We start from the raw sequence: 144,179 nt of genomic DNA on the forward strand, positions 1-144,179 counted from the left end.
GTCCACGGGCCCCACGGGCATGGTCACGGAGTTCGCGGCAAGGGCACGCCTGCAAAATTCAAAGCAACGTACAAGTATGTTGCTTTGCGCAGCCGTGCCATTCTGCCAACGTATATCTACAGGAGGCGGTGGGCAAGCGGTTAACCACTTACCCCCCGGACCATATTGCTGGTCAAAGACCAGAGCACTTTTTGCGATTCGGGACTGCGTCGCTTTAACTGACAATTGCGCGGTCGTGCGACGTGGCTCCCAAACAAAATTGGCGTCCTTTTTTTCCCACAAATAGAGCTTTCTTTTGGTGGTATTTGATCACCTCTGCGGTTTTTATTTTTTGCGCTATAAACAAAAATAGAGCGACAATTTTGAAAAAAATGAATATTTTTTACTTTTTGCTGTAATAAATATCCCCCAAAAATATATAAAAAAAAAATTTTTTTCCTCAGTTTAGGCCGAGGCGTATTCTTCTACGTATTTTTCGTAAAAAAAAATCGCAATAAGCGTTTATTGATTGGTTTGCGCAAAAGTTATAGCGTTTACAAAATAGGGGGTATTTTTATGTCATTTTTATTAATATATTTTTTTTACTAGTAATGGCGGCGATCAGCGATTTTTTTTCAGTACTGCGACATTATGGCGGACACTTCGGACACTTTTGACACATTTTTGGGACCAGTGGCATTTTTATAGCGATCAGTGCTATAAAAATGCATTGGATTACTATAAAAATGCCACTGGCAGTGAAGGGGTTAACACTAGGGGGCTGGGAAGGGGTTAAGTATGTCCCTGGGTGTGTTCTTACTGTGGGGGGGGGTGTGGCCTCACTAGGGGAAACACTGATCCTCTGTTCATACATTGTATGAACCGAAGATCAGCATTTACCCCCCTGACAGGACCGAGAGCTGTGTGTTTACACACACAGCTCCCGTTCCCCGCTCTGTAACGAGCGATCGCGTGTGCCCGGCGGCGATCGCGCCCGCCGGGCACACGCACGGGAGTCGGGGGCGGGTGGCGCGCACGCGCCCCTAGTGGCCGCTCAGAGAGCTGACATTATACTACGTGCTCTCGCCCAGGAGAGCCGACCTGCCGCCGTAGAATGACGGCGGCTGGTCGGCAAGTAGTTAAATAACAATTTTTCCCGAGACTGTTCCTGTGCAGGATTGAACGTTCATCTAGGCATGTTTTAGTATGGCCTCTTTCTAATAATCATTCTAAAAGCCTCCCTTTTAAATGTTTACTCACTGGAACAGTTCCGCCTTATACGGAGGTATTGGATATATGTTATAAAATGTATAAGTGCCTAAGGGTGAAAGCTGGATGCATGCAAGATCGCGCACATTTCCTTACAGAACCAACCATGAAAGAAAATAATTGTATGACTAAAATATGCATTGTTTTATATCACATAAAAGTCCCATGGGAGGAAATCGCACTGTAGTGGTATTAGGGATGTTGGCAACATTCAACTCTCCATAGGCCTATTTTTGTATTTTTTTTTTCAGAGGGGAATTTACTATTCTGCTGGGGGATTTTTTATTGCTGCTGGGGGATTTATTGTTGCAGCTGGGGGAGTTTGCTATGGTTGTTGGGGGATTTATTTTGCTGCTTGGGAATTTACTATTGATTGCTGCTGGTAGATGTATTGCTGTTGCTGTAGGATTTATTTTTACTGCTGGGAGATATATTATTGCTGCTGGGAGATTTATTGGGCCAGATTCATGTAGATTTGCGGCGGCGTAACGTATCGTCTTTATGTTACACCGCCGCAAGTTTTCAGAGCAAGTGCCTGATTCACCAAGCACTTGCGTGTAAACTTACGGCGGTGTAACGTAAAGCCGTCCGGCGCAAGCCCGCCTAATTCAAATGGGGCGTGTACCATTTAAATTAGGCGCGTTCCCGCGCCGGACGTACTGCGCATGCTCCGTTTTGAAATTTACCGCCGCGCTTTGCGCGAAATGACGTCGCCCCGACGTCATTTTTTTGAACGGCGACGTGCGTAACGTACTTTCGTATTCCCGGACGACTTACGCAAAAAAATAAATAAATTTGAAATTCGACGCGGGAACGACGGCCATACTTTAACATGGCTGGTCTAAATTTAAGCCATGAAAAAGCAGGCTTATTTTTGCGACGTGAAAAACCGACTAGCGACGACGTAACGAACGCGCGTACCTTCGTGGATCGCCGTAAAAGCTAATTTGCATACCCGACGCTGGAAAACGCCGCAAACTCCACCCAGCGGCGGCCGAAGTATTGCATCCTAAGATCCGAAGGCGTACAAAGGCGTACGCCTGTCGGATCTTGGCCAAATGCCGTCGTATCTTGTTTGTGAATCACAAATTAAGATATGACGCGGCAAATTTGAAAATACGCCCGAGTATCAGCAGATACTCTGGCGTACTTATTCTGTGAATCCGGCCCATTGTTGCTGCTGGGGATATATGTTGAGTGTGGCTGTGTTGTAAAAATGTTCCTTTGGGATGAATAAAGTCTTCCGATTCTGATATTATTGCTGATGGGGGATGTCTTGTTACTGGTGGGGAATCTACTGTTGCTGCTGGAGTATTTATTCTTTAAAAAGGGGTGGTGACAAGGTAACTGAAAGGGGCGGGGCAATGTGTGGGTGTATATACAGTACAGACCAAAAGTTTGGACACACCTTCTCATTCAAAGAGTTTTCTTTATTTTCATGGCAATGAAAATTGTAGATTCACACTGAAGGCATCAAAACTATGAAGTAACACATGTGGAATTATACATAACAAAAAAGTGTAAAACAACTGAAAATATATTTCATATTCTATCTAGGTTCTTCAAAGTTGTTACAATGTACAGTATATATTGTAACATCAAAATAATAATAAAAAAAAAATTCGGGTTTACATGCACTTTAACCACTTAACCCCCGGACCATATTGCTGGTCAAAGACCAGAGCACTTTTTGCGATTCGGCACTGCGTCGCTTTAACTGACAATTGCGTGGTCGTGCGACGTGGCTTCCAAACAAAATTGACGTCCTTTTTTCCCCCACAAATAGAGCTTTCTTTTGGTGGTATTTGATCACCTCTGCGATTTTTAGTTTTTGCGCTATAAACAAAAATATAGCGACAATTTTGGAAAAAAATTATATTTCTTACTTTTTTCTATAATAAATATCCCACAAAAATATATAAAAAAAATGTTTTTCCTCAGTTTAGGCCGATACGTATTCTTCTACATATTTTTTGTAAAAAAAAAAAATCGCAATAAGCGTTTATTGATAGGTTTGCGCAAAAGTTATAGCGTTTACAAAATAGGGGGTATTTTTATGGCATTTTTATTAATATTTTTTTTCTACTAGTAATGGCGGCGATCAGCGATTTTTTTTTCCCGGTACTGCGACATTATGGCGGACACTTCGGACATTTTTGACACATTTTTGGGACCATCGTCATTTTTATAGCGATCAGTGCTATAAAAATGCTTTGGATTACTATAAAAATGCCACTGGCAGTGAAGGGGTTAACACTAGGGGACGGGGAAGGGGTTAAGTATGTTCCCTGGGTGTGTTCTAACTGTAGGGGGGGGTGGCCTCACTAGGGGAAATTACTGATCTTCTGTTCATACATTGTATTGCGTGTGCCCGGGCACGTGCACGGGAGTCGGGGGGGCGAGCGAATCCCGCATGCGCCCCTAGTGGCCTGCGCGAGAGCCGACGTATAGCTACGGGCTCAGGGGAGCCGACCTGCTGCCGTAAAATGACGGCGGCTGGTCGGCAAGTAGTTAAAGTTCATGTGCGTGTAAAGGCAGGCGTCCCAATACTTTTGAAAATATAGTGTGTGTATATATATATATATATATATATATATATAAATATATATATATATGCATAAAACATCTATAACTGTGTGTTTTCTTTTGTATCTATAATGTTCACATTTAAAAATCATGTCACGTTATCCGTTATTGTGTATGACTCAATAAAATGTCCGTCGGATGTCACCAGCAGACATGTATACATAATTTCACAAGCTGTCTGATATGTTAGATATAAAGCAATGTTTTCCTCACAGAGGGCAATCTTCCTTCAGTCTTCTGAGAATAACATATTCAATGTGTAGATGAATTATTTTTCCCTGTAAGTGGCTGGTGGTGGGGAATGGTGACACGATTCATGCAACGCTGTAATAACATGCACAATGGATGAAGCTGTACAAAGGAATCTCATTCTGGCTCCTGCTGAGGTTACAAGTAAGGAAGACGAATGAGTGCCACGTTCAATTCTCTGTCATTTGGAAAAGTAGCACTGAACTGCAATCCCTGCTGTGGATGAGCTGGGCCTGAGGTTTCCAAATAATCGTACGTTTTCTGCTCTCTGGTTTTGAATGAGAAGAACAGCTGTAGTAGTTGATCAAAGAGTTCCATCTGTCCATACACAGTGGATGGCGCCATTTTTTTTTTCCAGCTGGGACCAGAGCTGCACGATTCCGGATAAAAAAAATGTTTTACTTACCAGAAATGGCTGTTGCTAGGCAGATCTTCCTAATCTGCCTCTTCCTAGTCTGCGGCTGGTATTCCTCCTCGTGGTGTCTTCTGGGGAATGGGGCGCGCTGTCTTCTGGGAACTGTGTATATCCCAGAGAACAGCTGCCCATTCATAAAGCGCATGCGCAGTAGGAACCAGCCACTGAAGCTGCAAGGCTCCACTGCCTGTTTCCCTTAATGAAGATGGCGGCGCCGGGACCTGCCACAATCTAGGGATCGGCCTCGGGGGGCCGACATCGTGGGCGCCTAGGACAGGTAAGTGTCCTTATTAAAAGTCAGCAGCTACAGTGTTTGTAGCTGCTGACTTAAAAAAATAAAATTGTGGCTGGAACAAATTTACGACAGGACAGAAAAGAAACTAAACTAAACAAATTTATGATAGGACGGAAAATAAACTAAACTAAACATATTTATGACAGGACGGAAAAGAAACTAAACTAAACTAAACACCTTGCACTGTTTGACACCCCAGCCCCCCGTTTTACTTACCTGAGCCCAGTGGGCGCAATCCTTTATCGCTCTCTCCACTGCTTCTCGGCTCTTCATTGGATAGATTGATAGCGCAGCCATTGGATCCCGCTGCTGTCAGGAAGGATGGATGACGGAGAAGAAACTAAACTAAACTAAACAAATTTACGGCAGGACAGAAACTAAACGAAACAAATTCATGACAGGACGGAAAAGAAACTAAACTAAACTAAACAAATTTACGTCAGGACAGAAAAGAAACTAAACTAAACTAAACAAATTTTCGGCAGGACGAAGAAGAAACTAAACTAAACTAAACAAATTTACGACAGGACGGAGAAGAAACGAAACTAAACTAAACAAATTTACGGCAGGACAGAAACTAAACTAAACAAATTTACGGCAGGACAGAAACTAAACTAAACAAATTCATGACAGGACGGAAAAGAAACTAAACTAAACAAATTTACGGCAAGACGGAGAAGAAACTAAACTAAACAAATTTATGACAGGACGGAAAAGAAACTAAACTAAACTAAACAAATTTACGTCAGGACAGAAAAGAAACTAAACTAAACTAAACAAATTTTCTTCAGGACGAAGAAGAAACTAAACTAAACTAAACAAATTTACGACAGGACGGAGAAGAAACGAAACTAAACTAAACAAATTTACGGCAGGACAGAAACTAAACTAAACTAAACAAATTCATGACAGGACGGAAAAGAAACTAAACTAAACAAATTTACGGCAGGACGGAGAAGAAACTAAACTAAACAAATTTACGTCAGGACGGAAAAAAAACTAAACTAAACAAATTTATGACAGGACGGAAAAGAAACTAAACTAAACAAATTCATGACAGGACGGAAAAGAAACTAAACTAAACAAATTTACGGCAGGACAGAAAAGAAACTAAACTAAACAAATTTATGACAGGACGGAAAAGAAACGAAACTAAACTAAACAAATTTACAGCAGGACAGAAAAGAAACTAAACTAAACAAATTTACGACAGGACGGAAAGGAAACTAAACTAAACTAAATTTATGTCAGGACGGAAAAGAAACTAAACTAAACAAATTTATGACAGGACGGAAAAGAAACTAAACTAAACAAATTTATGACAGGACGGAAAAGAAACTAAACTAAACTAAACAAATTTATGACAGGACGGAAAAGAAACTAAACTAAACTAAACAAATTTACAGCAGGACAGAAAAGAAACTAAACTAAACAAATTTATGACAGGACGGAAAGGAAACTAAACTAAACTAAATTTATGTCAGGACGGAAAAGAAACTAAACTAAACAAATTTATGACAGGACGGAAAAGAAACTAAACTAAACAAATTTATGACAGGACGGAAAAGAAACTAAACTAAACTAAACAAATTTATGACAGGACGGAAAAGAAACTAAACTAAACAAATTTATGACAGGACGGAAAAGAAACTAAACTAAACTAAACAAATTTACAGCAGGACAGAAAAGAAACTAAACTAATCAAATTTATGACAGGACGGAAAAGAAACTAAACTAAACAAATTTACGACAGGACAAAAAAGAAACTAAACTAAACAAAAAAAAATTATGACAGGACAGAAAATAAACTAAACTAAACTAAACAAATTTATGACAAGACGGAAAAGAAACTAAACTAAACTAAACAAATTTATGACAGGACGGAAAAGAAACTAAACTAAACTAAGCAAATTTATGACAGAACGGAAAAGAAACTAAACTAAACAAATTTTTCCGTTGTGCACAAGTCTAAGGCCCTGTACACACGTCCGAGGAACTCGACGTGCCAAACACATCGAGTTCCTCGTCGAGTTCAGTGTTAAAGCTGCCGAGGATCTCGGCGGGCCGACTTTCCTCATTGAACAACGAGGAAATAGAGAACATGTTCTCTTTTCGGCCCGACGAGTTCCTCGTCGGCTTCCTCGCTGAAAAGTGTACACACGACCGAGTTTCTCGGCAGAATCCAGCTCCGAACGAGTTTCTGGCTGAATTCTGCCGAGAAACTCGGTCGTGTGTATGGGGCCTGATGCCGCGTACACACGACCTTTTTTTTTATGACGTGAAAAATTCAATTTTTTTAATTGGTCGTTAAAAACGGTCGTGTGTGGGCTCCAGAGCATTTTTCTCGACGTGAAAAATGGGCATTAAAAATTTAGAGCATGCTCTATTTTTTCTCGTCGTATTTCACGTTGTGAAAAACGGTCGTATGTAGGCTTAAACTACGGGGGAAAAAAATGTGCATGCTCAGAAGCAACTTATGAGAAGGGAAATTTGCATAATCAGCCCAAAGGGTGGCGCTATTCGAATGGAACTTCCCCTTTATAGTGCCGTCGTACGTGTTGTACGTCACCGCGCTTTGCTCCAGCATTTTATTTCAGGATCGTGTGTATGCAAGGCAGGCTTCACAAGAATCACGTTGAGAAAAACTTTTTTTCCATGACATGAAAAATGGTCGCGTGTACGCGGCATAACTGTGTGCACTATTTGTACTCTGAGTAAAGGATTGCTACATTGGAAGCTTTTCTTAGAAAATCACTTCAGAGCCAAGTGCTCGGCCTTCCTACATAATAGATTACATTAACGTGCACATGATAATAATTTGATTGAATAACTGCTCAAAATAGCCCTCTGTGAAGAATCGCACGAAGAAAAAGTCTTTAAAGTTACTTTAGTCCTCGGTGTTGTTGGGCAATTGAAGGTTGTTGTTGCCGCACAACATCTGTCTGACACGCTCACTTCTCCATAACACACTTGTACAGCCGCTTGTATAAAACCATCCCTGGTGTCACACTCCCTTGTCCTGATGTGGTTCTTTCAGCGGAAATCCTTTATGAGGGAATTACTGGCAGTTTTCTGGAGTGGCGGGTTTGTCAGAGAGCCAACTATAACAAAGGGACTGAGAACCAGAGACGGATGAGACGCTGGAGTCAAATAGTATAAACTGAGGAGCGGGTGGAAAAATGTTGTACACGGGACAAAGAGAGCACATAATATGAAATGTTCCTGGTATTAAAGGGTCACTACACCTCAGAATTACTGCAAATAACTGCAGACAGAATCGTCCTGTCTACATACCGTTTACCTGACATCGGCTCTTTAGTCCGGTATACGTCACTTTTCTTCTTTAACCACTTGAGACCCGCGCTATTGACAGAAGACGTCAACAGCGCTGCTCTCAGGTGCCAACTGGACGTCTTTGGACGTCATTTAAAGTGCATTACCCGCGCGCGTCTATGGGGGGCGTCACTGTCCCGGCGCATCGCTGGGAAGCCGATGCGTGTACCTGGCGGCCTCGATGTCCGCCGGGTACACGCGATCGTCCGGAACACAGCAGGGACGTGGAGCTCTGTGTGTAAACACAGAGCTCCACGTGCTGTCAGAGGAGAGGAGACCGATCTGTGTCCCTTGTACATAGGGACACAGCATCGGTCTCCTCCCCCAGTCACCCCCCTTCCCCCACACAGTTAGAACACACCCAGGATACACATTTAACCCCTTCCTCACCCCCTAGTGTTAACCCCTTCACTGCCAGTCACATTTATACAGTAATTAGTGCATTTTTATAGCACTGATCGCTGTATAAATGTGAATGGTCCCAAATTTGTGTCAAAAGTGTCCGATACGTCTGTCGCAATATCGCAGTCCCAATAAAAATCGCAGATCGCCGCCATTACTGGTAAAAAAAATAATAATAAAAAAAAAATCATAATTCTGTCCCCTATTTTGTAGGCGCTATAACTTTTGCGCAAACCAGTCGCTTATTGCGATTTTTTTTACAAAAATACGTCGAAAAATACGTATCGTAACTGAGAAATTATTTATTTATTTATTTATTTTTTAAATTGGGATATTTATTATAGCAACAAGTAAAAAATATATATATATTTTTTAAATTGTCGCTCTTTTATTGTTTATAGCGCAAAAAAATAAAAACCGCAGAGGTGATCAAATACCACCAAAATAAAGCTCTATTTGTGGGGAAAAAAGGACGTAAATTTTGTTTGGGAGCCACGTCGCACGACCGCGCAAATGTCAGTTAAAGCGACGCAGTGCCGGAAGCTGAAATTTCGCCTGGGCACGAAGGGGGTTTATGTGCCCAGTAAGCAAGTGGTTAACCACTTGACCCCCGGACCATATTGCTGGTCAAAGACCAGAGCACTTTTTGCGATTCGGCACTGCGTTGGTTTAACTGACAATTGCGCGGTCGTGCGACGTGGCTCCCAAACAAAATTGGCGTCCTTTTTTTCCCACAAATAGAGCTTTATTTTGGTTGTATATGATCACCTCTGCGGTTTTTAGTTTTTGCGCTATAAACAAAAATAGAGAGACAATTTTGTATGGCATTTTTATTAATATTTTTTTTTTACTAGTAATGGCGGCGATCAGCGATTTTTTTTTTCGGGAACTGCGACATTATGGCGGACACTTCGGACACTTTTGACAAATTTTTGGGACCATTGGCATTTTTATTAGCGATCAGTGCTATAAAAATGCATTGATTACTATAAAAATGCCACTGGCAGTGAAGGGGTTAACACTAGGGGGGCGGGGAAGGGGTTAAGTATGTTCCCTGGGTGTGTTCTAACTGTAGGGGGAGGTGGCCTCACTAGGGGAAATGACTGATCGCTGTTCATACATTGTATGAACAGAAGATCAGCATTTCTCCCCCTGACAGGACCGGGAGCTGTGTGTTTTCACACACAGCTCCCGGTTCTCGCTCTGTAACGAGCAATCGCGGGTGCCCGGCGGTGATTGCGACCGCCGGGCACACGCGCGGGAGTCAGGAGCGAGCGGGGGGCGCGCCCGCCCCTAGTGCCCGCTTCGCCTGCCGGCGTAGAGCTATGGGCTCTCGCGCAGGACAGTCGACCTGCCGCCGTAGAACTGCGGCGGCTGGTCGGCAACCAGTTAAACCCAGATATTGGGGGTATTTCTGAGGACCCTAAAATGAGTTGGCTCCACCCCTAATCCATATCCTTAATTCATATTGGAATGATTATGTAGCACACCACACGTAGGATCTGCCCATGAAAGGGATCCCCCACTCCTGCACAGCCAGGCACACCGAATCTTCACGGTCACACAGAGTCAGAGAACAGCCCATAGCATAGTTGGTGGGGATGCCCACGTGACCTGAACAAGACAACTTCCTATTTAGTTGTCCCTAAAGACCTTGTTCAGGTCAAGTGGGCATCCCCACCAGCTATGCTATACCACCATCAGTGCAGCCTCATCGGTGCACATCAGTGCAGACACATCAGTTCACATCAGTGCAGCCTCATAGGTGCACATCAGTGCAAACACATCAGTTCAGACACATCAGTGCACCCTTATTGGTGCACATCAGTGCAGACACATCAGTGCAGCCTTATTGGTGCACATTAATGCAGACACATCAGTGCAGCCACATCGGTGCACATCAGTGCAGACACATCAGTTCGCATTAGTGCAGACACATCAGTACAGCCCCATAGGTGCACATCAGTGCAGACACATCAGTACAGCCTCATAGGTGCACATCAGTGCAGACACATCAGTTCAGCCTCATAGGTGCACATCAGTGCAGACACATCAGTGCAGCCTCATTGGTGCACATCAGTGCAGACACATCAGTGCAGCCTCATTGGTGCACATCAGTGCAGACACATCAGTGCAGCCTTATTGGTGCACATCAGTGCAGACACATCAGTGCAGCCTCATAGGTGCACATCATTGCAGCCACATCAGTGCAGCCTTATTGGTGCACATCAGTGCAGACACATTATTGCAGACACATCAGTGCAGCCTTATTGGTCCACATCAGTGCAGACACATCAGTGCAGCCTTATTGGTGCACATCAGTGCAGACACATCAGTGCAGCCTTATTGGTGCACATCAGTGCAGACACATCAGTTCACATCAGTGCAGCCACATCAGCAAAGAAGAAAAAATACTAAATTACTTTTTTGCAAATTTGTACAACAGAAACAAAGAAAAAAAAAGTATTTTTTTCGTTTTTTAAATTTATTTATCAAAAAAATAAAAAAGCCCCCAGTGGTGAATAAATATCCCCAAAATAAAGCTCTGTCTGTCTCCAAAAAAATGATAAAAATCTCATATGGGTACAGTGTTGCATGACCGCGCAATTGTCATTCGAAGTGTGACAGCGCTGAGAGCCAGGACAGGAAGGGGTTGAAGTGGAAAACGTATAAATATTCACTCTAGTATAATATATGCTTGACGTCAATTCCTTGGATGTCTTCAGTCTCCTCTGCGGTCCTCACCGAGTGCGATTCCCAGAATAGACGCTCCGCTCTTTGTTTTCCTCTCTCTGGTTGTCACGTTTGAACCTCCTTGCGGCAGACAGGACCCGCGCCCGGGGGCCGGGATGCGCAGATTTACCTGTTTGATGTTTTCTTTATGTTCTCTTTGTGTTTGGTTATTTCCCTCTCTACGTCTCGTCTTCTTCTGCAGCGGCGAATTGCATTGTGGCTCCGGCTTTTATCAGTGCGCTCTTTGTGAAGCGCGCGCTCTTCCTCGTCTGTTTATACATCGCGGTGTGCTCTTGTCTGTCTTGTGGTGAGGACTATTGTTACTGATGAATAGAACGCTGCGCTTTTCTGGGGAAAAAATATATGTAATATATGAAATGCAGATCTTATACGCAGTCTCTAAAATCGCATAAAAGCTTTAACCCATTGATGTCATTTCATAAGTTGCATTTTGCTGATAAAAAAAGGTGCCGGTAATGGCATGCTGTGTCCTATTGCCTTCAATGCATACTTCACGTCCCATTGACTTCAATGCAAAACGCCCCCCAGTGACTTCAATGCAAAATTGCTTCCTGATGACTTCAATGCAAAATCGCATCCCATTGAATTCAATGCAAAAATGCCCCCTAGTCACTTCATTGCAAAAACACCTCCTATTGACTTTAACCACTTCCTGCCTGGTCAATAGACAATTGACGTCCGGGAAGTGGTTGTGAAATCCTGACTGGACGTCTATTGACGCCCTGCAGGATTTCATGCCGGCGCGCACAGCTTCCCCGTTCTTCACTGTGGCGCTGTCATCGATCGTGTGATCCCTTTTATAGGGAGCCACAATCGATGACGTCACACCTACAGCCATACCCCCCTACAGTTAGAAACACAAATGAGGTCATACATAACCCCATCAGCGCCCCCTTTTGGTTAACTCCCAAACTGCAACTGTCATTTTCACAGTAAACAATGCATTTTGGTCCCAAAAATGTGTCAAAATTGTCCGAAGTGTCCGCCATAATGTCGCAGTCACGAAAAAAATCACTGATCACCGCCATTAGTAGTAAAAAAAAAAAAAATGCAATAAAACTATCCCCTTTTTTGTAAACGCTATAAATTTTGCGCAAACCAATCGATAAACGCTTATTGCGATTTTTTTTACCAAAAATAGGTAGAAGAATACGTATCGGCCCAAACTGAGGAAAACATTTTTTATATATTTTTGGGGAATATTTATTATAGAAAAAAATATAGCATTTTTTTCAAAATTGTCGCTCTATTTTTGTTTATAGCGCAAAAAATAAAAACCGCAGAGGTGATCAAATACCACCAAAAGAAAGCTCTATTTGTGGGGAAAAAAGGACGCCAATTTTCTTTGGGAGCCACATCGCACGACCGCGCAATTGTCAGTTAAAGTGCCGAATCGCAAAAACTGGCCAGGTCCTTTAGCTGCCTAAAGGTCCGGGTCTTAAGTGGTTAATATCAGGGGCATTTAACCACTTCCCGCCCGGCCTATGGCCGATTTACATCCGGGAAGTGGTTTTGAAATCCTGACTGGACGTCCATGGACGTCCTGCATGATTTCATGCCGCACGCGCCCGTGGGGGCGCGCAGCGCGCCGATTGGTGATGCGGGGTGTCAGTCTGACACCCTGCATCTCCGATCTCGGTAAAGAGCCTCCGGCGGATCTTTACCACGTGATCAGCCGTGTCCAATCACAGCTGATCACGATGTAAACAGGAAGAGCCGTTGATGGCTCTTCCTCACTCGCGTCTGACAGAGTTCTGTGGACCGATGAGGTTAAAATAGAACTTTTTGGCCGGAATGAGCAAAGGTACGTTTGGAGAAGAAAGGGCACAACATTTAATGAAAAGAACCTCTGTCCAACTGTTAGCAAAGAAGGAGTTATCGGTGTCTAACTACCGTAAGTGCCACATCCAATGAAAGTCAAGAAGGAAAAAGGAGAACTAGAACCCCTAACTGGACTTTTAAGGCACTTGTGGTGAACAAATAGTATGTGAGAAAAAGTATGTATTTATATAATATTTATTAGAGAAAACGAAACAATTACTTCAATAAAAGATTGTCCAACTGTGAAGCATGGTGGTGGATCAATCATGCTTTGGGGTTGTATTGCAGCCAGTGGCACAGGGAACATTTCACGAGTAGAAGGAAAAATGGATTCAATAAAATCTCAGCAAATTTTGGATGGTAACTTGATGCCATCTGTGAAAAAGCTGAAGTTAAAGAGAGGATGGATATGGATATGTATAATGATTAGTGTTGAGCGGAATACGCCATATTCGATTTCGCGATATATCACGAATATATAGCCGAATATTCGAGAAATATTCGCTAAAATCGAATATTCGTGATATTTTATCCAAATGAAATTTTTGCGAAATTTCGCTATTGCGAATGCGAAAATAATTGCGAAATTTCGACAAGTGCGGTAGGAGAACTCTGATTGGCTCATGCTGAAATCGAATATTCGTGATATATTATCGAATTTTCGCAAATGCGAAAATGATTGCGGAATTTCGACAACTGTGGTAGGAGAACTCTGATTGGCTCCGATGCAAAAGAAGGGCGGAGAAAGTATTGGCTAATATTCTGAAATCGAATATTCGTGACATTTTATCCAAAAAACAATATTGCGAAATTGCGCTAATGCGGATGCGAAAATAATAGCGAAATTTTAACAACTGTGGTAGGAGAACTCTGATGCAAAAGAAAGGCGGAGAAAATAATCGCGCAATATTCCTATTGCCGAATATTCGCATTGCGAATATTCGGCAATATAAAATGATCGCTTCAGCTACTCGGCCCAGTGTCTCTAATCATACCAGCAATGCTTTTAGACGTCGATGGAGATCACTAGGATGTGATCTGTTTTAAAAATAAAATTGAAAAAATGCGAATATTCGGAATAGCGAATATTGGACGCGAAATTCGATATAGTCGCGAATACTCGAATATGCCATATTCGAGCCAAATATTCGCAATACGAATATTCGTGAGCAACACTAATAATGATCCTAAACACACCTCAAAATCCACGGGGGATTACATCAAGAGGCATAAACTGAAGGTTTTGCCATGGCCTTCACAATCTCCTGACCCCAACAGAATTGAAAATCTTAAAAGAGCAGTGCGTGACAGACAGCCCAGAAATCTCAAAGAACTGGAAGACTTTTGTAAGGAAGAATGGGCAAAGATACCTCAAACAAGAATTGAAAGACTCTTGGCTGGCTACAAAAAGTGTTTACAAACTGTGATACAAAGGGGGCGGTACAAGATATTAACTCTGCAGGGTGCTCAAACTTTTGCAGACGCCATTTTTTTGTTTTCTGTCATTTTGAAAGTGTAAATGATGGAAATAAAATCTAACTTTTTTTGACATATTATAAGAATGTCTAATCTGTAATTTGATGCCTTTTGGAGATGTTTCCATCTTTCCTTGGCTTCATTATGCACATTAATACAAATTTTTACCTGGGGTGCCCAAACTTTCGATCCCCACTGTATGTAGGCATGTGCATTTCGTTTCGTTCCGAATCGAAATTCGGACGAATTTTTCATTATTCGGACATTCGGATGCATACGAATTCCCGAATTGCAATATTAATGAATTCACCGAATCCGAACGTTTTCGATTCCGAATCGAAAACCCGATCGGAATTCGATTTTTTTTTTTTTCGAATTCCGATCGAATTTCGTCCGCAGGTTTTCGATTTGGAATTCAAATTTATTTTTATTTTTTTCGAATTCCGATCGAATTTCGAAATTATATTCGAAAAGAGATTTGTTGTCGAATCCAGTCGAAATACTTTCGAATTCGACCTGATTTTTCTAAATTCGGTCGAAAACGAACGAGTTCCGAAAACGAATTTAACACATGTTTATAAACTAGGGTTGTCCAGATACCGATACCAGTATCGGTATTGGGACCGATACCGAGTATTTGCGGGAGTACTCGTACTCGCGCAAATACCCCCGATCCCGAAATAGAATACTTTCCCCCCCTTCGTCCCCCCCCGCCGCTGCCGCCGCATCGCGCCGCCGCATCAAGGGACATGGCTAGAGGGACATTGCTGCATATGTGAGGGACATGGCTAGAGGGACATTGCTGCATATGTGAGGGACATGGCTGCATATGTGAGGGACATGGCTGCATATGTGAGGGACATGGCTAAAGGGACATGGCTGCATATGTGAGGGACATGGCTAGAGGGACATGGCTGCATATGTGGGGGACATGGCTGCATATGGGGGGGACATGGCTAGAGGGACATGGCTGCATATGTGAGGGACATGGCTGCATATGTGAGGGACATGGCTAAAGGGACATGGCTGCATATGTGAGGGACATGGCTAGAGGGACATGGCTGCATATGTGGGGGACATGGCTGCATATGGGGGGGACACATTTAAAAAAAGTATCGGTATTCGGTATCGGCGACTACTTGAAAAAAAGTATCGGTACTTGTACTCGGTCCTAAAAAAGTGGTATCGGGACAACCCTATAACAAACCTAACGAAATTAATTAAATAACGAATTAAAACGAAACGAAACAAAATTTTCCCTTTTGCACATGCCTAGTATAGTGTTTGGGGGTTCTATGTAATTTTCTAGCAGAAAACAGCAAAAAAAGATGATCTTTACATGTAGAAACGAAGTGTCAGAATTGGCCCGGGCCTGAAGTGGTTAAATGGCGATCATATACATGCCAGTGTTCAGATCTAACACAAGGGATTCGATCATTGAAAATTCCTTCTCCTAAGAAAATGACTTCAGGCTGGGAATGTGATAGCACTGCGCTATTTATATCACACGGGAACAACAAGGGGCCATCCGGGGTGTCCCAAGTATCCTTCAGAAGACGCCTCCTCTGCCTTCATCTGTATGGGAAGTGCAGAGCGGCTGTATGTAGGACGAGGCTGGGAACGCATTTCTCCGCTCAGGTGAGTGTGACATCATGTACTGACGCAGGAAACGCACTACACCAACGCCAGAGGACAGGACAATCATATTCCTATGGACTGGGGAGGCATGAGGATTCTAAACTGACGAGCGTGGTAGGTTAATGGGATCCTGTCTAACATGGCCCTAGTATATGTATGTGAGTTAGGGACTTTAGAGTGTAAGCTCCTTGAGGGTAGGGACTGATGTGAATGTACAATACATATGTAAAGCGCTGTGTAAATTGATGGCGCTATACAAAGTGCCTGAAATAAAATTAGAGTAGTGCAGGGACTTTGAAGCTGCTGCAACTTGAAGTTGCACAGATATGTGTCACTCTGTCCAAAAACATGTTTGTTATTTTTATTTCTTTAAACAAACCTGCCTCCGGCGGAGGCTCTTTACCATGTGATCAGCCGTGTCCAATCACGGCTGATCACAATGTAAACAGGAAGAGCCGCTGATCGACTTTTCCTCACTCGCTTCTGACAGACGGATCACTGCACAGGACCACCAGCATGCCGCCCAGGACCACCAGGGATGGGCATCCACATTGGACCACCAGGTATGCCCCCTAGACCACCAGGGAATACCAATCTGTGCCAAGGCAGCTGCCAATCAATGCACAGGCAGCTGCCAACCAGTGCCAATCAAAATCTCTGCCAGTGCCAGTGCCACCAGGGATACCCATCAGTGCTGCATATCAGTGCCGCATGTCAGTGCCCATTAGTGCCCATCAGTGCCATGTACCGGTGCCCAGCAGTGCCGTCTAACAGTGCCCATCAGTGCCGTCTATCAGTGCCCAGCAGTGCCGCCTATCAATGCCACCCATAAGTACCCACCAATGCAACCTCTTAGTGCCCATCAGTGTCGCCTATCAGAGCCAATCAGTGCCCACCAGTGCCACCCATGAGTGCCCATGAGTGACACAATTCCCATCAGTGCTGCATATCAGTGCCACCCAACAGTGCGGCCTACCATTGTCCATCAGTGCCGCATATCAGTGGCTATCGTCAGTGCCCGTCAGTGCCACCTCATTGGCGCCGCCTCATCAGTGCTGCCTTATCAGTGCCCATCAGTGAAGGAGAAAACATACTTATTTACCAAATTTTCTAACAGAAAAAGAAGAAAAACTTTAATTTTTTTCAAAGTTTTCGGTCTTTTTTTATTTTTATAGCAAAAAATAAAAACCACAGAGGCGATCAAATACCAGCAAAAGAAAGCTCTATTTGTGGGAACAAAATTATAAAAATTCTGTTTGGGTGCAGTGTAGCATGACCGCGCAATTGTCATTTAAACAGCGACAGCACAGAAAGCTGAAAATTGGCTTGGGCAGGAAGGGGCGTAAGTGCCTGGTATTGAAGTGGTTAAGGGGGCGTGGCAAGGGGTGTGTCCTATGCCTGCATACTTTTGCTGATAGGTGTCCCTCATTCCCATCTCAGAAAGTTGGGAGGTATGGTGGTCTTTAGAGGAACCGATCCCTTTCACTTTCCAGCCTTTCAGCAGCAGCCTATGTTGTTTTCCTCCAGGTACTCTGGTTAATTGGCTCCTCTCTAAATTGTATGAATGTGCTTTGGGGACCTTATTCCGCGTACACACGTTTTTCATGACGTGAAAAATGAAATGTTTTAAATGGTCATTAAAAACGATCGTGTGGGCTGCAGAGCATTTTTCTTGACGTGAAAAATGGGCATTAAACATTTAGAACATGCTCTCATTTTTCTTGGCGTTTTTCACGTTGTGAAAAACGATCGTGTGTGGGCTTTAACGACGGGAAAAAAACGTGCATGCTCAGAAGCAAGTTATGAGACGGGAGCGCTCGTTCTGGTAAAACTACCGTTCGTAATGGAGATAGCACATTCATCACGCTGTAACAGACTGAAAAGCACGAAGACTGAAAAGCGCGAATCGTCTCTCACCAAACTTTTACTAACCCAAAATCAGCAAAAGCAGCCCAAAGGGTGGCGCCATCCGAATAGAACTTCCCCTTTATAGTGCCGTTGTACGTGTTGTACGTCACTGCGCTTTGCTCGAGCATTTTTTTTTCATGATCGTGTGTGGGCAAGGCAGGCTTGACAAGAATCACGTCGAAAAAAAACATTGTTTTTTCCAGGACATTAAAAATGGTCGTGTGTACGCAGCATGATGCCGCGTACACACGATAATTTTTCGGCATGAAAGAAAACGTCGTTTTTCAGCATGTCCAAAAAACAAAGTTTTTCCAACTTCATCATTAAAAACAACGTTGCCCACACACCATCGTTTTTCAAAAATGATGAACAAAGCGCGGTGACATACAACACGTACGACGGCACTCTAAAGAAGAAGATCCTTTCGCCTTTGGGCTGTTTTAGCTTATTCCGTGTTAGTAAAAGACGATTCGCGCTTTTTTGTCTGTTACAGCGTGATGAATGTGCTTACTCCATTATGAACGGTAGTTTTACCAGAACGAGCGCTCTCGTCTCATAACTTGCTTCTGAGCATGCGCAGGTTTAAAACGACGTTTTAGCCCACACACGATAATTTTTTACAACCCGAAAAACAAAATTTTTTAAAACGACGTTAAAAAATGCAGCATGTTCGAATTTTTTTTTGTCGTTTTTCAGAAACTGAAAAAACGATGTGCAGCCCACACACGATCCTTTTAAATGACGTTTTTAAAAAAAAACAATTTTTAAATGATCGTGTGTACGCGGCATTAGAGTATAAGCTCCTTGAGGTCAGAGACTGATGTGAATGTATAATATATGGGCAGATTCAGGTAGGGGGACGTAAGTTTGTGCGGGCGTAGCGTATGTTATTTACGCTACGCCGCCGCAATTTAGAGAGGCAAGTGCAGTATTCACAAAGCACTTGCTCCGTAAGTTGCGGCGGCGTATCGTAAATCTGCCGGCGTAAGCGCGCCTAATTCAAATGTGGAACAGGGGGGGGTGTTTTATGTTAATGACTAGTGACCCGACGTGATTGACGTTTTTTAACGAACGGCGCATGGGCCGTTCGTGGACATATCCCAGTGTGCATTGCTCCAAAGTACGCCGCAAGGACGTATTGGTTTCGACGTGAACGTAAATTACGTCCAGCCCCATTCACGGACGACACGCAAACGACGTAAAATTTTTAAATTTCAACGCGGGAACGACGGCCATACTTAACATTGGCTAGGCCAGCTATTTGTTCGCCGGAAAAAGCCCTACGTAAACGACGTAAAAAAATGCGCCGGGCGCATGTACGTTTCTGAATCGGCGTATCTAGTCATTTGCATTTTCTACGCCGAACTCAACGGAAGCGCCACCTAGCGGCCAGCGTAAATATGCACCCTAAGATACGACGGCGTAGGAGACTTACGCCGCTCGTATCTTAGCCTAATTTAAGCGTATCTGGTTTCCTGAATACGCTTAAATTTACGACGGCGTAGATTCAGAGTTTACGACGGCGTATCTACTCATACGCCGGCGTAACTGTCTCTGAATCTAGCCCTATATATGTAGAGTGCTGCGTAAATTGACAGCACTATATAAGTACCTGTAATAAATATGGTGCATATAAATATATGGCCCACAGAGGTAAATTGCTTCCGTTTTGCCTGCGTCCGATGAACACGATTGCGCATGCAGTAACAAGTGCGTCCGTGGCAATCGACTTGTGTTTTCCCTTCCGCCATACATTGGAGTGAATGTTTGTCCCAGTGTTTGCCTGCAGGCCTGTGATCACCGCAGAGCAAAGAATAGGATACCCAGCCAGCCTGAAAAGTCACAAGCAGGAGCCAAATGTAACACTCCAAGCCTCCAGGAAGACTCGCAGCCTCTGATTAGGAGAGGACACGGAGCAGCAGCGGCCGTGGTGGTTGTGGCCCCCGGAGAGGAGCCAGAAGGGGGAGGGGGACTTTGTGGAAGACAAACAGCCTGCATAGGTGAGTCCTGAATGTGTCGGGAAAGGCTGACTATCCTGCCTGCCTGGCTGAGGAATTGGACAGTCGGCTCTCAAACTTTTTTTTTTTTTTTCTTCTCCTAACCACCAGCAAGGGTGGAGTCTCTAAATATGACAATATCTTTTGTAGGAAAAGGACCTTCAGGGAACAAGAGCAGACCGGCGTTCTGGGAATGCGAACAGTTGACGTTTTCAGAGCGGTGAGTACTTTTTTGTTTAATAAACACGAGCGTGCCGACGAGTTCCCTTATAACCGGCATTTGTGCTTTTGCACAGTTTTTGCTTTCTTTCTTTCTTTCTCTCTCTCTCTCACTTTTCTTTTTTTTTTTGATGTTCCTGTTAGCAGTAAATCACGGCCAGCTGTGCTTGATTACGTGTTCAGATTTTTATTGCTGAGCAGAATTATGTCATTCTGAGCGTGCTCCTTCCTGCACACTGAACCTTCAAGGTATTACTTTACATCTAAGGTCTTAGTTAAACATGAATCTAGACCAGGGATCTCCAAATTGTGACCATCCAGCTGTTGGGGAACTACATGTCCCATGAGATATTTGTAGCGCCTGTGTACTTTTAGGTACCGGTGCTATTCTAAATTTAAAGGGGATGAGAGAGTTAGTTAGCTCTCATCCAGTTGATTTGTTCAAATTGGGTCTCTGCTTTGGCTGGGCTGTGCTGTGGGCTCATTCTGTTGTTGCCGAGGTGCTATACCACCCCAAGGCGATGGGTGGCGCCAGTGGAGTTCAGGCTAGGGTGCCTAGGCAGCCAATCGGGAGGGTTTTTCCCTCGCGGGGCATGCTGGGGGAGGGTACTTCTGGAGCAGACGCCATTAAGCGGGGTTCTTGTTCCTGGTGTGTGGCACCCACCTTCAGGGTGACCACACGTCACGGCTCCCCGACGAGATGGCCTACCAGGCCGGGGTGCGTGCCACGAGGTGTTCCTGGTTCCGGGACCGTGTTGGCCGGGAGCATTTAAAGCTGTGACTGGGCCCCAGTGGTCGACTGGGTCCCCAGTAGGGTGACCACATTTCCAAACTACCATTCAGGGACACACCCCTCTCTCACCTTCCCCCAAAAAAGATGAGGGGGCGGGGGGTAATGTAGTCTCGGGGGTTGATGGGGAATTTGGCGTGGGTTATTTGTCAGGTAAATGTGCCACTTGCCACCAGATGCAGTGCCGCTGTCACTCCCTCTGCATGAGCCACATGCTTAGAAGGAAAGGAGTGGCGTCACTATCTGGAGAGTAAAGATCACACCAGTCCCTGCTGCTTGCCGCTGGGTGCTGGAGAAGGAGGAGGTGCCAAGGTGGGTGGGGACAGCAGTACTGCACTAGGCGCAGGCCTCGCTCCTGGTCTCACTGTCTGAGAGTAAATTGTCACTGGTTGCAAGACGCCAGGCAGCGCTGGTCCTAGCAACCAGTTCCGGAAATGTAGTTATTAGTTAGTAGGGGGTGACTGTGTCCTCTATTTCATTCTGGGACATTGTATTGTCCTAGAATGAAGGTGCCCGGGACCCAGGACAGATATGTCAATTGCGGGACAGTCCCGGGCAATCCGGGACATGTGGGCACCCTAGTCCCCAGTTCTGAGAAGATCCCAAGTGAGATAGCTGTTCGGTGGGGAGTCCGCCTGAGGGGAGCCAAGAGAGGCTGGCGACCCAACAGGGCCTCGACAATCCATCGGGGATCAAGGTAACCGGACCCTGAAAGGGTTGGAGGTCAGCCACCTGTCAGTCGGTAACCTAACTAAAACTATCTGAGGGAGATTCAGGCACAAATACTACTGAGGAGGATTTTCCTTCACGATCCACGTTCTAGGGAAGGGTCTGTGGCAGAGATCTGTTCCCTCAAAAGTTCTGAGTGATATTCTCGCTGCCAGGTCGGTGTGAGAGGCCTGTCCAGGTACACTATACCCACTCCGGCGGGAGCAGCGACGAATTAAAGTATCGTTGGAAGCAGGGCTGCTTCTGTTGCCATCTACCTCAAGTTTTACTGTTTACTGTGTTGGGTAAAATAAAAGCTGAGGCTCTCATTATCTACCCTAGACGCTCACAGAGGTAACACGCCATCCCATCAATAACCAGCGGCTCCTTCGGGGGTGAGCGCTACATATTGTAAAACTCTGACATTCACAGACATGACTAGGCATGATGGGAATTGTAGTTCCTGAGCAACTGGAGGGCCATCATTTAGAGACCCCTGATCTAGACATTAAAGGGGTTGTAAAGATACATGTTGTTTCACCTTAATGAATTCTATGCGATAAGGTGAAAAAACATCCGAGGTTTAGCGGCCCCTCAACCCCCCGTTTACTTACCTGACCCCTCGAAAGTCCAGCGCCGTGAATGTCCAGGCTTCTCGGCTCATTCATTGGTTGATTGATAGCAGTGCAGCCATTGGCTCCCACTGCTGTCAATCAAGTCAATGATGTGGCGTGCCGGGGGTGGGGCCAAGTGATACAGTCGGTGGCTATAGCCGTCTTGGGAGAGAGCTTCCCGTGAAGGGGGTTAGTTGATGCGGGGAGGAGCCGAGACAGCCGCCGAGGGACCACAGAAGACCAGGATCAGGGCCACTCTGTGCAAAACGAACTGCACAGTGGCGGTAAGTATGACATGTTTGTTATTCAAAAAGAAAAAACGGGAACCTTTGGTGTCCCTTTAAAGGGGTTGTAAACTCTCTGCGTTTTTCACCTTCTTGCATCCTATGCATGAAGGTGAAAAACCTCCTGTGCTGCAGCAGCGCCCCCCTTATACTTACCTGAGCCCCATAATTCCCACGACGGGAATGAGCACAACAGCTCCAGCTGGTGTCTCGTGTCCTGATTGGATAGATTGATAGCAGCACAACCATTGGCTCTTGCTGTTCTGTCAATCAAATCAATGATGTGGGCGCTAGGGGGCGGAGCGAAATCCTGCTGTCTATGTCTACGGATGCAGCAGCAGGACACGGGAACGCGCCCGCACGGGTGTCCACGAAGGAGAGCGCTTCTCCGACAGGGCACTCGAGAAGAGAAGGAGCCAGGAGCGCCACAAAGGGACCCCAGAAGAAGACGATTGGGGCCACCTGCACAGCGCAGGTAAGTATGACATGTTTGTTATTTTTTTTTTTTAAACCTTTACAACCACTTTACGTGTCGGTTCACTTTTCAGAGGGCATTTGACAGCATGCTTTGACCCTCAAAATGCTGCACCAACATGTTTTTTAAAGCACCTGATTAGAGCCAGAGGCTCTAATAGGCTTCAAAATAGGGTGAGCTTGGGGCGTAGAGTGTACGCCCCGATCCCTCCCAATTGTGTGACCGTAGCGATTACATTTTTGCTGTATTCACTCTAAAGTGCCTCCTCACCAATCAGGAGGCAGGTCAGTGAGACCTGTTTCCCGATTGGCCAAATTACAAGGCGATCCTATTGGATGACTAGTGTTGTGGAAGAGGAGACACTGGAGCCGGACCCGTCGCGCCGCCCAAAGGAGAGGGGTTGTGCTGGTTGTTTGCCGCCTCCCCAGAAGAAGAACCCAACAGTTGCCACTAGGTAGGGGTGTATGTACAGGGGCCACAGTTGCCACTTGGCCCCCTGTAAACCTGGATAGGAGGGGTGGTGGTCTATAGAGGAACTAATTCCTTCCACTTTCCAGCCTTTCAGCAGCAGCAGGAAAACGAAAGGGATCGGTTCTTTTACATGCCGCCCACCGACCCTTCCAATCCACCTCCTGCTGCCCCTGGATCCTGTATTCTGTTTTGGTCCCCTTTGTCCCCCCGCAGCCGGCGGGAGAGGGTAGGTGGATACCCAGCAGCGCTGCAGGAGATCTGTTAGGAAGGAGAGTGGGGAAGGGGCCAGTATGTGTCATTTACCAGCCCCTTCCTTGCCTTAATGAATAGAGTCCGTGATCGATATGGATCTCCTCTGGTCTAGGGGTTGAGTTATCTTGTGCTTCTCTGACTTTATCAGCAAGAGAATTACATCTGGGAAGCTTCCAGTTTCATTTGTCACAGAGGAGATGGGAGAATGGATATTTCTTCATCTCCTCTATGTTTATTAATTCTGGCCATTTACCATCGTTCAGGGCTCCCACAAGAAATGGGAGACCTCCATGGGTGGTGATGGGAGAGGGAGACGGCCCTTTACAGAACTGTAAATGTGATTGGGAGGCTGTAGAGCCACTTGGATCCCTTTTACTAATCAGCTGATCAGCGTCTGTAAAAAATGACAGCCAGCTGCAACCATGATCCTGGTATCACCACTGAATGACGGAACGTTTTTATACATATGGCGGTCAGCAAGTGATTAATCTATCCAAAACTAAAATGAAAACTTTTGACAGCAGAGACACTTTAAATGGAAACTTTAAAATAGATTATTTTCATGAAACACTCTAGAATTCTAGCGTATGTTTGCCATTCCTGTCTTGAGTAGTTCAAGCCCTGGAGAACTGTATGGATAGATTCTTCTTCTTTCATCTCGGAGTATAAAGTTGGGTGAGGCACCAGTGTTATAACTTGCCAACTACAGATTTTCAGCTGTGGAATGCTAATGCTGTATCTGCAGCCATTGACCCTCCGGCATAGTCCCCAGCCTGCAGAAACCATGCCTATCAGACCTTTCTTGAATGACCAGTTACATAACAACACAGAAGAGTGACAAAAGAAAACAAGAGCAAGTGGTCTATCAAGTCTGTCCCATTTTTTTAAATTTACAGTGCCTTGAAAAAGTATTCATACCCCTTGAAATTTTTTACATTTTGTCATGTTACAACCAAAAACTTGCTTACTGGGCACATATCCCCCCTCCTGCCCAGGCAAAATTTCAGCTTCCGGCACTGCGCCGCTTTAACTGACAATTGCGCGTTCGTGCGTCGTGGCTCCCAAACAAAATTGGCGTCCTTTTTTCCCCACAAATAGAGCTTTCTTTTGGTGGTAGTTGATCACCTCTGCGGTTTTTATTTTTTGCGCTATAAACAAAAAAAGAGCGTAAATTTTGAAAAAAAAAATATATATTTTTTACTTTTTGCTATAATAAATATCCCCAAAAATTGGTTCCACTAGATTTTAGTTAGGGGTATCAGAGTAAAGAGGGCTGAATACAAATGCACGCTACACTTTTCAGATATTTATTTGTAAAAACAATTAAAAATCATTTATCATTTTCCTTCCACTTATGTGCCACTTTGTGTTGGTCTATCACATAAAATCCCAATAAAATACATTTACATTTTTTGGTTGTAACATGACAAAATGTGGAAGATTTAAAGGGGTATGAATACTTTTTCAAGGCACTGTATTTAGAATTTTTTAATGTTTCTATATATTTTTTTCCCCTTTTTTTTGTTGTCTGAGAATACTGTAGATCTATGTTTTTCCTAACCATGTGCGAATCCACTTACTGTTGTCTGACTCACTACCTCCTCTGGAATTCTATTTCTATGTTTTCCTGAAAACTGTAGAGAAACTATGTCCAACTTGTCTTTTGGCTACTTTAAAGTGGACCCGTGCCTAGATCATAAACATTAAAGCTGAAATACTGGTATGATCATTTGTGAGGAATCAGCAGCAAGATGACTAAGTGCCGGTTGACACAGGGGCAACCCGACTTACAGCCCGACTTTGCAAGGCGATTTGGAGGCAACTTACAACGCGACTTAAAGCGGGGGTTCACCCTAAAAAAGCATTTTTTTTCTAGCATGCCATCAAGCATACTAGCGTGATCTACAGTACGCCTTTATTTTATTTTTTGGCGCCATGCTCACAGTTTACTGCCGTAGTGAAGTTTCAGACTCCCCGCGGGGAATGGGCGTTCCTATGCAGAGGGAAGATGATTGACGGCCGGAAATAGGACCTTCCTCTTCACGGCGCCTGTGCAGTCAGCTCCAATGTCTGTGTGCAGGCGCCGTATAGCGCCGTGAAGAGGCAAGTCCTATTTCGGCTATCTTCGGGAAGCGTGACGCGCCATAGCCGGCCGTCAATCATCTTCCCTCTGCATAGGAACGCCCATTCCCCGCGGGGAGTCTGAAACTTCACTACAGGATTAAACTGTGAGTTTCGGCGCAACAAAAAAAAAGAAAGGCATACTGTAGCTCGCGCTAGTATGCTTGATGGCATGCTAGAAACTTGTTTTTTAGGGTGAAACACCACTTTAAAGTTGCCTCCAGGACAGGCGACTTTGGCTGTGGCCAATCACAGAATAATCAGCTCTGTGGGAGGGAGGGGTTTGCCTGGGTAAACTATTTTCTTTTTCCTGTAAAGTTGCTTCAATATAGATGGAGTTCTGACTTTGGAGGCAACTTCCATTGAAATCTATGGGTACAAGTTGCCTAGAAGTCGCCTTGAAATAGTACAAGAACCTTTCCTGAAGTCGGAGCAACTTCAGTAGTGTGCATTAAGACGGCTCTCATTCACTTCAATGGAATTTCTTATGTCCAGCGACTTGGGGCAACTTGAGGTCTGACAAGTCGGATCCCAAGTCGCTGTAGTGTGACCAGACACTAAATCTGCTTGTACAGTATACACACAAAATATATAAGTGAACCAATAACCCAGTGACAAAATATCTAATTAAAAACCAAACAGAAAGCCTAACTAGCAACTAACTACAGTGGGCCAGATTCACAGCGGACTTACAACGGCGTATCTCCACGTACGCCGTCGTAAGTCCGAATGTGAGCCGTCGTATCTATGCACCTGATTCTTAGAATCAGTTACGCATAGATGTGGCCAAGATACGAGCGGCGTAAGTCTCCTACGCCGTCGTATCTTGGGTGCATATTTACGATGGCCGCAAGGGGCGCTTCCGTGGATTTACGCTTCGAATATGTAAATTAGGTAGATACTCCGATTCACGAACGTACTTGCGGCCGCTACGCCGTTTACGTTAGGCTTACGTCCGGCGTAAAGTTACCCCTGCTATATGAGGCGCAGCCAATGCAAAGTATGGACGTCGGCAAGCGTATCTTTTTACGTTGTTTATGTAAGTCGTACGTGAATGGGGCTGTGCGTAGGTTGCGTTCACGTCACAGGCAATGGGCCTGGCATATCTTATGGAGTAAATTCAACGTGATACTGAGCATGCGCGCACATGTACCATTCGTTAGGCGCGTCATTAACGTGGGGTCACGATTGATTTACATACAACACATACTGGCCCAGTATATACAATGCATTAAAAATGGGGAACAAAGACAAGCAGGGGAAAACTGGAGCTGCAGAGAGCAGATGGGAAGGGGAAATTAAAATTGGGGTCAGAGACAAGGGGGAGAAGGTACAAGGCAGCAGGGTACACTGCAGGAGCAAGATCAGGATCAATAACAAACAGAATCTGGCAGTTACTAAACACTGGAGAAAAAGGCACTAGTAGGTGAGGACCTAAATACCCTCCCAGCAGCCAGCATCAGGTGGAAACTTATTACTGGTATCTGCTGGCTGGGAGACACCCGTTGGTGGACACCAAAACTACAACCTTCCGCTCTGGGAATCAAAGTACCACCAGCAGGTAATCCAGGTTCTGATATTATTATTGCCTACTTACTTTGGTCCAACTTGGCACAACATAAGCATGCATACCTGATGGACCACTGAGGACTCTGGACATTACTATGATATTTGGAGCTTCTACATTGACAGTTGCTCTATGTAAGTGGCTGCCCCACTCCACAATAACCACAGAGGTTTGTTCGCTCAGCACCACAACCATTTTTAGAAGGCCTTGTATATTTTTTTATACGTTTCGTATGACATTTGCAGGCGGTGAGGAGGTGTTATATTGTCTCCTTACTGTCTTATTTAGACCTGATTTATTTATTTAAATGATATTGCACTACTGCTCTGCAGTCCTGTGCATTGCATGCAGTGGTGGCGCGGTGGTGTGGCCTCATTGACCTCAATGGGCAAGTTTGACAAGCGGTGCCACATGTCAAACTCTGCACCCAAGCTAAAAATGCTGTGTCCTTGGCATGTGAACAGCCCCATCTAACAGCTATTGTTTTATAGCCAGATTCACAAAGAGTTACGCCGTCGTAACTCGGAATCTAAGCCGTCGTAAGTTTAAGTGTATGCTCAAACTGAGATACACTTAAACCTAGCTAAGATACGACGGCCTGCGCCGTCGTATCTTAGGGTGCAATATTTCCGCTGGCCGCTAGGTGGCGCTTCCGTTGAGTTTGGCGTAGAATATGTAAATGACTAGATACGCCGATTCACGAACGCGCGCTTGCCCGTCGCAGTAAAAATACGCCGTTTACGTAAGGCGATTCCCGGCGTAAAGTTAGTCGAACAAATAGTTTGCCTAGTCATTGTTGGCCGTTTGAAAATTTGAAAAATTTACGTTGTTTGCGTAAGTCTTCTGTGAATGGGGCTGGACGTCATTTATGTTCACGTCTAAACCAATACGTCCTTGCGGCGTACTTTGGAGCAATGCACACTGGGATATGTACACGGACGGCGCATGCGCCGTTCGTAAAAAATGTCAATCACGTCGGGTCACCACCCATTTACATAAAACACACCCCCCTCATCTTCATTTGAATTAGGCGCGCTTACGCCGGCCCCATTTACGCTACGCCGCCGTAACTTAGGAGGCAAGTGCTTTGTGAATACAGCACTTGCCTCTCAGACTTACGGCGGCGTAGCGTAAATACGATACGCTACGCTGCCTCAAAGATACACACATCTACCTGAATCTAGCTATGAGTGTTGCTTTGTAGGGGATTATAGGAAGCTGATTCATATTCTGAGACAAACAAGTAATAATGCACAAGTTAATGGTATTCTAATAAAAATATAACTATATTCAACTTTTTATAGTTTTATTAGTTTAGTTTTTATTGAGTTCAGAGGCAGCAACTAAATGATTAAAAGTATGGAAATTCTTAATAATAATAAAAGATTTGAAAAGCTAGGTAATTTTGGTTTGGAGAAAAGATGATTTAGAGGTGATTTCATTAACATGTTTAAATATATCCAAGGTATCCAAGGCCAGTATAAGGATTTGGAAAATTGACTTTCTATCCCAAGGACTGTACAAGCATTCGCATAGAAAAAATAAAATGTTTTTACCTCTTCCTATTGACGGCAAAAACAATAATGGAATTTGAAAATTGACTGGATGACATTCTTGCAATTAATAGGATCCAAAATTGTAATGGCTAAAGGCTTAGAAAGAAATATTCTGTTCCAGTGAATGTATTTGACTGCCCCTGGGTTTTTTTTATTTATTTTTTCCTCTGGTGTGGTAAAGTTGCCAGCATTTGCCTCCACTAGACTTATGCCGCGTACACACGACCGTTTTTCCTGTCATGGAAAAAAACAACGTTTTTCTCAACGTGATTCTTGTCAAGCCTGCCTTGCATACACTCGATCGTGAAAAAAAAATGCTCGAGCAAAGCGCAGTGACGTAGAACACGTACGACGGCACTATAAAGGGAAAGTTCCATTCGAATGGCGCCACCCTTTGGACTGATTATGCAAATTTCTTCTCATAACTTGCTTCTGAGCATGCGCGTTTTTTCCCCCCGTACACACAACCGTTTTTCACGATGAGAAAAACGACGACGTGAAAAACGACGAGAAAAAATAAAGAAGGTTCTACATTTTTAAAAGAAAAAAATTCCCACTACTAGCGCTACACCATAAGGACAATAAAACACAATGTTTTGTGTAGTAAAAAAAGATAAACAAACTCTTTCCGTGCAGCTGTCAATCACCTGAGAACATGGGCAAAAAACTGAAACAAAAAATACAGCGCTCGAGGATGGAGTACGAATCACTTTATAGTCTTTAAAGTATTGCAAAAAATACACATGAACTAAAAATATAAATAAAAACTGCACACTAGGCAGAAAGTTTACACAAGCGAATCTATTGCAAAGTCCCCAAACACTTGAACAATAACCATAAGGTGATGGTGGGATAGCAACCTGAAATCACTGCTGGGAGAAAGCTTCCAACCAAAGTACACTTCTGTAGTATATGAAGGTGGTACGGCCGTTAGTAAACCTCTAAGCAGGGAGAAGAAAAACACACAGCGGGGAGACAGCATCCACGCTGGGAGTGATCAAAGATGATATTCACCTGCCGAGGGAGAAATGGCTATAGTTCTAATCCAACAGGGCGGCCGATGGAGGCGGGATCACTCCTCGCAACGGAGGGCAGTAAGGGAGATCCTGGATGGGAACCACCGTGCCAATACAAGGACGCCACCGCGTCAATCAGAAGCGAGGAGGGAGGGGTGGAATCACCGCTGCGTCACATGAAGGGGAAGGGAATGAAGTCCGGACTCTATCCCTCAAGGGTCATGTGACTCCAGGGGCCAATCAGTGGAAGAGATAGCCGAGCAGTAGAATCAACAAGCTGAACGTCACTGAAGGAATTCCCAGACTGTCAGTATCTCAGCATTGGCTTCTTGTAAACAAGTGGGGGCATAAAACGAGATGGGGGTGAGCCGTGACTGACATGTTTCGCGTGCCAGACGCTTTGTCAAAGTCCTTTGACAAAGCGTCTGGCACGCGAAACATGTCAGTCACGGCTCACCCCCATCTCGTTTTATGCCCCCACTTGTTTACAAGAAGCCAATGCTGAGATACTGACAGTCTGGGAATTCCTTCAGTGACGTTCAGCTTGTTGATTCTACTGCTCGGCTATCTCTTCCACTGATTGGCCCCTGGAGTCACATGACCCTTGAGGGATAGAGTCCGGACTTCATTCCCTTCCCCTTCATGTGACGCAGCGGTGATTCCACCCCTCCCTCCTCGCTTCTGATTGACGCGGTGGCGTCCTTGTATTGGCACGGTGGTTCCCATCCAGGATCTCCCTTACTGCCCTCCGTTGCGAGGAGTGATCCCGCCTCCATCGGCCGCCCTGTTGGATTAGAACTATAGCCATTTCTCCCTCGGCAGGTGAATATCATCTTTGATCACTCCCAGCGTGGATGCTGTCTCCCCGCTGTGTGTTTTTCTTCTCCCTGCTTAGAGGTTTACTAACGGCCGTACCACCTTCATATACTACAGAAGTGTACTTTGGTTGGAAGCTTTCTCCCAGCAGTGATTTCAGGTTGCTATCCCACCATCACCTTATGGTTATTGTTCAAGTGTTTGGGGACTTTGCAATAGATTCGCTTGTGTAAACTTTCTGCCTAGTGTGCAGTTTTTATTTATATTTTTAGTTCATGTGTATTTTTTGCAATACTTTAAAGACTATAAAGTGATTCGTACTCCATCCTCGAGCGCTGTATTTTTTGTTTCTACATTTTTAAAGGCCATTTTTCTCATCGAGAAAAATGCTCTGGAGCCTACACACTCTGGAGCCTACAAAACGTCCGTGTGTACGCGGCATAAGGGTCTCCATACTTTCTAAGCAAATGGCCAGTTTACTGTCATTCAGACATTACAGAGGCCGGACTGTGGCCAGTGGGAGAAGCAAATGCCTTAGCGTTAGTGGGAATAGACTACTGTATGTCTCAGGCCCCGTACACACGACCGAGTTTCTCGGCAAAAACCAGCAAGAAACTTGCTGGGAGATATTTTTTGCCGAGGAAACCGGTCGTGTGTACATTTTCGTCGAGGAAACTGTCGAGAAACTCGACGAGCCAAAAATAAAGCATGTTCTCTATTTCCTTGATGGGAATGGAGAAAATTGGCTTGTCAAGTTTCTCAACGGCTTCACAAGGAACTCGACGAGCAAAACGATGTGTTTCGCCCGTCGAGTTTCTCGGTCGTGTGTACAAGGCCATGGCGTTAGTGGGAATAGACTACTGTATGTCTCAGGCTTGGGGGTCAGTGGTATTAAAAAATGACATAATGCCTGTACCCAATAGGTAGTAGGCTACATAGTAGTAGTAGTAGTAGTAGGTTACATAGTAGGTGAGGTTAAAAAAGACTTTTGGAGTACTTTAGTACTTTTTTTAAATAAAGCAAAAGATGAAGCAAGTTAAAAAAAAAATGTTACACTGCACTATTGCCTTATGCCCCCAAATCACATCAGAAATTACGACAGAATTCCATCGGAGTAAAATAGAACATGTTCTATATCTAAACTCAGACGGAATTCCTTGGAATCAGGGCCGGCCCTACCATGGGACCCATGGTACCATTGTACCAGGCAGCACTTTCAGGGGGCAGCAAATTCAAATTGCCGCCCGCACGCCATCCCATTCTGCCAGCTCCGCTCTCCACTGTGGGGCTAATTGCCGCCCGACCGCTCCTCCCGTTCCGCTCTCCGCTCCACTGTGGGGTTAATTGCATGAATAGAGCCATAACAGGTCCTTTTTATAATCCTATATACATGTATAGAGCCATGATAGGTCCACTTTAGTTATCATGATATAAAATAATGGATGTGGGGGCATTTTGGTGGGCGTAATTTTTTTTGGGGGGGGGGCAGTATTTCATTCTTGGTACCAGGCAGCACAATGTCTTGGGCCGGCACTGCTTGGAATATCCGATGAAAAAACTCAGATGGGGCTACACACGATCAGAATATGCAATGGAAAAAGTCAGTCAGACTTTTTCCATCGGAAATTCCGATCGTGTGTACAAGGCATAACTCTACAGTTATAAAAACTAAGCAAACTAAGCTCTATGCAATACTAAAAAAAAAAAAAGTGTTGCCTAGAGATACACTTTAGGTAAAAAAAAAAATAAGATATTCAAAACATAAAGAAGCAAGTAAATAATAATAATAATGAAAATTATAATAATAATTAATAAAGAAGCTAAAAAAGCACCGTCCATTATTCTGCTGGAGAGTAAAGACTGGGGTTACCTCCTGTCAGACAGGTTGGGTTGTAGTAGTCTTTTACAGCATGCCCTAGGTTGTGTATACTAGTGACAGGTCCACTTTAAATTTCTTATGGGAATTGGAAGATGGAGCTGCTTTATCTACGTGACTGTCATATGAGGCAGGTGCTGCCTCTTGCAATAAAAGTCTTGACAGTCTTAATCCTCTGGGATCTGTTCACTCGCCCCTGGTGACATCTATCGACCTCTTTCGGTTTTTTGTCAAAACGGCAGAACATTCAGAAGATATCTAGACAATGGGAACATTTCGTCTGTAACTGTCTGACATAGTCGGTAACTGATCATCAGTTTGTGAATGTATCATTAACTGGAAGATAACAAAAATTAGTGTATGGGAATGAGGATATCAGCAACTTGTAAAGCTTCGTACACACGGCCGAGGAACTCGACGGGCGAAACACATCATTTTACTCGTCGAGTTCCTGTCGAGGAACTCGGCGAGCCAATTTTCTCCATTCCCGTCGAGGAAAAAGAGAACATGCTCTCTTTTTGGCTCGACGAGTTCCTCGACAGTTTCCTCGTCGAAAAATGTACACACAACCGGTTTCCTCGGCAAAAAAAAAAAAACAGAAAGTTTCTTGCTGGTTTTTGTCGAGAAACTTGGTCGTGTGTACGAGGCTTAATGTTATAATGCTGATGATGGTGTTTTCCTTTAAAGCAATGGGGTGCCCAACCAGTGGCCCGGGGGCCACATGTGGCCTGCGGAGCCCTTTGACGTGGTCCTTGACCTCCTGCTCTGGGATGGCAGGTTGGCAAGCCAAGATCGTGGGTTGCCGACACGCCATCCCAGAGCATCAGTGTTGTGAATGAAGCTGGCGGTAGAGGATGCAAGCAACTGAGGAGCAGAGCAGCATAAGCCGATGCTTCCTGTATAGCACCGGTCCCTGTCACAGGCGGAGTGATACCTAATGCAGTCTGCCTGGGACAGCAACAGCCTTAGGCCCCTTTCGCACGATCGGTTCAACCCAATCGGACCTTCCATTCTCCTCTATGGAGCGGCAGATGTAGATGGACTTGTGTCCATTTACACCTGCCTACCTCCAATTCGCTAAAAAATAAAATAAAGGGGATTCACCCCCTTCCACCTGGGCAGATCGTATAAGAGGGCCCATTCAGTAGAGTGGGCTGTGTTCGTGTCCGCTCTGCATATGCAGAGCGGACACGGACCAGACATCTGCCCGCTCCGCTCATTGTGGCCCACGACGGGTTAGTAAGTCGCTTAAGTGGCCCTCGCTCTTCAAAAGGTTGGGTTTGCTTTAAAGCGTCAGTCCAACCCAAACTGATATTCAAAGGGTAACTCCACTTTTGTGGGGGAAAAATATAGCAAATGAAGAAAAAATAATATAACATATACAATTGCAACACAAGTCAAATTGAATGTTATTAACCACTTGTCTACCGCCCGCCGTCATATGACGGCGAGACGAAGACCCTCTCGTTCTGACGTCGCGCCTTCCCGAGCCACTAGGGAACCCGATGCATTTGCCCGGCGGCCGCGATGCCTGTCGGGCACCCGCGATTGCCCAGTAACTGAGCAGGACCGTGGATCTGTGTGGGTAAACACACAGATCCACGTCCTGTCAGGGAGAGGAGACCGATGGTATGTCCCTTGTACATAGGGACACCGATCGGTCACCTCCCCCAGTCAGTCCCCTCCCCCCACAGTTAGAATCACTCCCTAGGGAACACATTAACCCCTTGATCGCCCCCTAGTGTTAACCCCTTCCCTGCCAGTAATATTTATACAGCAATCAATGCATTTTTATAGCACGGATCGCTGTATAAATGTGAATGGTCCCGAAAGTGTCAGATGTGTCCGCCGCAATATCACAGGCACGATAAAAATCGCAGATCGCTGCCATTACTAGTAAAAAATAAATGAATAAAAAAAATGCTATAAATCTATCCCCTATTTTGTAGCCGCTATAACTTTTGCGCAAACCAATCAATGTGCGCTTATTGCGTTTTTTTTTTTACCAAAAATATGTATAAGTATACGTATCGGCCTAAACTGAGGAAAAACAATTGTTTTAAAAAAATAATAATTGGATACCGTATTTATCGCGGTATAGCGCGCTCCCGCGTATACTGCGCACCCCTAAAGTTGCCCCCGAAATTCCTGTAAAAAAAAATGTTATATGATTTTATTATTTACAGTTTTGGTGTCTTCCCAGCGTCCATCGTCCGGTCCGGCGTCCGTCTGCGGCCTCGGTGGTGTCCTCCCGGCTTCTCCAAAGCGCGCCTCAAGTCGAGTCCCCGCTTCCCGCGCTCAGTTCGAACGCCTCCGCCGACATATACCGAGTGCAGTACACTCGGGTACATTCGGCAAGGCTCGGCTTCGCTCGCGCTCACGCTCTGTGACGTTTATGCGTGAGCACGAGCCTAGCCGAATGTACCCGAGTGTACTGCATTCCGTATATGTCGGCGCAGGAATTCAAACTGAGCGCGGGAAGCGGCTATCGGCGTATGTCGCGCACCCACGATTTTCCCCTTATTTTAAGGGGAAAAAAGTGCGCGATATACGACGATAAATACGGTATTTATTATAGCAAAAAGTAAAAAATATTGTGTTTTTTCAAACTTGTGCCTCTTCTTTTGTTTATAGCGCAATAAATAAAAACTGCAGAGGTGATCAAATACCACCAAAAGAAAGCTCTATTTATGGGGAAAAAATTATAAACATTTCATTTGGGTACAGCGTTGCATGACTGCGCAATTGTCATTCAGAGTGTGACAGCGCTGAAAGCTGAAAAATGGCTTGGGCAGGAAGGGGGTGAAAGTGCCCTGTAGGCAAGTGGTTAAAAATTACCTTTCCTTTTAAATCTGCAGCCACTCAAATTTTCTGAGAATGCAATATGGCTACCTGGAGGTGTTCTGTACATTATGCAATTGCTTTTCAGCAGATTTTTTTTTTATGTTGCGGTTTTATACCAAAAGTGTTATAATGCACAAAACATGTTATCTAACTTCCATATGTTTGCATTTATTACTTTGAAAAGCCAGTCTAAAAGAAGGGTACCGTATATACTCGAGTATAAGCCAAGTTTTTCAGCACATTTTTTTGTGCTGAAAATGTCCCCCTCGGCTTATATTTGAGTCACATTTTTGCGCCTGATCTCCCGGACTTTGGTGACCTGGTACTTGGCACACATATAGCTTGTTGTCCGGAGGACCTACGGCCGGGGAGTATCGATTTTTCAAAGCCGGGCACCCTTTCTATAGACTCCCATGTTAAATGGTAATTTCTCTGGTGACTTTGGGGACGCAGTACCTGCCGGTCGTAGGTCCCCTGGACTTGGAACTTGGCACACATGTAGCCCCATTTCTCCTCTACAAGTGTGCAAAGTTTGTTGTCTGGGGGACCTACGGCCGGGGAGCATCGATTTTTCAAAACCGTGCACCCCTTCCATAGACTCCCATGTTAAACGTAAGTCTAGTCATGGACACGGTGAGGCATGGGCACAGTGAGGCATGGACACGGTGAGGCATGGGCACAGTGAGGCATGGACACAGTGAGGCACAGTGAGGCATGGGTACAGTGAAGCATGGGCACAGTGAGGCACAGTGAGGCATGGGCACAGTGAGGCACAGTGAGGCATGCAGATTGACACCCTAGGCTTATACTCGAGTCAATAAGTTTTCCCATTTTTTTTGTGGTAAAATTAGGTGCCTCGGCTTATATTCGGGTCGGCTTATACTCAAGTATATACGGTAGTTGTGGGAAAAAAATAACTTTTGGGCACCGCCAAAGATTTTGTAAAATTTTCCTTGTCCGTGTAAAAGTGGGCATGGCAGGATTGCTTCCTTTGCTTTAAAACTTTTTTTGCTGATAGATGTCTCTCTTTTCCATGAGCATTGGGAGCTATAAGAACTCTAAAGCGAATAAAAGCGTGTTTTTATGTACTCGCCTGACTGTGTTCTATCAATTTGAAGTTTTAAACCTGTGTGCCTTTTTCAAATAGATTCTAAAATGAAAAGACAATTTAATGTTTTACGCGGCGCTGGTTGTCATGCTGTGTTGGTATTACGTTTCTATCAGCGTATTTGGAAAGTGTCAGCGTGTTCGCAGCGGTTGTAAAGACATCAAACAGAGACATACAGAGAGGTATTCGATCACATCTAGGTATCCCGAGGTCTCCTGACTTAACCATTGCCTGTGCTTTTTCTGCTTCGGGGATAAAATCCAGCTGTACCCTGGACCCCCATATCATTCTCAGCCTTTCATCCCTTGGAGTTCATTTCTCATCACTCATCAGCTTTTGTGAGTCTCTGTGCCGTTTCATCAAGCCATTATTTTGCTAAGGCTTTGAACGCTCATGCAGGTGCTGTAACCTTTGCGCTTTTCATAACGAACAATATAGAAAAGGAGGATGCGAAGCTTAGAGTAAAAAAAAAAAAAAAAGATTGCCTCAAAAACAAGTACCCCACAAATGAGTCCTCATTTACCTCCACTGGGAAAGGCAATCTGCGGTCGATAACCACTGCCGTGGTGGCTGCTCCATTAGGTGCACCCCGACTAATCCATGCGCCCGGCCCTTAATCTCCATAGAGGGCACCGGATTCATGGATTTCAATGTGTTTTTTTTTAAGCACGTGATTAGAGCCTAAGGCGCTAATTGGATTTAAAAAGGGTGGGCTTGGGGGGCGCAGAACACCATCACCAACACCTGAGCCCATCCAGTTGTGTGACATTAGCAAATTAATATTTGCTAATGTCTTCCTGCCTCTCCTCCCAGCCAATCAGGAAGCGGGTCCTGAGACCTGATTGGCCAGGGAGTCTTAGAATTCCCAGCCAATTGGGTCTCAGGACCTGCTTCCTGTTTAGCCGGGAGGAGAAGTAATGGCCCCGGCTCCTCCCTTGGCAAGCTGCGGGCCATGAGGAACAGCAGGCGGAAGGGCAGCAACAGCCTCTTCCAGGTTCCAGGAGCCCTACCCCAAATCCAGCACCAACACCACCACCTCATCCTCCTAAGGCAAGGCCATGGATCGCCGCCTTTCCATTGGACCCATCTCCCGCGCCCGAAAAAGAAAAAATAGTCCCTTCCAGCTGCAACCTACACGAACGGAACACGGTAGTGTGCTATTAAAATAAAAATGTAAAAAGCAATGAGGGGGGGGGGGGATGGATGCAGTCCACCTGGATAACGATGTCAGGGCTGTGGAGGCTTTTTTTCCCCCCTACATTAATTTGTTCTCTGTGGGGGTTTGCCGGGCCCCCCTGCTGCCTGGGCCCGGGACAACAGGGCCAGTTGTACTGGCCTATCAGCGGCCCTGAGTGCCATCAACATTATTTAATTTCTTCCTCAAACCTATACTTCAATGTGTGATTTTATCTACTGTATGTTGTTTTTCGGATCAGCAATATATCTCCTGTGCAGAATGGTACCGTGGTAATCCGCCTTTAATTTTCTCATGCATAAAATAAAACTTGCTACCCAATGTTCCCCCCTCGGGTTTTGTGCTCACCTCAATTCATGTGACCTTGCAACTAAGTTTGGTCAGAAAAAGCGATTTAGTCTCCCAGGGGGGAGCAAGTTTTATTTTACACATGAGAAGATTAAAAGAAGATTACCTCTGTACCATTCTGCACAGAAGATGTATTGGACTTTGATCCAAAACTACGGAGATAAAAATCACACATTGAAAGAGAGGTTCAAGGAATGTGTTACTGAAATTTATGCTTTTTCATGTTTTGATTTTTCACAAGTTGATTAATTAGTTCGCTACACACTTTAAGGCTCCATGCACACTGAAGCTGATAAAAGCTATAAAAAAAACGCAGGGAGCCTTTCAAAGTTTTTTAGCGTTTTTGCAATAGCTTTAATCAGCGTTTTTCAGTGTAGCTTTTTTTTTTTTCAATGGATTAAAAAACGCTAAAAAACGATGGCACCGGCGTTTTTGAGCGTTTTTCTGCGTTTTTCAGCGTTTTGCGTTTTTCAGCGTTTTTTCCCACCAAAAAACTGCACTTTGGGCCAGATTCACATAGAATTGCCCTGGCGCAGTGTATCAGAGATACGCTACGCCGCCGTATCTTACCTGGCTCTAAAGTCGAATCCAGGAAGATTTTGCGACGTAAGTTACGGCGGCGTAGTGTATTTCTCGGCGCGTATTTCAAATTGGGCGGGTAGGGGGCGTGATTCATTTAAATGAAGCGTGTCCCCGCGCCGATTGAAATGCGCATGGTTCCGTTTCGAAATTTCCCGCCGTGCTTTGCGCGAAATGACGTCGCACCGACGTCATTTTTTGAACTTAGACGTGAGTTACGTCCTTTCCTATTCACGGACGACTTACGCAAAAAAAATAAAAAATCAAAATTCGACGCGGGAACGACAGCCATACTTTAACATGGCAAATCTATCTATACGCCACGAAATAGCAGCTTTAACTATACGCCGGGAAAAGCCGACTAGCGACGACGTAAGAGAATGCGACAGCCGCGCGTACCTTCGTGGATCGACAAAAAAAGCTAATTAGCATACCCGACCCGGAAAACGACACGAGCTCCACCCAGCGGGCGCTGAAGTATTGCACCTAAGATCCGAAGGCGTACGAAGCCGTACACCTGTCGGATCTTAGCCAAATGCCGTCGTATCTTGGTTTGAGGATTCAAACTAAAGATACGACGCAGGAAATTTGAAAGTACGCCGGTGTATCAGTAGATACGCCGGCGTACTTGCTCTGAGAATCTGGCCCTTTGAGCGCAAATTTCGGGCGTTCAGAAAAAAAACAATAAACTCCAAAGCTCATTAACACTAAAAAACGCCCAGGTGTGCATGGGCACATAGGCTAACATAGAGTTCAGTTTATGGGCTTTAAGTAAAAAAAAAAAAAAAAAACGCCAATAAACTGCAGTTTATCAGCTTCAGTGTGCATGGAGCCTAAGGGAGGAATGAAATAATGTTGATGGCACTGTTTATATATTTTTGATTTCGAATATGGATTGCAACAATTAGTGCAACTGTTTATTTATTTATTCAACACTTTGTCACTTTTATATTGGGAGTGTGATACTATTATCTAGCTACTAATCATCATTATTATTATTATTTTTATTTTGTATTACATTTTTATTTTTTATATTGTACTTTGATCCAAAACTACATAGATAAACATCACACATTGAAATAAAGGTTTATTAAAGCGGGGGTTCTGCGGCTTTTTTTTTTTTTAATCATTATGCCGCTCTTACCTGGTTCAAATAAGCACCCGTGTCTCCCAGTCTTTCAGCCCGCAGCATTTCATTTGTCCCGAAAAGGAGATGTTTTAAAATCCCGAGATGGACGTTTCCATCTTTACTGTGGGCACTGTAAAGCCCAGCAGCTTGTCCTTCCGGGATACGGTGAATGCTGACGTCCAAGCATTCACCGTAGGTCAATTTTGTTTTCGTCCGAATTTTTTTTTTATTTAGTTACTCCCGAAATTCATTTTTATTTATTTAGTTTCGTAAAAAAAAATGCATTCGTCCAAAAATCCGAATTAATTAACCGCTTTAGCCCCGGACCATTATGCAGCTAAAGGACCGGGCCACTTTTTGCGATTCGGCACTGCGTCGCTTTAACTGACGGCCGTGCGACATGGCTCCCAAACAAAATTGACGTCCTTTTTTCCCCACAAATAGAGCTTTCTTTTGGTGGTATTTGATCACCTCTGCGGTTTTTATTTTTTGTGCAAAAGAAGAGGTGCAAGTTTGAAAAACACAATATTTTTTCATTTTTGCTATAATAAATATCCCCATTTTTTTTTTTAAAACTATTTTTTTCCTCAGTTTAGGCCGATACGTATTCTTCCATATATTTTTGGTGAAAAAAATTGCAATAAGCGTATATTGATTGGTTTGCGCAAAATTTATAGCGTCTACAAAATAGGGGATCGTTTTTTGGCATTTTTATTATTAAATTTTTTTTACTGGTAATGGCAGCGATCTATCATTTTTACCATGACTGCGATATTGCGACGGACATATCGGACACTTTTGACACTATTTTGGGACCATTCACATTTATACAGTGATCAGAGCTATAAAAGTGCACTGATTACTGTATAAATGTGACTGGCAGGGAAGGGGTTAATTGTGTGACCTAGGGAGTGATTCTAACTGTAGGGGGAAGGGACTCACAAGGGGAGGAGACCAATCAGTGTTCCTCTGTACTGGGAACACACCATCAGTCTCCGCTCACCTGACAGGTTGTGGATCTGTGTGTTTACACACACAGATCCACGGTCCTGCTCTGTTACTGGGTAATCGCGGGTGCCCAGCGGACATCGCGGCCGGCGGGCACGCGCATCAGTTAAAAATGTTGCTTGTCTTGCAAAACGCTCTCAAGCCAAGTTACTCTCAAACCAAGGTTTTACTGTATTAATGAACAAATTACATAGCAGTTTGCCTTGCAAAAGTGAATGTACATTCATCCTGTGCAAATGTGACAAAAAAAAAAATGAATGTGCTGGACAAATGTTTTCTCTTGGGTAGATTCACGTACGTTGGTGTAACTTTGCGGCGGCGTAGCTTAAGGAATTTAAGCTACGTCGCCGTAAGTTAGCGGGGCAAGTACATGATTCACAATGTACTTGCCTGCTAAGTTACGACGGCGTAGCCTAAATCGGCGGGCGTAAGGGCGCCTAATTCAAATGTGTTGGAGGGGGGCGTGTTCATTGTTAATGGTGCTTGACCTCACGTTTTTTGCGTTTTTTTTTACTGCGCATGCGCCGGGCGCCTACATCTCCCAGTGTGCATTGCGGCATTTACGACGTGGACGTAAACGACGTAAATCCCGATTCACGGACGACTTATGCAAACGGCGTAAAAAATTTGAATTTCGACGCGGGAACGGCGGCCATACTTGACAATACTATTCCAACTAGGGCCTAGCTCTAACTTTACGCGGCCTATCTCTTACGTAAACGGCGTAAAAGTACTGCGTCGGCCGGGCGTACGTTCGTGAATCGGCGTATCTACTAATTTGCATAATCTACGCCGACCGCAATGGAAGCGCCACCTAGCGGCCAATCCGAAATATTGCAATCTAAGATAGGACGGCGCAAGCCGTCGTATCTTCGATATGTTTAAGCGTATCTCTGTTTGAGCATACGCTTAAACATAAGTCGGCGTAGATTCTGAGTTAGGCCGGCTTATCTACTGAATCTACCTAATTATTGATTTAAAATGGAAAATACTTAAAAACATTCATCCAGCACAGGAAATAATCAAATAACATTTGTTTTTTTTTGCCTCATTTGCACAAAACAAATGCATACGCACTTTACTGGGTGAATTGCTGTGCAGAGGTTTTATACCTTCACCCCTCCAAGTATCTGCTGTTTGCTGTAGTCTGATGAGTAGAAAGATAAATCGCGCTGCTGGTTGCTGCACTCTGCGCTCTTTCTCTAAGCCTGGAAGTGTAGATCAGTAAGGTGGAACACGGCTTTGTTTGATGTAGCGTTCTGTTGGATATTGTCCCAGCAGGGCGTTCAGTGTCTCGAATTTGGCATAGTTACAGATAATAGATGTACAATCTTGGCAAATATGGATGTATCTCCGGGGCATGTTTAGTGCAGATAATGCCAACTATAATATAAAAGGAATGAAACATTTCATAAACAAGAAACCCTTGGCTGCATTCCTCATTGCGTTCAGCGGCAGACTGTAAACCTAGAATGGAAGGGGCGAGTTTTAGTAGCAATCGCGCTGTTAAAACTGGAAGAGAATAATTGCTAAACAGATGTGACAAATGGCAACCTATGATACAAAGTACATGAGTAATGTGTACAGCAGATGGGGCATGTTGCTCCGTGTGTGTAAGCTACTCGAGTAGCAAATATTCTTCATGATCTCGGCCTACACTGAGACTATTAGCCAGATTTAGGTAGGGCGGCTTACGTTTGAGGCGGCGTAGCGTATCGCATATACGCTACGCCGCCGTAAGTAAGTGAGGCAAGTGCTGTATTCACAAAGCACTTGCCTCCTAAGTTACGGCGGCGTAGCGTCAATAGGCCGGCGTAAGCGCGCCCAATTCAAATGAGGATGAGGGGGGGCGTGTTTTATGTAAATTACTCATGACCCGACCCGACATGCGCCGTCCGTGTACATATCACAGTGTGCATTGCTCCAAAGTACGCCGCAAGGACGTATTGGTTTCGACGTGAACGTAAATGACGTCCAGCCCCATACACGGACGACTTACGCAAACAACGTACATTTTTCAAATTTCGACGCGGGAACGAAGCCATACTTAACATTGACTAGGCCAACTATTTGTTCGACTAACTTTACGCCGGGAATCGCCTTACGTAAACGGCGTATCTTTACTGCGACAGGCAAGCGTACGTTCGTGAATCGGCGTGTCTAGTCATTTGCATATTCTACGCCGAACTCAACGGAAGCGCCACCTAGCGGCCAGCGGAAATATTGCACCCTAAGATACGACGGCGCAGGCCGCCATATCTTAGTTAGGTTTAAAGTGGAGTTCCACCCATAAATATAACATTACATCAGTAGTTTTAAAAAAATGTCATTAGTCCTTTACAAATTTTTTTTTTTTTTTTTAGATGCCTTCAAAGTGTTGTTGCTAGGCAGAATAGTTAATCTTCCCTCTTCCTGCACCTAGGTGCTTAATGCTTCCTAACCTACACCGCACAGACTCCTGGGAATGTAGTGGGTGTAACTTTCCAGGAGTCTGTGCACTCCCCAGTCTCGAAGAATCATGTGACTTGGACAGTACAGGTGCTGAAACCTGATCTGACACTGCTTGTGTAGCACTGAGCATGTGGGAGGTCTGCAAGGCTGAAATCCAGGAAGTCATACAGTCTGGCTTCATGATGCCCACACTTAAGATGGCCCCAGTCAATTTCTATTTTATAAAGTGTCTAAATGCTGTAACAACCTAACAAAACGGACCTTAGTTTACAGACTAACTTTACTAGAATACATTAAGCTTGTGTATTACAGAGGTATTTATATTTAAAAAGTGAAATTGTGGCCGGAACTCCGCTTTAAGTGTATCTAAGTTTGAGCATACTCTTAAACTTACGACGGCGCAGATTCCGAGTTACGACGGCGTATCTACTGATACGCCGGCGTAACTCTTTGTGAATCTGGCTATATGACATCAGCCTGCTGCAAGCAGGTAGAAGCATTACCCCAGTCTCCTCTCCCTCAGTGATTAGTAGGGTGACCACGTGTCCCGGATTGCTCGGGACAGTGCCGCATTTTGCAGGTCTGTCCCGGGCACATTCATTCCTGGACAATACAGTGTCCCGGAATGAAACTGACACAGCCACCCCCCCCCGGAGCCAATCTGATGCCCTCAAAAAAGGGCGCCACATCACCGTTTTACTCACTGACAGTACTTGTCCTAGCCGGGAATGCCTGGAGGAGCACAGTCCCCGCCCCCCTGCTTGTGATTGGAGAAATCATAAATCCCGCCTCTTGTGTCCAATCACTGTGCTGTGATTCGTTACAGCACAAGCTGATTTTTGGGAAGGGAGGTGTCCCTGAAAGGTAGTTTGGAAATGTGGTCACCCTAGTGATCAGACTGCAATATTGTAACTTTAGTAGTAAGAGGCTACAGCAGGGGGCCGATCGGAGACAGACGTGTGAACACATAGGCCCGGATTCACAAAGCACTTACGCCGACGTATCCCGAGATACGCCGCGTAAGTGTAACTATGCGCCGTCGTATCTGTGCGCCGTGCCCACAAAACCAGATACGCCTGAAAATAGGCTTCCTACGACCGACGTAACTTGCCTACGCCGTCGTATCGTAGGCGCATGTTTACGCTGGATGCAATTTGCCGCTCCCATTGATTTTCTATGCAGAACTTTTCCCATCGGAAAAATTGAGAACCAGCTCTCAATTTTTTTGCTGTCGGCAATTCCGACAGAAAAAGTCAGGTGGAGCCTACACACGGTCGGAGTTTCCGACCAAAAGCTCACATGTTCTTGTCGGAATTTCCGATCGTGTGTACGCGGCATTGGTATTCTTATTATACTTTTTCTAGCATTTTGATTATTCTCAATATTTTGTTACAATGAAGATTATCAACATTCCTACTGAGCCGCATTCCATTCCACTGCGCTCCCAGCTGTAATCTAGTATGATTTGTCTAGTCGTTCTCAAGGTCAGAGACACAGGAAGTTCTGGGAAATATCAGGACAATTCTGCTGGCCATTGTCACCTCTTAATGAAGTGATGAAGCAATAAGTGTGGTCAGCCTTCCTGGAGAGGATTACCGGGGTATTTAAAGGGGTGGTTCCCCCTAAAAACTACTTTTTTTTATTACACTGCCCCCCCACATTACAATCCGATTAAGGCTATTATTATTTTTTTGATGCTGTACATACCTTTGTACAGCATATTCACCCGTGGCTTCCGGGTTGCGAGTCCCGCGGGAGTGGGCGTTCCTAACAGGTCTGTGATTGAAGTTTTGCCCAAAAACGAGCTCCCCCCCGTCGCGTAAGCCGCGTCACGATTGGCGAAAGGAGCCGAACGGCTATGCGCATGCGCAGTATAGCGCCGACTCGCCGTTCGACTCCTTACGCCAACCGTGACGCGGCTTACGCGACGGGGGGAGCTCGTTTTTGGGCAAAACGTCAATCACAGACATGTTAGGAACGCCCACTCCCGCGAGACTCGCAACCCGGATGCACGGGTGAATATGCTGTACAAAGGTATGTACAGCATCAAAAAAATAATAATAGCCTTAATCGGATTGTAATGTGGGGGGGCAGTGTAATAAAAAAAAGTAGTTTTTAGGGGGAACCTCCCCTTTAAGGCCCCATACTCACGAGCAAACATGTCTGCTGAAACTGGCCCGCAGGCCAGTTTCAGCAGACATGTTTGGTCGTGTGTGGGCGCGAGCGGGCCGAATTCCAGCAAACATTTGCCCGCCGGGCCTTTTTCCAGCGGGCAAATATTCCTGGACTTGTTTTAAAACAGCCCGCTGGAATTCAGCCCGCTCGGACATGTACGGTCGTCAGTACAGACCTACCGTACATGTCCAGCCGCCCGCCGTGCCTCGCATGCGTCGAATGACTTCGACGCATGCGTGGAAGCATTTTAAAGGCGGGCCGCCCACGTCGCCGCGTCATTGTCGCGGCGACACCGCGTCATCGACGCGGCGACACCGCGGACACGCCCCGCGTATTGTTTACGCGCGGACTTCTGTACGATGGTGTGTACAACCATCGTACAGAAGCCCTCTGGCAGACATGTATGGTGAAAACGGTCCGACGGACCGCTTTCACCATACATGTTTGTCCGTGTGTACCCGGCCTAAGAGGAACTCTGATAACCATTTACCTAAAACCTTCAATTCTATTATGAAATGATGAGCTGTTAAAGGACCCATACAGCTTTTATGCTCTTTCCTTGTAAAGCGGTTCTGTAAATGACCTATATGCTCATTTCCTCACCATGACATCATGCTCATTGAGAGGACAGCATACATATAGCCAGTGGCGGCTGGTGCTCCAAATTTTTGGGGGGGCGCAAACGAAAATAAAATAAAAATTGCAGCCTCACTGTGCCATCAATTGTCACCACTGTGCCATGCCACCAAACGCAGCCGCTGTGCCATCAATTGTCACCATTGTGCCATGCCACCAAACGCAGCCGCTGTGCCATCAATTGTCACCACTGTGCAATGCTATCAAACGCAGCAACTGTGCCCATCAATTGTCACCACTGTGCCATGCCACCAAACGCAGCCGCTGTGCCATCAATTGTCACCACTGTGCCATGCCATCAAACGCAGCCGCTGTGCCATCAATTGTCACCACTGTGCCATGCCATCAAACGCAGCCGCTGTGCCATCAATTGTCACCACTGTGCCATGCCATCAAACGCAGCCGCTGTGCCATCAATTGTCACCACTGTGCCATGCTATCAAACACAGCCACTGTGCCCATCAATTGTCACCACTGTGCCATGCCATCAAACGCAGCCGCTGTGCCATCAATTGTCACCACTGTGCCATGCCACCAAACGCAGCCGCTGTGCCATCAATTGTCACCACTGTGCCATGCCATCAAACGCAGCCGCTGTGCCATCAATTGTCACCACTGTGCCATGCCACCAAACGCAGCCGCTGTGCCATCAATTGTCACCACTGTGCCATGCCATCAAACGCAGCCGCTGTGCCATCAATTGTCACCACTGTGCCGTGCCATCAATTGTCACCACTGTGCCATGCCATCAAACGCAGCCACTGTGCCAATTGTCACCACTGTGCCCATTGTTGCCACTGTGCATGTCACTGTGCTGTGCCCTTTAATTGTTGCCACTGTGCCCATTGTTGTCACTGTGCCCTTTAATTGTTGCCACTGTGCCCATTGTTGTCACTGTGCTGTGCCCTTTAATTGTTGCCACTGTGCCCTTTAATTGATGCCACTGTGCCCTTTGTCGCCGCTGTTCCCTGTAAAATGCACTTACCTTCTTCCATGTCCTCCCTCGATGTCTTCTCCCGCCTTGGTGACGCTTCAGCCAATCAAGTTCCTGATAACCAGAATCCGGGAACCTGATTGGCTGAAACGCCCGTCAGTCTTATCCAAGGAACGCAGCCCCCTTACGTTCCAAGGATAGACCTTCCGGGAGACTAGGGCTGTACTCGGAAAGCCGCTGGCTCTGATAGGCACTTCCGCTCAGCCAACCAGCTGCCGTTATTCAGGTAAGCGGCGCCATATGTCCGGTTATCTGAATAGACCAGCGGCAGCTGGCAACCAACAATAACATACATTCGTGCAATACAATGCATGAATGTATGTTATTTGCGAGAGGGGGTGGCGCTGCAGCGCCCTCTATAGACGGCTGCCATCACTGCAGTTAAAATGTAAAAATGACATTTTAAGCCAAATAAAAATTCTTAAAGGGCCCGTTTTTTTTTTTTTTTTGCGTGTGTGACTACAGGAGGGGGGGGGGCGGCGCCCGGGCGTAAACACTTACCTACCGGGGGGGCACTTTACCTCCTTTCTGCCCAGGCCAATTTTAAGCTTTCAGAGCTGTCACACTTTGAATGACAATTACTCAGTCATTCAAAACTGTACCCAACAACATTTTTATAATTTTTTTTAAAAACAGATAGATCTTTCTTTAGGTGGCATTTATTTACCACTGGGGTTTTTTTTTTTTTTTTTGCTAAACAAACAAAAAAAGACCAAAAAGTTTGAGAAGAACGTTTTTGTTATAAAATTTGGCAAATAAGTAACTTTTTTCCTTCACTGATGTGCGGCGATGAAGCTGCACTGATGAGGTGGCATTGATAGGCAGAAATGATGGGTATTGATAGGCAGCACTGGTGGGCACTGATGGACCATGATTGGCACTGATAGGTGGCACTGATAGACAGCACTGATTGGCAGCGTTGGTGGTGGCCACTAATAGTCAGCACTGATAGGCGGCACTGATAGGTGGTACTGGCTGGCAGAACTGATTGGCATTATTGGTGATAGAGGGTGTGGATGGAGAGAGGGGGCAGCGCCCGTGCGCCCTTATGAATGCACCGCCACTACACAGTGATATCGTTTAGCAGAGGCTGATGTATGCCAGGCATTTTCAAACACAACCAAGAATTGAACAGGCACCAGGATTACATGATTGTGTCATCTCTGAGCTAGCATAGCATCCAAGCCCAGAAAGAAGATGGTGACCATCAGGGGAGGGCTGGCAGCCTTAGGCCTGGGGGGCAAGTCCAGTCATTGAACCGCTGAATCAGCTCACCATCCATGGCCCATCTGTTTTCAATGCAGCCTCACCAGTGCCCATCAGTGCAGCCAACTACAGTGCCCATCAATGCAGCCTAATCACCGGGACAGGTTACATGGGGTGTATGGGGGGGGGGGGAGATGGGGGTCAGGGTCTCTCATCTCAGTGATCTCAGCTCAGCAGGTTCTTGCATGCCACGGCCTCCTGGGGGGGTAATGCTCCTGATCCTCGGGTTAAGTTGCAGCCAGCGCCCAGCCTTACAGCCCTGCATCCCAACTCCCTGGCATGCCCTGCCTCTGCCTGCTTCAAAGAATCCAGTCCCAGTGAGTTGTAGTTTCCTCTCCGCTGCTCTGTTTTCCACCCACCGGGAGCCTGAGCGTGGACTACAACTCCTGCAATGCAACAGCTAGTGGTCAGCCCGACTTTCAAGACCAGAATAAAAAATAAAATGGTAGCAGGCATTTTGAACATGATAGGGTGGCCTGGGAGGCAATTTCCCCCCTGTCCCCCGGCCCAGCCCTCCCCTGGTGACCATGGATGATGCCTGAGCAAAGTTGGCTTTGTCATTCTGCAGAGAAAAGCAGATGATGGACTAGTCAGGGGAAGTACTGTGATCTCTGTGAGAGGTAATACATAACTGAAAGTGTAATGCCCCATACACGTGATCGGAGATTCCGACAGCAAAAGTCTGATGTGAGCTTTTGAACGGAAATTCCGACTACAAGTAGGCTCCATCAGACTTTTGCTGTCGGAATTTCGGGCAACAAAAGATTGAGAGCTGGTTCTCAAATTTTCCGATCGTCTGTAGCAATTGGGACCCGCAAAATTCCGACGCATGGTCGGAAACAATTTGACGCATGGTCGGAAGCATTGAACTTAATTTTCTCGGCTCGTCGTAGTGTTGTACGTCACCGCGTTCTTGACGGTCGAAAGTCCAGAGAACTTTTGTGTGATCGTGTGTATGCAAGCCAAGCTTGAGCGGAATTCCCGTCAGAAAAACCATCCAGGGAAAATCCGATCGCGTGTACGCGTCATTAGAGAACTAAATCCAATGCTAGATTTGTGCTTTCGCTTCCAATATAAGGCAATGTGGATGGATGGCAAACAGATGTAAGCACAAGGCAAAGACATCTCAAAGGCATTTCCAAATTCCACGCACACAAGCCCTTGATCACGCTCCATCTGCTTTTATTGTTGTAAATGGGAATGCATTAACAATGTGTCTGACATGAGTTTGAGATGTGAACACCACAATGACCTTGTAAGAATCAAATAAACATTTTTTTCTTCTAACAAGTATTGATGAAACCCATCGCACATGTATTATAAAAGGCGTCAAAAATGTATTATATCCATGCCGAGGCCATCGCAGACACACTGCAAACCCTTCATCCGCATATTAAACACATCAGCAGCGCATCCTGAACAGAATACATTATTCTTATTGGTCTGCCGGGCTTGCTTCTCATATACATAAGATTTAGGTCAGGGCTGATTTCTGGGGGGAGGGGGGGGACGGGTTTTTGACAGGTACCCATCCTCACTTCCGGGGGACTTTGCCGTGGCGAGTTCCCCTGGAAGTTCAGCCCCCCTCCACTGACCTACTGACACTGTCCATTGCTCTACTGACACCATCCACTGCCCTACTGACACCATCCACTGCCCTACTGACACCATCCACTGACCTACTGACACCATCCACTGACCTAATGACACCATCCACTGCCCTACTGACACCATCCACTGACCTACTGACACCATCCACTGACCTACTGACACCATCCACTGACCTAATGACACCATCCACTGCCCTACTGACACCATCCACTGACCTACTGACACCATCCACTGCCCTACTGACACCATCCACTGACCTAATGACACCATCTATTGCACTACTGACATAGTCCTCTGCTCTACTGTCAAAGTCCACTGACCTACTGACACTGTCCATTGCTCTACTGACACCATCCACTGCCCTACTGACACCATCCACTGCCCTACTGACACAGTCCTCTGCCCTACTGACACCATCCACTGCCCTACTGACACCATCCACTGACCTACTGACACCATCCACTGACCTACTGACACCATCCACTGCCCTACTGACACCATCCACTGCCCTACTGACAAAGTCCTCTGCCCTACTGACAATGTCCTCTGCCCTACTGACAAAGTCCTCTGCCCTACTGACAAAGTCCTCTGCCCTACTGACAAAGTCCTCTGCCCTACTGACAAAGTCCTCTGCCCTACTGACACAGTCCTCTGCCCATCTGACAAAGACCACTGACCTACTGACACCATCCACACGCTTACTGACACTGTCGACTGCTCTATCGACTAACACTGCCCACTACTTTTTCCTTAATATTTAGTTAGGCCTTGCTAGGTATAACTTAAAAAAAAAACACTGTGCTGAACCCCGGTGATCTCTGATCTCATGCATTGCGTTCAGGTAGATCTCCACCTCTCAAAGGTTGCCTACCCTTGCAGTGCTCTCTCCCCCTCTCCCAAATGCCTTGATCTACTTTTCTCTCCCGAAGGATGTTTATTATCCAGGGTCACTACATACGGCCTGCACTGAGATTCAGGCTCAGAGATGACAGAAACTTGTAAAAATCGCATAGATGTGAACAGGCACCATAGGAAAAGATGGGATCTCTCTTGTTGTGCGATGTTGTATTGACAATATGACACATGACCCAGCTGTGAACAAGGGCTTAGAGCAGAAACCCTTCTACAAATATATGTTAAAAGCCCACAAGCTCTTGGGTTGTGGTAACAAAGCAATGTTTCCTCTTGATCTATTTCCCCCACGTACATCCAGCATGTGTGCACCACGCCGAGAAGGAACCAAAGTCTTTTTTCCAAACTCTTTCTTGGAACACATCAACAAGAACTTCTCTCGTAAAGTTAACTTTTGAACAGGAGGTGCCCACCTGCTGGAGGAACCTAAGAATCCGTCCTCCCAATCTGTGATGTGTCTGCTGCCTCCAGGCATAATATACCAAGAATGGATTATACTGCTTTTCAAAGACTTCACTGATAGCAGGTGGGATCTAAGTGGACCATGTCCTCCAGCTAGAGAGGTTGGATGCTGTTTGAAGGAACTCAGGCTGCTCTTATTAGCTGGAATGGCGGATGCTTCAGGCAAATACCAATTTAAAAGGAAGAACAATTTTATTTGTTGTGTTCTGAAATGAAAGGGCATTTTTTAACTGTAACAGCAGGACTTTGAAAAATGTATCTTGGCGAAACAACTGCAATTAGAGAAAGGCTTTGTCCCGTCAGAGGTCAGAGGAAATGTAGCAGCAGAAATATGCTCTGTTATTACCAACAATCTGTTGTTCTGAATCAGTTGTGTTCTTAAAACACAGCATAGTTGTGATTTGGTGCTTCTGTCAATGTTGGGGAGCAATAAAGACTGTTGCTTCAAAGTACCTTCATCCTGGGGACAGGCCCATTGCGACAAGGCAAGCAAACTAAGCAATTGCTTGGGGCCCCTAGCTGGCCTTGGGCCCCAAGCAGAGACCTTGCCACACTTCCTATAAATGCTGCAGCTGCATGAGCGCTCTATAGAGAGCCTCAGGTGGCTGCAGCACTGCTGCCTCTCTCGTCACTTCCCCTTCCCTGTAGCGTAGCCAAGCTTCTCTTCCTTTCTCCTATCAGTCCGGCCAGGGTAATACGCTGTACAGGAGATTCAGTTTCCTGTTCCCGGTCGGACTGACAGGAAGTGCACACTGAGTGCTCACTTCCTGTCAGTCTGTCTGAGAGCAGGAAACTGAATCTCCTGCCACGCGGTACGGTAGGGATGGGGGGGGGGGGTTTAAAAAGAACATAGGGAGAAAGGGAGGGGGGAGTAAAAAGAACATGGGGGAGTAAAAAAAACATGGGGGAGGAGTGAAAAGAACATAGAGAGGGGGGAGGGGAGTAAGAAGGACACAGGGAGGGGAAGGGGGAGTAAGATGGACACAGGGAGGGAGGCTTTGGGTGCGGGGGGGTTGGGGGGGCCTTCCATGTCCATTTTGCTTGGGGCCCCCAAATTCCTTCAAACGGCCCTGCCTGGGGAGAATTATAGCTGCTAGGACAAGTTCTTTAAAGAGGATTTGAACTATGGCGGCTGTGCAAAAAAATGCAAACAGACAACTAGTCACCAGTATATTGCCTGTGTTCTCTTTGCCGCTGATCTTCATAGAGGCAGGGCTTTGCTTCCTCGTGTCACAGGCAAAGCTGGTCCCTTACAGAGTAGTGATCATAAAGCGGTAGGAGAAGTGGAAGAATCACAGATCTGAAAAATTGATGATGCAGAAGTAAAGAGATGCTTGCACTGCAGGCGCTCAAGTACAGCTTCCTTTCCAGCTTGGAGAACAGTGAGCAGCAGGAGATCACCAAATTTCACTCCAAATCTCCTGAGACTAATGCCGCGTACACACGGTCGGAATTTTCGACAACAAGTGTTCGACGTGAGCTTGTGTAGGCTCCATCGGACATTTGCTGTCGGAATTTCCGACAACAAAAATTTGAGAGCTGGTTTCCACTTTTTTTATGACAACAAAAGTTCTACGCATGCTCAGAATCACTGAACTTCATTTTTCTCGGCTCGTCGTAGTGTTGTATGTCACCGCGTTCCTGACGTTCGGAATTTCCGACAATATTTGTGTGACCGCGTGTATGCAAGACAAGTTTGAGCGAACATCTGTCGGAAAAAAATCCACGGTTTTGTTGTCAGAATGTCCGATCGTGTGTACCCGGCATAACAGTTAAAGGCAGCAATGCTTTAGATCAGGGGTTTCCAAACGATCTGAACAAGGGGTCAGTGTACTGTCCTTGAGGCTTTAGAGGGGCCAGACTTTGGCCTGTGAGATTATAAAATGCTGTGGTGTCAGTGAGAGCCAACAGTGCCCCATTATTGGTCTTAGTGGAAATAGTTCCCCATTGTTGGTAACCGTGGAAGAAATGGTGCCTCGTTGTTGGTATTTAGGTAGGAATGATGCACCATTGTTGGTGTCTATAGGAGGAATGGTACCCCATCATTGGTGTCTGTGGAAGGAATGGTGCCCCGTCATTGATATCTGCAGGAGGCCTGGTACCCCATCATTAGTTTCTGTGGGAGGACTGGTGCCCCATCATTGGTGTCTGTAGGAGGAATGGTGCCCCGTCATTAGTATCTGTGGGAGGACTGGTGCCCCGTCATTAGTATCTGTAGGAGAAATGGTGCCCCGTCATTGATGTCAGTGGATGGCATGGTGTTTAAAGGACTGAATGAAGGCAAGCAAAGGGCCACATCTGGCCTGTGGGCCACAGTTTGCAGACCACTGCTTTAAAAGATTTCACACTGCAGACATACAGCTACGATTCTGTAGACACTGTAGTGTAATTTAGGACAAAGGGTAGATTTTTCGAGGTCCTGCTTAGGCACATTGAATATTTTGACATGTTCCCTAATATAGCGAATCTTCACTTTTTAGTTTCAGGTCCACTTTAGAGAAACCCCGTCGCTAGACCACAAATTTTAACAAAAGAAAAATTATTTGTATACTATTGTATTTACCCATGTTATTTACCAGTAAAAAACCTCCCTTGTGTAGACATCCTAAAGCCCTGAGACTGCTGTTGGTGATGGGTACTGCCAACTTTCATGTGATGTCAGCAAAACCATTAACATACTCTAATATTTCCCTTCACTTCTTCCCTTGCAGCTACGCACATAAAAAATATTTGGCGGCACAGTGGCTAAGTGGATAACATTTCCACCTAACAGCACTGGTGATGCAATGGTTCAAATCCCAACCATGACACTACCTGCTGGAGTTTGTATGTTTTCCCTGTGTCTGCGTGGGTGTCCTCCCACACTCCAAAGACATGCTGGTAGGTTAATTGGCTCCTGTCTAAATTGTCCCTAGTATATGTATTAAAGTAGGGTGACCAGACATACCTGGTTTCTGGGGATAGTCCAAGATTTAGGGTGCATGCCCATTCAGCTCCGCTCGCATGTTCTTCTGCCTTGGCTTAAGTCCTGGTCAGCCGCCTACCTATCTCCCTTGCCTTCCTTGGCGGAGTGATCTTCCTCCGCTCCCCACCCAATAGTAGCTGGGGGCCCAGAGAGTAATGCCGCGTACAGACGATCGGATATTCCGACAACCAAACCGTGGATTTTATTCCGACGCATGTTGGCTCAAACTTTTTTCGTATACACACGGTCACACAAATGTTGGAACTCGGTGATGTACAACACGACGAGCCGAGAAAAATTAAGTTCAATGATTCTGAGCATTCTTCGAATTGATTCAGCGCATGTGTAGATTTTTTGTGTGTTGTTTTTGTGTGTTGAATTGTGTACACATGGTTGGAATTTCCAACAACAACTTTTGTTGTTGGGAAATTTGAGAACCAGCTCTCAAATTTTTGGTGTCGGAAATTCCGACAGCAAATGTCCGATGGAGCATACAGACGGTCGGATTTTCCGACAACAAGCTTACATCGAACATTTGTTGTCAGAAATTCCGACCGTGTGTACGCAGCATAATGCCGCGTACACACGGTCGTTTTTCGGCATGAAAAAAAACTTAATTTTTCAGCATGTCCAAAAAAAAGAAGTTTTTCCAACTTCATCATTAAAAACGATGTTGCCCACACACCATCGTTTTTAAAAAATGTTGAACAAAGCGCAGTGACGTACAACACGTACAACGGCACTCTAAAGGGGAAGTTCTATTCGCCTTTGGGCTTCTTTTAGCTGATTCCTTGTTAGTAAAAGACGATTGGCGCTTTTTTGTCTGTTACAGCGTGATGAATGTGCTTACTCCATTATGAATGGTAGTTTTACCTGAACGAGCGCTCCCGTCTCAAAACTCGCTTCTGGGCATGCGCGGGTTTAAAACGTTGTTTTAGCCCACACACGATCATTTTTTACAACCTGAAAAACGATATTTTAGAAGCCGAAAAATGATGTGAAGCTCACACACGATGATTTTAAATGACGTTTTTAAAAACGTCGTTTTTTTTTCATGCCGACAAACGATACAGTAGATTTAGGAATAGGGTTTGAGTTCAAGTTTAGAGTTTAGGTTGAGGAGTAAGAATTGGAGGATTAAGGTTGGGTTGACAGTTATGGTTTGGAGTTGGTCTGAAGTTTAGGATCAATGTATATCCTAAAGTGCATATAAAGTCAACGGTTAAGTCGTTTAGGATAGAATAGAAAATGGTTAGGTCACTGTCAGATGTGCTGTCAGGGAGATTGCCCTTCATTTCCTATCCCAGAGACTCGGCAGGTAGTCAGAGATCTCGCCAAAGCCAAAAGATACCTCCAACTAGGCAGCTGTCATCAGAACATGTTAACCTATTGAAAAATGTACCCTTAGCTCCTGTTTAATAAATGGAGAGGGTCAAACTCCCCTTGAGTACAGGCATAACAATACAAACCAGATGAGGTTTTACTCTATCCAAAGGTTAAAAAAAAAAAGGTTTTGGCTTTATATACAGCTTAAAGTTTACTTTACGTTGTTGGTTTGAAGATTAGGGTATAAATTGAGGTTTAGGGTCTCAATGTTAGTAGACTACATTCCCTGCTAGCCTTTGTTACTGGTCTCTGAGGTAGGAAGTGTGGGGAAATCCTTTATAGAGACACTCAGGCCCCGTACACACGTCCAAGGAACTCAGCGTGCCAAACACATCGAGTTCCTCGTCGAGTTCTGTGTTGAAGCCGCCGAGGATCTCGGCGGGCCAACTTTCCTCATTGAACAACGAGGAAATAGAGAACATGTTCTCTATTTGGCCCGACGAGTTCCTCGTCGGCTTCCTTGGTGAAAAGTGTACAGACGACCGAGTTTCTCGGCAGAATACAGCTCCGATCGAGTTTCTGGCTGAATTCTGCCGAGAAACTCAGTCGTGTGTACGGGGCCTCAGTAATAGAAACCTGATAGAGGTTCTGACACTACAATAATGAAAAAGATGATTTTTTTTGTTGTCTGTGGTCTCCCCCTTTTCTGTTCCTGGTAGCACCGGTTGAATCACAGGAATAGGAAATGAGGTGAAAATGTGTGAATTTCGGGTCAAGATTTTGTAGATCTTGGCTAAAAACATTGATAACTACTGTAGATCTCTAAAAATACAAAAACCGAAAGAAAACCCCCAAATTTGCTGTGGTTCCACACAATGTTTCCGTTGTGTAGTGCAGCAGATGTCAGAAGGATAATTCAACACAGTGTCAATAGGATGGCCTTCCAGAGAATAATATAGGTAATGTAATTGTCAACAGCTGGCTTATTGAAGTGAAATACAGTACATCTGCTAATGAGGTCATAGATCTCCAGAGAAATATGAGAGATTCTTGTATTATACGGCCAAGTTATTTGATCGTTTATAGAAAACAAGGAACATGGAGAATTTCCATAGGGAGCTGGAACATCACATTATTCCTGAGCACAATTTTGTCCTTTGCAAACTTCCCATGCACATGGAAAGGTAAAGTTGCCCTATCAAACCCCTCATCTGGTACAGCCATGAACAGCAATTTGCTGCTACTCCCTTGTTGTTATTACATTATTAGTTAACGTTTTTCTATGGTTTCTTTTTCCTTTTTTATAGAAAAGCAGAGAGGAACTGTAATGCATTTCCCAACACTCTTCGTCTTTATCTCTGTCATGTCAGCTGATGCAGCTGCACCGAGAACATTCCTATGGCAAGAAGTTGGGAACCCGTCTTGTGTTCGCTGTTGTGGAGGTTCAGAAGAGCCGGCGGATGCTCCTAAGAAAACCAGGATGAAAGAGTATGTGATGTACCCTATGCCGAGGGTCCAGCCACGTATTGAGATGAGCATCCTAAAGGGTTAGTCTTTAAGATAGTGTCTTCTTCCACAAAGTGTTTCAACATGGTGTTTAGTTACCGAATCCTATGAGCCCAAACTTGAACTTTGCTTTTTTAGTAGTGTTTAACCACTTAACCCCCGGACCATATTGCTAGTCAAAGACCAGAGCACTTTTTGCAAATCGGCACTGCGTCGCTTTAACTGACAATTGCGCGGTCGTGCGACATGGCTGCCAAACAAAATTGGCGTCCTTTTTTCCCCACAAATAGAGCTTTCTTTTGGTGGTATTTGATCACCTCTGCGGTTTTTAGTTTTTGCGCTATAAACAAAAATAAAGCGACAATTTTTTATTATTTTTTTATATTTTTTACTTTTTGCTGTAATAAATATCCCCCAAAAATATATAAAAAAACGATTTTTTTCCTCAGTTTAGGCCGATACATATTCTTCTACATATTTTTCGTAAAAAAAAAAATCAGAATAAACGTTTATTGATTGGTTTGCGCAAAAGTTACAGCGTTTACAAAATAGGGGATAGTTTTATGGCATTTTTATTAATATTTTCTTTTACTAGTAATAGCGGCGATCAGCGATTTTTTTTCGGTACTGCGACATTATGGCGGACACTTCGGACACTTTTGACACATTTTTGGGACCATTGGCATTTTTATAGCGATCAGAGCTTTAAAAATGCATTGATTACTATAAAAATGCCACTGGCAGGGAAGGGGTTAACACTAGGGGGCGGGGAAGGGGTTAAGTATATTGCCTGGGTGTTTTCTAACTGTAGGGGGGGTGGACTCACTAGGGGAAATGACTGATCGCTGTTCATACATTGTATGAACAGACGGTCAGGCATTTCTCCCCCTAACAGGACCGGGAGCTGTGTGTTTACACACACAGCTCCCGGTCCCCGCTCTGTAACGAGCAAGGAGCGATCACGGGATTCAGGGACGAGCGGGGGGCGCACACACGCGCCCCTAGTGGCCGCTTAGAGAGCCGACGTATAGCTACGGGCTCTCGCGCAGGGGAGCCGACCTGCCGCCAGCTGGTCGGCAAGTAGTTAACAAAAGTGAAATTACAGCACACAAAATTGGACATTATGGGTCTGGAGTCCCCTTTGACCCTGGTGCATTGAAATGCAGTTCTAGTAAACTGGGCTTGCGTGGATTTTGAACATCTTTTCATCACCTCTGGAATTGTCAGGTGGAATAGGTAGAAGCAAGCACAGTATAAAGTCACAAGCAAGAAACAGTCATTTGGAGGCCAGGGAAGAGCAAGCGTGGCCAACGAACATGCCATGACTTAGGGAAGGCAACAGGTAAAAGGAGAATTCAAAGGATTAAGAAGTACACTTTCTGGAACCCTGGTACACACGATCGGAATTTCCGATGAAAAAAGTCAGGCAGAATATTTTCATCGGATATTCCGACCGTGTGTGGGCCCCATCGGAGTTTAGAAATAGAACATGTTTTATTTGTTTTTTCGATGAAAATTCCGATCGTCTGTGCTCAGAATCAAGTCGACGCATGCTCGGAAGCATTGAACTTAAAGTGGAGGTTCACCCAAAAACCTTTTTTTTTAACATTAGATTGAGGCTCGTTTTGTCAAGGGGAATCGGGTGGTTGTTTTACAATCGAAGCCGTACTTACCGTTTTAGAGATGCATCTTCTCCGCCGCTTCCGGGTATGGGCTGCGGGACTGAGCGTTCCTACTTGATTGACAGGCTTCCGACAGGCTTCCAACGGTCGCATACATCGCGTCACGATTTTCCGAAAGTAGCCGAACGTCGGTGCGCAGGCGCCGTATAGAGCCGCACCGACGTTCGGCTTCTTTCGGCTACTCGTGACGCGATGGATGCGACCGTCGGAAGCCTGTCAATCAAATAGGAACGCCCAGTCCCGAAGACCATACCCGGAAGCGGCGTGGAAGATCGCTCTCTAAAACGGTAAGTACTGGTTCGATTTTAAAAAAAACACCCAATTCCCCTTGACAAAATGAGCATCAATCTAATGTTAAAAAAAAATTTCGGGTGAACTCCCGCTTTAATTTTTCTCGGCTCGTCGTAGTGTTTTACGTCACTGCGTTTTGGATGGTCGGAACTTGGCCTGACCGTGTGCATGCAAGACAGCTTGAACGGAATTCCGAAGGAAAATTCCAATTGTGTGTACAAGGCATTACACAAATCCCTGCAACACTAATGCTAATCATTTTACTAATAAACAACTCTAATGTCACGTACAGACGCTCGTAATTACTGACAACAAATGTTCGATGGGAGCTTGTTTCGGACATTTTCGACCGTGTGTAGGCTCGGACATTTGCTGTCGAAATTTCCGACAACAAAAATTTGAGCGCTGGATCTCAAATTTTCCGAAAACAAAATCCGTTTCTCGTAAATTCCGAGCGTGTGTAGACAATTCCGACGCACAGAATTCCACACATGCTCTGAATTAAGTATGAGATGGAAGCGCTCGTTCTGGTAAAACTATCGTTTGTAATGGAGATAGCACATTTGTCACGCTGTAAATTTTTTAATCTTTTAATGCAGCGCATTGTCTTCTTCTTTATAATGCTAGAATAATGAAGTTGTTTTGCTGCTGATATTCACACAGAGTTCTGACAAACGGATTTCTCCGAGACTCGGAGAGAGTCAGAGCAGATAACATATAAGCCCAGATCGTCTCTCACCAAACTTCTACAAACACGAGATTAGCAGAAGGAGCCCAAAGGGTGGCACACTTGGTATTGAACTTCCCTTTTATAGAGCCGTTGTACGTGACCGCGTTCTTGGCGATCAGAATTTCTGACAACATTTGTGCGACCGTGTGTATGCAAGACAAGTTTGAGCCAACAAGGTTTTGTTGACGGAATGTCCAATCGTCTGTACGCGGCATTAGAGCTAAGACTAGGGTGAGTGGGAATTTAAAGTAGAAAGGATAAAGACTTTAAAATAAAATGTACCGGTACAATACAGAATGGGTTAGATTATGGGTTATTATTATTATATGCCAGGGAATCAAGAGAGAAATGCTACACCCCAAAAAATACTAGTTTTAGAGCTCCAGGAACTACCTCTTTTAGATGTGTGTTTGTGTTTTTTTTCCCCATTTTGTCTAAATGAATTGTTTTTGTGCGTTTACCCAACCTTGGAACAATGATTTCTTCATCATTAATGGTCTTGGTATGCCATTACCTCAGGGTAACAGCATACCCAGGCCCGTTGCTACAGGACAGGCAAAACAAACAATTGCTTGGGGCCCCGAGCTGGCCTGGGGCCCCCAACTTCCCCTTCCCAGGCTCTAGCGTGGCCGAGCTCCTGTTTCTTCCACCTGGAGTCCTGTCTGTCTGACCGGGTAGCACGCGTGGTACAGGAGATTCAATTTCCTGTTCCCGGCCGGACTGACAGTCTGACCGGGTACCGCGCGTGGTACAGGAGATTCAATTTCCTGTTCCCGGCCGGACTGACAGGAAGTGCACACTGAGTGCTCACTTCCTTTCAGTCCGGCCGGGAAGACAGGAAACTGAATCTCCTGTACCACGCGCGGTACCCGGCACTATCTGATAGGGGACTGGGGAAAAGGCAGGGGGAAGAGAAGCTCGGCCACGCTACAGCGGCAGCCTACAGGGACGAACGGGAGGTAAGAATAGAAAAAGCGTTAACGTAGGCTTTGCATGCGGGGGGAGGGTGCTTGGGGGCCCCCATTTTGTTGGGGCCCCCAAATTCCTTCAAACGGCCCTGAGCATACCAACACTTACAAAGAAGGTGAAATCATTGTGTCTGGAGTTGGGCTTTACGTAGCATTTAAAACAATGTCAAACAAACCTACGTTTGCCCAAATGAATTGTTTCTCATCTATGATGTACCTTGACAGGTGACAAGGGTGATGTAGGAGACAAAGGTCCTCCAGGAGTCTCAGGAAAAGAAGGTGAACGAGGACCACACGGAATTCTGGGGTTGAAGGGTCAGAAGGGTCAAGTAGGTCCACCAGGAAACTCCTGCAAGGTCCAGTATTCTGCTTTCTCTGTTGCCCGTCGTAAATCGGTGCACAGCACTGATTACTTCCAAGCCGTCATCTTCGACACAGAGTTTGTAAATCTTTACAAACACTTCAACATGTTCTCAGGGACTTTCGTCTGCTACATTTCCGGGATCTACTACTTCAACTTAAATGTCCACACCTGGAATCTGAAAGAGACCTATCTACACATCATGAAGAATGACCAGGAGATGGCCATTTTATATGCACAGCCAAGTGACCGGAGTATTATGCAAAGTCAAAGCCTTATGCTTGATCTGAAGGAGAAGGACGAGGTTTGGGTGAGGATGTTCAAACGGGAGCGGGAGAACGCGTTGTACAATGATGATAGTGATGTCTATCTTATCTTTAATGGTTATCTGATCAGACCAGCGGATGAGTGAACACTCCATGGTGTACCTCTGACATTTTGGACTTGAAAACGACACAAAACAAAGACTGTTTTGCTAATGTTTATTGCTGCAATTGTATTATCTCCTAAATAGATTTAAGGCTAAAGTGATCCTATTTGATATAGGATATTTTGTATATAAATAAATATTCTCATTAAGGATCTGTAAATTTAGCAGATCTTCATTACTATGCTGCACAACCAAAAATAATATATCTGTGTATGATGCAGTGGGTGATGAGGTGAGTGTGGGGAGGTGCAGTGTGACGGCAGTAAACACTCAGGGCCAGATTCACGTAGAATCGCGGCGGCGTAGCGTATCGTATATACGTTACACCGCCGCAAGTTTTCATCGCAATGGCCTGATTCACCAAGCACTTGTGTGAAAACTTACGCCGGCGTAAGCCCGCGTAATTCAAAGGGGCGTGTGCCATTTAAATTAGGCGCGCTCCCACGCCGGACCTACTGCGCATGCTCCGTTTTGAAATTCCCGCCATGCTTTGCGCGAAGTGACGTCATTTTTTCGAACGGCGACGTGCGTAGCGTACTTTCGTATTCCCGGACGTCTTACGCAAGAATTTTTTTTTTTGAAATTCGACGCGGGAACGACGGCCATACTTTAACATGGGCTGTGTAAAGTTAGGGCAGGTAAAACGACGACTAACTTTGCGACGGGAAACTAGACTAGCAACGACGTAACGAATGCGACAAACCGGCGTGGATCTCCGTAACTACTAATTTGCATACCCGACGCTGGTTTACGACGCGAACTCCCCCCAGTGGCGGCCAAAGGATTGCATCCTAAGATCCGACGGTGTAATTCAATTACACCTGTCGGATCTTAGGGCTATCTATGTGTAACTGATTCTATGAATCAGTCGCATAATGAGGACGACCCTAAAACAGAGATACGACGGCGTATCAGGAGATACGCCGTCGTATCTCTTTTGTGAACCTGGCCCTCAGAGTCCAGTTGAAGAACTTATAGTAACGTCAAAGTTCAATAATTCACAGGGAGGGTGCCCGATCAGGAACAGTCACAGAATGTAACAGCAGTATGTAGCAAAGCAGGTCTCAGATGTGCCAACAGCGTCTGTCTGGAGGGGCAGAATGTGGCCTGGCCAGTCTGTACATAAATGCCAATGTCTCCAGGAAGGATGGCGTGTCCCTATCCTTTCCCTATGCATCTGGAACCTCTCCCTACTGCTAATTGCTGTCCCTATTAGACAGGTGACATGTCCTTACACTAGTCACAAGAAAAATGAGCGCCAAGCCTGGGAGCCAGGGCCTTAAATGGACTCTGCCTGACCCAAGATGGCTGCCGGAGTCACATTGGGCCAACATCTGATTGGATAGCTTCCTTAGTAACCCAGGAAACCACAGAGGAACCACATTCCTCTTGACTTCCCCTCCAATTGCAATGCCCCTGAAGACGAGAGCCAACTACAGTGGAGAACGTAGAATGCACCTGCCTACAAGGTTGCTAAATGTTTCTCTAATATTATCATATAAAATAACCAATCATTCACCTAGCAGGTCCTTTTTAATTTTGATGAAGGGATCCTTCAACACCATAAAACTATGGTTCCTTTAAAGCGCCGTTCCACCCTAAAGTGGAACTTCCGCTCATCTGATTCCTCCCCCCCTCCGGTGTCACAATTGGCACCTTTCGGGGAGAAGGGGGGACAGGATACCTGTCTTTGACAGGTATCCTTTCCAACTTCCGGGAGTCTGGGACGTCTCCACGGGGCTCCCTCCTCCTCCCCGGCCGCTGGGCCAATAGGGGCCTCCACATGCGCAGTAGGGTTCCCGGCGTGAAGCCAAAAGGCTACGCCGCCGGGTTCCCTTACCCGCATTGGCGGCGGCTGATGTATTTGAGGGACTACAGGACAAGTAAGTGTTCATTTATTAAAAGCCAGCAGCTGCACTGTATTGGTGGATTCCAGTCTTGTGTTTGGGTCCATTATCTCTTGATCTTACATTTAGGGAATAGTCTTAATTTAGTCTTAAAACTGTTTTATATTTGATGAATTTCAGTCTATCAAATAATGATTGTAAAAGTAGCCAAGTGCTGTTTACTACTAGGGAGCTCACGAAGATCTTTATGTTATTCAAAGAGGGGGCTCAGTCAAATTCTGGATTTCCCATTCTGTTTTGACCCTTGTCTACTATACTCAAAACTATAAATAAAAGTCTTGGCTTTTGATACACTCTTCTTTATATATATATATCACATACACAGTTATCTGTCATATGCCCCATACACACGATCGGTTTTCCCATTGGGAGCTTTTGGTCGAGAATCCCATCAGTCAAAAATCCACGCATGCTCAGAATCAAGCCGACGCATTCTCGGAAGCATTGAACTTCGTTTTTCTCAGCACGTCGTTGTGTTTTACGTCACCGCGTTGGACACGGTCGGATTTTTGACTGATGGTGTGTAGGCAAGACTGATGAAAGTCAGCTTCATCGGATATCCGACGAAAAAATCCATCGGATTAGATTCCATCAGATATCCAATCGTGTGTACAGGGCTTTAGAAACATGATATATAACCCATGATTACAAGAAGTTAAACCAACACTAATTTCAAATATTTTTTTTTATAATTACAAGAATAATTAAGTCTGACCTCCACGCAAACAGCAATGCAATAAAACTATGCCCTTTTTTGTAAACGCTATAAATTTTGCGCAAACCAACCGATAAACACTTATTTGTTTGTTTTTTTACAAAAAATAGGTAGAAGAATACGTATCGGCCTAAACTGAGGAAAAAAAATAATGTTTTATATATTTTTGGGGAATATTTATTATAGAAAAAAAGTAAAAAATATTGAATTTTTTTCAAAATTGTCGCTCTATTTTTGTTTATGGCGCAAAAAAATAAAAACCGCAGAGGTGATCAAATACCACCAAAAGAAAGCTCTATTTGTGGGGAAAAAAGGACGCCAATTTTGTTTGGGAGCCACATCGCACGACCGCGCAATTGTCAGTTAAAGCAACGCAGTGCCGAATCGCAAAAACTGGCCGGGTCATTTAGCTGCCTAAATGTCTGGGTCTTAGGTGGTTAAATGACATTTTTTGAAAAACAACGTTTTTTTCATGCCGAAAAACGGTCGGATGTACGTGGCATAAGACTTGGGCCTTGCTCTGTCCCGACCTGGACACCATGGTGCACACCAGCGCCTCTCATGGCCCCCTTCACACAATGGCCCGGATTCAGGTAGATTTGCCCCTTAGTTACGGAGGCGCAGGGCAGCGTTTTTGCCCTGCGCCCCCACAAATTTCATGCGCTACCCGCGATTCACGGAGCAGTAGCTCCGTAAATTGCATGTGCGCTGTGTAAACTTGCCCTGCGTAAGGGCGCCTAATGTAAATGATCCCGTAGGGGGCGGGAATCATTTAAATTAGGCGCGCTCCCACGCCGAGCGTAGAGCGCATGCTCCGTCGGTAAACTTTCCCGACGTGCATTGCGGCAAATGACGTCGCAAGGACGTCATTTGCTTCAAAGTGAACGTGAATGGCGTCCAGCGCCATTCACGAATCACTTACGCAAACGACGTAGATTTCAAATTTCGCGACGCGGGAACGACAGGTATTCTTTAGCATTGGCTGCCCCTGCTTTTAGGATGTGCAACCTTACGCGAAACCCGACGTACGCAAACTACGTAAATTGCGTACGCAGGGCTCGCGCAACGTTGTGAATCGGTGTTAGTATGCAATTTGCATACTATACACTGAGCACAACGGGAACGCCACCTATCGGCCATCGCTAGAATGCAGCCTAAGATATGCGTGGCATAAGAGCCTTATGCCACGCAGATTTTAGGCTGCAGGCAGCGTTACGATGTTCCTGAATCAGGAGCATTCGTAACGCCGGGGCAAGTAAGCAATTGCGCTGTGTAACCTATGGTTACACAGGCGCAATTGCTTCTTGAATCTGAGCCACTGACTTCCTCAGGAGGGTGGGGCTCTGAGCTTTATCTGTATGAAGCCAGCACACACCTGTGCCATTAGTGTGCTCGCGTCACCCTGCTATAAAATATATATTTACAGTATATATGGAATAAAAAAAAAAATGTTTTTAGTTCAGCTGAACTAAATGGTATTCTACTTGACTTGAGTTTCTTTAAGTTTCAAAAAACTGAATTTCTGTAGAGCAGATATGAGCATTTAATAGCAACTTGTTTTCTAGCGAAATGCTTTTATACCCATTGGAGAAAATAGAGCGTCTTTCCTCCTTGTGAGAAGAACAACTTTGGTACCTTTCAGCTTAATGTATTTTTCCTAGCTGGAGAGTTCCTGACAATTTATTTTATCCCCTTAATGGATTTACAGCAGGGGGGATGCGGAAGACCAGTTCCAGCTGTTTCTAATGCAACCTATGGCCAAGTGGTTTTCTCGCTATGCATTAGCTTCGCTGATTTCTGACATGTACCTTTAGTGAGTGACCCTTAGGCCGGGTACACACGGACAAACATGTATGGTGAAAGCGGTCCGTCGGACCGTTTCCACCATACATGTCTGCCAGAGGGCTTCTGTACGATGGTTGTACACACCATCGTACAGAAGTCCGCGCGTAAACAATACGCGGGGCGTGTCCGCGGTGTCGCCGCGTCGATGACGCGGTGTCGCCGCGACAATGACGCGGCGACGTGGGCGGCCCGCCTTTAAAATGCTTCCACGCATGCGTCGAAGTCATTCGACGCATGCGAGGGACGGCGGGCGCCTGGACATGTACGGTAGGTCTGTACTGACGACCGTACATGTCCGAGCGGGCTGAATTCCAGCGGACTGTTTTAAAACAAGTCCAGGAATATTTGTCTGTTAGGAAAAGGCCCGGCGGGCAAATGTTTGCTGGAATTCGGCCCGCTCGCGCCCACACACGACCAAACATGTCTGCTGAAACTGGCCTGCGGGCCAGTTTCAGCAGACATGTTTGCTCGTGAGTATGGGGCCTCAAATGTAAATTTAGCTTTTTAGCTTATGGTTCAACTGATGTGAAACAAACAGACTCCTGGAACATGAGTTAAAGCGGAGTTCCACCTAAAAATGGAACTTCCGCTTAAAGCGGGAGTTCACCCAATGATGTTTTTTCTCTTTTCCCCTCGTTTTGTCCAGGGGAATTGGCTATTTGTTTTAAAATATGAGCCGTACTTACCGTTTTCGAGATGCATCTTCTCCGTCGCTTCCGGGTATGGCTCTTCGGGACTGGGCGTTCCTTCTTGATTGACAGTCTTCCGAGAGGCTTCCGACGGTCGCATCCATCGCGTCACTAGTAGCCGAAAGAAGCCGAACGTCGGTGCGGCTCTATACTGCGCCTGCGCACCGACGTTCGGCTTCTTTCGGAAAATGCGACCGTCGGAAGCCTGTCAATCAAAATAGGAACGCCCAGTCCCGCAGCCCATACCCGGAAGCGGCGGAGAAGATGCATCTCGTAAACCGTAAGTACTGCTCATATTTTAAAACAACTAGCCGATTCCCCTAGACAAAACGAGCAGGAATCTAAGGGGAAAAAGTGTTCTGTACGGGTGAACCCCCGCTTTAACCCACTCCTCGCCCCCTTACATGCCACGTTTGGCATGTAATTTTATTGGGGGGGGGAGTGGGGGCTTCAGGAGAAGGGGACTTCCTGTCCCACTTCCTCCTTCCGCCGAGGGGCTGGAAAGGCGATTAGCTTAATCACCTTTTCACAGCCCCTCCCTGTAGGCGAGCGCCTGTCCAATCGGACGGCACCGCGCCGCTCGCGCATGCAGCACTGCCGCTCACGCATGCGCAGTGGGTGCCCGGCCGTGAAGCCGAAAGCTGTCACTGCCGGGTGCCCACACTAAGAATGAAGACGCCGGCCGGCGAGGGGGGGCGAGGAGCGGAGCCCCGGCCGGCGCGGCGCCGTCCGATTGGACAGGCGCTCGCCTACCGGGAGGGGCTGTGAAAAGGCGATTAAGCTAATCACCTTTCCAGCCCCTCGGCGCAAACGACGTAAACTGCGTACGCAGGGCTCGCGTAACGTTGTGAATCGGCGTTAGTATGCAATTTGCATACTATACACTGACCACAACGGGAACGCCACCTAGCGGCCTGCGTAAGAATGCAGCCTAAGATATAAGGGCATAAGAGCCTTAGGTCACGCATATCTTAGGCTGCAGTCGGCGTAACGAGCTCTCTGAATCAGGAGAAGTCATTACGCCGGCGCAAGTAAGCAATTGCGCTGCGTAACTATGGTTACGCAGACGCAATTGCTTCTTGAATCTGGGCCAGTGTTATGGCAGCAGCTAGCTGCCATAACCCCCAGTCAGGCCCGGATTTCCCACAAGGCCACCGAGGCCAGGCCTCGGGGGCGGCAGGGCACCAAGGGGCGACAGTGGCATGGCGTACCCGATGCCCGGAACATACAGTTAAGGGCGGTAAGTTGCTTTCTAGCAGGACAAAATGTAGTGTGGGGGAATCCGCTCGCTCGTTAACAAGTGATTGCTGCAATGTCGCCGAAATCACTTGTAAAATGTGTGCTGCCGTCCGTCCCCCCACACACATACCTCTCTCTGCTGGCTCTGTCTTCAGGAATCCGTCCTCCCCCCCGGCTGCTGAGTCTGTCTTCTGTCCCTGCTGCCGATGTACACAGTGAGAGGGGTGAGCTGCGCTCTTCCCATCTCAGCCGCAACAGGAGTTCTAGCACAGTGCTAGGACTCCTGTTTTGGAGATAACAGGGTCAATAAAGAGAACCTGTCACCCAAGGGCGGATCCAGAGTCTAGTCTCGGGAGGGGGAATGCCAGAAAATAAGGTGTTGCTTACAGAAATCAATTAGGTGTCCGGTGTGTCCGCTGCAATGTTGCAGTACCGCTAAAAAAATCAATGATCGCCACCATTACTAGTAAAAAATATTTAAATATAAATACCATAAATCTATCCCATAGTTTGTAGACGATTGTCAGGGACTGCAGACATGGTACAAGAGATGGTCAGAGACTGCAGACGTGGTACAAGAGATGGTCAGAGACTGCATACGTGGTACAAGAGATGGTCAGAGACTGCAGACGTGGTACAAGAGATGGTCAGAGACTGTAGACATGGTACAAGAGATGGTCAGAGACTGCAGACATGGTACAAGAGATGGTCAGAGACTGCAGACATGGTACAAGGGATGGTCAGAGACTGCAGACATGGTACAAGAGATGGTCAGAGACTGCAGACATGGTACAAGAGATGGTCAGAGACTGCAGACATGGTACAAGGGATTGTCAGAGACTGCAGACATGGTACAAGGGATGGTCAGAGACTGCAGACATGGTACAAGGGATGGTCAGAGACTGGAGACATGGTACAAGAGATGGTCAGAGACTGAAGACATGGTACAAGAGATCAATGCAGCCTCATCAGTGCCCATCATTGCAGCCTCACTGTACATATGAACGCAGCCCCACTTTTGTATATTAATGCAGTCCCACTTTTGTATATAAATGCAGCCCCACTTTTGTATATAAATGCAGCCCCACTTTTGTATATTAATGCAGTCCCACTTTTGTATATAAATTCAGTCACACTGTATATATAAATTCAGTCCCACTTTTGTATATAAATGCAGCCCCAATTTTGTATATGAATGCAGTCCCACATTTGTATATAAATGCAGCCCCACTTTTGTATATTAATGCAGCCCCACTTTTGTATATTAATGCAGTCCCACTTTTGTATATAAATGCAGCCCCACTTTTGTATATAAATGCAGCCCCACTTTTGTCTATGAATGCAGCCCCATTTTGTCTATGAATGCAGTCCCATGTTTGTCAATGAATGCAGTCCCACTTTTGTATATTAATGCAGCCCCACTTTGTATATATATGCAGCCCCACTTTGTATATATATGCAGCCCCAATTTGTATATTAATGCATCCCCAATTTGTATATTAATGCAGCCCCACTTTGTATATGAATGCAGCCCCACCATGGCATTGCCTCGATCACACACAGCAGGTATCTCCTCTCCCGACGTGTGTCATGGAACAAACAGGAGCTGTAGGTCTGTGTTCGGCAGGGCAGTGTGCTCTAGCAAGGTCCCCCCCTAGATGGGCTTGTGTGATAGACAAAACACTGATTCAATCAGTGTTCCATCTCCATCTACTATCACACAAGCAGGTCTAGCACAGGCAGCACAGCCGAACACAGACCCAGCTCTCACACACAGCGAGAGATGCCCGGTGTCATACACGCAGGAGAGAGGGGGAGCGCTGCAGTCAGCTACAACTCAAAGCAGCCTCAGGACAGGCAGCCTACCGGGCTGCGCCAGACCGGCCCTGGTGATGACAGAGAGAGAGTGAGAGACTCGGCAGCGGCAGCTTTTTTTTTTTTTTTTTTTTAAAGCCAATGTGACATGATTGTCTCGGGGGGGGCAATTGCCCTGTTGCCCCCCCCCCCTGGATCCGCCGTTGCTGTCACCTCCAATTGCTATCACACAATTGGAGGCCACTAAGCAATAAAGTTAAGTGAACAAAAAAAATGATAAAAAAAAAAGTAATTAAAAAGTAAAGAATAAGAAAAATAAGAAAATTATACAAAAAAAAAAGTAAAACGTCAATAAAAAAAAGTGATAAAAAAGTAAAAGAAAAAAAAAAATTTGAACTAACTGCCATCCGGTTGCCATTCTCCGTGGATTTGGGGGGGGGGGGGCTGGTTTGGTTGGCGGGGAGGGGGTGTATTGCGGAACCTGGCCTTGGGGCGACAGGGAGAGAAAATCCAGCCCTGCCCCCCAGTATCTTTATTTACGTTATTTACATTACTGCTTTCCATATCAAAGTGGTCTCACAAAGATGAGGCATTATTTTTCCCACTGACGTCGGGACCTACTCCCAATGGCCATAGTCCGGCCCCCCAAAAGTCTGAAGGACAGTAAACTGGCCACTTGTTTAAAAAGTTTGGAGATCCCCGACCTAGAGGATGGCAAGGGAGCATGGTAAGCCTCTTTAGTTTTTTTTCTCCCTGATTATTGTGTTTAGTAGTGCATTATCTGCTTGCAGTTCGTCTGTAGGACATGTCACATTTTTGGTTCATTTCTTCCAGCATGTATTGCTTCCACGTGTCTCGACCCTTCTAACAATGTTAACAACTGCGATTGTTAACAACAATGCCGGATGGTTGTGTGGAGGTTCAGTCCTCCAAAGGAATACATTGTAAAAAGACAATCTGGCCCCCAAGGTCAATTACTTTGCAGTGAATGCCAAATAGAGGAATAAAAAGAAATAATTTGTACGATAACAGCGCGAGTGGCAGCCCGTCTTATACATTGCGGTTTTGTCACGACGTACACATCCCAAGGTGACAAAACACTCAAGAAGGTCTATAGTGCTTCTAAAGCAATGCTGCACTTTAGTCTTTATTTTTGATGAGAATTACAATGCTGAGAAAGAAGGAACAGTACAATTCGTGTCTAATGATAAAGGTTTAGTGCTTAAAGTAGATGTCAACCCAAACTGATTGACATTTCGTTTGCTAAAGCAGTGTGTATCACAAACAACGTTTTTAACATTAATTTTACGTTTTAACTTTTTTAATCCTTTGTTACATCTGACTTCTGCCGATGGCCTACAGCCTCTTTGGACCCACTTCCTGTCTCACTCCAGGGGTGGCTGAATGGCATTATTCAGCATGGGTTTTCTGATGGTGACATGAGAAAACCCATGCTGTATTCAAACAGCTACTGGAAGCTATTAGATTTCTCTCATTCGGAGCCAGAAAAATCTATGGGCCAGATTCCCAGTGAGAGTACGCCGGCGTATCTACTGATACGCCGGCTTACTTTCAAATTACCCACGTCGTATCTTTAGTTTGAATCCTCAAACCAAGATACGACGGCATCTGGGTTCGATCCGACAGGCGTACGGCTTCGTACGCCTTCGGATCGTAGATGCAATACTTCGGCGTCCGCTGGGTGGAGTTTGCGTTGTTTTCCGCGTTGGGTATGCAAATTAGCTTTTTCCGACGATCCACGAACGTACAAGCGGCCGTCGCATTCTCTTACGTCGTCTCTAGTCAGCTTTTTCCGGCGTATAGTTAAAGCTGCTATTTTGCGGCGTTTAGATAGACTTGCCATGTTAAGTATGGCCGTCGTTCCCGCGTCGAAATTTGATTTTTTTTTTTTGCGTAAGTCGTCCGTGAATAGGGATGGACGTAAGTCACGTCTAAGTTAAAAATATGACGTTGTTGCGATGTCATTTCGCGCAAAGCGCGGCGGGAAATTTTGAAACGGAGCATGCGCAGTTCAATCGGCGCGGGGACGCGCTTCATTTAAATGGATCACGCCCCATAATCGCCGATTTGAATACCGCCGCCAGAAATACACTACGCCGCCGTAACTTACGGCGCGAAATCTTCTTGGATTCGACTTAAAGCCAGGTAAGATACAGCGGCGTAGCGTATCTCTGATACGCTGCGCCTATCTAAATGTATGTGAATTTGCCCCATTGTCTATATGTCTAGACTTAAAGAGGAGCTCCACTTATAAAGAAATTGAGAGGCAACACTGCAGCTACAAATACTGTGGCTGCTGACTTTTCATAAAAATATACTTGCCAGCCCTAGGATCCAGTGCTATCCTCACCCTGCGAGGAGAGAGGAGGGGGCTATAAGCAGAACTTCCCTTTTCAGATGAAGTTCTGCTTTAATTCTATGTTATGTTATATATGTAAACAGAAGGACTTTATGTTATATAAACAGGAGGACTTTATCAACAAAGCAGATAAGGAGAGACTGGAAGATGTGAAAGGGAGTAGAGAGCTCCACCTGCTGTTGGGTCATAAAAAAAAATAAAAAAAAATGTTAAGTATTTTTTTAAAGTTACATTTTATTTTTAATTAAGATAAATAAAGAAAAAAACATTATACATTTCCCGTCATAGAAGATATTTCACCTTCGCATGACAGGTTCTTTTAAACAGCCCAAAAAATCTTAATGCTTTATAACTGTAGAAACTCCACTTAAAGCATATTTCCTCAGAGACTTATTGCTTCGGTGTTCCTCATTATATCCGTCTAGGGTCATTCTCAGGGTGGAAGAAAAAAAAAAAAAGATATAATGATTTGGTTGGGAGTATGGAAACTTGGAAGCGTTACAAGCAGTTGTCTTTCCTCCTCCGTTAACCCTGTATTGAATGCTCTTTGTTAGATTATGACAAGCGTACAATACAGACGGCTGTTCAGGATTTGTTCCCTCGATGCGCTTTATGACAAGGCTATAGAGAGTCGCTGTTCTTCATTACATAGGGTAGGTGTTGTGCCAGCTGGAACTTTATAAATTAATCATCTGGGTAAAATAAAAAAAATAATAAAAATTCAGTAAATCACTGCAATAATTTTGTCTGCTGATGGAAAAATACTTGTTGATCTGCGAGAATCCATCGAGCATCTAAGGGCCAGATTCACGTAGAATCGCGGCGGCTTAACGTATCCTAGATACGTTACACCGCCGCAAGTTTTCATCGCAAGTGCCTGATTCACAAAGCACTTGCGATGAAAACTACGCCGGCGCAAGGCGGGCCAATTCAAATGGGCGTGTGCCATTTAAAGTAGGCGCGCTCCCGCGCCGGACCTACTGCGCATGCTCCGTTCCCTAACTCCCGCCGTGCTTTGCGCGCCGTGACATCATTTTTTCGAACGCGACGCGCGTAGCGTACTTCCGTATTCCCGGACGTGTTACGCAAACAACGTTAAATTTTAAATTTCGACGCGGGAACGACGGCCATACTTTAGACAGCAATATGATTGCTGACTAAAGTTAGGGCAGGTCAAATAACGACTAACTTTGCGACGGGAAACTAGACTAGCGGCGACGTAGCGACCGCGAAAATCCGTCGTGGATCGCCGTAACTCCTAATTTGCATACCCGTCGCTGGTTTACAACGCGAACTCCCCCCAGCGGCGGCCGCGGTACTGCATCCTAAGATCCGACAGTGTAAAACAATTACACCTGTCGGATCTTAGGGCTATCTATGCGTAACTGATTCTATGAATCAGTCGCATAGATAGAAACAGAGATACGACGGCGTATCAGGAGAAACGCCGTCGTATCTCTTTCGTGAATCTGGCCCTAAGTTCTTGTAGTGAGATGTAGGGATGAGCTTGACTCTGGCTCCTGATTTGGTCTGAATTCATGTTCAACTGAACCTGGAATTCATCTGTCAGTACCGGGCCAATGAGCTACGGACGGGGGATTTCCCACCCCACAGCTGCATGTAAATTAAGGCATGGGGATGCTCTTGACATGACTGACCAAATATGGCCACATTGCCATATCAGGTTAATGTGCAGGTGGGTGCAGTCTGGACACCCCGCTGTAGATGCCGCTCAATCAAAACAACAATGCAGGAGGGGAAGGATTCTTACCCCCTGCCACACTGTCCCAAATTCTTCCTCCGAACACAAATTCAATCCCCCCAATCTCCCCATGGTGCCCCCCCCCACCTCACCAGATACCACAGTGCCCAGGGCAGCCTCCCCACCTGCCCACCCCTTGTCCTGGCCCTGGTCTTTGTTTTCTACATGCACTGTGACACCCCTGTGCATGAGGTCTAACACCCAGAGAATCAACAGGACCGAGGACAGGCTGCACTATAGGTTTGACACAAATTGTTACTATAATTCTGATGGGTTGATTTGGCTAACTGCCTAATTCCTTAAAGCAGGGGTTCTCCCTAAATTATTATTTTTTTTTTTTCTAGCATGTCATTCAGCATAGTAGTGTGAGCTACAGTATGCCTTTATATATTTTTTTAGCGCCGTACTCACTGTTTAATCGGGTTGTAAAGTTTCCGGGGAATGGACGTTCCTATGCAAAGGGCTCGTAATTGACGGCCGGCTACGGCACGTCGCGCTTCACGGAAATAGCCGAAATAGGTGTTTGCCCTTCACGGCGCCTGCGCAGTCAGCTCCGATGTCTGTGCACAGGCGCCGTATAGCGCCGGGAAGAGCCGAGACCTACTCCGGCTATCTTCGGGGAGCGTGACGTGCCAGAGCCGGCCGTCAATCAACTTCCCTCTGGATAGGAACGCCCATTCCCCGCGGGGAGTCTGAATCTTCACTGTAGGATTAAACAGTGAGTACGGGGCAAAAATAAATAAATAAAGGCATACTGTAGCTCGCGCTACTATGCTTAATGACATGGTAGAATGTTGTTACTGAGGGTGAACCACCGCTTTAACCTAAAGCAATCCCCTGTATTCACTATGTATCTATTTATCAAAACAACCCAGTCTCTGTCTACCAACTTTCCCCATTCTGAGACGGCATGAACAGACCTCACCTTTCCGATAAAATATTGATGAGGTTTCCATTCCATTCTGTGTTGACTAATTGAATCAATGAACACAGTGGGCCATTTGAATACAAGTCAATATCTGCCGGTCCGTCATGGAAGCAGGGATGTGGTGTAAGGGATTTGACTGTCTCCGGACCTGTTCTCAATGCTCTGTACAGCTCGCTGACACGTTCATAATACATCTGAGTGTTCTTGGCAGCGCTCTGTATTATTAACTTGAACATGATATGAATGGCGCCATGAACCTTGTCTCCGATGCTTTATTAAGGGCTGAAATGAATACACAGGCTGCTGTGCTTGGAATACAATAAAACTACTGGTGCTGCACTCCTAATTAAAAATTATCTGGATAATGTGTCTGTTTGTGTCTGTTTGTTAAAGCGGAGCTCCACCCTAAAGTGGAGTCCCGCTGATCGGAACCCTCCCCCCCTCCGGTGTCACATTTGACACCTTTCAGGGGGGAGGGGGGTGCAGACACCTGTCTAAAGACAGGTATTTGCACCCACTTCCGGCCACACGCTACGGGCGAAAGACGGGCATTCCGTCACATCCCGTCTGTCGCCCGTTGTGTGCTGGGAACACTCGGCTCCCAGCACACAGCGTGTGAGCCAATCGGCGGGCGCAGCGCGACTCGCGCATGCGCCGTAGGGAACCGGGCAGTGAAGCCGCAGCGCTTCACTTCCTGGTTCCCTCACCGTGGATGGAGGGGGGAGCAGCAGGGTGACGAGCGATCGGCTCATCCTCTGCTGCGATCACCGCTGGACTCCAGGACAGGTAAGTGTCCTTATATTAAAAGTCAGCAGCTGCAGTATTTGTAGCTGCTAGCTTTTAATATATTGTTTTAGTGGCACATCCGCTTTAAAAGAATAACAATGAAATAAAAGTATTAAAGTAATGGAGCGCGAAAGAAAAAAAAAATTGTAATACTGCCTTATGGCCACTTGTGGCAGAACTGAGCTCTTCATTTGAACTGCAGTATAATATTCTACATAAGAAGTGGCCTTTTATAAGTACATAGGGCCAGATTCACAGCGGAGATACGACGGAGTATCTCAGATACTCCGTCTTATCTCTCAGAGTATCTATGCGGCTGATTCATAGAATCAGTTACGCATAGATATCCCTAAGATCCGACAGGTGTAATTGTTTTACACTGTCGGATCTTAGGATGCAGTACCGCGGCCGCCGCTGGGGGGAGTTTGCGTCGTAAACCAGCGTCGGGTATGCAAATTAGGAGCACAACGGTTTTTCACGTTCGCTACGTCGCCGCTAGTCTTGTTTCCCGTCGCAAAGTTAGTCGTCGTTTTGGGTGCCTTAACTTTAGACAGCAAACGTATTGCTGTCTAAAGTATGGCCGTCGTTCCCGCGTCGAAATTTAAAAATTCACGTCATTTGCGTAAGACGTCCGGGAATACGGAAGTACGCTACGCACGTCGCCGATCGGAAAAATTACGTCACTTCGCGCAAAGCACGGCGGGAGTTACGAAACGGAGCATGCGCAGTAGGTCCGGCGCGGGAGCGCGCCTAATTTAAATGGCACACGCCCATTTAAATTACGCTGGCTTACGCCGGAGGCCGCCGGCGTAGTTTTCATCGCAAGTGCTTTGTGAATCAGGCACTTGCGATGAAAACTTGCGGCGGTGTAACGTATCTACGATACGTTACGCCGCCGCGATTCTACCTGAATCTGGCCCCTAATATTTGCCAGGGACTGAAAGTATTATTTTAGAACATATTTTAAAGAAGGAGTAGTGGATGAGCAGAACCGACTTCCAGCAGAGGTCGATCAAAGTACATCCTACAGTAGTAAGTACATCTAAACATGCCTTGGATGAGCATATGTTTATCCTCAGACTGTTAAAAAAAGTACTTTTTATCGTGACTGCGACATTATGGCGGGCACATCAGACACTTTTGACGCTATTTCGGGACCATTGTCATTTATACGGCAATCAATGCTATAAAAATGCACTGATTACTGTGTAAATGACACTGGCAGGGAAGGAGTTAACCACTAGGGGGGCGAGGAAGGGGTTAAGTGTGACCTAGGGAGTGATTCTAACTGTGAGGGGGCTGGGCTACCAGTGACACGACACTGATCACTGCTCCCAAGGGGCGAGGAAGGGGTTAAGTGTGTCCTAGGGAGTGATTCTAACTGTGGGGGGGAAGGGCTTTCAGCGACACGACACTGATCACTGCTCCCGATGACAGGGAGCAGTAGATCACTGTCCTGTCACTAGGCAGAACAGGGAAATGCCTTGTTTACAAAGGCATCTCCCCGTTCTGCCTCTCCGTGACATGATCGCGGGACACTGGCGGCCATCTAGTTCACGGGGCCCGCGGGCTTGGCCACGGAGAGTCCGGCGGGCGCGCACGTGCCCGCTGCACGGCTTCTTAAAGGGGACGTACCTGTACGCCCTTTTGCCCACTGCTGCCGTTCTGCCAACGTATATCGGCGTGCAGCAGTCGGCAAGTGGTTAAAGGAACTTTTATTACAAAAAAATATATAATAGCATATTCACAGAATAAAAGCAATTCATGACAATCGAATTGGACTTGACAAGTTGCATCCTATCGTGACAACTTTAACATAGATACCATCTGTATATTGGTTGCTCGACATGTTTCTCCGGTTTACATTAGCCGCTTCTTCAGGAGCTTTCTATAATTATATGGTGTAGGAAAAATGATTGTCATATAACTAAAGAAATAGAAAAGACATATATTACTCATAAAGTACATTTTGTGAATACAATAATAACATTTCATGTATATATATATATATATCTGCTCCACATGTCTTACTGAGGAGTATCGAGTGGCCGGAGGCTCAGAAAGTAGGTGACCCACCCCGGAGGTGGTGTACACTATGGTTGTATTTATATAGAAAATACCGGTCAAATTACATACCTTTTTTTTTTTTTGTATATGATTATGCAGGCTCAAATGGATGGTAAAGTTTCTCCCTATAAAAGGGATTCAATCTAGAGGATAGGGGCACATATGTTAGCTTTAGTTATAGTACAACATATATATTTTCTATATAAATACAACCATAGTGTACACTCTTTGAGGAAAGTATACCTGATAACATCTCTTTCCTTTCTAATTAGACCAATACTAGTCGTACATTGTGTTTCCAAGTGCCCTCCGGGGTGGGTCACCTACTTTCTGAGCCCCCGGCCACTCAACACTCCTCAGTAAGACATATGGACAGTGGGGAATTTTTGCAACAGATACTTTATATATATATATATATATATATATATATATATACACACACATATATATATATATATATATATATATATATATATATATATATATATATATACATGAAATGTTATTATTGTATTCACAAAATGTACTTTATGAGTAATATACCAGTATATCTTTTCTATTTCTTTAGTTCTATGACAATCATTTTTCCTACACTATCTAATTATAGAAATCTCCTGAAGAAGCGGCTAATGTAAACCCGAGAAACATGTAGAGCAACCAATATACAGATTGTGGCCCCGATTCTCAAAGGAGATACGACGGCGTATCTCCAGATACGCCGTCGTATCTCTGAGTCTGAGCCGTCGTATCTATGGGCCTGATTCTTAGAATCAGTTACGCATTGATTTGTATTAGATCCGACCGACGTAAGTCTCTTACGCCGTCGGATCTTAACTGCATATTTACGCTGGCCGCTAGGGGCGTGTATGCTGATTTACGCCTAGAAATATGTAAATCAGCTAGATACGCAAATTCACGAACGTACGCCCGGCCGACGCAGTACGGATACGCCATTTACGTTAGGCTTTTCCCGGCGTAAAGTTACCCCTGCTATATGAGGCGTACATGCGGCGTACCGATGTTAAGTATGGACGTCGTTCCCGCGTCGAATTTTGAAATTTTTACGTCGTTTGCGTATAGGGCTGGGCGTCATTTACGTTCACGTCGAAAGCATAGACGATTTGCGGCGTAATTTCGAGAATGCGCAATGGGATTCTATCACGAACGTTCGTGAAAAACGTCAAATACGCGGGGTCACATGTAATTTAAATAAAAAACGCCCACATCATCCACATTTGAATTAGGCGGGCTTACGCCAGCCTATTTACGCTACGCCGCCGCAACTTACGGAGCAAGTGCTTTGAGAATACTGCACTTGCCCGTCTAAGTTGCGGAGGCGTAACGTAAATAGGATAAGTTACGCCCGCTCAAAGATACGTCGCGGTACGTGAATCTGGCCCTGTGGTTTTTTTTCAAAATTGTCGCTCTTTTTTTGTTCATAGCGCAAAAAATAAAAACCGCAGAGGTGATCAAATACCACCAAAAGAAAGCTCTATTTGTGGGGAAAAAAGAACGTCAATTTTGTTTGGGAGTCACGTCGCCCGACCGCGCAATTGTCAGTTAAAGCAACGCAGTGCCGAATCGCAAGGAGGGGGGTAAATTCTTCCGGGGCTGAAGTGGTTAACGTCCCATGGGCAAAGTTTGTTTTATTCCATGAAAATGTAGGTTTGCTTGCACGAGAGACAACGATATTTCCCTCCTTAAATATTTACTGCCATTGACAAATAGACGGGCCGCCAGTCAATGGTGACTCACGCCGTACATTTAAATAGCAGTTATTCTGTTAAAGGGTTTAGTGATCCGCAGCCAATGTTACGAATGCAAACATAGGAAAGGAAACTGAGACCCCTTTTGGCCGGCCAGTCAAAGCTTTCTCTAGTTAAATGAATGGATTAAATCCCTTTTGCAACAGATTTGCATCGGCATGCTCAAGCATTAAAGGGAATTGTTGGTAATGGATATAAAAACCCAGCCAAAAAAACATATGGCGTCTGACCAGCTGGATGGGAGCCCAATACATTATTTTATTCAAATCGTACAGCTCAAGAAATGACACAGATAACGAGACGGAACATTAGATTTGCACACAGTTACATATTTACAGGGCCTTGAAAAAGTACCCCTTGAAATGTTCCACTTTTTGTCACGTTACAACCAGAAACGTATTTTATTGGGATTTTATGTGATAGACCAACACAAAGTGTCACATCATTGTGAAGTGGAAGGAAAATGATAAATGATTTTCAAAATGTTTTACAAATAAATATGTGAAAAGTGTGGTGTACATTTGTATAGCGCCCCCCGGAGTCAATACTTTGTAGAACCTCCTTTCAATGCAATTACAGCTGCAAGTCTTTTTGGGGGGGTTTCTACCAGATTTGCACATCTAGAGAGGGACATTTTTGCCCATTCTTCTTTGCAAAATATTTCAAGCTCTGTCAGATTGGATGGAGAGCGTCTGTGAACAGCAATTTTTAAGTCTTTCCACAGATTCTCAATTGGATTTAGGTCTGGACTTTGACTGGGCCATTCTAACACATGAATATGCTTTGAGCTAAACCATTCCATTGTAGTTCTGGCTGTATGTTTAGGGTCGTTGTCCTTCTGGAAGGTGAACCTCCGCTTCAGGCTTAAGTCTTTTGCAGACTCTTAGGCCCCGTACACACGTCCGAGAAACTCGACGGGCAAAACACATCGTTTTGCTCGTCGAGTTCCTTGTGAAGCCGCCGAGGATCTCGGCGAGCCAAGTTTCCCCATTGACTAACGAGGAAATAGAGAACATGTTCTCTATTTGGCTTGACGAGTTCCTCGTCGGTTTCCTCGGCCAAAAGTGTACACACGACCGGTTTCCTCGGCAGAATACGGCTCCCATCGAGTTTCTGGCTGAATTCTGCCGAGAAACTCGGCCGTGTGTACGGGGCCTAACAGGTTTTCTTCTAAGATTGTCCTGCATTTGGCTCTATCCATCTTCCGATCAACTCTGACCAGCTCCTCTGTCTCTGCTGAAGAAAAGCATCCCCACAACATGATGCTGCCACCACCATGTTTCACGGTGGGGATGGTGTGTTCAGGGTGATGGGCAGTGTTAGTTTTCTGCCACACATAGGGCCAGATTCACAGACATCGGCGTATGTTTGAGCGGGCGTAGCACATTTCATATGCGCTACGCCGACGTAACATAGAGAGGCAAGACCAGTATTCACAAAGCACTTGCTCCCTAAGTTATGGCGGCGTAGCGTAAATGGGCTGGCGTAAGCCCTCCTAATTCAAATTCGGAAGATAGTGGGCGTGTTGTATTAAAATTAACCGTGACCCCATGTAAATAAATGGCCGAACGAACGGCGCATGCGCGCGCATGCTCAGAATCACGTCGCATATACTCCCTAAGATCCGACGGCTCAATGCGTATGACGTGAACGTAACCTACGCCCAGCCCCATTCACGTACGGCTTACGTAAACGACGTAAAATACGACGGCTGTTCCGACGTCCATACCCATCCATCTGGCGGATCCTCTACGGTCCGTCTTCATCCGATCTCCCATAGGGGAGATCAGCGCTCTGACAGGTCGGTCCCTGCACAGTGCAGAGACAGACCTGTCATCTGCCTGCTCAGGGGGGTTCGACGGAGCGATCCCCGCTGAGAAAAGTGGAGCCTGTACACGGACACGTCCATATGAAAGGGCCCTAAAGGGGCTGAATGCAAATGCATGCCACACTTTTCAGATATTTATTTGTAAAAAATTTGGAAAACCATTTATAATTTTTCTCCCACTTCACAATTATGTGCCACTTTGTGTTGGTCTATCACATAGAATCCCAATAAAATACATTTAAGTTTTTGGTTGTAACATGACAAAATGTTGATTTTTTTACCCTCTGGAAATTATGCCGAAGCCAAAACTCTCAATTTTGCTTTGGCAAACTGCTTGGGCAAAATTTGCTTTAAAAGGAAAACAACTTGTATTTTTTTTTATTTTACTAGTGTTCTTTGTATTTGTTTTTTTCCCCACTTTTTGTGTATTTGATTATTTTTCCAAAAAAAAAAAGTTAGGTAAAAACAATCATTAATTTTACTCTCTGTAAAGTTTTGCCACGGCTAAAACTCTAAATTGTGCTTGGGTAAACTGCTTAGGCAACATTTGCTTTGAAAAATAAGGAAAACAACTATTTTATCTTTATTTCACAAGTGTTCTTTGTTTTTAGCACTGAAATTTGAAATTTAAATTTGAAATTTGTCTTTCTTTACTGTCTGTTTTTTACGTAAAAATAATTACTGATTTTACCCTCTGCAAAATTTCTCCAAAGCCAAAAAATCTCAATTTTGTTTAGGCAAATTTCTTAAATTTGCTTTGGAAAAAAAAAGAAAAACAATATTTAATATTTTTTTGGTTTCACGAATGTTTGTTGCATTTGTTTTTCCCCCACTTTTTGTGTATTTAATTATTTTTAGCACTGATACTTAATTTTTTTTAAATTACTTATTTACTGCCAGTTTTTTTTGATCAGGTACAACACGCGTATCACAAGCATCCAAATTAGGGTCTAGCTGGCTTATAACAGGTTTGAGTTTCCACCCAGAGATTGACCACATCAATCAGCTTGCAGGTGGACAAAGACAGGGAGAATGCCATAGCCAAAACCCGGGTGCTGCAATGAGGAGCAGGAGCCCTGGACGCTCTTGACAGGCCCTTGTGCCGTGTACTCACTATCGGAAAATTAGACAAGAAAGCCGTGGATCTTTTTCCAACGGAATCTTGGCTCAAACTTGTCTTGCATACACACGGTCACACCAAATTTCGACCGTCCAGAACGCGGTGGCGTACAACACTACAACAAGCCGAGAAAAATTAAGTTCAATGCTTCCGAGCATGCGTCTACTTGATTCCGAGCATGCATGGTTTTTGGTACGTCAGAATTGCATACAGACGATCGGAATTTCCTCCAAGAACTTTTCTTGTCGGAAAATTTGAGAACCAGCTCTCAAGTTTTTCTTGGCAGAAATTCCGACATAAAAATTGCGATGGAGCCTACACACGGTCGGAATTTCCGACCAAATGCTCACATCGGACTTTTCTTGTCGGAATCGTGTGTACGCGGCATAAGTCTAATAAGGGGCCATTTTTTGACAAAAGAATAAATTCAAGATAGTTAAAAGAAACTTAGCTAACCATCAACAGACATTTTAAAACCCACAAAACCTCTATAAAAACTTTAGCTGTGTCTAACCCACTAATGCATTTTGTCAAAAGTGGCACACTTTGACAAAATCTTAAGTTTTTGCGGAGAATTAACAATTTGAATTTCAGTAATCAATACTGGACCTCTGCTATCCTGCCAATGTCCCTTGTACCAGTGACAGTTGGGTCACATAGACTTTATTTGCAGTAATTTCACCTTCCAGTACTCTTCCAGCAATGACATATTCTTGGAAAAAAAGGTGAGCGAGGAGGCAAAGCTGTAAAATATAGCAAATGCTAAAATTACAGTTATAAAATTTTCCACTATTATATGTTCAGTACTCAGCAATTTCTATGAGGCCGCAATTTTATCAAATTGCTCTCCTGCCAGTGTATGGCCTCCTTATACAAACCTGTGTTTGAGAAACATTTGAACTCAGCGATGGTACTATGATTTATATACCCGAATATGCAGTTCCGCAACCAATCACAGCTAATTGTGTATTTTGGCTGCCATTTTTTTAAGCCTATTAACTTGAGTTGTTTGACTCTTAATTACTGGTTGAGGGCTACTCTGCAGTCATGTATAAGAGATTTTGGTTCCACGAGACCAAGTAAAAATATATGTATGAAGGAAGAACTGTTGTTACCATAAGTTCCCAATCATATTTTTCCTGGAATTCCTTCAGAGTTGTAATAGAATTGTGAGAGGGGGAATTACTACTGTAATTTGCCCCTTTCAGGCTAGTGGTTTGCGTTAATGGCCACTTACCCTCTTTGGAATATTCAAATGTGTCTTTGCACTACATCAAGGTATGGGGAGCATGTGCCTTACTCTCTTCCTTCCCTATCGCACTGTGGGAGCTGGTAGTGGGTCTTTAGTCTTGTGGGAGCTCCAACCAGAGTGAATTTTTCACATAACTGGTGGATAATGAGTAGCTGAGAGGGATCCTCTTGTACCTTCTGCCCAACACTCCTGGAGTGTTAGGGTGCAGAGTAGCATGAGTGCCAGAGTTTGCAGGCTGCACCATATCTATCACGGTCATGAGTCAGGCGCTGAGGTCAGTAGCTATAGTTGCATAGTTAGTCTGGTTGAAAAAAGACACAAGTCCAGTTCAACTAATAGCGTTACTGCTATAGGAAAAACAAACATAGCAGTAACGTGGCACCCTCTAACAAGCTGTATAAGCACCGAAGCAGGTTACCTTAGTGAATGACATGGGCTTACCTGAGGTGCAAAGTCTAAGTACTAATCTGTGTTCACCAGAGCTCCAGATGGTGGAGATGAGGTACCAGGTTGCAGTCCTCAGAATCACCTCAGCAGGAGGTTAGCAAGTTGGGGTTCAGTAGCAGATATACAAGGTAGGGATAAGCAGAAGTGTAGTCAGTGAACAAGCCAAAGTTCAGTAATGATCGCTTACAGGTTGGGATCCAGCAGAAGCGTAGTCGAAAAACAAGCCAAAGGTGGGCAACGAGTGGCAGAGGAGATATGGATGGCAGCAGGAGTGCCAAAAGGAAAGATATGGGCTGGAGAGAGCATCTAGCAAACAGGAAGTGCAGAGACATGGCTTAAATAAGGAAGTTCATGGGAGGAGAAAAGGGTTCAAGGTTCAAGAAAAACAGGGTTCAAGACAGAGTCCTGGAAACAAGTCAACGTACAAAAAGAGTCATGGTGTCAGGTGCGTGTATGGAGATCGAGATGCCAAGAGGGCTGCCCTTGTGGCTAAGAGCAGCGCGCCTCTGGAGTTGGGAACAGAGAGTGCGGTGTCCAAAGAGGCCATGTGCTTGTTTACAGTCAGATGAGCTTGGCCGCTGAGGGATGACTGAAATTGCTGTGTTCGGGTAAACGGGGAAACCAGGAGCCAGGCCAGGGGCCATGCACAGATAAGTCAGTCCAGAGTATACACAGGGGCGAGCCAAGGTCATACACAAGCAGGGTCCAGGTACAAGCCGAAGGTCAAGCCGGGTGATCAGGAAGCAGTAGCAAAGTCCAGAAGCAGGCCAAGGGTCAAGCTGTGAGAACAGGAAGTAAGGTCAAGGCAAGCCGGGTCACAACGCGTAAACACAGATCAGGAAGCAAGGTCAAGTTACACAAGGAAGCTGAGGAGATAATCCAGCAATGTCCTGTAGTCACAGGCTGGCTTAAATAGGGCAACTGGCACCATTGTCTGTCACGCCGCTGTCACGTACACGCAATATTGCACGTACGTGTGCGCCGATGCCGGCTGGCGTGTGCCAATACACGCTGATGCGCGGTACACGCTCGTGCACGTCTTGGAACCCTATGTGGGCGTCCATGAAGGTTCTGGGCAACATTGCCAGTTCTGTGACAGCCATGTCCCTGACACATGAGCACAGTAATGTGCTTGTGGCTTAGGCATGTTCTGCAGACTTGCCAGGGACCAACCCTACTAAGTTTGGCCCATCCCTACTGGCCACCCATGGCACATAGTATGCTTTAAGATATAACTCACCAGTAACAGAATCACGAAGAGTCCACTCACTTTCTATGATGTCAATTATTGAGACATTACTCCATTAACCAACAGAATTCTTTAGAATTTTGGTCAAGTGACTTCCATTGAGCAGAGGGACGGCTGCACAGGCACTAGTAGGACACGGCTCCTAGAATATCCTATCAATAGGTTTGTAGTCCTGTCAGGTAACCTCAGACTTGATTTAATTTGCCATTGTAGCTGCTCCCCCCCCTTTTCTTTTGTTTACGTGGCGCTGAATTAAGTAGATGCGGTCAGTGACCCAGCTAGTGCCGAGAGCGTTATCACACTCCCACCACCATCACAACGCAGCCTACGCGCTTTCCACACTCTCTGTCACCTCACAACACGTAAACATATCATTTGCACATTAATGAGACAGACTGACCCATTTTTTCATGTGACTCTTGTTAGATTCTGACCTGATTGCAGCACACAATCCCCTCAGGGATACCCGAGAGATACAACACGTACTTTTTTATTTACCTTAAAGACAAAGCCACATTTTTAGATGTAATGACTTGAATTCAATTAAAATTTACAACTCCAGTTGACCTCCATTATTTTTTGTGAATTGCAAAAAACTACTTTCGTGAATGTCGTGATTCCTGAAAATCTCACATGTAGGGTGGAATTTTACCTGCTGGCTGGGAACTTGTTCACAGTGTAGAACAATGGGGGACAAAAGATAAAAGGTTGTACTGTGAAGAGGTTTTTTTTTTTAGAGATGATGTGAAGCAGTGAAACTACTATTTACAGTATCTCTCAAAAGTAAGTACACCCCTAAATATTGTAAATATTTTATTATATCTTTTCATGTGACAACACTAAAGAAATGCCCCTTTGCTACCATGTAAAGTAGTGAGTGTACAGCTTGTATAACTGTAATAGATTAATTAATTTCCTGACACAATTTCAGGATTAAACCCATTCTGCCGCTTGTCCAAATTATAAAGTGAGAGCATGCAAACCAGAGAGAGATTTCACATCCTCACCTTTCAGCTTCTCAGCCCAACAGGAAGTCCGGCTTGCCCAGTTGATTTTATTATTGGTAAAATGACATCACATTATGCATGCTGATTGGTTCACATTATACATTCACACCCATTCTACCCTCCCCCTCCCTGTGACCTCTGTAGCACATGGCACGCATTTCTAAAGTCCAGGAGCAAAGGGCAAGGAATGAAAGTCCTTATTTGGAAGAAATCCATGTTCGGGCATGCTGCCCACATCCACGTGTCGTTCAGGCATAAAGAGTCCTTTGCACAGTCGCCATGTTTGCAGTGAAGTGAAGACAATGAGACAGAAGGAGGAGGGGCAGCTTCCTCTTACAACCAAGTCCATATTTGTTCTTTGGCATGAGGAATTTAGGAGGGAGGGGTGGTGTGGGAGTGGAAGAGTGAAGAGTTGGGGGGATGACATCTGCTCTTAATAATAGTCCTTTTGTATCACCATTTCAAATGGTAACTTTTACAACATAATATCTGCATTGCAACCCATACATACATACATATGCATAATGCGTATAAAAACAAATAAACAGTATAAGGAATATAGGAAAAAGAAAACATTTCAGTGATTCTAATAATAAAAAGAATTAGCCTAATTTGAAAATAGGAATTTTACCCTAATCCATCACATAACAGTGTAAATTTGCTGTCCTCTCAAAATAACTCAACACACAGCCATAATATCTAAACCGCTGGCAACAAAAGTGAGTACACCCCTAAGCGAAAATGTCCAAATAGGGCCCAAAGTGTAAATATTTTGTGTGGCCACCATTATTTTTTAGCACTGTCTTAACCCTCTTGGCTATGGAGTTTAGCAGAGCTTCATAGGTTGCCACTTGAGTCCTCTTCCACTCCTCCAAGACTACATCACGGAGCTGGTGGATGTTGGAGACCTTGCGCTCCTCCACCTTCTATTTGAGGATGTCCCACAGATGCTCAATAGGGTTTAGGTCTGGGGACATGCTTGGCCAGTCCATCACCTTTACCCTCAGCTTCTTTAGCAAGGCAGTGGTCGCCTTGGAGGTGTGTTTGGGGTCGTTATCATGTTGGAATACTGCCCTGCGGCCCAGTGTCTGAAAGGAGAGGATCAAGCTCTGCTTCAGTATGTCACAGTCCATGTTGGCTTTCATGGTTCCCTATCTATACATAGATATACTGTCCTAGTGTAGTAATGTTAAAAACCAAAACACCTTTAATAAAAGGTATTAGACTCACAAATAAATAGGGATACATGCGTATTATTCAACCAACAAAATGACTGGGGTATCCAGGGTGCTGATGGCACACGTCACAAGCCCCTTCCTACGCATTTCGTCATAAACTGACGTCATCAGGGGTGTCAAAATTTACATGTTTGTATTCTGAGCTGGTTCAGAAAGTTGATGCTGAGCCTGGATGATGTCTGTACAAGATGGTGACGTCTTTCTGGAGCAAGAAGCGGATGAAGGCACCATCATGGGGGAGTACTATGATCTCTGTGAGAGGTAATAAATACCTGGAATTGTTACACTGACACATTAAGCATGATCGTTCCACTTTAATATTACTTGCACTTTTTATTTGAGATAGAAAATATAATTAGAAGGAAAAAAGGAGAAAAGAAAGAAAAAAACACACAAGCAACATCTACTTCTCATGCTGCCCCATAAGGAGTTGTAATGAATGCTCTACAACATCTCGAAATGATACGTGAAGACAAAAAGAATGTTTTTTAGAAGATGTTTTCATGTTGTGTCAACCTCCGTAAACAACATAATTACCATAATTGCTGAGACTTACACGGGCGGAGTACATTTAGGTTTTGTGTTAGCCGTGCTGTTAAAAAGACTGAATCGGTCTTAAAAGGGACATTAGAGGAAGGGCGCTCAAGCCACAATGACCACATTTAGTACAATTCTAAAGCAAACCCCTGCTTAGAGGGACCCTGTGGCTGGACCATTCATTTCAACAAAAATCCTTCCATTACAATAATATTAGAATGGATTATATGCATGGTTTTTACCTCTAAAAGCTTTCATTGTGTAGATATTCAAAAGCCCTGAGATGTCTGCTTGGATGTCATATCAGTAGCCCTAGCAGACTTAGAGCTGTCACTCAAGTGACACTCTGTAATATTCCCCCTTTGCCCCTTTCCTTCAGCTACATAAAAGTTTATGCAGGGAGGTGAGAGGAGGAGTGGAGGAGCTGGGCCAGCACCAACAGTAATTAGACACCCCTGGAAGAGGAGAGGGCTATGATGTAAAAGTGGGGAGGAGGCTGTGTTAGGGAATTGACTCTTTTTGAAGCCTTTAAATTTTCTTGCAAGTTCAGATTTGAACAACAACAATCTGATAAAAGACAATTAGTATGCCACAGAGCACACAAGCAAACAAACAATGTATTTCTTATGGAGGGGATGATAGAAAAGCACTAGCAATGCTCTTTTCTAGCAATCTGCAATGGTATGGGCATCCTATGCTTATTACCAAGAGGAATAAAAGGCAAATTTTACCGGCTAAACAGTCCCTTCCTTACTGGCCTGTAGTAGATGAGATAAGCACGTTGGCCGGCAGCGAATGGTGTCACCCATTTGGGTAATCCATTCCCTCACCGTTGGTGGCTCAGTAGCCTTCCAATGCCACGGAATAAGCTTGCGGGCCTGAAACAGGGCCCTAGTTATGGCCTGTTTAGAATTATCGTCCATGGGGATGTCATCCAAGATTCCTAATATGCATGGTTTCGGGTCTGTAGGTAGGGTAGTCTGAAACACTATGTTAACTGTGGCTAAAACCCCTGTCCAGTATAGGTGTAACTTGGGGCACCTCCACAACCGATGGATTAGTTCCCCATGATCTCTCGCGCATCGGGGGCAATTAGAATCCGATCTCACCCCCATTTTACACAACCTATCTTTCTCAGCACGTTGTGGTGTTTTACGTCACCGTGTTGGACACGACCGGATTTTTAACCGATGGTGCGTAGGCAAGACTGATGAAAGTCAGCTTCGTCGGATATCCGATGAAAAAATCCATCGGATTAGATTCCATCAGATATCCGATCGTGTGTACAGGGCTTCACCCTTAAAAATCTCCATAGGCGAAAAAATTCTACAGGTTGCACCTTTTGAGTTACAGAGGAGGTCTAGGGCTAGAATTATTGCTCTCGCTCTAACGATCAGGGTGATACCTCACTTGTGTGGTTTGAACACTGTTTTCATATGCGGGCGCTACTCACGTATGCGTTCACTTCTGCGCGCGAGCTCGTCAGGACGGGGCGATTTAAAAAATTTGGTTTGTTTTCTTATTTATTATACTTGATTTTATTTATTTTTACACTGTTTTTAAAAAAAAAAATGGGTCACTTTTATTCCTATTACAAGGAATGTAAACATCCCTTGTAATAGAATAAAGCATGACAGGTCCTCTTAAATATGAGATCTGGTGTCAAAAAGACCTCAGATCTCATATTTACACTAAAATGCAATAAAAAATAAAAATAACATTTTTGTCATCAACAAAAAAAATGTGCTTTTAAGAGGCATGGGCGGAAGTGACGTTTTGACGTCGCTTCCGCCCTGCTATGCTATGGAGACGGGTGGGGGCCGCCTTGCTCTCACTCGTATCTGTGGCAAGCAGCGAGAAGGACCCGATCGCCTCCGCCACTACCGACGGCTCCGGTAAGCGGTGTAGGGCGTAGGAGAGCCGAATCCGCCGTGGAGACCACCATTTTCGTTTACATCAGGGGTCTCCAAACTGCGGCCCGAGGGCCGGATGTTGTCCTTTGCTAGCCTTCATCCGGCCCTTGGGACAGTATTGCTCCCAATGATATGAGGCACTTTTCCTACCAATGGCACCAACAATGGGGCACTATTTCTTAGACTAATAGCAATGATGGAGCACTATTCCTCCTCCTACTGCCCACCAACACTGGGGCCACTGATGCTCGGCCCTGGGGCATTTTCTACCCCAACTGGTCAGAATCCGGCCCCCTGAAGTCTGGAAGACCGTAAACTGGCCCTTTGCTTTAAAAGTATGGAGACCCCTGGTTTACATCACCGCCGCCTGAAGAGATGGAAACTCGGTTGTGACAGCAGCTGAGGGGAGGCTCTGAAATGAGGGGAAGCTCTGCTGATTTTATCAACCAATCATGTGCAAGCAAAAATGCTGTTTTTTATTTTCCTTGCATGTCCCCCTTCGGATCTACAGCGACTGCACTTTCAGTGCACTTGTAGTGCAAAGTGGATTTTGTAAATAACCCTCACTGTGTTGCTCATTTCAGTTAGGAAAAAACTTTATCAATATGTACAAAAGAAAACTGGCTTACATAATAGGATAATAGGAAAACATCAATTTGCATGCATTTGGAAACCTTGGAGACAGGATGTACAAAAATAAACTTCTATCTTGCTTCAGATTCTGGAGATGACACATCCTCCTTGGAATGTTCCATCTATTTTCTCTCCTTTTAAAATTTCAATTTATGATCCTTGCAGAAGAAACATTACACGCCAAATTGATGATACTTTATTTTTTTCTCTAATATCTTCAAATGCATCGAGAAGTGATTTTATTGGTAAATTAGTTGTTGTACTAAACTTTATTGTTAAAAAAAAGGAAAAACTTTTGAAAGGAAGAGTTTAATGTGGATGTAAAGCCGCTCTCATCCTTTCTAAACTCCTGCCATAGTGCTGATCTATAAGGATATAGATGCCTCCTGCATGTATCCTTACCTGTCAAATGTCTCCCCTCTGTCTGTTATAAGACCTGAAAAACTGCAAATTCGGTGGATGGGTCTGTTGTCCGGAGCTCGGTGGGTGGAGTTGTGATGTCAGTAGACTCCCGGCTAGGGTGACCACATTTCCAAACTGCCATTCAGGGACACCCCCCTTGTGGTTGCAATTGCTGGTACCCGGCTAAAAAATAAAAAAAAATGGCGCGGGGTCCCCCCTAAAATCCATACCAGACCCTTATCACAGCAAGGATTCAGCTGTCAACGGGGGAAGCCCATTGACAGCTGATGACTCATCGGTTGTTAAGGATGCCGTGGCCGGCCCCACTGCTTAACAACCAGATTTTACTGCACCCTGATTGGGCAAAGCTTTACCCAATCAGGGTGCAGAATGCACTGTGCAGAGTGGCTGTGTCAGTTTCATTCCGGGACACTGTATTGTCCCGGAATGAAGGTACCCGGGACCCGGGACAGACCTGCAAAATATGGGACTGTCCTGGGCAATCTGGGACATGTGGTCACCCTACTCCCCGCCCACCTCTACACCCCCCTTGTCAACATGCATTTTTTCCCTATGTATTCCTTACACTAAATTCTGCTGAGATCACTAACATCCAGTCAAAATCCAGAAAAGTAACCACATGACTTCAGAAAAGGAGTGGGGGTGGGAATTAAAAAATAATGCCTGACTGAAGCTAGTGCATGAGATATGTAAATAACCTGTCACTCACAGCAAGGGGGCGGAACGGACTAAGGTTTTATTTCACTGAACAATAAAAGAGGATTGCTCAGAGCTGGATTAACTCTGTGTGGCAAGATTGGGCACAGATGATAGGAAATCTTATACTGTACATTGTGACATCAAAAATTTCGGGTTTACATCCACTTTAACTTACACCCATAAATGTATCTCTCAAACGTTTTAGAGAATATGGAGTGGTTGGCTTACCACCTCTAAACTTGTACCTCCTGCTTTAGCCATGCACAGACGGGTTGATTGCAGAGCAGGGCTTTTTTTCTCAAACAATAGGTGCTGGAACTCAACCATGAACCCCCCCAAAACCTCTGCCCCACACACACCTAACATGTGTGGGGCAGAGTGCAGAGTTCAGGAGGGATGCACACAGAGTGCATAGTTCAGGAGGGATGCACACAGAGTGCAGAGTTCAGGAGGGATGCACACAGAGTGCATAGTTCAGGAGGGATGCACACAGAGTGCAGAGTTCAGGATGGATGCATACGGAGTGCAGAGTTCAGGAGGGATGCACACAGAGTGCAGAGTTCAGGAGGGATGCACACAGAGTGCAGAGTTCAGGAGGGATGTACATAGAGTGCAGAGTTCAGGAAAGATGCACACAGAGTGCAGAGCTGTCACTTGTAAACACAGAAACCGGACTAAAGGGTCTGAGCCAGAGGCGGTGGAACTCAGTTCCACCAAGTTCCACCTGAAAAAAAGCCCTGCTGCAGAGTAGATAATGGGATTGGTGGGAAGTTGGGATCAGTGGCAGTGCGACGAGGGGGATCAGTGGCAGTGCGACGAGGGTGATCAGTGGCAGTGCCGGGGGGAGTTCTGATCAGCCAACTTAGGTGCTCTTGATCAAGCTCACCTGCTGATCTGGGAACTGTAGTGGGGACTTTTAATGGCAACTCTAGCCACAGGTAATGTTACACCCCCCGTGTCTCCGGCTTCACTCTTTCTCCAGCTCTGTGGTGTCTTGCCACCAAAAAAAAAAAGTCCCAAAAGAATAAGAGGAGAAGGGGAGGAGGGCATGAAATGGAACTTCCTCTGTAGGGTGAAGTTCCGCTTTACTGAGGTACAGTGGAACCTCGGATTACGAGCATAATCCGTTCCAGGAGAATGCTCGTAATCCAAAGTACTCTCATATCAAAGCAAGTTTCCCCATTGAAGTCAATGGAAACTAAAATAATTTGTTCCGCATTGACTTCAAAGGGATGCAATACAGGGCCGGCGCAACCACCAGGCGGACCAAGCAGCCGCTTGGGGCGGGCAGGTCCGCAGCCTGGGATGGGGCGAAAAAATTACCTTTTTTTTTTTTTTTTTTTTTTAATTTTTTTTTTTATACTTTGTCCGGGGACCGGAGTTGCCGCCGCCCTCCGGCGCCCGGTGTCCCGCTCCGGTGTGCTAATGCGCCGCAGCACCTGTCAGTAGCTGACTGAATGTGGCCCGGGCCGGGCGCAGCCAATCCAGTTACTGCCTGGTGATGGATGACGCCGGGTCCGGGCCTGTAACTGCACGGCACTTCAGTGACGACGTCCTCCTCCGCGCAGGAGGACGTCTGACGTCACTGAAGGGGCGGACCTCCGCTGCTGGGTGACACAGTGCCCAGTCCCGCGCCGCCGGAAGATTGAGATTGAAGAAAAGCGCACAGGAGGTGAGGGTGGGGTCGTGGCGTGGGGAAGAAGAATGGATGGATCATGGATGATGGATGATGGAAGAACAAAGAAGGAGCAAGGGGGGTTAATGGAGACGGGGTCGGGTGGATAATTAATAAAGCAGGAGGGCTTAATGGAACTGGAAGAAGGAGTGGGGCCCCCACTCCTTCTTCCAGTTCCATTATGCCCTCCTGCTTTATTAATTATCCACCCGACCCAGTCTCCATTAACCCCCCTTGCTCCTTCTTCCATGATCCATCATTCATCCTCCCTGGGCCCTGCTCTGCTTCCGCCATTCCTCCCCCCCACAGTGGGGGGGGGAGGAATGGTGGAAGCAGAGCAGGGCCCAGGGGGGATGGATGATGGAAGAAGGAGCAAGGGGGGGTTAATGGAGACTGGGTCGGGTGGATAATTAATAAAGCAGGAGGGCATAATGGAACTGGAAGAAGGAGTGGGGGGGGGGATGGCGGAAGCAGAGCAGGGCCCAGGGGGGATAGATGATGGATCATGGAAGAAGGAGCAAGGGGGGTTAATGGAGACGGGGTCGGGTGGATAATTAATAAAGCAGGAGGGCATAATGGAAGAAGGAGTGGGGGGGGAGGAATGGTGGAAGCAGAGCAGGGCCCAGGGGTGACGGATGATGGAAGAAGGAGCAAGGGGGGTTAATGGAGACTGGGTTGATAATGAAAGCAGGAGGGCATAATGGAAAAAGGAGTGGGGGGGGGGGGTTAATGGAAGCAGTGGGGGATAATGGAAGAAGGAGCAGGGGGGGGAATGGATAATGGAAGCAGGGGGGTAATGGAAACGGAGGTGGATAATGGAAGCAGGGGGGGTGGATAATGGATGCAGGGGGGATGGATAATGGATGCAGGGGGGATGGATAATGGAAGCAGGGGGGATGGATAATGGAAGCAGGGGGGATGGATAATGGAAGCAGGGGGATGGATAATGGAAGCAGAGGGGGTTGGATAATGGAAGCAGGGGGGATGGATAATAGAAGCAGGGGGATGGATAATGGAAGCAGGGGGGATGGATAATAGAAGCAGGGGGATGGATAATGGAAGCAGGGGGATGGATAATAGAAGCAGGGGGATGGATAATGGAAGCAGGGGGTTGGATAATGGAAGCAGGGGGGATGGATAATAGAAGCAGGGGGATGGATAATGGAAGCAGAGGGGGTTGTATAATGGAAGCAGGGGGGATGGATAATAGAAGCAGGGGGATGGATAATGGAAGCAGGGGGTTGGATAATGGAAGCAGGGGGGATGGATAATAGAAGCAGGGGGATGGATAATGGAAGCAGGGGGGATGGATAATAGAAGCAGGGGGATGGATAATGGAAGCAGGGGGTTGGATAATGGAAGCAGGGGGGATGGATAATAGAAGCGGGGGGGGGGGATGGATAAGTCGACTTCCACACTCCACCACCGGCCACCAGAACTCCCACACGCAAATAAATATAATGTAGTAGATGTGACCTGCAGTCCTATGTAACACCACAGATAACAGTGATAACCCTCAGAGTACAGATAATGTAGTAGATGCTACCTGTGTTATCTGTGGTGTTACATAGGACTGTCTGCAGGTCACATCTACTACATTATATGTACTCGGAGAGTTATTACGGTGTTATCTGTGGTGTTACATAGGACTGTCTGCAGGTCACATCTACTTCATTATCTGTACTCGGAGAGTTATTACGGTGTTATCTGTGGTGTTACATAGGACTGTCTGCAGGTCACATCTACTTCATTATCTGTACTCGGAGAGTTATTACGGTGTTATCTGTGGTGTTACATAGGACTGTCTGCAGGTCACATCTACTACATTATATGTACTCGGAGAGTTATTACGGTGTTATCTGTGGTGTTACATAGGACTGTCTGCAGGTCACATCTACTACATTATCTGTACTCGGAGAGTTATTACGGTGTTATCTGTGGTGTTACATAGGATTGCAGGTCACATCTACTTCATTATCTGTACTCGGAGAGTTATTACGGTGTTATCTGTGGTGTTACATAGGATTGCAGGTCACATCTACTTCATTATCTGTACTCGGAGAGTTATTACGGTGTTATCTGTGGTCAGCCCTGTCGTATTTCAAGGTAACAGTTTAGGGCCACATATGGGGTATCTCCGTACACAGGAGAAAGTGTTACAAACTTTGGGGGCATTTTCTCCTTTTACCCCTTATGAAAAGGTAAAGTTGGGGTCTACACCAGCATGTTAGTGTAACAAAAATTAAAATTTTTACACATACATTCTGGTGTTGCCCCATAATTTTTATTTTCACAAGAGGTAAAAGAAGAAGAAAAATATATATATTTTGTTAAGCAATTTCTTATGAGTATAGAAATACCCCATATGTAAAGTGGATGTAAAGTGCTCTTCGGGCGTACAAAAAGGCTTAGGCTGGGTTCACACTACAATTTCGGCAATATGGGATCGCATACGTTGGGGGGAGCCCTAACCGTGCACTCCCGCATTCCCTACCGCATGCGGTCCCATTTATAATATAAACCTATGAGCCGAACGCTGACTCTAGTTGGCTCAATTTTTTCCCCGCATGCGGTTGTCAGACCGCACTTAAAGCGGTAGTTCACCCTCACTGGCTTGATTTTACCATCGAGACAGGCATTGTAGCGCGAGCTACAGTATGCCTGTCCCGATTTTTTTTTAACCCCGGACTCACCTTGTAATCGGACATCGTAGATTTCGGCTCCCGCGGGGAATGGGCGTGCCTATGGAGAGGGAGGATGATTGACGGCCGGCCCTGGCACGTCACTCTCCCCGAAGACAGCCGGAGTAGGTCTCGGCTCTTCACGGCGCCTGCGCACAGGCTATGCGCAGGCGTCGTAAGGAGGCAAGCCTATTTCGGCTATTTTCGGAGAAGCGTGACGCGCCAGAGCCGGCCGTCAATCATCCTCCGTCTCCATAGGCACGCCCATTCCCCGGTATCTTCGATCTACGCGTACAAGGTGAGTACGGGGGTAAAAAATTCGGGACAGGCATACTGTAGCTCGCGCTACAATGCCTGATTTTATGGTAAAAGAAAAAAAAAATATTTTTTTTTCGTTGATAGGGTGAACCCCCGCTTTAAAATCGACTACTATTTACCTGTGCCAGAGATAGCTGCTCCAGGTGAGGGCAGCTCTATTTTACACTTTTTAGTACACTGTGTGTACTGTACAATGATACAGTACCCTGTATAGGCCATTTTAGTGTTGTACTGTTTGTGTGCAGTACTATTTCCTGCACTTCTACAAGTCTGTTTGCACTATTTCCTGCATTTTTGCTCATTGGTAATGTTAATTTAATGGTAATATTTTGCCTTGAATAGGCCGTTTTAGTGTTGTACTGTTTGTGTGCACTACTATTTCCTGCACTTTTACAAGTCTGTTTGCACTATTTCCTGCACTTATTGGTAAAAAATTTGTTTTATAGCGGTATAACTTATTTTGTTAAATCGTTAATAAAAATGCACTTAACAAAAGCACAAATTAGTGTGTTTTTTTATATAAAAAAATTATTGAAAGAAACATTTTTGCAAGGGAGGTGGGTGGCCGTTGGGGGGGGGGGGGGGGGCGCCAAAATGGAGCTTCGCTTGTGTAGGCAGAAATCCTTGCACCGGCCCTGATGCAATACCACATGCGGCCAGAGGCGGGAGGGCACCGGAGAGCCTCGAAGCTGCCAAAAAGGCACGAGGACACTTCGGCTGGCCTCGGAAAGACTTCCTACCCGGGATTTGCCAAGTTCAGCCGTACTGTCCTCGGGCCTTTCCGTGCATTTCCGAACGACGCTGATCGGCTGCAATTGGCGATGTTCGCCCCCCCCCCCCCTCAGGCCAAAAGCGGTACTGCACACCGCATTGGCCTTAATGTGCTCATTTTGCGAGACAACACTCGCAAACAGGGGCGGACTGACCATTGAAGCTCTCGGGCACTGCCATTAGGGGGCCCCATCAGGGTTGCCAGGTTCAATAAAACCAGGGACAGTATGTAAAAATCTGTGTTTTTTATTACATCTGTCCCTGATATGTCTGAAACCGACATGCTTTTGATGTGAAAATCCAGAGATTTTAGCTGCCCTGCCTCCTGGCGTGGTGGCCATCTGTAAGCCCGGGGGCCCCATAATCTCCTATTGCCCGGGGGCCCCATGAGTTGTCAGTCCGCCCCTGCTCGCAAACCGAGTCACGATTTTTTAAAATTCAGTGCTCGTATTGCGAAACGCTCGTTAACCGCGCTACTCGCAATCCGAGGGTCCACTCTAGAAGGCCAGTATCTCAAGTTGCCTTCTTTCTGTATGTCTTCCAGTTGCTTGATAATGACAGTTGATGGAACCTCGTTGTCCAGTATATGAATGCAGCGTGACAAATGAACAGCCCGCATCTCACACCTGGAATGTTCCAATTATCAACCTGGTTCTATATATAACTCCGCGGAGTAGGGGGTCAGTAGAACATGAAATAAAAATCACAATATTACCGCTTACTTCGGATGTCTAATGAGCCTTAAATGCCACTTGAGAATGGTGTTAGGAATGGAATTGCTCTTTATGCCGTTTTAATTAAACATGTACAACGCCTGAGATGGATTTAATAATGGGAAGTCAATTACATGTGAACATAGCAGCAGGGGATGGGTACGAGTATTAGCATGATGTATCGGTACTCTGCTTTTAATATTCTGCAAAGGAACCAAAGCTAATTAAATGAACTCTTTGGAATTCTAAGATCTTTCTTGTACATCCACCCTGATTCTCTCTATGTCTCCCATCTACGTGGCCAATGGAAGAGGCAGCAGGAGGAGGGTCTATTGGGGTAACCTTTATATGGAGCTGCACAGTCAAAGAGGAGCCAAAAGAGAAGACATTAAAAAAGAACTCCAGACAGAAAAAAATCTAAGGCCCAGATTCACGTACATCCGCCTATCTTCGCGCGGGCGTAACGTATCTGATTTACGTTACGCCTCCGCAACTTAGCAGGGCAAGTGCTGTATTCTCAAAGCACTTGCTCCGTAAGTTGCGGCGGCGTAGCGTAAATCGGCCGGCGTAAGCCCGCCTAATTCAAATGTGGGACAGGGGGGGCGTGTTTTATGTTAATCTTCTGTGACCCAACGTGATTGACGTTTTTCACGAACGGGAAATCTCCCAGTGTGCATTGCTCCTAATACGCCGCAAGGACGTATTGGTTTCGACGTGGACGTAAATTACGTCCAGCCCCATTCACGACGACGACTTACGCAAACGACGTAAAATTTTCACATTTCGACGCGGGAACGACGGCCATACTTAACATTGGTACGCCGCAGTTATGCCTCATATAGCAGGGGCAACTATACGCCGGGAAAAGCCTAACGTAAACGGCGTAAATTTACTGCGTCGGCCGCGCGTACGTTCAGGAATTCGCGTATCTTGCGGATTTACATATTTCGCCTCGTAAATCAGCATACACGCCCCTAGCGGTCAGCTTAAAAATGCAGTTACGATCCGACGGCGTAAGAGACTTACGCCTGTCGGATCTAACAGATATCTATGCGTATAAGTTTAATGTCTGGTGACTCAGGGGGTTAATGTGCTCTGGTGTGTCTGCCATTTTGCCCATAGTGCTTCCCAAGGGGGGGGGGGGGTATATATAAGAAAAACGGGAATGGGCCAGTGGGTTGTTGCTTCTGGTCTTGGGAGTTTGAAGCACCATACATGAAGAGATGTAGCGTTGCACACTTAGCAGGTCCCTAAAATGAGACTGTATAGTTGAAGCCATGCTACTACCAGTTGGAAACTACCACAAGCTAAAAGTATGGGCGCTTTAGCATAGCCCAATTCTAGCATAGTACACAAAAGGAGAAAAGGAGCACCATCCATAAAAGGTGCTACCACTTGGCAAACTAGGAAGCCTACTACCTAGGGCGCCCAGCCACTGGCGTGCCTACTCTCTTCTTTCTGCAGCAAGCAACTAAGTCTTAGCACTGGTGAGGCTGCATTTGATGGGCGCTGGTAGGCTCCATTTGATGGGCGCTGGTAGGCTCCATTTGATGGGCGCTGGTAGGCTCCATTTGATGAGCGTTGGTAGGCTGTATTGATGGGCGCCGGTGAGGCTGCATTGATGAGCGCTGGTAGGCTGCATTGATGGGCGCTGGTGAGGCTGCATTGATGAGCGCTGGTATGCTGCATTGATGGGCGCTGGTGAGGCTGCATTGATGGGCGCTGGTGAGGCTGCATTGATGGGCGCTGGTGAGGCTGCATTAACCCCCCTGGCGGTATTCCCGAGTCTGAGCTTGGGGTAGAAAAGCGGTAACCCCGAGCCAGACTCGGGGCCGCCTCGCAGAGTCCACAGGCACAAGTTACTTACCTTGTCCCTGGATCCTGCAATGCCTCCCCGCTGTGTGATCGAGCGGTGTCCTCCTCGCTTGATTCACAGTGCCGAGTGCCGCCGAGCTCCGTTCCCTGCGACGTTACGACGCACAGGGGCGGAGATCGGCGCCAAATAAAAAAATAAAAATGAACACAGTACATAAAGTATACTGTAATCTTATAGATTACAGTACTGTATGTAAAAAATACACACCCCCTTTGTCCCTAGTGGTCTGCCCAGTGCCCTACATGCACTTTTATATAATAAAAACTTTTCTTTCTGCCTGGAAACTGGAGATTGTCCATAGCAACCAAAAGTGTCCCTTTATGTCAAAAGTGGTTTTAGAGCAGCTAGAAAACAGCGATAATAAATTATAATCACTTGCAGAATTGTGCGATAGCGATTTGTGGGGAAATTCGTCATAAAAAAAAATAAAAGTAATATTTTTTATTATTATTATTATATTATTTGTTATGATTATTTATATTTATTTATTGTATTATAATTTATGATTTTGTGTTTTGTCTAGTAGACCCGGGATGTCTACTAGACTCTTGTTTGGACAGATTTAAGTGAGTTATTTCTAAGAATTACAGGCCTACAATATAAAACGCCAAATTTCCATGCAAAATAATGGTCCCAGCCAATTGGGTCTCAGGATCCGCTTCCTGATTGGCCAGGAGAAGAATTGGGAAGACAATAGTAAATATAAGAAAAACAAAATCACATACAGAATCAATCAAGTTGTAGTGGTACAATACTTCCACTAGATCTCAGCATGCTACTGAAAGATAGAAAAATAATAACTCAATGCTGTTCAATAGAACACAGAAAAATGACATAAAAGTGGGACAAAAGAAGGGGCCTTGGCCCTATTTCAACTCTTTAACCACTTATGCTGTAAAGTGCAAGGCTTAAACTTTATTGGGTTGATTGAAACATATTTCATCCAGCGATACAACAATATTCAGAAGACATAACTGCGACCAATATGGCATTCTGTTTTATTTGCAGACAGACAGCCCTATGCCCAGGTGGGAGCTGGATGACTTCCAGTACTGCAGAAGAGCTTATTATTTCTAAACAATTTGATTTATATGCCAAGTACATCTGCCAGATCATTTTCACGAACGCCGCATGTCATTGCAAAATAGCACCTTTCAAAACAATCTGCCTGTATATTTGAAAACTATTCATTTTTTGGCTTCTTATCTCATAATTATATACCGGTATGTAAAATATTAGCTATCAGAGAGATGTCACCATTAACAGTGCTGCTTCTGCGTCATGTGGCTTTAACAAGAGATTAAGAGATCAAAATGCTTTTTTTTTTAATGAAAGAATATTAAATATACAGTACGCTATATATGAGCTGCTTTCAGGGCCGCCATCAGGAATTATTAAAGAAAAATATATAAAAAAAGGGGGGGGGTAGCCATCCGGGCCTCTGGGTCCTTTAATAAAAAGAAAACAAGAATATATATATATATATATATATATATATATATATATATATATATATATATATATATATATATATATATATATATTTATATATATTTATTTATTTATTTATTTATTTTTAAAGGGGGGTTGCCATCTGGGCCCTTTAATATTTTTTTTTATGAAAATAAATTACAAAAAAAGGGGCCACCTCTGGGCCCTTTAATAAAAATTAAAAAAATAAACCTCTGGGCCCTTTAATAAAAAAATAAATAAAAAAAAATATATATAAAAAAAATAAAATTAAACATTTATAAAAAAAAAGGGGGGGGGGGTTGCCATCCAGGGCATATATATAAACAAAAATAAAAAAATAAACATATATATAAACAAAAATAAAAAAATAAACATTTATAAAAAAAATAAAAAGGGGGTTTGCCACATGGGGCCCTGGGGACCTCTGGGCCCTTTAAATAAAAAAAAATATATATATGTAAAAAAAAAAAGAAATAAAAAGAAAAAAAAGAAATAAAAAGAATGTAACATTTTTTTATTTTTTTGATAAAAAAAAGGGGGGTTGCCACCCGGGGCCCTGGGGACCTCTGGGCCCTTTAATAATAATAATAATAATAATAATAATAATAATAATAATAATAATAATGATAGTAATTATATATATATATATATATATATATATATATATATATATATATATATATATATATATATATATATAATAAATATTTTTTTTTTTTAAAGGGGGTTGCCATCCGGGCCCCTGGGGACCTCTGGGCCCCTTACAGGTGTACTGCCTGTACCCCCCTGATGGCGGCCCTGGCTGCTTTACGTGCCAGGGGATTTTTTATTTCTGTCCAGCCTTAACATTTCCACAGCCAGTCAGATGATCTGACTTTTCTTGACTCAATTGAGCAATACAGCTTGGTTATTTCCCCCACCCGAAGCCTGTGAATGGATGAGCTCATTCTGCTTGGTCTCATCTCTTAATAGCAAGTTCCTTGTCAGCACACCTGATTGGCTCCAAGTTCTGCCCCCCTCTCCCATACTGTTAAAGAATTACAAGAGGATGATATATATCCAATTTCAGGTGATTACACTATACCAGGGGTCTCAAAACTTTGTCCCATGGGCCACGTGTAGGTGGGGTGGAGCGTGTGTGGGGGTAGTAACCCATACAGACAAGTGAAATAGAAAACTTGTATCGAAGGAGACAAAAACAACCCCAAAGATGTGAAGATGACAGGTGTCAGCCAGGATGGCAGAGCGGAATACGGCCTGGCTGTTCGGTGCCCCATACAGGAAGATGTCCAAAGGAGTTTCAATCCTACGCTTTCCCTCCATATCTGTAACTTTTTCCTATTGTTAGTACGATTCCAACCAGGCGGGGTATCATCCGCAGAAAAGCACGCCAAGCCCAGGAGCCAGGGTCTTAAGTAGGCTCTGCCTGACCCAAGTTGTCTGCTGGAATCACATGGAACATCGGCATCCATAGGTATGCGCAGCCTATTACATTAGGGTGTGCACCTCAAAGCTCCAGGGGAGCACAAAGGGGAACCTGGGCAGCAGAAAGAAGAGGAACAGGCGAGAGGGAGAGGAGGAGAAGCCTACTTTCAGCTGCTGCAGAGGAAAATACAGATCGGTTCCACTAATTTTCACCCCTGCTGCCTATCCTGTTCTGGGGGTCGGCAAGTAGGTATTGCGGCTTACCGGTCACCTGCCCATGGTTGACGGGTTACCAACTCCAGGATTAGGGTGTGCCCAGGCACACCTGGCACACCCCTTGCACACGCCTATGTCGGCATCCAATCAGGTGCTTCCCCAGTGACCTAGGACACCATAGAGGAACTGGGTACCCCTTGACTCCCTCTCCAGCTGTATTGCTGCTGTAAGAGAGTGCCACCTACAGTGGACAAAGTAGACTGCACCTGCCTACACACATCTGGTTATGGTCTCCCCATCCCTGCAGTCTTTGGCAGATTCCCCCCCTGTTGCCTTGTTATCGTCTGGTTGCTAGGACTACTAGGAACTTGCTCACCTCTCAGCTCCCTTCCTGCTGCTACAGTCATGCTGTAAGCTTTAGAGTGGTAAGGGGGACTTTAATGGGGACCCTAGTGTAAAGGACGCTGTTGGGGAGCCTGATGTAAGGGGGCATTCCAATGGAGACCTTGAGGTAAGGGGGAACTATGTTGAGGACCTGATGAAAATTGACAAATCTGATGGAGATCCTGATGTAGGGAGGCATTCTAATGGGGACCTTGAGGTCCAGGGCAACTCTGATGAGGACCTGATAAAAATGGAGGAATCTGATGGAGATCCTGATGTAAGGGGGCACTCTAATGGGGACCCTAAAGTAAAGTTGAACTCTGATGAGGACCTTATGTAAATGGGGGACTCTGATTGGGGTGCTGATGTAAAGGGGGACTCTTTAATTTATTAAAATAATTCTCTCAGGCTGTGAATATTTGTAATATGTGGCCTTTGTAATAATGGTGGCCCCCCTAGACATTTACAAGCTACATAATTACACATTTGCAAAATAAATGTAATTCTTACTTAATGCGGAGGTTCACCCATAGCTTACACATTTTCCCCTTAGCTTCATGCTCGCTTTGTCTAGGGGAATCGGCTAGTTGTTTTAAAATATGAGCTGTACTTACCGTTTACGAGATGCATCTTCTCCGCCGCTTCCGGGTATGGGCTGCGGGAGCGGGCGTTCCTTCTTGATTGACAGTCTTCCGAGAGGCTTCCGACGGTCGCATCCATCGCATCACGATTTTCCGAAAGAAGCCGAACGTCGGTGCGCAGGCGCAGTATAGAGCCGCACCGACGTTCGGCTTCTTTCGGCTATGAGTGACGCGATGGATGCGACCGTCGGAAGCCTCTCGGAAGACTGTCAATCAAGAAGGAACGCCCGCTCCCGAAGACCCATACCCGGAAGCGACGGAGAAGATGCATCTCAAAAACGGTAAGTACAGCTCATATTTTAATACAAATAGCCGATTCCCCTAGACCATACGAGCAGGAATCTAAGGGGAAAAGGTAAAAAATAAATAAATGGGTGAACTCCCGCTTTAATACATAAATGAATTTTCAAGAGGCGTATTGATTGATAGAAAACCCAAAATTTGACATTTTCTTTCACTTTCATTGTTAGTGATAACGGTAATGCCACATACACATGATCGAATTTTCCGTTAGAAAAACCATGGATGGTTTCCGAGCATGCATCGGAATTTTGCGCATCGGAATTGCTACAGACGATATATATATATCACACAGGAGAGTTTCTGCTCACACTATGTACTTTGATTTTGGTCGTTAGCACAGTTTCTTTTTCTCTCTTTTACATGTATTTCTTTTTATTTTTGCTTTGCGTTTAGCTTTAAAGTCAATCGCTTGGCAAGGCCAGAGTATTTTGTTCCAGACTGAAATTGCTATTTGTACAATATTGAGGGGTTTTATGCATTCAACAATGTTGTGTCGCAATGTTATATAGACAGTGATCATCGTGTTCAGACAGGGAGATTCGTCTGTTGACATTTTCTCTAAAATCACATTCAATAATTATTGTTAGAAGTTTCAAGAAAGACGCTGCTGTGACCTATGTCTAACTCTAATGTCACTTTGAATTCTACATTATAATATTTGAATAGCGCAAATACAAAATAAAGTGAAAAAGGATGAAAAGAAGAATAAAGAAGGATACATTTTCTTTTTACTAACTCCGACAGACATTGTTATTGAATTAAAGTATATGTAAAATCAGGCTGGAAAATTTCATGTAAGATTTAACTTGTTTCTGTCATTTCAAAAGTCATTTTCAGTATATTTAGAGCAGTATTAAAGTGGTTCTAAAGGCGTGAGTGTTTTTTACCTTTAGGCCCCTTTCACACGGTCGGACCGTTCAGGTCCGCCTGTCATATTTGTGCACGGACCTGAACGGCCGCTCCATACATCTCTATGGAGTGTCGGATGTCAGCGGCGATATGTCCCCATCCGTCCATGGCGGATCGAGTGAGATCTGATGAAAACGGACATGCTATCCGTTTTCATCAGATCTCTCTATAGGAGACAGCGGCGCTACACAAGCCCCTCCCCGCTCAGTGAGCAGAGAGGGACCTGTCATCCGCCGGCTCAGCGGCGATCCACGAAGAGATCTCCCACTGAGCTGGTGGGAGCTGGCGGACTGCGCTGAGATGGATCCGCCTAGTGTGAAAGGGGACGTATGCATTCTATGCATGAAGGTAAAAAACCTTCTGTGTTCAGCGTCCCCCCAGACTCCCTCTCCCCAGTCTCCCTAATCCTTACCTTTACTCCCTCTGATCCAGCGATGTTTCCAATAGCCTCAGCTGTGTGGGGACTGTGACGGACCATCCAGCACCCAGCTTGGGTCCCTCCGTCAAGATACGGCTTCCTCCAGTCTGGACATGGAAACCAGGTTGAGACAGATCTAACCAGGACAAGGGCTTTTAGAGCGGACTTGGGTCAAGCCTCTTACCCATTGACTATGGGTCCTGGCTTTTGGGGAACATTGCTCTTTGGGAGGTGTGTGCCTGGGGGATCCTTGGAGTGGTCTTGTTTCTGATTTGGGTTTGTACACAAGCACACCCACTCCAGCAGGTGTCTCAAGTCCTGATTGGATTGATTCAGTCGCACTGCTGTCAATCAAATCCAATGACGTGGGAGCCAGGGGCGGGGCAGAGTCCTGCTCTCTGTTTGTTTCAATAGACGCAGCAGCAGGACAAGGAAGCACGCCCACACGGGTGCCCCGAGGGAGAGCACTTCTCCGGCGGGGCACTCGAGAAAAGGAGGAGCCAGAAGCGCCACTGAGGTACCCCAGAAGAGGAGGATTGGGGCCACTCTGTGCATAACCAACTGACTACAATGGGGTTTGGATTTGGCATCCGAACTTTCATTAGGTGCGCAAACTTACTCCGTTTAGTTCATCACTAACTGAGAAATGCCATGCAGTCATTATTTGATTGCATGGAAAGTGAATCAAAAGCAACATTATAAAAGAAAATAAAAGCAACTGTTTATGATACAAAGTGCGCTAGAAAATGCAATATAACTCAGTTACGTTTTACGTCCATGGTAAATTATGATTTCATAAGCCGTTAGTAAATTGCAGCTAAAAATAGTAACTTTATAACTCCCGGACTGATCGTGCAAATGCCATTGATACTACACAGTATCCCACGGGGTTCAAATCATAGCAGCCCTTCACATTTGCATGATAGCCAGCTCCTGAAGGTGCGGAGCAGATGCTACTTAATATATTTAGAGAGATGAAAGCTGCTAGTGAAATATCATTCTGGGAATCATTGGAGAATCGATGTTTATATTGCAGACTTTAATGTGTTTGCATTACATCTGCACAAAGCTCCGATTAGGCTTCTCAGAAGAGTGGGTGTTATAATCCTGCATGAATTGACCCTCTGGGTTATTTTTTTTCTTTTTGATGTGGATTGTGTGCAAATATACAATAAATCTAAATATATATCTGTAGCGCCCCCTTACTTTCTATGCGGGCGTTACACTAAAGTTAGTGGGGCATGGAAGGGTTCGTTTTACTCCCATTCGTGATTTATGGAAACTCAGGCTGCTGCATATTTCAGAATCGGTCCTGTAGGTCAGTCTGCGCTCCAGGGGTATGTTGTCACCCCTGGGCTGCAGTTGGCGCTAGAGGGGTTCTGACGGACCCACCTTCTCCCAGCAGCCAATCAGAGGAGTTCTTCCCTCGTTGGGCATGCTGGGAGGGGGATATATCTGGGGCAGCAGCTTTTGGCGGGTTGTTCAATGCAGGGCCCGAGTTCCAAGTGCGGTACCCACCTTCAGGGTACGCGCATCCATGGGCCATACCACCGTGGCCTGCTTCGCTGAGGTTGTGCACCATGCAGAGCCTCATCCTGACATTGAGAGGGGCTCCAGCGACTTGCTGGGTCCCAACCTTCTGTTGAGAGGATCCTAAGCTGGAGGCTGTGCGATGGGGGATCGGCTCGGGGGAACCTAGAACTAGAGGTTGTCCAGGAGGCCTAGACGAACCATCGGGGATCCGGTCACCACACCATATGACAGGTATGCTCAAGCTGTCAGTGGGTGACACTGATTGAACTAACTGGGAGGATTTGCTCAAATTGATCTCACAAATCCCAAGTTGTCCGGCCTGTGGCAGAGGCCCTGAGTCAGGCCTGTGGCAGAGGTCTGTTTCCTTCCAGTGATCCGCAAGTGACGCCAGGCCTGAGATAACCGCCTGTCTGGGGGCACTTTACCCACCCTGATTGGGGTGGCGACGTATTGAGCTATATCATTGCTGAGAGCAGGCTTGCTCTCTCTTCATATCCAAGGCCTGATACTAAAGTTTTCTCTACGCTCATCAACCTTTCTCTGTCGTGTGCCATGTTGATGTTGGCCATGTTGGGCCTTGGAATAAAGCATTGAAAACTGAATTGATGTCTGGACACTTTCTCTTTATTCACACTCAAAAAGGTCAAAAAGGTAACTCAGTAAGCCGATTCCAAACTAATCAGCGGCTCCTTCGGGGGTGAGAGCTACATATCATTCTCAGTGTTACTTAGTGTTACAGTGTAGGTAAATTCAGTCTGGCTCCTCTATAGGCAGAGGAGCTGGGGTTTAAAGAGAAGTATAGGGGTTATGTTTTATTATAGAATCAAACTTACCTAGGTGGATGCAGCACCGGCGCCTCTAAGACTGAAAACCGAGTGATCTAACGACACTGATCGTTCAGTTCTCACAGCTTCTCTGCTGACTGACTGTCAGTCACCGGCTCTCTGCTCTGCCCACCCCCCCCCCCCCGCACTCATTGGAGCACTGGGCTGTGGAGGGGCGGCAGCAGCTAGCTGAAGCTCTCAGCAGTTCGCTGAAAGGCTGAGTCGGGTGCCAGTCCAGGCATCGTCTCCATTTTCGCGATCAGGCCTAAACTAGCTCTGTGACGTCAGCTGACAGTGGACTTTTTTCGACCCTTCTTTAGATAGATTTGGTTTGGCTGGCGCTTCGGTAGCTTCAGTATGTACTTCTTTTGCAGGCTATATATGGGAGATTGGCCTCATGGATGTCTGGAGAATGCTACTGTAGCACTACCCCCGAAGGAGCTGCTGGTTTGTTTTGGGCGGCATGTTACCTTGTGTTTCTCTGTTGTCTAGGGGTGTTTGGTGAAAGTTGTAGTAACAGAATGTCCATGACAGGTGTCTTTTTCTGTTCTCTTTATTACCCAGCAGGGTAAAAACAATAAAACTTGGTGAAGAGTAGAGGTTCAGAAGAAATGAAGAGGGCAGATCCAGATGTCGTTAATAAGGAAACAGTCCTGCTCCCACGTGTAATGTCTCTTTCACCACTCCAGCCAGAGTGGGTATAGCACACCTGGACAGGCCTCTCTCACCAGCCTGGTAGCCAGAATGTCACTCGAACCTTAGGAAAAAGTCTCTGCCACAGACCCTCCTGGTAAATGAACAGCGGAGATAATCCGCCTTAGCAGACTTGGCACCTGGATGTCCTACAGGTAGTTTTGAATTAAGGTACCGACAGACAGGCGGCCAACATCCAGCCTTTCAGTGTCCGGTTCCCCTGGTCCCCAATGGATAGTCAGGCCCCTATCGGAACACCAGCCTCTCTTGGTACTCCTCAGGCAGACTCTCCACCGTACGGCCTCCTCCAACTGGACGGACGACCCAGGACCTTCTTAGGTGGGACCCAGTCGATTACTGAGTCCCTAAGTGGCAGATCAATTGCTCCGCGTCAACGTGGTCCCGAAGCCAGGATCCTTGCGTTGCACGCGAAACCCTGGCCCGGAAGGCCATTCGCCGCGGTGGCGTGAAGTGGCTACCCTAAAGGTGGGCGCCACACGAGGAGAGACCCAGGAAGATGGCATCTGCTCTCCCAGCATGCACAGTGAGGCTAAACCCTCCTGATAGGCTGCTGGCAAGAACACCCAATCATTGACTCCACTGCTGCCACCTGCCGACCCGGGGTGAGATCAGCACCCCAGAAACAACAGAATGGTCTCACAGCACAGCCAAAGCTGAGACAGAGACTCAAATTTGAACAAATCAACATGGTCAGACTTGACTAACTCTCTGACCCCCTCTAAATTTAACATGGCACCGGTTCTGGAAAGTAACCAGGCACTACACTAGATTCTAATAAAAGAGTGTTTTCTTGCTCCTCTAGCACCCATGGGACCTTAACCTACAATCTTAGCTCTAGCTAACTCTAGGATGCTACCTGTGATATCTGAGGTGACCTGTGCAGCTAGAGGATTGTCAGATCACTCCCCGCTGGTAGCTTAAAACTCAATTAAGACTTGCACTCTATGGAAAATTAACCCTCATTGGCTTGACCATTTTCCTTCAAAACAGAAAATATTGCTTGACATTGTGGCCTATGGTACTGTTAACAAGCCCTCTGTATCTTCACAGATCTATTGGCACTCTAAAAGCTTATATGACAGGTTTATTTATCTCTCAAATCTCAAGGATCAAAAAAAGATTTAGGGCTTCGGAATGTTTAGTGACTGAGGATGTTTTAAAGGCTGAACTCCAGTATATAGTTAATCTACCAGGGGCAGATTGACAATTCATGGGGCCCGCTGGGCAATAGGAGGTTATGGGGCCCCCGGGCAATAGGAGATTATGGGGCCCCCAGACAATAGATTATGGGGCCACACAGTATAAACACACACAAATACAGTATACATACACAGTATACACACACAGACACACAATATACACACACAGTATACATACACACAGAATACACAGACACACACTGAAAAGGTACTGGAGAGGCGGCGCAGCTATAATCTTGGGATTTTTTTTTTAAAACACAGGGCCAGATTCACGTTCAGCGGGCGCAGCGTAACGTAACTGGTTTACGTTACACCGCCGCAATTTTTCAGATTTAGTGCCCGATCCACAAAGCACTTACCTGGAAATTTGCGGTGGTGTATCGTAAACAGGTCCGGCGCAAGGTGGTCCAATTCAAATGGGGCGGGTACCATTTAAATTAGGCGCGCTCCCGCGCCGGACGTACTGCGCATGCTTCCGTCGCAAATTTCCCAACGTGCTTTGCGCGAAATTACGACGCGCCGACGTTTTGTGAATCGCGACGTGAAAAAAGATTTACACCGGGAAAAATAAAAGATTTTAAAAAAATTCAAAAGCGACGCGGGAAAGACAGGCATACTTTAACATGGTGGAGTACTTTTATACCATGTTAAAGGTGCACTATCTTTGCGACGGAAATCTAACACTTGCGACGCCGTAACGTCGGGAAAAATCTTTGTGGATCGCCGTAACTCCTAATTTGCATACCCGACGCTGGTTTACGACGTGAACTCCCCCCAGCGGCGGCCCTGGTACTGCATCCTAAGATCCGACAGTGTAAAACAATTACACCTGTCGGATCTTATGGCTATCTATGCGTAACTGATTCTATGAATCAGTCGCATAGATAGAAACAGAGATACGACGGCGTATCAGGAGAAACGCCGTCGTATCTCTTTGGTGAATCTGGCCCACAGATTTTTACATACTGTCCCTGCTTTTACTGAGGCTGGCAACCCTAATGGGGCCCCCTAGTGGCATGGGGCCCTCGGGCAGTGCCCGAGTGCCCGAATGGTCAGTCCACCCCTGCCTACTACAGAAACACAACAGATGTGTGTTAAAAAAAAAAAAGATATATGCTGATATCTCCTATAAAAAAGCAGAACAAAAATGCTTTTTTCTTCAGCAACCTCACTTTGAGGATGGAGAAAATACAGGCCAACACCTAGCAGCAATAGTAAAAGCTCAGAAACCAATGACCCAAGTAGTAGAACTACACATTTCTCCAACTGAAACGGCACGAAATGCCTTGGAGTATTCATCAGTGTTTTTATAAAAACTTGTATAGTAGTAAAGTATCAATTGTTGCATTTTTTTCTTAATTCTATTATGTTAACAGAACGATGAGGCTGGGTTCACACCTATGCGAATTGGATGCGGTTTTTCCCCCCATCTAATTCGCATAGCAGGAGAATGTGACCGGTTCTCTATGGAGCCGGTTCACATATCTCCTCTGCGGCTGCGGAGCGCAATACACAGAAATGCTGTACGTCTTTAGCTTCATTTCAGGGCTGAATACATGCGGGCAAAGATTTGGCCCTGATTTATCCCTGAAACGGAGAATGGGGACGCACAGCGTTCCTGTGCGATCCGCAGCCGGTTCTAGTGTGAACCGAGCCTCAGTGGCTGATAGAGAGATGCTGGGTCAGCCTTTAACAAGTGGAATGCTTTAAAGTCCTGCCTACAACTGTGGTCAAGCAGGCCGGGTTCACACTGGTGCGACACAACACTAGTACTACTTTGGATCCGACTTTGCCCTGCGACTTAAAGCCGACATATGTCCCACTTTCAATGAACGGGGATCCGACTTGGATCTCTGCCAGTAACTGTGTTTGATATGAATCTTGAGGGGAACTCCACGCGAAATTTTAACTAAAAAACCGACGTGGGTTCCCCCTCCAAGAGCATACCAGGCCCATGGGTCTGGTGTGGATTTAAAGGGGAACCCCTACGCCGAAAAAACGGTGTGGGGGTCCCCCCAAAGTCCATACCAGAACCGTATCCGAGCAGCAGCCCGGCCGGTCAGGAAAGGGGTGGGGACGAGCGAGCGCCCCCCCTCCTTAACCGTGCCAGGCCGCATGCCCTCAACATGGGGAGGTAGGTGCTCTGGGGCAGGGGGGCGCCCAGCTCGCAAAACTCTCACAATCAAGAGAAGGAATTACAGTTTGGGTGCACAGGTGAGCAAGGAGGGGATGTAAGGAAGGTGGATGCAAAGATGAGCAGAGGAGGCAGGTAGAGTTAAAGGGGTAGAGGGTTGGAGTGGAGAGGATGGGGGAGGTTTTTGGTGCAGAGGTTAGCAGGGGTTTTAGGATGCAAAGGTGTCCCGACAGGGTGAATAAAGATGTAAATCGCGTTTAGGGCAGCCCATTCATTTCAATGTGCTGGAAATGTGGAAGACAGTCCTTAGCGCTTTTTCAAAATCACAGCACATGTCAGCAATTGCGTGAGGGTGTCATTAACAATTAATGGCACTGCTGTGTATCAGCTAAAGGGCAGCACCTTTATGTGGTTACATAGTTACATAGTTAGTCAGGTTGAAAAAAGACACAAGTCCATCCAGTTCAACCACAAAAAATAAACAAACAAAATAAAAAAAATATCTCAGTTACATTGGTGGTCAGTGTAAATCTTCTCATTACATTGGGGCTTAGTGTAGAATCCTTTCATTCACATTAGTGGTCAGTGTGAAGGCCCCCCTTACATTAGTGGTCAGTGTAAATCCCTCTTTGCATTGGTGGTTACTGTGAATGCTCCTATTACATTAGTGGTCAGTGTAAATCCCTCCTTACAATGGTGGTTACTGTGAATGCTCCTATTACATTAGTGGTCAGTGTAAATCCCTCCTTACAATGGTGGTTACTGTGAATGCTCCTATTACATTAGTGGTCAGTGTAAGTCCCCCTTTACATTGGTGGTCATTGTAAATCTTCTCATTACATTGGGGTACATTCCGTTTTTTCACACTAGTGCCCAGTGTGAAGGTCCCCCTCCTTACATTGGTGGTTACTGTGAATGCTTCTATTACATTTGTGGTCAGTGCAAACACCTATTACATTGGTGGCCAGTGTTGAAACTCCTCTTTATATTGGTAGTCGGTAAAAAAAAAAATCAGCATTGCCATTGATCATACCCTCCACCCAGCACTGCCACTGATCCCAGGAGTTCTAGGATCCCTAGGAGTTTTCTGTCTATCGATGGTTTCCCTCACTACTCCAGTGGCAAGAAAATTTTGCCGAGGGTCCAATCAATATTAAAGACGGGCGACGGCCCTATCGGTAGGCATGCAAAAAGTTTTAGCGAGACCTAACTTGACTTTCTGGAAGAGTAACACTATGAAGCAGCATGCTAGAATGTTAGACAGTGGGCCAGATTCAGGTAGGAGATACGACGGTGTATCTCCAGATACACTGTCGTATCTCTGAGGCCCCGTACACACGATAGAATCCATCCGCAGATAAATCCCAGCAAATGGGTTTCAGCGGATAGATCCTATGGTGTGTACACGCCAGCGGATCTTTTTCCGCGGATATATCTCCCCTGGGATGGATTTCCAGCAGATCGAATATTTGCTGACATGCAGAACATATCCATCTGCTGGAATCCATCCCAACGGATGGATCCGCTGGTCTGTACAGACTCACCGGATCCATCCGTCCGAAGGGATCCCCCGCATGCGTCGTAATGATTCGACGCATGCGTGGAATTCCTTATATGACAGCGTCGCGCACGTCGCCGCGTCATAATCGCGGCGACGGCGCGACACGTCATCGCCAGAGGATTTCGGCGCGGATTTCAATGCGATGGTGAGTACACTCCATCGCAGAGAAATCTGCTGAAATCCTCGAGAGGATTTATCCGCGGAAACAGTCCGCTGGACCGTATCCGCGGATAAATCCTCCCGTGTGTATGGGGCCTGAGTGTGCGGAGTCGTATTTATGCGCCTGATTCTTAGAATCAGTTACGCAAAGATTTGACTAAGATCCGACCGGCATAAGTCTCTTACGCCGCCGTATCTTAGTTGCAATTTTACGCTGGCCGCTAGGTGGCGCTTCCGTATATTTACGCGTTGAATATTCAAATTAGGTAGATACGCAGATTCAGAAACATACGTTTGTCCGGCGCATTTTTTTACGCCGTTTATGTTAGGCTTTTTCCGGCGTATAGTTACCCCTGCTATAGGAGGCGCAGCCAATGTTAAGTATGGATCTCGGGACCGCATCAAATTTTTCACATTTTACGTTGTTTGCGTAAGTCGTCCGTGAATGGGGCTGGGCGTAAGTTCCGTTCACGTCGAAACCAATGAGTCTTTGCGGCGTCATTTGGAGCATGCGCACTGGGATACTTTCACGGACGGCGCATGCGCTGTTCGGAAAAAGCGTCATTCACGTGGGGTCACAATAAATTTACATAAAACACGCCCACATCTTCCACATTTGAATTAGGCGGGCTTACGCCGGCCTATTTACGCTACGCCGCGGCAACTTACGGAGCAAGTGCTTTGTGAATACTGCACTTGCCTGTCAAAGTTGCGGAGGCGTAGTGTAAATAGGATACGCTACGCCCGCACACAAATACGCGCTCCCTACCTGAATCTGGCCCAATGTATTTAAATACAAGAAGAAGCATTTTCCTGGCCAAATATTTACCTGTGGTGACGGTGGCTTCTGGAAACGGAGATCAGATCAATATACCATTGAGACAGTACTTGAGTTTTAAATGTATAACAATCAAAGTGTTTTCTCAGCATGAGTTCTGTGTGCAAGCCATCGCATAACGCTGTGAGATGCTCCCAGATGGGTCCAGGCAACAGTGTATAAGAAACATTCAATAACTCAATAATTTCCATTGCAAGAATGAATTTCCTTCACTTGCACCATGCCACTTGAAATATAAATCATCATGTTTTAGACTGCACACAGACGGAAAGGTATCTTTAGTGTCATATATTCAATGAAGGATTTAAAAGAACGTACAATATTTCACTATGATAGATGTAAGGTGCATGTCCAACCAGAAACAAGTAAGAATGATGTTAAGGCACTCCATCAAATGAAATTAAATGATGAAATGTAAAAGTCACATTTTCTTTATTGGCATATATAAAAAAAAATGTAAATGTAAATGTAAAATATAACCCAAAATGTAAAAGTAAAGCTTTGCAAATATATATTTTTTTGGTGAGTTGAGTTCTCTCAGATCCTTCTTGCTTTTTATTTATCAAACACACATTTTGAATACAGATTTTGTTTCGCCAGTATGTAAGTATTGTTGGAACCAGCTTTAAACAGTATAAAGGACACAGCCACTCAACGAATCATCCTTTTCAGGGCGTCCTCATTCACTTTTATTCAAAGTTCGATTTTGACAAAAAACAGTTTACAATCACAGGAGTTTTCAGCATGTCGAATGTTATAAAATAACTCAAAATACTTGGTTCAGTTTACTTTTGGCTCACTCTAATGCCGGGTACAGACTAGAGTATTGATCCGCGGATACGGTCCGCCGGACCGTATCCGCGGATAAATCCTCTCGAGGATTTCCCCGGATTTGGATCCGATGGAGTGTACTCACCATCGGATCGAAATCCGCGCCGAAATCCCTTCGCGATGACGTGTCGCGCCGTCGCTGCGATGATGACGCGGCGACGTGCGCGACGCTGTCATATAAGGATACCCACGCATGCGTCAAATCATTACGACGCATGCGAGGGAGGGAATCGGACGGATCGATCCGGTGAGTCTGTACAGACCACCGGATCGATCCGCTGAAGCCGATTCCAGCGGATAGATTTCTTAGCATGCTAAGAAATTTTTATCTGCTGGAAATCGGTCAGGCCGAAAAAAATCAGCGGAAAAAGATCCGCTGGGATGTACACACCAGCGGATCTATCCGCTGGAACTGATCCGCAGATCAATTCCAGCGGATAGATCCTCTCGTGTGTACGGGGACATGTCCGCTGCCGGATTTTGGTCTGATGGCTGTACACACCATCAGACCAAAATCCCTGCGGAAAACAAATGCGGTGACGTGCCGCGACGTGGCCGCGACAATGACGCGGCGACGTGCGTGACCCTGGAAGGTCAATGCTTCCACGCATGCGTCGAATCACTTCGACGCATGCGAGGGCTTTCGGCCGAGCGGACATGTATGGTGAGTCTGTACAGACGACCGAACATGTCCGACGGACAGGCTTCCAGCGGACATGTTTCTTAGCATGCTAAGAAACATTTGTCCGCTGGAAACCTGTCCGATCCGCGGACCAGTTTCAGCAGACATGTTCGGTCGTGTGTACGGGGCCTAACAGTGCTTCTACTATGAGGCTTAGGGCTTAGGGCCTCTCTCTGTTTCTCCACAGACTTCACAAGCATTGTGCACGCAAATGTCCACCTCGAATGTCCGCTCCCTTTTTGCCACATGGACTGCTTGGAAAGTTGGAACCTCCGAAGACTAGTTAGCACCCATACCATAAGGCCCCTTTCACATGGGGTGGTCTCTGCCAGGATTTCCCCTGCTCAGCAGGGAATCTGTATGCTGGTCCTCTCCGCTTATGCTGAGGGGACACAGACACCGCCCGCTCTCTCCTATGCGCGGCTGGTTGCAACCCGACTGCCTGTCTATTTACACCTGACTGCCATCCGATCCACAAGGCGGATGGAGAAAGAATCCCCATCCCCCATTTTAGCTGAATGGATCAGATGTTGGCAGATGTAGACGGATACGTGTCCTTGTTCATCCACCGCTCCATAGGGGGCAATGGAGGGTTTGATCAAGTCTGCCTGAAAAAACGGACAGGTGGACCTGACCTGTCAGTCTGTGTAAAAGGAACCTTAGGCCCCGTACACACGGTCGGACCGAACCGATGAGAATGAACCAAAGTTCAGTTTCATCGGACCAAACCGACTGTGTGTATAGGCCATCGGTCTGTTTTTCTTCGGTCCAAAATTTTAAAACATGCTTCAAAACCGAACCAATGGACCGCTGCCCCATCGGACCAAACCGATGGTTAGTATAGAAAAGCATTGGTTCAAAACCCGCGCATGCTCAGGATCAAGTCGACGCATGCTTGGAAGCATTGAACTTCGTTTTATTCAGCACGTCGTGTGTTTGACGTCACCGCGTTCTGACCCGATTGGATTTTGAACTGATAGTGTGTACACACATCAGACCATCAGGCCAGTTCAGCGGTGAACCGATGAAAACGGACCGTTGAACCATTCTCATTGGTTTTGTCCGACCGTGTGTACGGGGCCTAAGTGTAACACATATTTAACAAGAACGGATTATACATTATCCATATCTAATATTGTAAGCTAGCCTTGAAGAGAGGGAGACAATTCTCACGAAACACATTGGCTCGATCTGTACATATTTTACTTACAATAAACTATTCTATTCTTCATTAAGAGTTTTCTTATTCTGGACACAGGGCACTTCTCTCTCTCTTCTCAAGCCTGATTGGGTCAGCAGCCTGCAATCAAGTGAGCGTTTCCCAGCCTAAAAGGCCAGGTTCCACAATGCACCCCCTCCCCGCCAACCGAACCCCCCCCACCCCCAAATCAACGGAGAATGTGCGGCACGGTTAGTTCAAATATGTTTTGTTTGTTTTTTTACTTTTTTATCACTTTTTTTTATTTGTAGCTTTTTTTTATCATTTTTTTTTCACTTAACTTTTTTGCTATCACACATGAGAAAACTATTTCCTGTGTGATAGCAATTGGAGGTGACATGTTCTCTTTATTGACCCTGTCACCTCCAAAACAGGAGTCCTAGCACTGTGTCACAGCTGAGATGGGAAGAGCATTGCCGCAATCACTTGTTAACGAGCAAGTGGATTCCCCCATAACTTACCGCCCTCAACTGTATGTTCCGAGCGTCGGGGGACCCCATGCCACTGCCACTTCTTGGAGCCCTGCCGCCCCAAGGCCTGGCCTCAGTGGCCTTGTGGGAAATCCGGGCCTGCCTCCCAAGCTTAGGCCTTGTCAGCCTACTGGAGCCTATTGGCTGTTTTTTAATGTAAAAGGTACTTTCATCCTTCCTTGTTGCCTATATGGTGACAAGATCATTACCTGTCCTCGTTTAGGTTGCTAAAGTAGCAAGAGCCAGTATAATAATTGGCTAACGTTGATAGTTGCACATGTGCAGTACGCCTATAGAACTTTCAGCTTAAAAAATAAACAAAAAAACAAAGAGCAACCTAAAAACCATAAAGAAACAATGGAAGCACTTATTTACTCTCTCCTCCTCCGCAATGCATTGTCTGCTACAAAATGAAGTGCACTTTAGCAGCTATTTAATAAAACACTGGTATTTGTTCACAAAGGAATTCGTCCTTTGAGTATAATGGCCCTCCTGTATTTGTCATAGGGAGAAAAGATGCTATTCTATGCCTGACAGAAGATATTGGTCTTATCCCGCAAAACATGCTGACTCCTTGGAATAATAATAGCTGGAAGCGGAGGTAAGCTGTTATATGGATGTTTGCTCCATCTGCCTTTGTTTTGCCATCCTCTTGTTCTTTAGAAAACAGAGCAGGCATGTGTAACTTCATTTACTATAATGCCGTGCATAGAGGCAGATGTATGAACTGCGAAGGAAAGAGCAATATTGTATTTGAATTACAGGTGCTGGCACAGATTGTGTTTTTTGTCACAACGATTACAGCCGGGAACATTGTTTGTCGTTCTCTGGGTCCTTTATTCCACCATATCTTTTTTTTAAAGCTGAACAACAGTCTTGCTTGTAGTCTTGCACAATTGCTCCTCTCATAGGCGTGCGCACAGGGTGTGCCAGATGTGCCTGGGCACACCCTAATCACCCTGTGTGGTGCACATTGTACCGAAAAATACTACATTAAACTGGCACTAGCGCACAGAAAAATACAGCATTAAACGGCACATAACACACCAAAATATTCTACTTTAAACATGCAGTAATGCACAGAATATGCTGCATTAAACGTGCAGTAACACACTGGAATATAGTGCGTTAAACATGCAGTAATGCACAGAAATATACCCCCAATATTTCACCAAAGCTCCCTAATGGGGCTCCTAAAAAAAAAAAAAAAACTACTGACACTGTCGGCCCTACTGATACCATCCACCGCTCTGCTGACACCATCAGTATACTGTATATACACATGCAAATATGTTTGAGCTTTGGGGTGCACACCCCAATGCAATAGGCTGCGCACACCTATGGCTCCTCTCCTCTACTGATATTATTTTCATTTCACTGCTCACTGTGAACTACTCATAGCATGCATTCGATCAGGGGTCTCCAAACTGTGGCCCGAGGGTCAGATGTGGCCCTTTGCTAGCCTTTATCTGGCCCTTGGGGCACAATTCCTCCCACTGATATGAGGCACTATTCAACCCACTGGGCGGGGATCTGCGATTTATATTGTGACTGCGACATTTTGGCAGACACATCGGACTCTTTCGACTCTATTTTGGGACCATTGTCATCTTTACAACGATCAGTGCTATAGAAATGCACTGTAAATAACACTAGGGGGCGATGAAGGGGTTAAGTGTGTCCTAGGGAGTGATTCTAACTGTGGGAGGCTGGGCTCACTACAACATGACAGAGATCACTGCTCCCGATGACAGGGAGCAGTAGATCTCTGTCATGGTGCTAGGCAGAACAGGGAAATGCCTTGTTTACATAGGCATCTCCCTGGTCTGCTGCTCCGTGACATGATCGCGGGTACCCGGCGGACATCGAGTCCACGGGACCCGCGGGCACAGGCACGGAGCATGGCGGCGTGCGCGCCCACTATGCCGTGATTTAAAGGCGACATACAAGTATGTTGCTTTGGGCAGCCGTGCCATTCTACCGATGTATATCGTCGTGCGCTGGTTGGCAAGCAGTTAACACAGCAGTATTCCCTGGATAACCTTACCATTTATTGATTCACTCTTATTACTGCCTGGATATGCTCTTTTAACATAGCTACTCAGATGCAGTTTAATTAGATTGCGCAATTCCAAGCATTCTGCTTTCAATACATTTTCACAAAACTTTCATCTTTTCAGATGAATTTTCCAAAGTGGCTTATAAAGAAGAAAAAAAAAAACAACAACTTCAAGATGCCTGATGAATTGTGAAGAGAACCTCTGAATTTAGCTGTGTTGTGTTTGGCACGTTGTGTTCAGCAGATGCCTATTGCTCTGATCCATTTCAGAAAGCTGTGGTATGGGACTAAATTTAGAGAAAAAGCACTAAAGTGGAACTTAACCCTGAATTGAAACACTTGAGAGCAGGAAAGGTTTTTCATTGCAGAAGAGCGATATAGTAATGTCTCTTCTGTAACAAAGTCTTCTTCTTACCTTCCTTCTTTCAAGATGCTTCAGAAAGTACTTTGAAGTGCCCTCTAGTGAGCTCATTGTGGCTATGTCTTCTGGCCAGGGGCATTACACCGATGAAGGGACTTTTACAGTTTGCTTACGGCGGCGCAACGCAATGCACGCCGTCGTAAGTCCTAATCTGGGCCGTCGTATCTATGCGACTGATTCTTAGAATCAGTTTCGCATAGATAACCATTAGATCCGACAGGCGTAAGGCTCTTATGCTGTCGGATCTTAAATGCAATTCTTCTTTTTTGCCGCTAGGTGTCGCCTCCGTCGTTTTCCCCGTCGAGTATGCAAATTTGCAAAATACGCGAATTCCCGAACGTACGCGCGGTCGGCGCAGTGAAGTTACAACGTTTAGGTTAGATCTACGCCGCATAAAGTTGCCCCTGCTATATGAGGGGCAACCAATGTTAAGTATGGCCATCGTTCCCGCGTCGTTTGCGTAAGTCGTCCGTGAATAGGGCTGGACGCCATTTACGTTCACGTTGAAACCAATGACGTCCTTGCGACGTCATTTGGAGCAATGCACTCTGGGATATTTTCCGGACAGCGCATGCGCAGTACGTTCGGCGCGGGAACGCGCATAATTTAAATGCTCCACGCCCCCTACCCGGCTAATTTAAATTAGGCAGGGCTTGCGCCGGGTGATTTACGCTACGCTGCCGCAACTTTACAGGCAAGTTCTTTGTGAATAAAGCACTTGCCTGTAAAACTTGCGGTGGCGTAACGTAACCCAGATACGTTACGCCCGCACAGTTTTACGCCCATATACGAGAATCTGGGCCTTAGTCTTTTACCGCGTACACACAACCGTTATTCATGTCATGGAATAAAAACAACGTTTTTCTCAACGTGACTCCTGGAGATACGCCGCCATAAATCGTTTCTGAATCCGGGCCTTAGTCTTTTGACTAAAATGGCATTTTAGTTTTAGTCCCATTTTAGTCTTTTGACGAAAATGCCATTTTAGTTTTAGTCGTATTTTAGTCATCTCAATTGTTTTAGTTTTAGTCGTATTTTAGTAGACTAATATAGTATTCATTTAGTCGACCAAAATGTTTTAGTCGACAAAATTAACACTGCATTTCAGGACGAAATGGGCCAGATTCAGATAGGTTAGCGGATCTTTAGATCTGATTTACGATCCGCCGTCGCAAGTTTTTTGAGGCGAGTGCTTAATTCACAAAGCACTTACCTCAAAACTTGCGGCGGCGTATCGTAAATCCCCCGGCGGAATTCAAATTCCGTGGCTAGGGGGAGTGTACTATTCAAATCAGGCGCGTCCCCGCGCCGATCGAACAGCACATGCGCCGTCCGGAAATTTTCCCAGCGTGCATTGCTCCAAATGACGTCGCAAGGACGTCATTGGTTTCGACGTTTACGCAAATTCTGTCCATCCGTATTCGCGAACGACTTACGCAAACGACGTAAAAAATAAAAATTTTGCCACGGGAACAACGGCCATACTTAACATTGGCTGCGCCTCATAGACCCAGGGGTAACTATACGCCGGAAAAAGCAGAACGCAAACGACGTAAAAAAAAAGCGCCGGGTGGTCGTTCGTTTCAGAATCGACGTAAATGCTCATTAGCATATTGGACGCGTAAAAGACACGAAAGCGCCACCTAGCGGCCGGCCTGGAATTGCAGCCTAAGATCCGACGGTGTAAGTCACTTACACCTTTCGGATCTTAGGCATATCTATGCGTAACTGATTCTATGAATCAGTCGCATAGATACGACCGACGGAACTCAGAAATACGACGGCGTATCAGCAGATACACCGTTGTATCCCTTTGTGAATCTGGCCCAAAGTGGGTAAGCAGGTTAAAGGAATTGTAAAGGCAAGTTTTCTATCTTAAGGGGGAGTCGAGCAGCGAGCCGAAACATTGTGTGTGTATAAGGCCAGGGCCGGACTGGCCTACCGAGATACTGGGACATTTCCCAGTAGGCTGCCTGCCCTGGGGCCGCTTTGGGCTAAGTTGTGGCTGCAGCGCCAGCCTCACTCCTCCACATATCACACACAGCGAGTATCTTCCGCTGTGTCTTGGAGCAGCTGAGTGTGAAAAGTCCCGCTCTCCTCCTAAATCAGCTTGTGTGATAGACGCAGTGTTCTGTCTATCACACAAGCTGATCTAGGAGGAGGGCGGGACCTTTCTCACAGCGTGTGCGCAGCCAAACTTTTCACACTCAGCTGTTCCAAGACACAGCAGGAGATACTCGCTGTGTGTGACATGTGGAGGAGTGAGGCACTGACTGTAAGGCTGCATTTATGGACACGATAAGGCTGCAGGGCATGGTCAGGCTGCAATGATGGCATGGTCAGGCTGCAATGATGGCATGGTCAGGCTGCAATGAGGGCATGGTCAGGCTGCAATGAGGGCATGGTCAGGCTGCAATTATGGGCGCGATAAGGCTGCAATTATGGGCATGGCAAGGCTGCAATGAGGGCTCGGTCAGGCTGCAATGAGGGCACGGTCAGGCTGCAATGAGGGCATGGTCAGGCTGCAATAAGGGCAAGGTTAGGTTGTAATTATGGGCATTATAAGGCTGCAATTATGGGCATGGCCAGGCTGCAATTATGGGCATGGTCAGTCTGCAATGAGGGTACGGTCAGGCAGCAATTATGGGCACGATAAGGCTGCAATTATGGGCATGGCAAGGCTACAATTATGGGCATGGTCAGCCTGCAATGAGGGCATGGTCAGGCTGCAGTGAGGGCAAGGTCAGGCTGCAATTATGGGCATGATAAGGCTGCAATTATGGGCATGGCAAGGCTGCAATTATGGGCACGGTAAGGCTGCAATGAGGGCACGGTAAGGCTGCAATGATTGGAACAGTGAGGCTGCAATGATGGACATGGTGAGGCTGCAATGATGGGCACAGTGAGGCTGCAATGATGGGCACGGTACGGCTGCAATGATGGGCACTGTGAGGCTCCATTGATGGGTACAGTGAGGCTGCAATGATGGGCACAGAAAGGCTACAATAGTGGACACAGTAAGGGTGCATCAATGGGCACAGTGAGTCTGCAATGATGGGTACAGTAAAGTCCCGCAATAGGCTGCGTGAGGCTGCAATGATGGGCACAAAGATATAGATGTACTACAGCGCTACTAAATAATCAAATATATAACACCAAAAAAACAACCAAATAATAATCGCTGCATATACTGTAAAACAGGTGAACTAACCAAACAATAATATGATATAAGTGACAATGCACAGAAAATGAACTCTAATGATGTGAAAACCTTTGCAATAGTGCAACAATAGTGCAATATACAGTGTAATAATAAAATAGTCCCAATTAGTGACTCAGTAGGTACAAAGACCTATACACTCCATGTGTGTAAAATTGCAAACAGAGACTTGTGTGGGATGCGCCTCCCTGATTCCCAGGCACTTATCACTGGCAGGTAACAAGATCTTCCCCGCTGACACAGCTCATGTAAAACAAGCAGAAAGAACCTGATTGCGCAATACAATAACCACCATTAGCAGATAATGCACAAGGTTCTAATGTGGGCACACTCACGAATCCCTGGACAAAAACAGGCAACAAACAAGCCGCTCAGGATGGATGTTCTCCTCATTCAGACATGTAGTCTGTCATTCCCGTTCGTAGCTCCTCCCCCACACGTTACGTCACTAGACACGTGACTTAGTCATGGGTAACTCATACATTATGTGTATAAGTCATGTAAAATTCATGGAAAGGGATTTCTCTGTATAAACAGAAAAAAACACTGCGCTAACGTGTAAATTAAATAACAGTGAAAAATTGAATAAATAAAATAAATGTGAAAAGCTGCCAGTATTAATTACTAAAATACCATAGTAAGCAAAGAAACAAAAAACAAAATAATACGGCGCTAATAAACCTGTGAAAAATATATGTGAAATATATCTCAAAAAATTGAATAAACACAATAAAAATGAATGTGAAATATATACCCAAAAAAATATATATGACCAAAAAATTAAGATTGGTGAATTGACAATATGATAATCAATGTAACAAATCCGTCCAAATGAATAAATAAAGTGAAATAAAGATAGTCCATAAAAAATCAGTGCAATTGAGTCCAATTAAGGTGAGCAGCTGTAATTAATCAAGAAAGGATCCTCCACCAGAAAGGTCACCCAATATGTGGGAAATGAAATCTCCTTACCAGAGAAAAAGACCGGGCTTTCAACGGTCTAATTCAGCATAAGGATGTTTAAAGTCTTCCTTGAAAAAGACTGTTCCGGACACTGCTATGAATCACCAGTATGGATAACTCCAAAAGATAGGATCCTATTCAAATCCGCTCCAGTTTAACATTGGTGTTCATAAAAATAAAGAATAGTAGGAAACCACATAGTGCATTACTGTGTAAACATTAGGTTTTTAATAGAAACAGATGCGCACTTACAGCAAAGCCTTGAAAAACTTGCATATGGGATATGGTGTGGAGAGGATGGCGTTCCCTCAATCCTCCGTTTGCTTCGTGTCTCCGTCCGTCACGTGTCTCTCCCTCTAGCGTGATGACGTCACTGTGGCTAAGCTCCTCCTACGCGTTTCGTCGCAATACGGACGTCTACGGGGATAGGCTGACGACTGTACATGTCCGAGCGGGCAGGATTCCAGCGGACGGTTTTAAAACACGTCCAGGAATATTTGTCTGCTGGGAAAAGGCCCGGCGGGCAAATGTTTGCTGGAATTCGGCCCGCTCGCGCCTACACACGACCGAACATGTATGCTGAAACTGGCCCGCGGACCAGTTTCAGCATACATGTTTGGTCGTGTGTACGGGGCCATAGATGTGAAGGACGGTGTCCCATAGGAGACCATGTTAATGGACTGTAGTCTGTTTCTGCAAAAAGCATTAAAAACACATAGGTGTGAACCGAGCCTAAGGGCATGTCTGATTGAAAACGATGGGCTGTCTGTGAAACCTAATGATGTGAAAAGCCCACAATGCTGCTGGTGGGCAGCGACCATGTGATCTTCTCCTAGGATCGGTCACACATGTAGTGTGGTTTGCAAATGACAACAACTGGTGCCCTATTGGTTCATGTGAAATATAAATTCAAATAACACATTTATCCCTCTGCGTCATACTTGTTAGCTCTTGTTGATGCCTGGTATGACTTTTAAAACAAAAATGTGTATTTTCATATTCTTTGGATAACAACTGTGCTGCATTACCAGGCTGCGCTATCACACAGAGAGAGAGAGAGAGAGAGAGAGAGATCCTCGGCATCCGTCATGAATACGTCCCGTATAATAGGCTCTATGGTGAAGTATCTGGGTCATGTTGTCATATCACAGTGTGAATACAGACGCTTCTCTTTTAGATTCTCCATGTCATCGCTCTAAGGATTCTCTGAACGAAGGATCAACTATTATGAGCAAAACATTGTTATTTCAGTTGTATAAAGGTGCTAAATCATAGCAGATGAGCGTCAAAGGATAATGATACACTATGGGTTCCCGACAAGCACTTTACAGGCCTTTCGGCGTAGACATGTGCACTGCCGAGAAATGTGTTTGTTTTAGTTTCATTCTTTTTTTTGTATTGTTTTTCGGGTCATTCATTATGATCGCAATTCATAAATTCAAAATTCGAAAATCCGAAAATAAGAAAGAAAATCCACAAATTTGAAAGAATAACTAACTAACTAATTAACTAACTAACTAAGTAACTAATTAGTTAATAATAACTAACTCTTAAATTATAGGTATTGGAATTTCCCTTTCAAATTTGGCTGTTATGCCCTGTACACACGATTGGTTCGTCTGATGAAAACGATCCGATGGACCGTTTTCATCGGAAGAACCGATCGTATGTGGGCCCCATCGTTTATTTTCCCATCGGTGAAAAAAAATAGAACCTGTTTTAAAAATTTCTGATGGTTAAAAAACCGATAGAAAAAATCGATCATCTGTGGGGAAATCCATCGGTCAAAAATCCATGCATGCTCAGAATCAAGTCGATGCGCATGCTCGGAACCATTGAACATTATTTTTCTCTGCACGTTGTTGTGTTTTACGTCACCGCGTCAGACACGATCGGATTTTTAACTGATGGCGTGTAGGCAAAACTGATGAAAGTCAGCTTCATCGGATATCTGATGAAAAAATCCATCGGTCCGTTTTCATCGGATGAACCGATCGTGTGTACGCGGCATTAGTGAATGTAACGAATACTAATTTATTCAATGTTACAAATTATCCAAAATAACGAATGCTGCATCTAAACAAATGGAACAGAACGGGTCATTCGTTATGATCACAATTCATAAATACAAAAATAAGAAAGAAAATCTGAAAATTCAAAAGAATAACTATCTAACTATCTAACTAACTAACTAACTAACTAACTAACTAACTAACTAACTAACTAATAATAACTATTAAACTATAGGTATTGGAATTTCCTTTCAAATTTGGCTGTTAATGAACTAATTTATCCGATGTTACAAATTATCTGAAATAACGAATGCCGCATCTAAACAAATGGAACAGAACTAAATAATAATAAATAAATAATAATAATAATAAAATGGTTTTAATATTATTATTGTTACTTATTATTATTAATTTGTTACATTTCAATAGTTTAGATACGGCATTCGTTATTTTGGATAATTCTTAACTTTGGATAAATTCGTATTCGTTACATTCACTAACAGCCAAATTTGAAAGGAAATTCCAATACCTATAATTTAATAGTAATAGCTAACATATAAGCAAATAAAGATGCGGATAACCGCAGGTTTCCTTTATTGAAGATACAGTCCATACAAAAATAGATTAAAATTAAAAACTGCTAGTGCGTTTCACACCGCTCTCACTGGCTTAGCTTAGCTTAGCTTGGCTTAGCTGTATGAACTGTATCTTCAATAAAGGAAACTACTATTTTTGGAGTGCGGCTCTCCGGATCTTTATTTGCTTATATGCATTCTACATACTGAGACAGCACCCTTGGCAAGGAAGGGGATATTCAGGTACAGACGCCTAGAGCGAGTTATCTTTCTATTAGTAATAGTTAAGTTATTATTAGTTATTATTTCAGATTTTCTGGTTTTCGGATTTTCTAATTTCCGAGTTTTTGAATATATGAATTTCCGAATTTACAAATTTAAAATTTTTGGAATTTACGAATATTTGGAAAAATTTGTTAAACGGGTTTTTGTTAATTCAGATATTTACACATTAACGAATTTGTGGAAGTTAAATAACCAGATGCCGGGGGCTTTGCTTTGACGTCAGTGCCTTCGCCATTGGATGATCGCACACATACACGATCAATCCAACGGACCTCGTGCGTCAGTGGGCGCGTGGCGTGTGACGTCATCCCAGCCACTGCACGTTCGGAGGGGCGGCGCCATCTTAATGGATAGAATAAAAGTGCTCATACACTACAATGCAACACTTTGGCTGCAGAGAGCTGTGGCTGATGTTGCCTTAGTGTGTTGCGTTTGAGATATATATATATTTATATATATATATATATATATATAATTATTTACTCCATAAGTCTAGTTTTCACAGGAACAGAAATCAGGTTTTGTTTGAGTGGATACTTCTCAAACAAATGCTGTTGGATACAATGGAAGTGTAGATACCATTGTTGTATTCAGTTGACAGTTTCAGCAGTCTATTGTCTCTATAGCTATAGTAAACAGGTAATAGGTAGAATTTGAGAGTGCCTCTCAAATCGAAAGCTGCAGAGATGTTTTTCTGTTAGTCGGTTGTTATGGTAAAAGGGCTCCATAATGCATTGACAACTAGGATTTCATCATGCATTAACACCATAGCAGGTAGAAGGTTTGTAACCAGCCAGAAGACCTAAAGACTCTTTCGCCTGATTCTCAACCAACTGCTTAAAGTGGTTGTAAACCCACTATTTGGACTTTTACCTACAGGTAAGCCTACAACATGGCTTACCTGTAGGTAAGGATAATATCTCCTAAACCTGCACGGTTTAGGAGATATTACCCCCGCAATGCGGGCGGCGCATGCGCAGGGGGGACTCCACGGCTGAAGGACCGGCATCGCCGGACCCTGCCGATTTTAAATCTCCCGCGCGCACGCGCGGGAGTGACGTCATCGCCGCTCCAGCCAATCACAGCGCTGGAGCGGCGATACCCGGAAGACACGCCGGAGCAAGATGACATCCTGCTCGGCGTGGACCAGGTAAGTGGTACACACCTCGTTCCGAGGTAAGTATTTCATAATAGGCTAGTATGCGATGCATACTAGCCTATTATGCCTTTTGCATTGCAGGTTTGGGGGGAAAAAAAAAAAGTTTATGCGGTTTACAACCGCTTTAAGAAGCCTGAGTCCTAGTTGTCAACGGAGATCACGAACACACAGTAACCGGAGTTAGGTAACTTTTAAGTGTATTTCTACATCGTTTTTGCTTGCTTGCTAGTCATCTTGCTTGATATATATATCTGTCAGTGTTGATTTGTATTCCTAATATTGTAAAAGTTTTGTATGTACAGCATTTTCTTCCGAAAACGAAAACAAATTAAACGGATGAAACAAATTTAATTAAACAAATTTATGTAAATGACGAATCGAAACAAAACTAAACACAGTGGGCTAGATTCAGGTACCTGTTACGGCGGCGTATCTCCAGATACGCCGCCGTAATTTCAAATCTGCGCCGGTGTATCGTTACGCTGATTCTCAAAGGCAGATACGCTCAAAAAATAGGCTTCCTCCGCCGACGTAATTTGAATACGGCGGCGTATAATTGTGTGCAATTCTACGCTGGCCGCTAGGGGCGCTTCCGTTGTTTTCGGCGTAGAATATGCAAATTACCTAGATACGCCGATTCACAAACGTACGTACGGCCGGCGCAATTTATTTACGTTGTTTACTTTAGGCTTTTTCGGCGTAAGGTTGTTCCTGCTATTAGGAGGCGCAGCCAATGTTAAGTATGGACGTCGTTCCCGCTTCGAAATTTGAATTTTTTTACGTCGTTTGCGTAAGTCGTTCACGAATAGGGCTGGACGTAATTTACGTTCACGTCGAAACCAATACGTCGTTGCGGCGTACTTGGAAGCAATGCACACTGGGATATGTACACGCCCCCCTTTCACATTTGAATTACGCGCGCTTACGCCGGCCCCATTTACGCTACGCTGCCGCAACTTACGGAGCAAGTGCTTTGTGAATACTGCACTTGCTCCTGTAAGTTACGGTGGCGTATCGTAAATACGATACGCTGTGCCGCCGTAAGAACAAGCGCAGGTACCTGAATCTAGCCCATTTTTTTTGTTCTGCACATGTCTACCCTTTATAAACCAGCATATATTTATTCTGCAATTCCTGGAGTTTTGGTTTTGCTTCAAAAAATAATTTAGCCTTGGCTGCTATACCCTCCCGCACCTTCGCTGCATAGCATCACCATACTAAAAAAAACTCCTGGTAAATCAGATGAATAAACAACAAGAAATATGTCTATGCTTCAATGACTTTGTCAAGGCATTTGATCGCACATGACATCCCCATAGAAACACTCTTACATAAGTACTGTATGTGAAAAGAGGTTGGTCGCAAAATGAGATAACAATAGAAAGATGAGTGCGCCAAGGATGTGCTCTGTCTCCACTGTCTCCACTTATGTTCAATACCTCTACAGGCCAAGTATTTCTGAGGGTGTTGAAGTCTAAGATCATACAGAATATAAGCTATGCAGACAATTAGCCAGATTCAGAGAGACTGGCTTAACTTTGAGGCAGCGTAGCGTATCGCATATACGCTACGCCGCCGTAAGTCAGAGAGGCAAGTGCTGTATTCACAAAGCACTTGCCTCCTAAGTTACGGCGGCGTAGCGTAAATGGGCCGGCGTAAGCGCGCCTAATTCAAATGAGGAACAGGGGGGCGTGTTTTATGTTAATGACTCGTGGCCCGACGTGATTGACGTTTTTAACGAACGGTGCATGCGCCGTCCGTGGACATATCCCAGTGTGTATTGCTCCAAAGTACGCCGCAAGGACGTATTGGTTTCGACGTGAATGTAAATTACGTCCAGCCCCATTCACGGACGACTTACGCAAACGACGTAAAAATCTCAAAATTCGACGCGGGAACGACGTCCATACTTAACATTGGCTAGGCCAGCTTTTTGTTACGTTGCCTTACGTAAACGGCATATCTTTACTGCGACGGGCAAGCGTACGTTCGTGAATAGGCGTATCTCGCTGATTTACGCATTCTAGGCGTAAATCATCGCTCACGCCCCTAGCGGCCGGCAGAACTAGACAGCTAAGATACGACGGCGCAGGCAGTCGTATCTTAGCTACATTTAAGTGTATCTCAATTTGAGAATACACTTAAATGTACGACGGCTTAGATTCAGAGTTACGACGGCGTATCTACTGATACGCCGGCGTAAACATCTCTGAATCTGGCTAAATATGTTTTGCTTGCAGATTCTTAACCGCTTCAATGCCGGGCACTTTCACCCCCTTCCTGCCCAGTCTTTGACAGGTATCCTGTCCCCCCTCCCCTGAAAGGTGCCAATTGCGGCACCGAAGGGGGGGGAGGGGGAATCAGATGAGCGGAAGTTCTACTTTTGGGTGGACCTCGGCTTTAATTCCCTTAAGTAGCAAGGGCGGGGAACCCCTTCACAGGGTGGGGAACCCCTTCCTACTTGTGGCTCCTTAGGGTATGTTTGTACCAGTGCCAGGTAATCTAGACCCCCGGGGCGACCATGCCAAATTGTGCCCCCCCCTTCACATCAAGATGTATGAGCGTTATGTGTTAGCAAACTTCCCCTCCAAAAAAGTGAGCGCTAATCTGCATGCTAAAATCCTCTCATTCCACATATGCTCACAGCAAAATTTCCCACCCCCCCAAAAAAATCACCCTTGCTAGCCCACATCTTCTACCCCTCAAATTTCCCCTTTGAGTACAAACCCACTTCAAATACCATCTCCCAGCACATATTCCCCTCCCCCAATCCCCCATCCTAGCACAAATCCTCCCCCCAATCATCCCTACTAGCACAAATCCCGCTCCCCCAAAAAATGTCCCCTCCTCGTACCCATCCCCCCCACCATATTATCTTTTCTAGCACAAACCCCCAAAATCCCCCATTCTAGTATAAATCCTCTTCCCCCATATCCCCTCAAATCACCACTCCCAGTACACCTCCCAAATTTCCCCTCAATTTTTACCTCCTGCCACCCAACCCAATCCCCCCAATCTCCTTGTGGTGTCCCTGAACCTCAAATGATACCACAGCGCCCAGGGCAGCCGTCTCTCCTGCCCACCCCTTGTCCCGACCCTGGTTGGTACAAGGATTATCTCAGCCCTCAAAAAATCCATTTGCCTGCTCGCATTTTGCGAGTGGATTTTAAGAGGGGGGCGAGTGTGGGCTGCCTGGGAGCAGGGGGGGTGGGGCGAGCACCGCCATCGGCCCAGGTTGTATGGGAGCCTTTGTCCCAGCGATCACAGCGGAAGAGAGAGGAGAGCCGCCGCCTGGCTGATTAGAGCGTTGGGGAACATAACAGCTTTCATTACAATAGCTGTGTGTTTCCCCGCCGCGCGGCGTCATAAACAGCCCCTCCCCCTTGTTCGGGCACTTAGATAGACAGATCATCGTCCAATCCTGGGACGGTGATCTGTCTATCAAAGTTCCCCGGACAAGGGGGAGGGGCTGTATATGATGCCGCACGGCGGGGAAACACACAGCTATTGTAATGAAAGCCGTTATGTTCCCCAGCGCTCTAATTAGCAAGGCGGCGGTGGCGGCTCTCCCCTCTCATCCCCTACGATCGCTGGGACACAGGCTGAAACTGGGAACACAGGCTGAACTGGGGACAATTGCTGCATTGGGGACACAGGCTGAAACTCTGAACTGGGGACATAGGCTGAAACTGGGGACACAGGCTGCATTGAGGACCGGGACACAGGCTGCACTGGCGGGCACAGGCTGCATTGGCGGACAAGGGCAGGCTGCATTTTTGGGTATGAATAAAGTTGTTAAAATTTATTTGTATAACTTAATTCTGCATAGACATTAAAGTGTCATTTCATGAGATAATATACATGAGGGCGTGTTTAGGGGCGGAATTAGGGGCAGGACAGGGTAGGGGTTGGGCGGGGCAACTGGTGGCGAGTAACCCTTGAGGCCTGGCTAGTAGCTCAGGACTTGAAATTTTGAGCCCTAGATTATCTGATCATAGTAGACATCTCTTGTTAAAGTCCGTGACTTTTTTCTGTCTGGCCTAAATTCCCCCCCCCCCCCCCCCCAATATAGCTAGCCCCCGTGTTGTATGTAGCATGCCCCCCTCTACGGCTGCCTATCCAGATCGTTAGGCAGCCATATTGCATATGACAACAAAAACCTGGGGAATGCCCAGGGAAAAACCAAGCCTACTTACCAACCAGCTAGCAGACAACCAATTAACCTGTCTAACACTATGCGTTAAAAACAGGGGTCTAGTCCGCACGCATTTGCAAACGCATGCGTGAGCCACAGAGCCGCGCCAAGGCACCCTGTAATATCTGTGGTCCTAACACTAAACAATGAGCGTCCCCACAGTGGAGGCACATGCATTTTAATGGATAGATAGGGGCAGGTGGACTGAAGGGGAGCCACCCCTTCTTAACCACTTGACCACTGGGCACGAAAACCCCCTTAATCACCAGACCAATTTTCAGCTTTCGGTGCTCTCACAATTTGAATGACAATTACTCAGTCATACAACATTGTACCCATCTGAAATTTTTGTCCTTTTTTTCCCACAAATAGAGCTTTCTTTTGGTGGTATTTGATCACCTCTGCGGTTTTTATTTTTTGCGCTATAAAAGAAAAAAGACTGAAAATTCTGTAAAAAAAAAAAAAAAAATCTAGTTTCTGTCATATTAGCAGGTTATTTCTCACACACAGCATATGCATACTACAAATTACACCCCAAAACACATTCTGCTATTCCTCCCGAGTATAGCGATACCACATGTTTGCGACTTTTACACAGCGTGGCCACATAGAGAGGCCCAACATGCAGGGAGCACCATCAGGCGTTCTGGAGCACCCAGGCCAATTCTGACATTTCTCTCCTACATGTAAAAATCATCATTTATTTGCTAAAAAAATTACATAGAAACCCAAAACATTATATATGCTTTTTTTTCAAAGACCCTAGAGAATACAATGGCGGTTGTTGCAACTTTTTATCTTGCACGGTATTTTCGCAGCAATTTTTTGAACGCGTGTTTTTAAAAAAAAAAACAGTTTTGTGCTTAAAAAAAAAAAAAAAACAGTAAAGTTAGCCCAATGTTTTTGCATAATATGAAAGATGAAGTTACGCCGAGTAAATAGATACCCAACATGTCACCCTTCAAAATTGCACACGCTCGTGAAATTGCGCCAAACGTTGCTACTTAAAAATCCCCATAGGCGACGTATTGCAAGGTATTGGAGTATTGAGGGTATTGCGGAGTATTGGGGGGGTATTGCAGAGTATGGGGGGGTATTGCAGATTATGGGGGGGGGTATTGCAGAGTATGGGGGGGGGTATTGCAGAGTATGGGGGGGTATTGCAGAGTATGGGGGGGGTATTGCAGAGTATGGGGGGGGTATTGCAGAGTATGGGGGGGGTATTGCAGAGTATGGGGGGGGGTATTGCAGAGTATGGGGGGGGGTATTGCAGAGTATGGGGGGGGGTATTGCAGAGTATGGGGGGGGGGTATTGCAGAGTATGGGGGGGTGGGTATTGCAGAGTATGGGTGGGTGGGTATTGCAGAGTATGGGTGGGTGGGTATTGCAGAGTAAAATAAAAAAAATGATGAGTGCAATACTCTGCAATACCCCACCCCATACTCTGCAATACCCCACCCCATACTCTGCAATACCCCACCCCATACTCTGCAATACCCACCCCCCCAGGGTGGGTATTGCAGAGTATGGGGTGGGGTATTGCAGAGTATGGGGTGGGGTATTGCACTCATCATTATTTTTTTTTTACTGCAGAGTATTGCGCAGGGATGGCTGGATCTGTGACTGCAATTGTCACAGATCCAGCCCACAGTGCGGCGGCTGCTGCTGCCGCCCGATCCCCCCCCCTCCCTCTCCTCTCACACTGTACCGAACGGTACAGAGAGGAGAGGGAGGAACCGGCGTCATTACATGACGCCGGTTTGTTTACAAGTGATCGCGCCGTCATTGGACGGCGCGATCACGTGGTAAGGAGCCGCTTCCATTGGCTCCTTACCGCGAGTGCTGTTGCTGCGGGTCCCGTAGACCCGGCGAGCACCGGCGATCGCGTGTGCGCGCCCGCTCGGGCGCGCACAACGCAGTCTCTGGGAGGACGTACATTGACGCCCTCCTAGAGTACAGGAACCGCTCTGTAGCCGTATTTTGGCTATAGGGCGGTTACCAACTGGTTAAAGGTACAAGAGCACACCAAACACCCAGCATATAGCACAGTGGCTGCAAAGGTGTTGGTGCACTGCTGGACACTACAAGCACCATAGGTGAAACACAAACATGTCCACCGCCCCCATCTATAGCTGGCTATCGCAGTAAGTAGCATTGGAAGGCTAAAACAGATAACAACAAAAACCTGGGGATTGCATATGGATGGTCGGCTGTCGTTGAATCTCCGTAGGCAGCTTTAGGCTCTTCGCAGAGCGGAAGAATTATGTAACAACCGTTTCTACTCTGCAAATTACTTTTCTAATATCTGAGATGCTGCAATTAAATCCAACACTTTTCATTTTAATACATGAAACAGGTATTAAGACAATTATATTTTTTCTCTACATTTCCTAGAAGTCCTTATTAAACAATCCGAATGTACGGATGGAGAGCAATCAGGACGAGCCGAGGACATAGATAATGTCATTGAAGAAGAGGAGAAGAAGAACAAGTTAATTGGTTGCCATAGTTAGTTACATTGTTATTCTAAATGAACTCCATACTCCGTCAAGGCAGATGCTCATTGCCTGTGGAAAAAATCAGCTTCGCCATAGAAAGAAATAAAGAAAGGAATAAATTCTGGATATGAATATTGAAATTACAAAATGCACAATACAAAAAAGAGAATTTGCCAGATTTGTTCTGCTTGGAGTGGTTTTAAAAGTTCAGCTTTAAAAACGAAAGTAAAAAGATACCAAGCATGTGGTTTTGCACAGAGTATCCCCGATCCTCCTCTTCTGGGGTCCCCCACCAGCTCTCCTGGCTCCTCACTCTTGACCAGTGCCCCCAATAACAAGTCCCTTGCTATGGGGGCACTGGTGCATGCTCGCTCCCGAGCCCTGCTCTATGTGTCCATAAGACATATAGAGCTACAGCTCGGCACCACTCTCGCTCTCTCATCATTTGGCTCACTGGATGTGATTGACAGCAGTGGGAGCCAATGACTGTCTCAGCCAATGAGGAGAGGGCAGGGCCGATCCTAGGGTCACAGACACCTGGGTGCAGAAATATTTCTGGCGCCCCCTTAATGGGCGTGGTCATCTTACCAACTCCTCCCCTTTACAAGTGTTTCTATGGCAATGACGTTAGGCACGGAGCGCCCCGCAGTGACGTCACTGCATGACTGGTCTCTCTCCACAAAGAGACAGCCACTGCTTTGTTCTCCTCCTCTGACAGGAGGAGGAAGGGGGGATGGGCTTGGGCAGGAAACACAGTGGTGGCGGCGGTGACCGGCGGAGAGAGCCGCCTCTGGACACGGACAAGGAGAAGATGAGGGAGGGGAGCACCCTGGTGCTTCAGTGCCCCCACCTTTGTGGCCCCTGGGTGCACTGCACCCCACGCACCTGTCTAGGATGAGCCCTGGGAGAGGGAGTCCCAGGTCAGCCGAAGCTCTCGTGTACATCGCTGGATTGAGAGGGGTCTCAGTTGAGTATTAGGGGGGTGGGGCACACACAGAAGCTTTTTTACCTTCATGTATAGAAAGTACTGTATGAAGGTAACTAACCTTAATCCTTTACACCCACTTTAATCTCTTCTGGACCACTCTACGCAGATATACTGTGGCAGGGCAGCCCTCCTGCACGAAATCACTTACCTGTACGTAATTTTGTGCACTGGGTCTGGGGCGTGCGCCACTGGCTACCCACTCCTGCTGTGATTGGACACAGCGGAGGTCAATCAGTGGGTGCCGCGGACCCGATGTTCGATGGCACCTGGCAATCGTTCTCAGGAGAGGCAGAACGGCGGTCTGCCTATGTAAACAAGGCAAACCATTGTTTGTTGAGAGGGGAAGATGGAGATCTTGTGTTTCTGCTAAGCAGGAGCACGGATCTCTGTCTTCCCCAATCAAAGCACACCCCCCACATTTGAAAAAAAACACTCCCAGGGAACACATTTACCCCTTTGATCGCCCCTGAGGTTAACCCCTCCCCTGCCAGTGTCATTAGTACAGTCACAGTGCATTTTTTTTAGCACTGATCACTGTATTAGTCCCCCAAAAAGTGTCACTTAGTGTCCGATTTGTTTGCAGCAATGTCGCAGTCCCGGTACAAATCGCTGATCACCACCATTACTAGTAAAATAAATTCAATAAATATATCCCTTATTTTGTAGACACTATAACTTGTATAACTTGTTTTTTTTTCTGTTTACTGTTGCCGGAAAAACACATTGGAGATATTCAAGTTTCCTATTTGTGCCAAAAATCGACAGGCACTGCACTTCACATGGCAGCCACATGGTGGAGATGTTGTATTGAAACTTGTAAAAGGTTCATCATGTGATTGGTAATACGTGACATGGCAGCTTCCAATGGAGTTGTAACTTGAATGGATCTAGGGGTGCTCTATGTGCACCGTTACAGTTTATAGCTTTTTTTTTTAAGCTGAACCAAACCGTTGAAAAATCACCACCTCCCCCCTTCATTTGCGCCCCATATTTCAAAACCTGTACACGCACAGAAATCAACGGCACGTGTGTAGATGCGCCGCAACCGCTTATCTGTTCTGCGCATGCGCTGCATCTTGTTGCACACGTGTGCCTTTAGTAACTCACTCCCTTGGGATTGCTATGTTACACCTATCCCAGGAGGCAATGGGCTCTGGCCTAGGCTGGAATCCAGGAAGTGCTGCTTTGCAGCACAAAAATTAATAAAAAGATAAACCTTACTCTGTCCATCTACCTACACTCCATCTAACTCTGCCTCCCTACATTCCCTCCTCACAACCCACCTTCATCTCATCTCTTCCTACCTACTTTCCCCCCAAGTCCTCCCTTCCCCCTCCATACCCACATCTCTGTCTTCCTTCCTACTGCCTACTCTGCCCCTTTGTTTTGCTTCCTTTTCTCTACTTTCCCTCTCCACATCCCACCTTAATTTACCCTCCTTCTCCCTACTCTTCCCCCAGTACACCCCACCTCCTTTTTTCCTTCTTCTCCCTACTCTACCTCCCTACATCCCACCTCCACACCTCTCCTTCTCCCTACACTGCCCCACACTTCTGTCTTTCATCCCCCTTACCTTCTCTTTCTCCCTACTACCCACCTGCACCTCCCCTTCTTCCCCCTACTCTGCCTCCACCTCTGCCTTCCTGCCTCCTCCCTACTCTTCCTCACACAGCCTACCCCATCTACCCTCCTTCTCACCTCTGCCTTTCTTCCTTCTCCCTACTCTCTCTCCCACACCCTACCTCCACCTAGTCTCCTCCTCACCTTTGCCTTTCTTCCTCCTCCCTACTCTCCCTTCCACACCCTGCCTCCATCTACCCTCATCCTCACCTCTGCCTTTCTTCCTCCTCCCTACTCTCCCTCCCACAGCCCACCTCCATCTACCCTCCTCCTCACCTCTGCCTTTCTTCCTCCTCCCTACTCTTCCTCCCACAGCCCACCTCCATCTACCCTCCTCCTCACCTCTGCCTTTCTTCCTCCTCCCTACTCTTCCTCCCACAGCCCACCTCCATCTACCCTTCTCCTCACCTCTGCCTTTCTTCCTCCTCCCTATTCTCCCTCCCACACCCCACCTCCACCTAGTCTCCTCCTAACCTCTGCCTTTCTCCCTCCTCCCTACTCTCCCTCCCACACCCACCTCCACCTAGTCTCCTCCGCCCTCACCTTTGCCTTTCTTCCTCCTCCCTACTCTCCCTTCCACACCCTACCTCCATCTACCCTCCTCCTCACCTCTGCCTTTCTTCCTCCTCCCTACTCTCCCTCCCACACCCCACCTCCATCTACCCTCCTCCTCACCTCTGCCTTTCTTCCTCCTCCCTACTCTCCCTCCCACACCCCACCTCCACCTAGTCTCCTCCTCACCTTTGCCTTTCTTCCTCCTCCCTACTCTCCCTTCCACACCCTACCTCCATCAACCCTCCTCCTCACCTCGGCCTTTCTTCCTCCTCCCTACTCTCCCTCCCACACCCTACCTCCATCTACCCTCATCCTCACCTCTGCCTTTCTTCCTCTCTACTCTCCCTTCCACACCCACCTCCATCTACTCTCCTCCACACCTCTGCCTTCCTTCCTCCTCTCCCTCTCACACCCCACCTCCATCTACCCTCCTCTTCACCTCCTCATCTCTGTTCCTTTCCTTCTTCTTACCCTCCCTCCCACACCCCACCTTTGTCTACCCTCCTCTTCACCTCTGCCTTTCTTCCTTCTCTCTACTCTCCCTCCCACACACCACCTCCATCTTCCCTCCTCTTCACCTCCTCATCTCTGCCTTCTTTCCTTCTTATCACCCTCCCTATCACAACCCACCTTGGTCTACCCTCCTCTTCACCTCTGCCTACCTTCCTTCTCTCTACTCTACCTGTGTACACCCTATCTCTGTCGTCTCTGTCTCCCTCCCTCTCTATTTGTTGTTGTGGTCACTGATCTAGCCTCTCCTTGTCCCAACTTCCCCCCCCCCCATTCCCGCCCACTGCCTTTCTTCCTCCCTACTCTACCTCCCCACAACCTATAACTCCCTCTCCTCCATACTCTGCTCCTCAACTTTTTCTTCTCTCTTCCTCCTAGAATGTCCATTAATACCTTTCTCCCTCCTTCCTGCTCTTCCTCCCTAAACCCAACTTCTGTGTTCCTTCCCCCATCCTACTCGAGGCTTTACCTATTTTTCTGTCTTCCCTCCTGCTCCCTCGTATCTCTTCCCCCACTTCCTCCACATTCTACCCACTCTCCGCACCTCTATATCCTTCTCTCTCTTTCTATCTTGGCTACTTTTACTCTGCTCTCTTTTCTGTCTCTTTTCTCTCACCTTCTTTGCACTTCCATCCTTTTTTAGGATGAATAAAGTTTGTTTTTCTGACCTGAATTTAACTTTCAAATTGTTCTATTAGCAATGCGTGGCATGTGACGGGGATTGTATTAAATATTGATCTGCCCTCGCACAGCTCTGAGTCTCTAAGCCGAAGAGCTTTCAGAGAATAAACATGTAATCAGTACTGGATGTGATCCACAGAGGAGGTATCTTTGGTTTTGTTTTTTGTTTTTGTTTGTTATAAATATTCCTCCAAATAATTAACATGTAATGATTCTGCTTAAAGTTGCCTAAATACATAAAAAAAGTGTTCGCCTGGTTTTACCAGTCACATGAGGAACATGTCAGTAAGTACTGTATATCAATCCTTCTTTAGAAGATCATGCAGTAGCCAGGTCATGCCTACACAGCCAGACACCATTGAATCCAGAACCTTGCACACTGTGCATAACACACCCCTAAACCCTGCAGTCTGTATGTAGCACAATCCTTCAACAAGGATAGATCTGAAACAATACATGGGGGGCAAACAAAAAACATGATTGTACATTAACCCTGCAGTCTGTGTGTAGTGCACTCCTCAACCTTGCACTCTGTAACCATTGTACTCCTGAACTCTGCACTCTGTACATAGCACACCCCTGAATCCTGCACTTGGTAAATAGTGCACACCTGAACTCTGCACCCTTAAGGCAGCCCTGGAACGGCACTCTGTACATAGTGCATCCCTGAACTCTGCACATGCACTGACGTTATATCATTGCACCTCGACCAGTCAAACAGCCGAAGCCCGCAAACCCGCAAAGGAGGTAAAGGAAGCTGTTAAGGAAAAAAATTTTTTCCTGCTTTGGTCTGATGAGTCCAAACTTGAGATCTTTGGTTCCAACCCCCCTGTCTTTGTGCGACACAGAAAAGGTGAACGGATGGACTCTACATGCCTGGTTCCCACCGTGAAGCATGGAGGAGGAGGTGTGATGGTGTGGGGGTGCTTTGCTGGTGACACTGTTGGGGATTTAATCAAAATTGAAGGCATACTGAACCAGCATGGCTACCACAGCATCTTGCAGCGGCATGCTATTCCATCCGGTTTGCGTTTCGTTGGACCATCATTTATTTTTCAACAGGACAATGACCCCAAACACACCTCCAGGCTGTGTAAGGGCTATTTGACCAAGAAAGAGAGTGATGGGGTGCTGCGCCAGGTGACTACCTCTTGAAGCTCAGCAAGAGAATGCCAAGAGTGTGCCAAGCAGTAATCAAAGCAAAAGGTGGCAACTTTGAAGAACCTAGAATATGAAATATATTTTCAGTTGTTTCACACTTTTTTGTTATGTATAATTCCACATGTGTTCATTCATAGTTTTCATGCCTTCAGTGTGAATCTACAATTTTCATAGTCATGAAAAAAAAAGAAAACTCTTTGAATGAGAAGGTGTGTCCAAACGTTTGGTCTGTACTGTATATATATGTTTAGAACCAAAATGCATTCTCTTTAAAGCCACAGCTAGATCACAATGCACTTCAAGCTACACCAGCATCTTAAAACAGATAACTAGGGAAGGCATAATTTAATTAATGGGACTGTATCTGCTCTACTCTTGTTTGTGCCTGTGATGTAGATAACAAGCGTAAACTGATAATGTCTTGTCTATCCCATGAGAGATATATAGTCACTTCAGATAATTAACTGGAAATATCATGAAATACACCATTTCTCCATATCCTAAACTGTGATTGTGACTGCCTGCATACACAAGACTGGGGGAAGAAATAACCCTACTGATTCTTTAAATAAAGACACATGCAAATCAAATAGACTCGTATTTTAACCATTTATTAATTTAAAGGGAAATGCTAATGGTTTGGGGTCAATTTTATTTAAATTCTCTTTTTTTAAAGTGTGTACATTGTCAAACCAATGTTTTATAAGATTATTACTATGTATACAATCTTCGTTTTATAGGTAAACATTTAAAGCGGGAGTTCACCCATTTGTAAAAAAAAAAAATTTTCTCCCCTTAGCTTCCTGCTCGTTCGGTTTAGGGGAATCGGCTATTTGTATTAAAATATGAGCAGTACTTACCCGTTTTCGAGCTGCATCTTCTTCCGTCGCTTCCGGGTATGGGTCTTCGGGAGCGGGCGTTCCTTCTTGATTGACAGCCTTCCGAGAGGCTTCCGACGGTCGCATCCATCGCGTCACTCGTAGCCGAAAGAAGCCGAACGTCGGTGCGGCTCTATACTGCGCCTGCGCACCGACGTTCGGCTTCTTTCGGAAAATCGTGACGCGATGGATGCGACCGTCGGAAGCCTCTCGGAAGCCTGTCAATCAAGAAGGAACGCCCATTCCCGAAGCCCATACCCGGAAGCGACGGAGAGGATGCATCTCGTAAAGGGGTAAGTACTGCACATATTTTAAAATAAATAGCCGATTCCCCTAGTAAAAACGAGCAGGAATCTAAGGGGGAAAAGTGCCCTCTAAGGGTGAACCCCCGCTTTAAGACATGACAAAGGATTCCCAGAGCACTGTGTGCTATCTAAAAAGACAGCACAGCAGATGCTACCTGCCTCGTGGCTGCCTTTGTCTGACTGAAAGGTTAAAGGGGTTGTAAAGGTTCATTTTTTATTTTCTAAAAAGGTTCCTTTAATTGTTGGTTCACTTACTTTTTCCTTTGAGTTCCCCTCTAAATGTTTTTTTTTCTTTGTCTGAATTTCTCACTTCCTGTTCCTCCTCAGTAAGCTTACCCCCATCATCCGAGCCGTTCTGGCTGGGGGTTAGTCAGCATGCTCGCCCCCTCCCTTGAGACTACAACCCTATGGCCCCGTACTCACGACCAAACATGTCTGCTGAAACTGGTCCGCAGACCAGTTTCAGCAGACATGTTTGGCCGTGTGTAGGCCCGAGCGGACCATTTTTGGGCGGATCGGACAGGTTTCCAGCGGACAACTGTTTCCTGGACTTGCTTTAAAACAGTCCGCTGGAAACCTGTCCGCCCGGACATGTACGGTCGTCTGTACAGACCTACCGTACATGTCCTGCTGCCCGCCATCCCTCGCATGCGTCGAATGACTTTGACGCATGCGTGGAAGCATTTTAAAGGCAGGCCGCCCACGTCGCCGCGTCATTGTCGTGGCGACACCGCGTCATCGACGCGGCGACACCGCGGACACGCCCCGCGTATTGTTTACGCGCGGACTTCTGTTCGATGGTGTGTATAGCCATCGAACAGAAGTCCCCGGGCAGTCCCCGGCCAGACATGTCCGATGGAAACGGTCTGCAGACCGTTTTCATCGGACATGTCCTGCCGTGAGTACAAGGCCTAAGGGGAAATGCTGTGTCTGTCATCGGGAGCAGTGATCTCTGTAATGCCACTTGTAGACCAGCCCCCCACACAGTTAGAATCACTCCCTAGGACACACTTAACCCCTTGATCGCCCCCTAGTGTTCAACCCCTTCACTGCCAGTGCCATTTACACAGTAATCAGTGCATTTTTATAGCACTGCTCGCTGTATAAATTTCAATGGTCGCAAAATAGTCTCAAAAGTGTCTGATGTGTCCGCCATGATGTCGCAGTCCCAATAAAAATCACAGATTGCCGCCATTACTAGTAATAAAAAAATTAATTACAAAAATGCCATAAAACGATCCCCTATTTTGTAGACGCTAGGAGCCAGATCCACATATCGGATCGGAATTTTAGGCAGGCGTAGCGTATCGTAGTAACGATACGCCGCCGCAACTTTAAGAGGCAAGGGCTGTATTCACAAAGCACTTGCCTCTAAAGTTACGACGGCGTAGCGTAAATCTGCCGGCGTAAGGGCGCGGAATTCAAATGATAAAGATGTGGGCGTGTTTTATGTTAATTTGACTTGACCCCACGTAATTGAAGTTTTTTTTGAACGGCGCATGCGCCGTCCGTGGGGGTATCCCAGTGAGCATGCTCCAAATTAACCCGCAGCATGCCAATGCTTTCGACGTGAACGTAATTCTACGCAAAGCCCTATTCGCGAACGTTTTACGCAAACGACGTACACAACGGAAAATATGACGCTGGCCCGACGTCCATACTTAACATTGGCTGCGCCTCATAAAGCAGGGGTAACTATATGCCGAAAAAAGCCTTACGGAAACTACGTAAAAAACTGCGCCGGCCAGACGTACGTTCGTGGATCGCCGTATCTAGCTAATTTGCATACTCGATGCAGAAATCGACGGAAACGCCACCTAGCGGCCAGCGTAAATATGCACCTTAGATCCAACGGCGTACCAAGACGTATGCCAGTCGGATCTAGCCCAGCTTCAGACGTATCTAGTTTTGTGGATACAAAACAAAGATACGCCGGAGAGAACTAGAAGTTACGTGGCGTATCAATAGATACGCCTGGGTGGGCAGCAGAGCTGAAGAGACTTAGGGCCAGATTCACG

At 45.6% G+C, this 144,179-nt stretch overlaps 1 protein-coding gene across 4 annotated transcripts; it reads left to right on the plus strand.

Annotated features, from left to right (window-relative positions):
• The first annotated feature begins 16,114 nt into the window (after positions 1 to 16,114).
• C1QTNF8 (C1q and TNF related 8) lies at positions 16,115 to 62,024 on the plus strand. 4 transcript variants are annotated; one of them, XM_040356439.1, is made up of 4 exons: positions 16,115 to 16,217; positions 20,273 to 20,342; positions 57,204 to 57,443; positions 61,299 to 62,024. In XM_040356439.1, exons 3-4 carry the CDS (start codon positions 57,224 to 57,226, stop codon positions 61,844 to 61,846), a joined length of 768 nt encoding a protein of 255 aa, XP_040212373.1. In that variant the 5' UTR covers positions 16,115 to 16,217; positions 20,273 to 20,342; positions 57,204 to 57,223; the 3' UTR covers positions 61,847 to 62,024. The 4 variants fall into 4 exon arrangements, with proteins under 4 accessions (XP_040212373.1, XP_040212377.1, XP_040212374.1 ...); XM_040356440.1 differs by lacking the exon at positions 16,115 to 16,217 and adding an exon at positions 16,235 to 16,331; XM_040356442.1 differs by lacking the exon at positions 16,115 to 16,217 and adding an exon at positions 20,024 to 20,125.
• The last annotated feature ends 82,155 nt before the right edge of the window (positions 62,025 to 144,179 follow it).

The sequence above is a fragment of the Rana temporaria genome, chromosome 6 (genome assembly GCF_905171775.1).
Source record: "Rana temporaria chromosome 6, aRanTem1.1, whole genome shotgun sequence".
In the NCBI taxonomy this organism is placed as follows: Eukaryota; Metazoa; Chordata; class Amphibia; order Anura; family Ranidae; genus Rana; species Rana temporaria.

Coding starts and splice junctions, on each gene's coding strand:
- C1QTNF8 (XM_040356439.1), top strand. CDS start 57,224: ATGCATTTCCCAACACTCTTCGTCTTTATCTCTGTCATGTCAGCTGAT. Junction 57,444..61,298: donor TGAGATGAGCATCCTAAAGG/GTTAGTCTTTAA, acceptor GTACCTTGACAG/GTGACAAGGGTGATGTAGGA.